Raw genomic sequence first — 117301 nt, forward strand, 5'->3', positions numbered from 1 at the left:
GACATCTTTTCTATACATAGCCTTTGCCAATACAAGGTTTACAAAGATAAGATAATTTCCTCTACTCATAATTTCCTCTTCCTTTCCTACTAGCTCTACCACAAATTAGTGGGAAAGGTCTATGGGACCTACATTAGGTTCCCCATAATATGTAGAGAATAAATGAAAGTGCTTGAGCAGAGTAAGGTAGCAGACAATGCAAAAGTGATTAACACTCCCTGAAAGAGTCAGGTCATGGTCACTCACAGAGGTGGGCATTTCAAGGAAACCTTGAAGAATAAGCAGGAGTTTTTCAGGTAAAGAAGGAAAAGAAAAGAAGTAGCTAATTTCAGGTTGTTGTACAGGGGAAAAAGCATAGAAAGAATGCTTAGAGCATGGATGGAAGGAAAGCATAGAATGAAGACCCTCATTTATTTCATATTTGTTTACTTTTTATGGTCCCAGGGCTTGAACTCAGGGCCTGGGGACTGTCCCTGAGTTTTGTGCTCAAGAAGAACCACTTTAGCTGGCCACTGGTCACTCACACTGTAATCTTAGCTACTCTGGAAGCTGAGATCTGAGGATCATGGTTCAAAACCAGCCCAGGCAGAAAAATCCCTGTGAGACTCATATCTCCAACTAGCCACTCAAAACCAGAAAGTGACGCTGAGACTCGAGGTAGAGCACTAGCCTTGAACACAAAGAGGCTTAGGGTCAGTGCCAAGGATCTGAGTTCAAGCTCCATAACCGATGAAGAAGAAGGAAAAGGAAGAGGGAAGAGGAGGAGGAGGAGGAGGAGGAGGAGGGGAAGGGGGAGGGGGAGGAGGAGGAGGAGGAGGAACCACTTGAATAAATGTACATATATAAAGACATACATACGTCAAGGCAATCTCCTTACATCTGATACCCAAACATAGTGACATCCATACAGGAATGTGTTGCTATTGCCATCATATGGAATGCTTATGAATTTATCTTAATAGGATTTTAGGAAAGAATAGTATTTGAGCTATTTGAATGGAAGGAATTGTCTGGTGTGTACGACATGGAGTTGAGTGCTGGCTGCTGGATCTAATGGCTTTGCTGGGTAACTAATTATGTATGTCCTTAGGCAGTTCACTTAACCCCACCCCTCCAGTCTATCATTCCTAATTTGCAAAATAAAGGTCAATTCCTGCCTTGGGAGGAATAATCCTCATAATAATATGAGGATTAATGAATACTTGTGAAGTGTTAAATTCAGTGTTTGCATCTAATAATAAAATTTGGTTTTTGTTACAGTCAGTTACTATTGGGGATTAACTGGACAGGAGTGTATGTTGTCTAGGCATTGATGGCTCATGCATGTAATCCTAGGTTGATATCTGAAGCTAGCCTGCAAAGGGCCGAAAAGTCTGTGAGATTTTTTTTTTTAAGTTTTTAATTGTTATTATAAAGGTGATGTATAGAGGGGTTGCAGTTACATAAATCAGATAAAGAGTACATTTCTTTTCTTTTGCCAGTCCTGGAGCTTGCATTGTAGGCCTCGGGGTTGTCCCTGAGACTCTGTGCTCAAGGCTAGTGCTCTACCACTTGAGCCATGGACTTTCCTGTCTGGGCTGGCTCCAAAGCATGATCCTCAGATCTCAGCCTTCTGAGTGGCTAGGATTGCAGGCGTGAGCCACCAGTGTCCAGCTGTAGTACATTTCTTTTTGGACACTATTCCCCACTTCCCTACTTCTCTCATCCCCACCTACAAGTTGTATAGTTTGTTTTCAACATGGTGTCTAATGAGTACCACTGCTGCATTTCTGTGCCCCCTTCCCCTCCCAAAGACTGATACCTGAACAAACAAAACAGAAACTGCAACAAAGAAAAAAAAAACAACTAGGAGCTGGGATTGTGGTTTAGTGGTAAAGTGCTTGCCTAGCACTTGGGTTCGATTACTCAGTATCACATAAACAGAAAAAGCTGGAAGTAGCGCTGTAGCTCAATTGGTACAGTGTCCAGGCTCTGAGTTCAAGCCCCAGGACTGATAAAAAAGAAAACAAAAGTCTTGTTTCCATTTCCTGGAGTTCATTTCGATAAATATTATTTTATACAAGCAGATGAACATTATGAGACTTTTATCTCCAATAACCACCAAAAAGTAGGAGTGGAGCTGCCTTCAGTTGTAGAGTGACAGGCAACCTTGAGAGAAAAAGCCACGCACTAGTACAAGGCTCTGAGTTCAAGCCCAAGTACTAGCACAGTAGCGCGCGTGCACACGCACACACACACACACACACACACACATACCATACTACACATGCCTAGGTTGGAAAAAGCATCTGAGTAATGGAAACAACAGGTGTGCTAGTTCCTCACTGTAAAATCTATTCCTGTTTTATAATGTTTTTGTACTAGGGTTTGAACTTGGGGTCTTAAACTTGCAAGGCAAGCCCTCTACCACCTGAGCCATACTCTTATCCTTAGAATTTGGTGTTTTTGTGCTACTGAGGATTGAACTCAGGGCCTCTCTCTTGACCCATGCTCCCAACCCTTGTGCCCTTGTGTTTCTTCTGTGTATGTGGTGTGTGTGTGTGTGGGGGGGGGGGGGGGTTGAGGATTCAATTCCAAGCCTCACACATGTGAAACAAGTGCCCTGCTACTGAATTACCCATCCCTACTCCTACTTCTAGAATTCATAAATTTGAATGCTTTCTCCCTAAAACATTAGTTAATAAGTGATTTTACAGATACTTATATTTTAACCTGAAGAGGACATATTGTCCCTAGCCCATGCTGCAGAGACAACTCCTTTTTCCTCTTTTTTTTTTTTTCTTTTCTTTCTCTCTTTTTGTACAGGTCCTGGGGCTTGGGTAGTATCTTTTAGCTTTTTGTTCAAGGCAGGTGCTCTACTATTTGAGCCACACCTCCATTTCTGGCTTTTTGCTGGCTAGGATGGCTTTGAACCAAGATTCTCAGATCTCAGCCTCCTGAGTAGCTAGGATTATAGGCATGAGCCACTGGCACACAGCTGTCTTCTTTCTTTTTCCTTTCCCCCCCTTTTTCTTTTTTGGTCAGTTGTGGGGCTTGAACTCTGGGCCTGGGCGCTGTCCCTCAGCTCTTCAGCTCAAGGCTAGCACTCACCACTTGAGTCACCTTCCTTTCCCTTTTCTTTCTTTTGGTGAAGTAGGGTTTAAACTCAGGGCCTTCTCTTGGCTAGGTTCTCTATCACTTGATCTACACTTCCAGCCCAAAAGACTTTACCTTAGGGGGCTGGAAAGGTGGCTTAGTGGTAGAGTGTTTGCCTTGCAAACATGAGGCCCTGGGTTCGATATCTTAGCACCATATAACAGAAAAAGCTGGAAGTGGCACTGTGGCTCAAGTGGTAAAGTGCTAGCCTTGAGCTGAAGAGCTGAGGGACAGCGCCCAGGCCCAGAGTTCAGGCCCCATGACCAACCAAAAAAAAAAAAAAAAATTACCTTAGGGAATCAGTTTGATGAAGAGTGAAGACAGGAGATAGATGGTGTTCTGATTTGACTTTTAGTATTTAGTCAAGACCCCAGGCAACAAAACTTTCATCTAGGGGGCTGGGAATGTCACTTAGTGGTAGAGTGCTTGCCTCACCTGCATGAAGCCCTGGATTCTATTCCTCAATACCACATAAACAGAAAAAGCTGGAAAAGTGGCGCTGTGGCTCAAATAGTAAAGTGCTAGCCTTGAGCCAGAGAAGCTCAGGGACAGTGCTCAGGCCTTGAGTTCAAGCCCCAGGACTGGCCAAAGAAGGGAAAAAAATAGACTTTCAACTAGGGTTGTGGATAGGATATACACATTTCCTTCTACAGACACAAAAGGTGTTCTGGTAGAACCCAGAGCCACTTGCTGAAAGCATACCTAGATAATTTGATTACTGCTTTATTCCTATTTCAGGTAGTTTCCCTGTGGTAAAATTTCCCCATTCTTTCGGCTCCCCTCCTCCCAGATTGAGAAATCTTGGCTTGCCTTTTTTTTTTTCTTTAACTTTTCCGTCAGGCAGGTGTCCTAGGTTTGTCTGGATCACTGATTGACTAGGTGAATGCCAGCGGCTCCTTCAGATCCCAAGGGGTAGACCAAATGGCATTTTCACCTATACTTTGAGATTCCTCATAAGTGTATCAATACTGCACGTACTAAGTGGAAAATTCATGTGGGGTGTCACGCTTTGGGTTAATGGGTTTCAACTCATGTCTCAGAGGGGCAGAGTCCTAGTGCCTAAGCAGCCCTGGTACAAGTACCTGAATGAGCTTCATGCCAAGGGGCACGGCATCCAGGAAAGCCTTTCCTCTTACTCCACCCCTTTCATTCACCGGCAACCACAGGGCCTCCTAGTTTCTGCTCCTGCCAAGTCGTACAGAAATAAAATCTTAGAATAAAAGTCTTCAATTGCTGTTTATTAATATCAAGGAGTGGCACAATGCTTCCCTTTTCATGGCAGGTCAAAGATGAAATTGGATTATGCTTTGGAGGGCGCGGTTTGTCTCTTGACATTTTTCTCCAGTATTTACAAATGTTGTTCCCGAGAGCAAGCAGTGTCCTTACTAACCAAAGGAGGCGCCCTTGTCAGCATATATAGAGACAGTGGGGCCCCGAGAAAAGCCAAACCAGTTCTGCACCATGGGGAAGAAGCAACTGAAGAAGGAGGCAGCTCCAAACTGCGAGCTAAGTAAGTAGCCAGCAAGTAAGTCTACTAGCCAGGGAAGCTGCCAGCTCAGCTGACCTGGAAGGACGTCAAAAACAGCCTCAGACCTTTCATCTTAGATGCAGCTGAGGTTCCCAAAGGAAAGATCCCAGTCTAGAAGGACTTTGTCAGACCTTTCTCAGACTCCACAGTCTCTGTAGAGACATTCTTAGAACTAATTTGTGCATTTTCTGTTTTCTCCAAGAGAAAGAGCAGATCAGATGATTTTTTTTTTGTATTATCTTTTAGGAGTAGTTGTACAAAGGAGTTCAGTTCAACATAGGTTTATAAGTACAGTGAATACAATGAAGATGAGGTTTTTTTTTTCCCACTGTAGAATTTGCTTTTACTTTATTTGGATTTTTCCCCCCTTTTTACAGTTCTCTGTCTATCCTATTATCTTGGATTCCTACTAATGAAATTTTCTTGTAGCAGTTTCTATGTGAAGAAAGAAGCAGGGTTATCTCTTATGCTGTTACAGTAAGAATATTTTTGGTGTATCTGATGGACATCGTACAAAGCAATCTGTCAGGCCATTTACTCTCCAGGCATCTTCAGAGAAACAGTCAGTGTGAGGTTGGGACTCGGGTGGGAGTAGTGATTGCTTTGCTGTAAGCAAGGATTAAGTGTGGGCAGAAGGTCAGCAGAGCTGAGTGGGATGGAGGGAAATAATTAAATGGGAGGCTTCCAAGTAGGACACCCGAGCGCAGTGGAACTTGCTACACCAGCAAATGCTCTGTTGTTCCTCCCAGACATGGGGTGTATTGTCCTGACAAGGCAGCACAATACAATGCTATAAAAGTGAAAGAAAGAGGTAATGGCAGGTACATACGTTTTAATTAATTAATTGCTGGTCCTGGGGCTTGAACTCAGGGCCTGGGTGCTGTTCCTAATCATTTGTGCTTGAGGCTAGAGTTCTATTGTTTTAACCACAGCTTCACTTTCCGGCTTTTTGTTGGTTAATTGGAGATAAGAGTCTCTAGGACTTTCCTGTTTCGGCTGGCTTCGAACTGCCATCCTCAGAGCTCAGCCTCCTGAGTAGCTAGGATTACAGGCGTGACCTACCGGCAGCCGGCCCTATGATTCTTTATTGGATGTAGCTGTTCTTCGTGGTGAGTCAGGCCTCCAGAAGAAACAGGCTTGGTTATCAGAGCCTAAGGCAGGCGGCGGAACTGTCACGGGAATCTGGTCGCTACGCCGCTAGCGTGATAAACTCCTAGCTTTGTAGGTCTGCGCAGCGCCGGAAGAGGCTCTGAGAGACGCACCTCCCGCGGCGGCCCCGCCTCCGGTCGGAGCTCGGGGTGGGCGGAGCCTCCGTACCGACTCTGCTGGCCACGCACACCGAGAGCTGCAGGGGTCTAGCCAATAGGAATGCGGGGCTGCCGTCTTGCTGGCCAATCGCGGTGGGTGGGGGGTTGGCCAGTTCGGCGCTGGCCCGGGGATGTGGAGCGGCGGGCGTCCTGACAGCGTGTCAGGTGGCTACGGACCCCGTGAGGTGAGGGTCGGCGGGGGTCTAAGGCCGTTGAGCTTTTCCACAGCGGGTGGATGGGCGTAGGGACTGGCCGGCTAGGACCGGCGAGGAGCTGGCGAAGGGCGCCGGCGCCTTGTGGGGCTTTGAGGAGAGATGAGGGCAGGGAGAGCTGAGTCGTCTCGCCCGGTGTCGGGAGGAAGATGGAGCCTCTTTATTCCCAGGAAGACTAAGGGACAGAGGGCCGGGGGCAGGGAGCGACCTCCGGAGGTCGCGGAGGGCTTCGCGCTCTCCCCGCCGCGGCCTAGGACTAGCCCCAACCCCCCGCCCGGCTGGACCCCGTGCGGAGGGTGCGCGACCCGCCGCGGCCGCGGGACACCCTGGCGCTGGGGCCCAGGGCAAGGTCTCCCGCCGCCGCCTGATGGGCGCAGCCCTGGCCGGGTCGGTCTCTGCGCCTCCCGCCCGAGTCCAGCGGGCATCCGAGCCGAGCGGGCCCGCTCACCTGCGTGCAGGTGGCCCGGGGCCCTGTGTGCAACGCCAGAGCCTCGTCTTCGGGCTTCATTCAGAGCCGGGTGTTTCTGTGAGACACCGCACACACCAGATGCAAGCGTGTGATGTCGCTCCGACTCCCGAGTTTCTTCGGTTCCCAGTTTCTAAATCTGATCCTTTGGTCAGAACTTGAGCCCTTGCTTTGAGTTTGCCCCTCTGTGTAGATTGGGAATGTTCTATTGCCCGTTGCTTTGTACAGCAGTGAGCTAAAGAGAGCGACCTCTCTATATGGAAAACAAACAACATATGGATGACAAGCTAGCAGGGAAAGATGGACTTACAGGAATGTTGCTGGCCGTAGTTTCAGTGATCTGGTGAACCACGGGAAGCTGCTTGCCTTGATTTCGGTGGTATCTGAAGGTCCGTCACTTCTTGCCTGTGTTAACCTTCATGCGATTTTCTTAGGCTCCGTTCTTTTGTTCCTCATACTTAAAATGGGGATCAGTGATCTCAATTTAGAGGGTTATTGGTGAGAAATTAGTTGGGTCATATAAAGTACTTGGAACAGTTTCCTCCACATAGGAGTTTTTGTTGTTGTGTCTACACTTTGCCTTCTTTCTCCCTGAAGAGTCTACCTCATCTGTCCTTTGCTCACAATCCCTTGGCCTCCTGCTAGTGAACCCTCAGGCCAGTTCTTTCTGCTTAATTAACTTTGGTGTGAGGGTTCAGTGTAATTACCTATGAAGAGAGGCTTTCTTCTGAGTATTTTATTAATTAAGTTTGGAAATGATTGATATTCTAGGTCACTTTTTGTGTTAACTGTGTTGGTAAATGAAACCTGAGAACATCATTGGCTGTTTTTTCCACTGGGTAATATTTCATTTGCAGTGTTGTTTGATTTAGGGAGTTTATACCAGACATAATACCAAAAAGGCCATGATTACAGCATACTTGCTTTCTCATCCTTTTCCGGTATGACTGTGGGACTCAGAAGGGGAATTTTTGAGCAGCCTGGCAGCACTTCTTGTTAAGGAATAGGGAAGCTTGATGTGAATTGAACCTCAGTCTACTGTTTCTGTTAGGAAGCAGCCTTGGTCCTTTGGTTACTCTACAGAGACAGTTAGCAGCTTTGATTCAGTTTTTGTTCTTTTTCTTCCCTGGTCCTAGGGCTTGAAATCAGGGCCTGGGCATTGTCCCTGAGCTTCTTTTTGCTTAAGGCTAGCCTTCTGCCACTTGAACCACAGCTCCAGTTTTGGCTTTTTTGGTAATTTATTGGAGATAAGAGTCTCACAGACTTTCCTGCCTGGCTGGCTTCAAACCTTAAATATCAGCCTCCTGTGTAGCTAGGATTACAGGCTTGAGCGACTAGCACATGGCTTAGCAGCATAATTTTTGAGATGAAATACACATATAATAATGGTCTTATTTACTGAGTAACAATTCAGTGATGTTCATATACTCACAAAATTCATTGATGTTTGACTCATTTGATTCTGTGTTGAGGCAGTGAAGTGAAAGAGAATGGTATAGACAAGGTAGTGTCTTTTCTGATTGACAGCACTGAGAGTTTGGATGGGTGCTCCTAATTATACATCTTTATTGCCTGCCTCATGGCATAGTGTATATGCAAATGTCTAGACAGATATATGCCCTTTGTAGGGGCTTAAAAATCTCTATTAATCTTTCTTGGTGCTGTCTGGGAGACTCCATGGGAGAATGTTTTGTGTCGATTCTTTCCTTCCAAAAACTTGTTTATTAATAATTGCATGGGGCACTGTTAGGAACTAATCACAATGAGTTTATTGTAAAAAAGAAAGAGTGGTGCTTATTACAGCAGCATGGTGACCAGTACTGAGTTTAGTTGTTCAGCTTTGCACAAAGACAGTTTAATACTTTTTGGGTTGAAAATTTGTTTAAAATTTGTAGGTAATGAATGGAAAAGGCACAAGTTAATTGTTAAAATTTTATCAGGTTATAAGAAGGCATATACAAGGCTACAGAATCTGGTACTATGTGTTATCTGACTCTTCACATACAATTTTTATTTGCTTTATGAGAAGAAACATTAAGGAAAATTGTTAGGGTCAGTTTGCATTTGATAGCGATATGTCAGAATAAATTGGTTGAATGTTATCTAATGGTTATCATTCTTCATATTTGCCAGAGAAAGGTTATTCACTTGTTTATTCATTTGTTTATTCTGAGTGACACTAGAGTTTGAACTCAGGGTTTTGTGCTTGCTGGGTAAGCACTCTACCACTTGAGTTCCATCCCCAGCCCTTTTTGCTTTCCTTACTTTTCCAATACAGGAAAACAACAGCTTGCAGTTGGCCCAAGCTGCCTAGACCATGATTCTCTTGTTTATGCTTACTTGTAACTGGCATGATGTGTGCTTTATGCCCAGATTTTTTTTTTATTGGTTGAAATGGAGTCTTTTAATAAAGAAAAAAGAAAGGAGGTTCTGGAAATATGGCTTAGTGGTAGAGTGCTTGCCTAGTATGCGTGAAACCTTGGGTTCAATTCCTTAGTACCACATAACATAGAAAAAGGCAGAAGTGGCACTGTGGCTCAAGTGGTAGAGTGGTAGCCTTGAGCAAAAGAAGCTCAGGGACAGTGCCTAGGCCCTGAGTTCAAGCCCCTGGACTGGCAAAAAAAAAAAAAAAAAAAAGAAAGAAATGAAGTCTTACAAACTTTTTGCCCAGGTTGCCCTGCTCTCTGCCTCCTAAGTAGCTAGGGTTACAGTTCTGAGCCATCATGCTTGGCCTTAATAAGGGTACCTAAGCAAGTATGAGAGCAAAACTTTTACCCCCAAGCAAGAAGTAGGTGTAGACTGTTTTGAAAAGGGACTTTCATCCAGTAGAGAAGGTCTTTGAAATTGTTCACAGACAATTGTGATTCAGGACAGTATGATCTTCTGACAGTGTCAGAGGGCCAGGCTGATCCAGGAAAGGGAAACATTGCTGTAGAGTTCTGGGAAGGAGGAAGTTCACAGGAAGTACACCCCGTGAGGATTAGGAGGAACAAAGACCAAAGTAGAGGCAGTAGAAATGAGACTTCAGTGGTGCTAACACTGAGCAGTCAGTGTTGATTGAACATCAGGGACATGGAGCAGAGAAAATGAACAGTTCTCTTTAGTGAGAACCAGGCCCTTCAGTTCTGAAGCCTGGTTGATGAATGATACTTTTATCTAAATGATCAGTACCTCTCCACAGCCTGGGCATATTTCCCTACTCTTATCATCTTTGACACCCAGGCAGAGCTAGTTTCATTATCAGTACTCTTCCTCCCCATATTTTACTCTCCTTTTTTCCCCCCATTTTTTGAGATAGGGTTTGGTGCCCAAGGCTGCTTCAGCCTGCCAAGTATTCAGTTTGTAAGTATGTGCTCAGTTTTGTCTTGTTCTCCCTTGTTGACATTTCCTTTATTTTTAGATGGTCTTCTTGTTAGGTGCAACTGAAAAGTCAAACTCAGGTGAAAAATAGCAAAGTTGGTGTTGAGTTGAAATTGTGATTTTTCCAGTAGGACAAATAAGATGTCTCCATGTTGAGCTTATTGCTGCAGCATGTAAAGTTAATTGAAAGAACAGTTTAAGCTACTATCTCAGAGGTCATTATGACAGTCTCATTGCTCCAATTCATTTAAAGCACATTGTATAATAGCAGCACTGTTTGTTCTTTACGAACAGGGTATATGGTGTGGTTTTTAGTTGCAGACATTCTATATTACCCACTTGGTTTCTTTCTTTTGTTCTCTCTCTCTTTTCCTTCTTTGGCAGTTCTTGATTTTGAACTCTTGGTGTCACACTTGCTAGGCAGGTGCTCTACTGCTAAGCCATACCTCTAGCTCTTTGTTATGCTGGTTAATTTTTAGATAGTCTTTTTTCCTGTCTGGAAGCATCCCTGGACTGCCTGCTTTAGGCTTCCTGTTATAGGTGGTATGATAGACATGCACCACCATATCCAGTTAGTTTCTTTTTGTTGAGGTGGATTCTTGAGGATTTTTCTGCCCAGGCTTTGCCTCAAATCTCCATCCTCCCAATTTTAGCCTTCCAAATAGCCAGCATTATAGATGTGAACCATTGATGTTCAGCTTCTTTGTTTCTTTTGTAATGAAACAGATATAATCACTTTCTCCAAGGGGCAGAGGCAGGAAGTGGAGAAAGGAGAGACTAATAACCTCTCATTAATATTTGTAGGATTTGGGAAAACAGCTGGCTTTGTTTGAAGCTCTTAGGTATTTAATAAAAAGCTTTATTGATTACCCATCATCCAAACAGCAGGAGCTCACTTTTGTGCAATATAATTATTGGCTAATAGTGACATTTTAGTAGCACTATAAAGCACTTTAGCCTGAAAGTAGACCTTCAGTGGAAAGAGAATTTGGGAGGACTTGGAGCTCTATGTTCTCTTCAGAACAAATGGAAATAGAAAAAGAAGTCACAATTCTTTGTTCTCTAAGTGATACTTGAGTATCGCTTTTTAAGGCCTTGATCCTTGGCAGTTTGTTCTTTGTCACCAGCTTGTCTCTGGCACTGAGCAATGGCTGAGGAAAGCATCGAGAAGAGGAGGTGGCTTTGCCAGTCAGGTTTAAACATTACTGTTCACATTTATATAATCAGTTACTTTCTTGTAAACGTTCCTCTGGTTGCCTCTGTGTAGTAATACTGTCATTGGTTTCACTGCAGTGAGAGAAATGTAAAACTTTAGAGGACCTTCAAAAACATTCTTTTCTAAAGCTTAGACTTTTAGAGGGACTGTTTCAACTTCAAAGTCAGTGAAATGGCTGCAAATGCCTTTGTTCTCTAGGAAAAGTTGATAAGTAAACATTATTTCAAACTCAAACTAGTTTTTAGCAATAGGAGAAAAAAGAAAAGTTTTTTTTTTGGGGGGGGTGGGGGGTGGTTGGTCATGAGGCTTGAACTCCAGGCCTGGGCACTGTCCCTCAGCTCTTCAGCTCAAGGCTAGCACTCTACCACTTGAGCCACAGTGCCACTTCCAGTTTTCTGGTGATTTTTTGGAGATTAGAGCCTCACAGACTTTCCTGTCCTAACTGGCTTTGAGCTACGATCCTCAGATCTCAGCCTCTTTAGCTAGGATTGCAAATGTGAACTACCGGTGCTCTGCGTAAGTTCTTTGTGCCTTAATGTTCAATATTTCAAACTTGCTGGGCAGTTTTAAAAACAGGCTTTCCAAGTGGTTCTTCTGAGTTCTTGTAAATGTTACTAACATGGAATTGTTAGGTGATAGAACTTAAAGCTAGTATATGTTTTTAAAGTAAGTTAATTTTCCCCGAATTTCAAACTTATAGGAAAGTTGCAAGAATAGTAACAGGAAATAGATATTTTCAAGATCATATGGTAAGAGTAAGATAGTGCTAAAGCAGTAGGTGCATTGGGGGAACTTGGAGGAGGATCACTTAAGTTGGGGAGCTGGGAAATGCTCCTTGGAAGTGGGCTTTTATTCTTTGCCTTCATGTGAAACTCCCAAATCATAATTTCACACTTTGAGTAGCCATGTGGACACTTAAACTAGTAGTAAATTAAGCTGAAACAAGTATTTGTGCCAGCTAGACCGCTGCAGATCTCTGATTGTGATTTGTAGAAGTCTTATCAGAGTTCAAATGAACATTGTCAGTGTCCCTTTCTAATATTCCAAGAGAATCTGTATGAGCTTAAAAAAAATTTTTTTTTTGGGTCCAGTCGTGGGGCCTGAACTCTGGGCCTGGGTGCTGACCCTCAGCTCTTCAGCTCAAGGTCAATGCTCTACCACTTGAGCCACAGTGCCACTTCTGGCTTTTTTCTTTATGTGGTGCTGAGGAATCGAACCCATGGCCTCAGGCATGCAAGGCAAGCGCTCTACCACTGAGCCACCTTCCCAGCCTGAGCTTAAAAATTTTAAGGTATCAACAGGTTGGAAATATAGTTCATTGGAGTACCTGGATTCCATCCTTGGCACTATATAAAACTAACTTAATAAATAAATAAACATGTAAAACTTGTTTTTAAGTGCCAACAGTAAACAATATACATTGCTAAGAGATCTTCCCTTCAGTTGACCTTGTATTTAGTTCTACATCACACAGTTTTTCAAGTATTAGACAGAAAATAAAACCTTTTTTTCCCCCCATAAATAAAGACTCACTCCATAGCTCAGGACTGGCCTGAGACTTGTGATCCTCCTGCCTCAGCCTCCTAAGTGCTGGGATTACACTTGTGTACCACCATGCCAAGCTCCAGAAAATAATAATTTGATTAACATTTTCTCTTGTAATATAGTCTTACAACTTTTGATAAGGAATAGTATAAAATAGTCATTACATTGAGTCATGAGGGTATCTGGGCACTGGTGGCTCATACCTGTGATCCTAGCTACTCAGGAGGCTTGAGATCTGAGGATTGCAGTTGAAAGCCAGTCCAGGCAGGGTAGTTCATGGGACTCTTGTTTCCAATAAATTATTTTTTTAAAAAAGCTGGAGTGGAATTGTGGCTCAAGTGGTAGAGCACTAACTTTGAACAAAAGAGCTCAGGGACATGCCAAGGCCCTCAGTTCAAGCCCCAAGCTGGCACAAAAAAAAAAAGTGAGTGCCATGCTTTTTACCGTTGTTGATTTTTTTTTTTTGTCACTTGTAGGGCTTGAACTCTGGGCTTAGGCGCTGTCCCTGTGCTCTTCAGCTCAAGCTCTCTACCGCTTGAGCCACAGTGCCACTTCCAGTTTTCTGGTGGTTTATTAGAGATCAAAGTCTCACAGACTTTTCTGCCCATCTGTCTTTGAACCTCGATCCTCAGATCTCAGCCTCCTGAGTAGCTAGGATTACAGCTGTGAGCCATCGACACCTGGCTTGTTGATTTTTTTTTTTTCTTGTCGTTCTTGGGACCTGAACTCTGGGCCTGGGCACTGTCCCTGAGCTCTTCAGCTCAAGGCTAGTGCTCTACCCCTTGAGCCACAGCACCACTTCCGGCTTTTTCTGCTTATGTGGTGCTGAGGAATCGAACCCAGGGCCTCATACATGCAAGGCAAACACTCTACCACTGAGCCACCTTCCCAGACCTTCTTGATTTTTTTAAAAACTGCATTTATTCTTTATTTTGTTCTGAGGCTCAAACCTAGGACTTTGCACTTGCTAGGCAATCACTCTGCCACTGTGCTACATCCCAGCCCTTGATTAATATTTTTCCTTGGGGACAGGGGTCATTTGTGGGGCTTAGAACTCAATGCCTGGAGCACTGTTCCTGAGCTTTTCTGCTCAAGGCTCACACTCTGCCACTTTATGCCATAACTCCACCTTCAGTTTTCTGGTGGCTCATTGTAGATAAGAGTCTTGTGGACTTTCCTGCCTGGGCCAGCTTTGAACCACCATCCTCAGATCTTAGCCTCCTGAGTAGCTAGGATTACAGGCATGAACCACCAGTACCCTGCTCCTTGATTTTTTTTTTTTTTTTACCAGTCTTGGGACTTGAACTCAGGATCTGGGCACTGTCCCTGAGCTTCTTTTGCTCAAGGCTAGCACTCTACCACTTGAGCCACAGCATCACTTCTAGCTTTTTCTGTTTATACGGTACTGAGGAATCAAACCCAGGGCTTCATGCATGCAGGGCAAGCACTCCACCACTAAGCCACATTCCCAGCCCTTGATTAATTTTTGATAGGAGGAAAAGTATTACATTTTAGGTAAATTACACTTTATGGTTATAGGTGCACTAGAGTCACAGAGCTCTATTACTCATATTTGTGAGTGTGTTGCTGGGTTAATTCTGGTTGCTTATGTTCTAACTCTGGATCTTTCCTTAATGTTGTGAACTGACTGGAGCAACCGTGGAGTCCTGGAGAGCAAAGCTGCCTAGCTTCCCACTTCCATATTGGTTATACTTCTTTTCATGAGGACTTAAAATATTACCCAACTTAAGTATACATCCAAGCTTTTCTCTTACCTGCCATAATTTTGTTCTGTAGACATCACAAACTTTGGATCTCATAGATTGCTGACTAAAAGCTATAATTAGAAAATCAGAATCTAGAACTAATTTTCTTTCTTGGAATAATAATCTTTACATATCTGAAGACCAGACTTCTTGTATTTTATTGACTCTGTGTGTACTTTTGATGGGAATGTCCACTTAGAATGCCACTAATAATTATTCAGTGTTTTTTTCATAAAATATTTATACCCATAATTACTTGCAGACTACAGTCTTAGCAGAAAACACAATATTACTTCAATTGTTTGCTTTTTAAATATACCTTTGAAAAGTATGTTTTGGATAGGAATCTTCCTAAAATATTAGATTATGCATACTTCTGTACCTTCTTTATACTTCCTCTCCCCAGTGTTGGGTCTCAAACCCAATGACTTGCACGTGCTAGTCAAGAACTCTACTGCTGACCTATATCCAAGCCCTTGGTATTTTTGAGATAGGGTCTTGCTATATAGCTCAAGCTGGTTTCAGATGAGATCAGACATGTTCGGAATGGTATGGCAGTAGACGTAGGCTGACTTCAAACTCATGATCTTCCTGCCTCAGCCTCCCAGGTGCTAGCGGTACAGGTATGGGCCAATATGCCTAGCTCCTGTTTATTCTTAAGGTACCAGCCATCCTTACAGAAGCAGTATGGTTTATGCAGTTTTGTGTTACTATACTCTGTTTTCCTGTGAGAGCCGTAGTCCCATATCTGATTTGTGGTTTCTATATTCTTGAGGGTTAAGATAACCTGATATCATCACTTACTAGACATACATCTTTACGAAAGTAAAAAGGCTCTGGTACTTCCAAGAGTTGGTGCTGTGATTGGAATTTGAGTGAACAGGCTGAAGGGAGTTGTATTTAGTCAGTGTTATTTGGATCTGTTGGCTAGTATTTAGCCACTTGGTGATTTAAAACCTGATAAACCAAGAGAAACAGAACTTGCTTGTTATTGATTATTGGGGGGAACGATGATGGGTTGTTCTTTTTTTGTCGGTCGTGGGGCTTAAACTCTAGGCTTGGGCGCTGTCCCTCAGCTCTTCAGCTCAAAGCAAGCGCTCTACCACTTAAGCCACAGCACTACTTCCAGTTTTCTGGTGGTTTATTGGAGATAAGAGTCTCACGGACTTTCCTTCCCAGGAAGGCTTTGAACCGTGATCCTCAGATCTCAGCCTCCTGAGTAGCTAGGATTACAGGCATGAGCTACTGGCACCTGGCTATGATGATGTTTTTTAAAATAGTAAGTAATGATATATTTTATATTCAAGGTAACTGATGATTGGCCTGACCTCCTTTCATGTCTAGATACTAGAAGTATATAAGATAGGTATAGAGTATGTTTGTTGATACAAAGATTATCCAAAAGAGAAACTAGAGCACTGTTCAGTTAGGGAAAAGACTACTTCAGCAGTCAGAAATAGCTAATAGGGAGCAGTCTCCTGAACCCCCATGCGAAAATCACAGAGAAAAATCACAAGGTTTACCACTACCCAGGACAGCAAGCTCACCTCAAAAGCCAGCAGCCACGCAGGGGAGAGCCCCAGTGGGAGCAAAGCAGGAATGGAAGACAAAAACTACATCCAAGGGTTGCTGGAGGCAATGACTCAAGAAATAAAGCGAGAAATGGATCAGAAATTGAAAGAGCACAAGGATGAACTATCAAAAGATATACAGGATATCAAACAAAAGTTGGATGCAAAAATAGAAGCTGCACAAACCTCAGTAAGAAGTGAGATAAACGCCAAATTAGAGGTAATGCATACTGATCTCACCTCATTGAGAGGTGAGATCAGTACTCTGAGAACCAACATTGAATCCATAAAGGGATCCATTTCCACCATGCAAACCACAATAGAAGCCACGGTCAACAGAGTGAATGAAATGGAAGGTAGAGTGTCAGATACAGAAGACAGAATACACCAACTGGACCAAAAAGTGACAGATATGGAAAAATCACTCAAATTAAACCAAAGGGAAATTCAAGAGCAAGCAGATAATGCTAAAAAATTTAACCTTCGCATAATCGGAGTGGACGAAGGTGAGGAATTCCAGAGCAAGGGAATGCAACACCTATTTAACAAGATAGTCAATGAAAATTTTCCCCACCTCAAAAACGACCATCTTAACTACATCACAAAAGCTTATCGAACACCCAACAAGCAAGATCCCAGGAGAAACACTTCTAGGCACATAATAGTAACAATGATGGATCTGAATAATAAGGAAACAATCCTGCATGCAGCAAAAATGAAGAAATAGCTAATAGGAGGCTCTATTAACCTTTAAGATAGGACTTAGGAGAGGTAATCAGTTGATAATAAATACTACTTTGTCCTTCCCTTGTACATTTGGAATCAGCTGAGAAGAAAATTCCAAATAAGTCCTTTTAAAATTTTAAACTCGGGGAGGGAAGAGACAGTAAGAGAAAAACAAAGGAGGGGGCAACAATGCGCGATAGGAAATGTACTCATTATCTTACTCATGTAACTGTAACCCTCTGTACAGTATCTTTACAAGAATATATATATATAAAGAAAAATATTTAAACTCAGCCCCTTTTTTTTGTGGAGCTGTTGAGAATGTGCTGTGAATATGTGGCCAAATAGGCTTGCTTATATGCCCCCATTCTCAGTTTAACTTACCCCAACAGAATATGTAACACACCAGGAAAGGCATAGAGAATTAGTGGTATCCTGTAGTCCTGCTGGTACCTGAGCTTGCCTTGAGATCTAGAGATGGTTAGCTACTGCTTCTAGGTGTTAGGGGTTGGAAAATGAAAATGGGCTTTTATAGTTAAAAATCTCTTCAAGGATCAGGGCTGGGAAGGTGGCTCTGGTAGAGCGCTTGCCTTGGGTTTGATTCCTCAGCACTACATAAGAAAAAAGAAAAAAGCCCGAAGTGGTGCTGTGGCTCAAGTGGTAGAGCGCTAGCCTTGAGCTGAAGAGCTGAGGGACAGCACCTAGGCCCAGAGTTCAGGCCCCATGACCAACAACAACAACAAAAAAATCTCTTCAAGGAAATTGGATGTTATAAAATAGTGGCCTTTGCTATTAGCTCACTGGTGCTCATAGTACTCTTCCAAGATTGAACCATGATATTCATTTGTTAAGTGGAGCAGAGGGTTTTACATCTTTGACCTTTAAAATGTCAAAAGGTGAGGGAGTGTGGTTTTAGGAATTTGGGGTAATTTAGAGGCAAAGACAGTGGATAATTGTTTGGCAGCCTCTCTGTAAGTGCTTATTAAATAAAAAAGGCTTGCCTAGAGGCTAGATATGATTCAGTAGTAGAGTTTCTACCATGTGAGTGTTCATTCTCAGCAGCACACACACACACACACACACACACACACACACACACGCACAAAACCAACCAGGATTTCCCTATATCAGTAAAATACCTTTTACTTCAGTTTGGCTTGAAAATTTATGTCTGATCAGCAGAGACATAATTAAAAGCATCTCTATCACTTGAGCCACACCTCTTTTTGTTTATGGGTTTTTTTTTTTTCCAGTCAAGCTATTTTTCTAAAAAAAGTATTGATTAGCCGTGACACATGTCTCTATGTTCGTGTCCTGTCTCCTGTCTCTTCTCCAGGCACTTCAGCTCTCCATTGGAGGTGAATTGGTTTGTTAGTATTGTTTTTGTCCTTTCCTCTCTGGCCTTCATGGCTCAGTTTCCTAATAGTGTTAAGTGTATTTGCTGGGTGCTGGTCTTTGAGCCAGGAGTCCACCATGCAGTTGCCGGCCTTAATAAAGACTCTTGATTCGACCTCTCAGAATGTGGCTTCTTTGTATCTCACTATTGAATTTACCTTACAACACCTGCCCCTGTCATCTGACAAACTGTATAATATTAGGTAAATTATTTAACCTCTGTATGCCTATTTTCTCATCTAAAAATGAATGATACTAACACATACTTCATAGGGCTTTAATCAGAAGTGAATGTGTTCATATTTATAAAGAACTTGGCAAAGTAGGGTGACAATGTTGAAGGGGGTGATGCATTGTATTCATAAACTTTTGTTAAATGGCTCTCCTTTGTACAACTACTTAAAAGATTATTAAAATCATATTTAAAAAGTATTAAGTATTTGTACAAAAAGGGTAAGTCAGGTTATGAGTATAATGCATTTTAATCAATGTCACTCCTTCATCGTTCTTCCCCACTTCCTCCCCTCTCCCCTCTCTACCCTCAAGTTACATAGTTCAACTTTTACAAAATCTATGTTGAATATAATAACTGCATTTGCTCACCCTTCCATTTGTGTCCCCTTCCTCATTATCCTTCCCCCTATAAAAACCATGTTTCTGCTTTATTTGTATTTTTGTTTTTGAAAGTTTTGCTAACTGCCTTGCTAGTTTCCTAAGCTTGATCCTTTTGCCTTTGCCTCTCAAGTAACTGGGACTACAGCTGTTCTCCACTAGACCTGCTTTTTTTTTTTTTTTTTGGTTGTCATCAAGATGATGTCTAACTGTATAGCTCAGGCTGATCTTAAATTCACTGTTTAGCCAAGACTGGCTTCAAACTTGTAACCTTTCTTCTGCCTTTTGAGCACTGGAAATAAGAGACATACAGCACCATGACTAAAACTTTTCTAATTTTTGTTAAGCAGCTCTTAGTCATATTCTGAAAGCTATAATTATTTTCAGCACTGTCTAATTTAGTATAAAAATACTATTCACAGACTGGGTTCTCTTGTACTGAGAAACAGAATTCTGGCTCTGTACTTGTGGTTGTATTTGCTAATTCTTCTTTCTCTTTTTTTCTCTTTTCAGAATCCTATTCTAAGAACACAGGAACTCAGGTATCTACCATGGTGTTGGGTCCTGAACAGAAGATGCCAGATGGTAACTTACAGCTTTATGTTATTGTATACTTTTTGTTTGGAATTAGGCTTATGATAGTAGCAGAAAATTACCATAGTTTCCTTTTGTCTGTTTCAACAATACCATGCAGAGGTCATTCCTGATATAATAAGGGACATATGAATATAAATTTATAACCACAGAGATCTGCCTCATAGCTTATTTTCAATTTAGAGATGAGCCACTATTAGGTTTGTTTTGTATAGCAATAATGCTTGCACAGACAGTACTATTTCCAGACTTAGCATAATGTCCTCCTGAGTGCTCTGACCACTCATTTCACTTTTAATGTCTCAGATGTGCAGGCAGCAAGACATACAATACAAGGCAAGCCTCTTTTAGTCTGTATTTTACTGGAACTTTTGAGTGCCTAATCTTTCCTAAATCTGAGCTTCCTTTCTGGAATTTTCATTCCTTTTCTATAAGTATCCTCATCAATGTAGTCAAGCTTGCCATAGAAACAAAACTCTTCCTTCTCTGGTTGGCAAGTGTAAGGATTTATTAGCTATTTGATGCCTGTATCAAAGTGGACTTGGCATATTTCTGGTGGGTTGGATCTTTTCTTTCAGACCTTCTATTTTCTGCATTTAAGATTTAACTGTAACCAGGCTGAGGTGGTTCATATGTGAAATCCTAATTATTCAGGAAGCCAAGAGTTGGAGGATCACAGTTTAAAGTAAACCCAGGCAGAAAAGTCCTCAAGACTTCATCTCCCATTAACCAGCAAAATGCTGGGCTGGAGGATGGCTCAAGTAGTAGAACACTAGCTGTGAGCAAAGCAAGCCTAGTGAGAGTACAATGCCCTGAATTCAAGCCCTAATAGTGGCCCCATAAAAAAAAGAGAGAGAGAGAAAAAAAAAAGAGGTTGATTGTAAAATGCAGGTCTTTGGGAAACACTGAAAACAGGCTAAATGAGTCCTGCTATCTCTGTCACCTATGCCAGAAGCCTTTCCTGTAGGGCTTAGTCAGGACACAAATGTTTCTGCCTATGGGTTTCCTGCAGTACAGGTTTTTGCCTAAATTACAAGGATTTTGCAACTTCTACCCCCATCCCATTTTTTCTTTCCTCCTCCTCCCTCCCACTTTCCTTTTCTTTCTTCCTTTTGTAATCCTTCCTTTTTTGACATGGATTGGCTAAATTGTCCAGATTGAACTTGAAATCTTCCTGCCTAGCTCACAACAAAGACCCACAACACAGCACTCAGGTAATTTCTACCCTTTTTGAGAATCCTGGTGGAGGTATAAAGTCCTACCAAATACGAATGTAGAGAGTACAGTCTAGTAAACATATATTTCCTTTCCTTTCTTTTTTTCTGGGCAGCATTAGGATTAGAACTCAGGCTATGTACTTGTTAGATAAGCAGTCTGTCATTTGAGCCATACCCTCATCCCTTTATGCTTTAGTTATTTTTCAAATAAGGTCTTAGTTTATGTCCAGGTTGCCTTTGAACATGATCTTTCTGTTTATGCCTCCTGCATAGCTGGGGTAACGGATATACTCCACTATACCTCAGCTTTTCATTGAGATGTTGTCTTGTTAACTTCTTTGCCTGGGCTGACCTTAGGCCATAGTCCTCCACCACGTCTCCTGAGTGGATGGGATTACAGGCATTAGCCACTGTGTCTTACTCCTTTAAAAATGTTCGATTTTAAGTTACTAATGGGATTGCTTGACGTGATATATTTTAATCCCTAAATGTCAGTGTTTTGAGAGAAAAACGAAATAATTATAAAAATGACAGAATGTGACTAGACATGTGAAGTAGAAACCCCATTGTGAGATTAGTGTTAAAACTGATCTAATTGTGATTGGAGATAAGTAGAAGAATGGGGGGGAGGGGAGTGCAGGGAGAGGGAGACAGGAGGAGGAAGAGGAGGAAGAAGAGAGGGAGAGCTATATTTGGCAGATCTTTGAGACAGGTCTTACTGTGTAGCCCAAGCTGGCCTTGAATTGAGGACCTCCTGCCTCAGCCTTCCTAGGGCTGGAATTGCTGGCACGATTACCACACTGGGCTTGTACTTTAATTTTACCATGTCCATATGTTATCTAGTTAAAAAATAATTCTTTTAGCAAGTGAGATAGCTCATGCCTGTAATCCCAGCTACATGGGAGGCATAGGTAGGAGGATCACAGTCTAAAGCTTGTGTTAGGCCAGGCACCGGTGGCTCACACCTGTAATCCTAGCTACTCAGGAGGCTGAGATCTGAGGATTGATGTTCAAAGCCAGCCCAGGCAGGAAAGTCCGTGAAACTAGTGGCTCTATGGTTCAAGTGGTAGAGCACTAGCCTTGAGCTGAAGAGCTGAGGGACAGCACTCAGGCCAGCATTCAAGCCCCAGGACCAACAAAAAAAAATAAAAAATAAAATAAAGCTGGCGTTAGCAAAATTGCTACCTAAAAAATAACCAAAGCAGGGCTGGGAAGGTGGCTCAGTGGTAGAGTGCTTGCCTTGCATGCATGAGACCCTGTGTTCCATTCCTCAGCACCACATAAGCAAAAAGAAAAAAAAGCCGGAAGTGGCACTGTGGCTCAAGTGGTAGAGCGCTAGCCTTGAGCTGAAGAGCTGAGGGACAGCGCCCAGGCTCAGAGTTCAGGCCCCACAACCAGACCCCCCCCCCAAAAAAAAAAAAATAACCAAAGCAAAAAAAGGGCCTGAGTTTAAACCCCCTCAAAATTATTTTAAAATAATTAGATAAAAAATAAACTATTGGAAAAAAATAGCCAGAATTAGGATGGTCCCTTGTATATTTAGGTATAAAATGATTTAGTTTTAGGTGCTAAGAATATATAGCGTAGGCCGGGCACTGATGGCTCACACCTGTATTCCTAGTTAGTCAGGAGGCTGAGATCTGAGGATCATGGTTCAAAGCCAGCCTGGGCAGGAAAGTCCACAAAATGCTTTTTTTTTTTTTTGGAGGGGGGGAGGTCCAGTCATGGGCCTGAACTCTGGGCCTGGGCACTGTCCCTCAGCTCTTCAGCTCAAGGCTAGCACTCTACCACTTGAGCCACAGCGCTACTTCTGGCTTTTTTTCTTTTTGCTTATGTGGTGCTGAGGAATCGAACCCAGGGCCTCATACATGCAAGGCAAGCGCTCTACCACTGAGCCACCTTCCCAGCCCGCAAAACTCTTATCTCCAATAAACCACCAGAAAACTGGAAGTGGCGCTGTGGCTCAAGTGGTAGAGCCCTCACCTTGAGCTAAAAAGCTGAGGGATAGTGCCCAGGCCCAGAGTTCAAGCCCCACAACTGACCAAGAAAAAAAAAAAGGAAGAATATGTAGCTCATTGATGGGACACTTGGCTAGCATGCCCAAAGCCTTGTGTTTCATCTCTAGCATTACTAAAAATTAAATAAATAAAAATTATTTCATTATTACTCTGGATGAACTGTTAATGTGTTTTGTTCATTCTAATTCATTTTTGTCTCAAATATATTAATTCAGGTGATGCTTCTGGGGACCATGCGGACACTGTCAGTGTTGGTGCCATCAACCCGGCCTATAGTAACTCCTCCCTCACACAGTCCACTGAACCCTCAGAGGAACCCTTTGCCACATACTTTGATGAGAAGATTGCCATTCCTGAAGAGGAGGTTAGTGACAAGTCCTTGGATGGGACCCTGTGGCTAGAGAAAGCCTGTGAGGGAAAGACCTGCTGTACAACTCAAGCTCAGCAACTTCAGTTTGAACTGTGGCAGTCAATCCCTATTGATAATCAGAATTAATAAGCTGCTGAGGAAAGCGACAGTCTGCACACAGTTCTGCCACTAGTGAACACGTTTTGGTCAGGAAAGTATTTTAGTTGTTATCTTTTTTCAAATGTGTTTTCTATCCTGTGTGTTGTTGGGCACAGAGTCTCTGACTCTGTTCCTTTGGTTTAAGAATATGACACTGGGGGCTGGGAAGGTGGCTCAGTGGTAGAATGCTTGCCTCGCATGCATGAGGCCCTGGGTTCCATTCCTGAGCACCACATAAGCAGAAAAAGCCAGAAGTGGTGCTGTGGCTTAAGTGGTAGAGCATTAGCCTTGAGCTGAAGAGCTGAGGGATAGCACTCAAGTCCAGAGTTCAAGCCCCACGACCAGCAAAAAAAAAAAAAAAAAAGAATATGACACTGATAGAAGGAACAGGTAAGAGAGGGGTCTCAAGCAGGGAAGTGACCGGCTTGTTGATAAAAAGTGGTATGAGACAGATATGAAACATGGACACATGTCATATCAAACACTAATCCCTTGCTTTTGTGAACCTGATACTGTTATTTCATGTTTGATAAAAATACAGAGAAATTAATTCATGACTTTGAGGTGACATTCCATTTGATCTGTTTCCTTGCTTGCACAGTACTCCTGTTTCAGCTTTCGTAAACTCTGGGCATTTACGGGACCAGGCTTTCTTATGAGCATTGCCTATTTGGATCCAGGAAACATTGAATCTGATTTGCAGTCTGGAGCAGTAGCTGGATTTAAGGTGAACATCTAGTGTTTGCTTCTTTTATATATACAATATACACTCACATCCTTTCTCCAACCTGCATATTAAGTAGCCCTTTTTTGTGCTAGTCCTTTTTTGTGCCAGTCCTTTTTTGTGCTGGTAATTTTGAGATTAGGGTCTCAAGTTTTGTCTTGGCTAAGGACTGAATTGTGGTCTGTTATGCTTTATACAATAGGTGGGACAACGACTCATATGTACCACCATACCCAGCTTCTTTGTTGAGATGGAGGCTCACAAACATTTTTTTATTCACTTATTTATTTATTTTGGACTGGGCTGGCTGGAAATGGGATCCTCTCAATTTCAGCCTCTCATGTAGTTGAAATGCTAGGTGTATGTCATCATGGACAGCTATTAGTTCAGAGAGATATTGAGTTATGCCTGGACTAGCCTTGAATCATAATCCTCCTGATCTCAGCTTCCCAGTAGCTAAGATTACAAGCATGAGCCACTGGTTCCCAGGTTAATGGGTTCTTTTGTAAATGTTTTCAACTTGAAAAAACTTGCAAATGAACTGCTTTGTCTAGAAATACTAGAAATTTAACTTTAAATTTGATATTTTTTTTTTTTTAATTTTTCTTTTGGGTCCGGTCGTGGGGCCTCTAGGCCTGGACACTGTCCCTCAGCTCTTCAGCTCAAGGCTAGTGCTCTACCATTTGAGCCACAGCGCCACTTCCAGCTTTTTTCTTTTTGCTTATGTGGTGCTGAGGAATCGAACCCAGGGCCTCATGCATGCAAAGCAAGTGCTCTACCACTGAGCCATCTTCCCAGCCCCTGATATGTTTAACTTTAAATTTGAACTAATAAGCTATATGTAGATAACAATTTTATTATTTTACTATTTTATCATTTGTCTGTACCTCTTGCTGCTGTGGTAAGCCCAGGTGTTGGAATTATCCGACTTAAATGTTACATGACACAGAATATTTCTGTGAGGGCAGTTAATTCTGGTAAGTTGTATACTGAAGTTTACAGTGCTCACATATTTGTCACCATACATGGTGAAAAAAATTTATGTTGTCAGAAGGATTTCTGATAAACAGCAGGCTGCTAGTAGTTAAGCTTTTGGAGAGTCCACTATACAAGGTTTAACATTTCTAACTGCTGCATTTTTCCAGGGTCCACTGTACTTCATTGGCAATGAAACTTAAGTGAAAATATTTGCCACCTGTTTTTTTTTTTTTTTTTTTTATTCACATAGCTTCTATGAAAAAAGGAGAAACTACAGATAGGAGAATCTGAAGCATAGAAAAATCCAAGGTACCCACTGTGTCATTGGTGCAGAACTCAGGCCATTTGATTCCTGATCTGGGCTCTTTCCTGAGTGTACTATTTTCCCCTTTACATTACCAAACAACCAAGGAAAGAAAGGAAGCAAGGAAGCAAAGTGGTCTAATATTTTTTCCGGTGGCTTTTGTTCTTAGTTGCTCTGGGTCCTTCTACTGGCCACCATTGTGGGTCTGCTACTCCAGCGCCTTGCAGCTAGACTGGGAGTGGTCACTGGGCTACATCTTGCTGAAGTATGTCACCGTCAGTACCCGAAGGTGAGTAGTGTGCTGTCTTATTTGTCTCTCACCCATGTAGGAATTTGTATCTGGCAGATATATTCTGTACTGAGCCATTGGACCATTTGGGGTCAGTGACCTTGAAGATTGGAAGTACTAAGGGAAATCCTGCCCTTCTTAACTTTTTTCTTCTCCTTCAAAACATAACTTGGGATTCATGTTTTCCCAGGTTTTTTAAGAAAAATTCTGCTTGCTGTTCATTTACTGTTCCCTCAACTTTCTGCCATCTAGCTACACAGACAATGGGAGTGGGTGTAAGGTGCCTTCTCCAAGCACTTTTATGCATATAGCTGTGTTATTACATCAGTGTGTGCGTGTGTGTGTGTGTGTGTGTGTGTGTGTGTGTGTGTGTGTGTATAGAGAGAGAGAGAAAGAGAGAGAAAGAGACCTATCTTTCTATACATAGATCTTTTTTAGTTTGTCCTTGCTGTGAATAAGGTAAGCTTTTTCCTTTTACTACAAACTAAATGTGGCAACAGTTTTGCATTTGCTAATTATTCTTCAATTTACTCTTTCCCCCTCGGAGCTATAGCTTCCTTCTACATATTTTGGGTTTTTCTGCCTCCTAAGGCAGAAATGAACTCCATGTCTGGAAGTCTTTTTTTTTTCCCCTTGGGTAAGTGGGTAGGTGGGTGGATTGAGGCAGCATTTCTGTGGACCAAACTCAGGACTATGAAGCACTAGGAGGATGAAGAGGGAGCTTTCTTTCCCCCAGCACTTTTATGAATATATCCGCAATACTCTGGAAGTTTGCATTATATTATGTTTTGTTTAAAAAACGCTTATAAAAGTCTGTGTGGGTCTGTGCCAAAGGGTGAATTCTAAACAAAGTAGGAAATTCTTAGAAATAAAGAATTAGAATCCCATCTTTTTACTCTGCTGTATAGGTTCCACGAATCATCCTGTGGCTGATGGTAGAGTTGGCTATCATTGGTTCAGATATGCAGGAAGTGATTGGCTCAGCCATTGCCATCAATCTCCTGTCTGTTGGAAGGTGAGCTGGTTTTCCTCTATAAAGTTATCAGTGTTATGTTGGATTCAAAGCCAAGGTAAAAATGAAAACTCAGTTCATGTTTAATTCAACTTCAGTGTTACTCTCTATGAAGCCTTTCTAGAAGCACCTTTATCTCCCCCAGCAGATGTAGTTGCCTATGGTGGTACATTTCTCTGTTTCTTCTCCTATGATGGTACATTCTTTTTTATAGAGTATGTGTCATTTGAATTGCAATTATTTATTTGTATGTCAGTTTATCCCCACTGGTTAGTGAGCACCTTGCGAATAAGACCCAGCATTTTCAGTTGTGTGTCCTAAATGTCTGACATTGACTCTAAATCAAAGATTCAATGCATGCACAGAAGTTGGAGCTGTGCTTCTCAACTACCTAAGACTTCCTATCACCAACTCTTTTCCTCCAAGTATTCTACATGGGGAGAACTATTGGGAAGAGAATAGTTTGAGTTTTTCTTTCTTCAATTCCCATTTCTTATTTCTAACCTAGGGTTCCCCTGTGGGGTGGAGTTCTAATCACCATTGCAGACACTTTCGTATTTCTGTTTTTGGACAAATATGGTAAGGAGAGTGGGAATGGGGAATTAAAGGAGCCACTCCCTATGGCATGGCAGCTGGGGTGGTCTGCCTTCTGTGAGCTCACTGCTGCATTCCCTCCTTAGGCTTGCGGAAGCTTGAAGCATTTTTTGGCTTTCTCATCACTATAATGGCTCTCACATTTGGATATGAGGCAAGTGTGACAGGCTATGCATTAGCCTCTTAAAACAAGGTTTCCATTGTGTTTTGATTAGTGATTATTTCCTGGTTTGTGTTCCAATCCAGATACCCCCAGGAATCAGTATCTTCATTTAAAGTAATAACATCTTTCTATGTCAAGTTCTAATAAACTTGTATCTGCTTCTGGCTTGGCTAAACATTGGAAACTATATCTACTCTATGAGTAGATCTTGAAATTGTCCCAAAGTTTCTAAGAAATGCTAATGCAGGGAAGAACATAATGAGAAATGTCTATGAATGAATCTCTCACCATATACTAGTGACTGTGATAAGTGATTTTTAAATGAATATAGGTGACTATATAGTGTACTAAGTGTGGATATTCAAGAACTAATGTGATACTAAATATTTAGATTATATAGTCACAAATTCTTTAACATCTGGAAGTGAGTCCCTTGTTATTAGTTACTCATGTAGCTGTGATCAAAATACCTAAGAGAACTTAGGAAAGATTCATTCAAGAAGGTTTAGCCTCTGGTTTCTTGTACTCATTGGCTTGGGCAGAATATCATGGCAGCATGAGCATGTGAGGAGGAAGTTCCTCACCTCATGGTGGACAGGAAGCAAAGAGTGACAAGAAGAGGCAGAGCCACATGTGCTCTTCAAAAACACCCCATTCCTCTAGCTAGGTTCTATCTCAGTGTTTTCAACACTTCCCAAAATAACACTACCACCTGGGGACCAGGTGTTGAACATATGAGCCTTTGGTGAACAGTTCATATTCTAACCAAAAGAACTTCTTTTGTTCTTTTGTGTTTGTTTTTGTTGTTGCTAGGTATCAAATCCAGGGCTTTGTGCATATTGGATGTTCTTCCACTGAAGTATACTCCAGAGTTTTTTATTTCTTGAAAGAATATAGCCTTCTAAGTTGGGCAAGCTGACCTCAGAACTTCTAGGCCCAAGTAATCCTCCTACTTTAGCCTTCCAAATACCTGGGACTACAGGCATGTACCACTGCACCCAGCTATTGTTTGAATTTTTGGTGATTTTCTACTCTTCACACAAATAGGTCATTGTTGCAGGAAGAGGGACTATAAGGGATAAAGGAAGCAGGTGCTGGTGGCTCACGCCTGTAATCCTAGCTACTTCAGGGGGCTGAGATCTGAGGATCGCGGTTCAAAGCCAGCCCGGGCAGGAAAGTCCGGAAAACTCTTATCTCCAATAAACCACCAGAAAACCAGAAGTAGCTCAAGTGGTAGAGTGCTAGCCTTGAGCTGAAGAGCTGAGGGACAGTGCTCAGACGCAGAGTTCAAGCCCCATGACCAACAATAAATAAATAAATAAGAATAAAGGATGCCAGAATTCTCTGATCCTATATTACTTCCTATCTCATGTTTTATCAAAGGCTAATCAGTGATGTTGATGTGTAGTATGTTACAGTGAAACCCAACCAGAGCCAAGTACTCAAGGGCATGTTTGTGCCTTCCTGTTCTGGCTGTCATACGCCACAGATTGAGCAGGCAGTTGGCATTGTGGGAGCTGTGATCATGCCACACAACATGTACCTACACTCTGCTTTGGTCAAGGTAAGCAAGACCCTTACATTGTTGGCCTTCAATACAGTTCATAGGATCATTCCCTTAACAACAAGGAACATAGATTTAGCTTATAACTCTTAAAGTCCTGAGGAACAAGATATTTCTAGTGCTGGACATTTATAAACTCCACATACTCTTGAATTATGTTCTTATCACCAAGTTGACCAGAAGCTACTAACCCCAAAAAGAAGCTATGGCTAACTTTCTTCATGTAAGACCTGAAAGTATACCAAGCCTTTTGTGTTTCAGCCTCCAAAGCCTGAGTCACCTTGTGGTGGGGGGTCAAGAGGGGAGGAACCCAACCAAGCTTTACCAATAAGTCTTAGTATTCACTTACTGGGTGATTTCAGAGACTTTTTCATAATTAGGACTGAAATCAGCAGGTCAGTGTTTGCAGGTCAGTAGTCTTTCCAGCCACTATATCTGAGGGTTCACTTAGTCACTCTTCCCTATCTAGGGAATGTGCAGTGCTGTCAAAGGGTATGGAGTTCTTAATCACTTAATGGACTTGGATTTAAGTCAGTTGTTGGATCTTGTATTTCATCTAGTCAGTTGTTTGCTCTCTTAATCTCTCAGCTGACTCTAAAGTTCTAAGTTTTACAAGGAAATTTGCTGCAAGTGGTGAAAAATTGACTGCTGCTATCTCTTTAGTCTAGACAGGTAAACCGGGCCAGTAAGCAGGAAGTTCGAGAAGCAAATAAGTACTTTTTCATTGAGTCCTGCATTGCTCTCTTTGTTTCCTTCATTATAAACGTCTTTGTCGTCTCCGTCTTTGCTGAAGCATTTTTCGGGAAAACCAATGACCAGGTGGTGAGTATAACCAGGGTCATGGGTGGTAGTGAGTATTAGGGTAAAATGAAGGCTAAATGAGGCAGGAAGCTACAACAATGCCTAGATGCCCAGGGAAAATATATCTATAACCTCAATTCTACCTATACACTAGTCAGATTATGTGTGGCTGGCCCAGTCTATCTCTGTCTTTTGCAGTATTTTCCTGGAAAGGCACCTGGCCTCTTACTCACCATTGAGTCATGCTGTCATGTGGATGACTTCAAAACTCTTTGGCTGCTTCTCCTTCCATTTCCTGACTATCAGCTTCTCCCTGTCTGCCAGTCTTACCACCTAAGCTGAGGACAGGTTGGGAAGAGCTAGCAAACAGAAAACACACTTTGTGACAAGTATAAAAACACAACATTTGTTATTCAAATCTGTGTCTTTTGGACTCCTGATACCTATATAATCTTTTTGTTTTCTTTCTTTCTCTCTTTCCTTCTCTCTTCCTTCCTTCCTTCTTTTTTTTTCTGTTGTTTGTTTTTGTGCAGACCTGAGCCTTGAACTCAGGGCCTGGGAGTTGTCCCTGAACTATTTTATTCAAGGCTAGTGCTCCACCACTGGAGCACAGCTTTATTTCTATCTTTTTCCCCCTTTGGTGGCTAATTGGAGATAAGACTCTCATATTCTTTCCTGCCCAGCCTGGCTTTGAAACTTGATCCTCAGATCTCAGCCTCCTAAATAGCTAGGATTACAGGAGTGAGCCACTAGTGCCTACTTCCCCCTACCCCTCCCGCAAAGCTATGCTGAGTACCAAGCCTGATGCTTTGTGCATGTTGAGTGTATACTCTACCACTGAGCTGTACCTCCAGGTGCTTTTTTAGTTTTTATCACCACTTGTTTTTTAGGACCTCTAGCTCTCTTTTGAATGAATTCTCCCTATTCCATGTCCTCTCATGTTTGAAGCCTTCTATGGGCCTCTTCTATCATTGTTTAAAATGAGCAAGATTTATGTATTATCAGGGCACACTGACTTAATAAAGAAGTTTGACAAAATGGGGATCTAAAAGATTGTGGAGGAGGATTGCAAACAATAATACCAGTGTCTGTTCATTATCACATCCTGCTCTAGGCTTTCTTTCAGACTACTCCTTATAAAAGACCTTGATGTGATTTGTAGTAGAGCTCTTATCTGCTTCCTGACTCTAAAACAAAAATTGCTCTTAAACTGCTTTGGGTTCTAGGTTGGTGTCTGTAAAAACAGCAGCAGTCCCCATTCTGGCCTTTTTCCTGAGGATAACTCAACTCTGGCTGTGGACATCTACAAAGGGGTAAGCATGTTCAGGTTTGTGATCTTTGCTCTTAAATCAATTTTGGCTTATTTTATGGTCTTTTTGTGAGTTGTTTCAGATCTGACCATGTTTGCTTTAGAGTATTATTTATTTCAGAGATCAACTTGCTAGACAAGCATTTGGGTTATATGATTAGGGTGGATTGTCATATGGTATCAGTTGAAAAGTTTCCAAAATCTTGGTGACAGCTTATGATTGTTAATTGTGGTAAATAATGTTCTTTACCAGGGTCTCTCAGTCCCTTTATTCTGTTTATATAATAACCCTCCAATAGTATAATGTATAGTGTACTGCATTCCCCAAATATATTTGACCTTTCTTTACACTCTTACTACTTTCCAGAATGGGGGAGGGGTACAGAAAGATATGGGAATGTGGTATAGGCTTCTGTTATTTCTGTATGTAAGATGGAGATGAATGCTTTAGGTGCTTGGAAAAGAGAGTACTAGGCTGAGTAATGAAGGAACGTCCAGCAAAGTTGAAAATAAAAGCCTATAGAGTCAGATTAAAACTGAGCCTAGCTTTGGAGCAGTGTCTAGCACAGGACTTGGTATGAGTGCTACCTAACTAAGAAGGAAGAATGCCACAAGGATGAGCTGTTGGCTAAGCAGATGACTAACATAGCTCATCTTCCCTTGCCTCTCCCAGGGTGTTGTGCTGGGATGTTACTTTGGACCTGCTGCACTCTACATCTGGGCAGTGGGGATCCTTGCTGCAGGACAGAGTTCCACCATGACAGGAACCTATTCCGGTCAGTTTGTCATGGAGGTATGTGCTAGTGTTAAATAGAGAGATGACACAGACATTTGATGTTTCTTTTTTTCTTTCTTTCTTTTGTTTTGTTTTGTTGCAATCCTGGGGTTTGAACTCAGCCTCAGGCTTTCTAGGCTGGTGCTCTTCCACTTGAACCATGCTTTCAGTTCTGTTTTTTGTTGGTTATTGTTGAGATAGGGTCTTACCACCATTTCTGCCTGTGCTGTCCTCTGTGATCATTCCACTATCCTAAGTAGCGAGGATTATAAGCATAAATAATTGGCTTTGGGCTTCTTTATTTCATGCTTCTAAGTTCTCTCTCATCCCCAATTCTCTCTTTTCCATTCCAGAAAATCATCCTGATTCTGTGTTTTTTTTTTTTTGTTGTTGTTGTTGTTTTTGGGTCCGGTCGTGGGGCCTGAACTCTGGGTCTGGGCGCTGTCCCTCAGCTCTTCAGCTCAAGGTTAGCGTTCTACCACTTGAGCCACAGCGCCACTTCTGGCTTTTTTCTTTTTGCTTATGTGGTGCTGAGGAATTGAACCCAGGGCCTCAGGCATGCAAGGCAAGCGCTCTACCACTGAGCCACCTTCCCAGCCCATGATTCTGTGTTTTCTTTCAGGGGTTCCTGAACCTAAAATGGTCACGTTTTGCCCGAGTGATTCTGACACGCTCCATTGCCATCATCCCCACTCTGCTTGTTGCTATCTTCCAAGATGTAGAGCACCTAACTGGGATGAATGACTTCCTGAATGTTCTGCAAAGCTTACAGGTGAGCAAGGAGCTGGGAATGCTCACATCATATTTATTCAGACATTAAATCTTGCCATCAGGCATCAAGTCTTGTACTGACTACTGGTAGTAGGACATTGAGGACTTACATGAATAGTTTTTCAGCTTGTTGAATTGGACTTATGAGACCTAAAGAATACCATATTACAATTCATTAATCCAGCAAACATTAAATGGTTATAAGACTTTTATGCTAAAGGGGAAGGAGGCAGGAGAATGGAGAAAAGGATGGTGAATGAATGCAGTCATAATTTTTAATGTACATACAGGAAAATGGAAATAGGAAACTTTAGAAGATAGGTAGAGATAGGATAGATGGAAGGGCAGGAGAACAATGGAAGAGGTTACATTGATCAAGATGCGTTATACAAGTCAGGCACTAGTCGCTAATGCCTATACTAGCCACTCAGGAGGCTGAGGTCTGAGGATTTAGGTTCGAAGTCACACAGACAGGAAAGTCTGTGTAACTCTTGTCCCCAGTTTTTTTTATTTTTTATTTATTTTTGGTTGGACCTGGGGCTTGAACTCTGGGCCTGAGCACTGTCCCTCAGCTCTTTAGCTCTACCATTTGAACCACAGTGCCGCTTCCAGTTTTCTGGTGGTTTACTGGAGATAAGAGTCTCATGGCCTTTCCTGCCTGGGCTGGCTTTGAACTTCGATCCTCAGATCTCAGCCGCCTGAGTGGCTAGGATTACAGGCTTGAGCCACTGGCACCCGGCTTGTCTCCAGTTGTTTTTTTGTTTTGTTTTGTTTTTTGTTTTTTGTTTTTTTTTTGGCCAGTCCTGGGGCTTGAACTCAGGTCCTAGACACTGTCCTTGACCTTCTTTTTGCTCAAGGCTAGCACTCTACCACTTGAACAACAGCACCACTTCTGGCTTTTTCTGTTTATGTGGTACGAAGAATGGAACCCAGGGCCTCATGCATGCTAGGCAAGCATTCTATCACTAAGCTACATTCCCAGCCCTATCCATTTTTTAAAAAAAAACAGAAGTAGAACTGTCGCTCAAGTGGTAGAGCACTGATCTTGAGCACAAAAAGCTCAGGGACAGCCCTCAGGCTCTGAGTTCAAGCCCAAGGACTGGTGTGAATATAACAATGAAAGAATGCCAAATTCTGGGGAGGCTAAGAAGACAAATCAGATTCAATATTTTGTCTTTGTGTATGGACACTTATGATCACCATTTATCCTAGATTACAGATAGCTTGAAGGCTCCATAGATTTCAGCATAAAGTTTGAGTATGTGGGGATGATAGAAATAATTGTGATTTCCTTCTGTTAGTTATGTTTTTCTTTGTGATAGTACCAGGGGAACCCAGAATCCATGTCTGATTTTTTTTTTCCAGCTTCCCTTTGCTCTCATACCTATCCTCACATTCACAAGCTTGCGGCCAGTAATGAGTGACTTTTCTAATGGAATGTGAGTATAGTCATTTCCATTCTTTCAAAGGGGAAGCTTCTATGTGGAAATAGGGAACTTTTATCTAACACACCAATCAGAAATTAGTCACATCAGGGATTTTACATGCTTTGATAAATGATTACTAGCAATCATTTGGTATAGAGAATGGAGAATATGAATGTAGTAAAAGAGGAAAAACAATTTTTCCATGCAGTTTTTTAGTGCTGAATTTTACTTAAGCTTTAGCCACTGAAGTTTGAATTCTGTGTTAAATGATCTCAATGTGAAAAGCATAAGCTAATACTTTTGCATACATCTGAAGGTATGTGATTTTTGTATTATTTGTCAAATTTCAATGGCTCAGGCTTGTTACTTTTTTAAGGTCCCAAATTTTAGAATAAATATTAAGATTTTGATATATTACTTCCCTTGTTACTTTCTGTTACTGCATAACTTTAGCTCTCTTTTTGCAATGCCCCAAATCCTTATCATATTACCCTTATGAGATGCAATTTTCTGTCTGTGGCCAGTTTGGACTGTTTTACTATCTACTGTGCTGATCTTTTACAGAGGCTGGAGAATTGCAGGCGGGATCTTGGTCCTTATTGTATGTTCCATCAACATGTACTTTGTAGTGGTTTATGTCCAGGACCTAGGGCATGTGGTGTTGTATGTGGTGGCTGCAGTGGTCAGTGTGGCATATCTGGGCTTTGTGTTCTACTTGGTAAGTCCAGTCTGGAAGGAGAAGGGGCACAAATATCTGGGATGGCACAGGTTGGGCAAACTGATGTTCAGAAATGGATGGATCCAAAAGATCACATAGCAATCTACCTCCTCGCTATTGAAGTATGGCATTTTCAAGGCATCTGTTTATATTTCTAATCATCAGACTTACTAATATCATATTTTTCTGTTTCTATCTTCAATTCCTGACAAGGAGAAAAGTAGGTCTAAGACACAAAAAAAGTAGTAAGAATGAAAGTGGAGAGTGATACGAGATGGAGCTGGAAAAGGCATGTGCACTGTGATCTAGAGCTTTCAAGTGGGACACAGGTGGGCTCAATTCTGGGCCAGCTTTACCACTTACTAGTTATATAAAGAAATAAATACTCTCATTGAATTACTCTATAGTTATTAGAATATCTTAGTTTTACAAATAAATAATCTTGACTTTAAAAATCCTAGTTATGGAGTTGAAGGTGTGGCTCAGATGGTAGTGTGCCAGCCAAAGAACAAAAGTAAGCATCAGGTACCAAGTTTGAATCCTGATCTTGAACAAAAGTAAAAAAAAAAAAAGAAACCAGGTGCTAGTGACTTGTGCCTGTAATCCTAGCTACTCAGGAGGTTGAGATCTAAGGATCATGTTTCAAAGCCAACCGAGGCAGGAAAGTCCATGAGATTTTAATCTCCAATTAATCATCAGAAAATGGGAAGTGACACTATGGTTCAAAGTGGTAGAGTACTAGCCTTGAGCAAAAAAGTTCAGGGACAGTGCCAAAGCCCTCAGTTCAAGCTTCACAACTGGCAAAAGATAATAAGAAAGAAGGAAAGGGGAGGGAAAGGAAGGGAAGTCTTGGTTATAAAACTTAGTTATGGGGGAGAATGGTGGAAGGGGTGGCATTGTTCAAGATATAGTGTACTTAAAAACTGATTTGTTGAAATGAAACTCATTTGTACAACTATTTAATGAGAATGTTTTAAAACTAATTTTTAAAAAATTTAATTACAGCCGGGCACAAGTGGCTCACACCTGTAATCCTAGCTACTCAAGAGGCTGAGATCTGAGCATCGCGGTTCAAAGCCAGCCCGGGCAGGAAAGTCCATGAGACTCTTATCTCCAATAAAAACCACTAGAAAACTAGACGTGGCACTGTGGCTCAAGCGGTAGAGCACTTGCCTTGAGCTGAAGCGCACAGGGACAGCGCCCAAGCCCTACAACCAAGCAAAAAACAAAACAAAACCCTTAGTTACGTAGAACAGGAAGGGAATTTTTTGGGGGGGCCTGAACTCTGAGCCTGGGCACAGTCCCTCAGCTCTTCAGCTCAAGGCTAGCGCTCTACCACTTGAGCCACAGCCCCACTTCTGGCTTTTTCTGCTTATGTGGTGCTGAGGAATCGAACCCAGGGCCTCATGCATGCATGGCAAGCACTCTACCACTGAGCCACCTTCCCAGCCCCTGAAAAAAAAATATTTTTAAGTATAGAGTAAACTATGTAAAAATGATAACAGTAGTCATTTTAGAACAGAGCTGGTAGGTTTTTTTTTTTTTTTTTTCAGAAGTTCTTGAACATAGCTAGTATTGGTTTTAAAAAAAAAAGCCAGCTGGACTCCAGTGGCTTTTTATGCCTAGGATGCCTGTAATCTTAGCTAGTGAGAAGACTGAGATCTAAGGATGGTGATTCAAAGCTATCCCAGGCAGGAAACTCTGTGAGACTCTTTATCTTCAACTAACCACTAAAAAATCAGAAGTGGATCTGTGGCTCAAATTGTAAGCATTAGCCTTGAGCAAAAAAACTCAGGGATAGTGTCTAGGCCCTAACTTTAAGCCCCAGGGCTGGCACACACACACACAAAAGGCCATGGTGACAACAAATCTCCTTTTGTGCTTTATACATGTTTCTCTGAAGAATACAAGGGTTGTTTATAAGGATCAGCAGACGTTATGCCATTTCTGCTGCAAGAAGTAGTTAAAGATAGAAAGTAGAATCCTTCTCTTGATGTCTAAAGTACTTAGTCCCCTTGCCAGTGTCTACCACAGGTTAGGTATCTGATTGGGAAAACCACCCTAATGATTACTGAAAAAGTATGTCCTTTCAGTTTCCCTTCCCAATGTCAGTCATGTAAAGATGATACTAACCCTAGCTCCTAGGAAACCAAGTAATTATACTGTAAACCCACCACATTCACAGACTTATTACACATGGTTTTGACCAAGTGCTGTCAAAAAATAATTTTTAATCAAAGATACTTCAAATATAAATTTTTGAATTACCACAAATACATTATATAGCTCAGATGATGTAGAAAAGTTCTGTCAGACTCACATTATTGTCAGCTGTATTTAAATCATTGTGAGATTCACTGAGTGTTTCCCTGTCCTTAATTTTGTGAAAATATACCTCTCCCAAAAGCAAATACTACCCATAAAACAAGGTAACAGGGTAATTCTCCCAGTCCAAAAAGGACTTATAAGGGGCTTTACTTAACTGATAAAGTGAAAATTTTAGGTTTGTTGAAAAATGGCATGGCTTTAGCAGAAGATGAATGGCAGTATGGGAAAAGTGAGTCAAGCCACTACATTACAGAGCTCTATGAATCCTGAGCATATGCAGTTCTTGAGCAGTGATCTCCTTGGAACTGTATATATGTGGAGATAAAGGGTCTACTATGTCTCCTGCACAGCAATTGTTTTTAAAATTGGCTTAGAAGTTAAAGGAATCCTTCCATGCCAGTTGCTTATGAAGGTGCTGGGTTGTCCTCTGTGACCTGAGGCTAGAGAAGTTATTGACGCTCCATTCTTCAAGGTGAGGGCTGATTCTAATGTAGGTTACTGCCGTTTAGTAGCTCAAGTGACTGCCATGTCTATTAGTTATTTCCCCATTCCTCATGATGAGGAGTAGGGAGGAAGAGGATGTAAGAAAATGGGTCAGCAGGAAATTCTCTGTTGGATAAAAGAAACAAGTCACAAAAACAAAATGGTAGAGATAAGTCAGTATTGAAGATAGCATGCAAAGTCTTTGTTGAGGAAGAAGCATACAGGGTAGGAATGGGAGCCTGAGTTGGGCAGTCCTTGGCAGTGGAAGCAGGTGGATAAACTGGATATTTAAGGCAGGCATCAGTGTATATGTGAGCAGTGCTGGAGGAGCTATCTTGGTGGGTGAGAGGACTCTTCCCAGAGCCTGGTGATCGATAACCATGTTTATCTTCCAGGGTTGGCTGTGTTTGATTGCATTGGGCATGTCCTTCCTGGATTGTGGGCGCACGGTAAGCATCTCTAAAGCCCTGCTGACCGAAGACACCAACGGTGGCTGTGCTAAGTAAACACTGGATTGGTCTGTCTGTCCTCCGCACGGAGCCATCAGAGCCAGTGTGTTTCTATGGTTTACTGTGTGAACAAAGCCACAAGTATGTGCTGTTGCACACCCAGCAGTTAGGACTCAACTGCTAGTTGGGAAAGACTTTGTTTCATGTGTGTTCAAATGAAGTTCTTTTTTTTATTTTTCCTTTTCTTGATCTCCTAACTTGACAACTGAATTAGGTACAATTTTGAAAGCTGACATTTGCTGCTATTATTGCAACACTAATTTCTTAAGCCCAAGGCCAACTTGTTTGTCCTTCTGAGAGAGAATTTTCTGTGGATGATTCTTAATCAGACTGTATTTTTTTTAGAAATTGGAAAATGCAACACATTTTTCATAATACAAACTACAAATATTGTCATAACAGGTATGAAAGTTTTGTTTATCAAAAAGATAATGGAGTTTAAAAGCCTGAGAAACACTTTTATGGACACTTTCAATTATTTTAATTATAAAAAATACAAATTGAGTGGTTTCTTCTATATGGAGTAGAAAATTTAGAGACATAAACTGCCAGATGTGGTGGTGTAAACCTGTACTCTGTAACCTTTAATCTCAGCTACTTGGGAGGCAGAGACAGGAGGACTGCTGTGTAAGACCCAACAGGGAAAAAGTTAGTGAGACTCTCATCTCAAAAAAAGTAAACTTGGCATGGTTTCTTCCATATGAAATAGAAAATTAAGAGACATGAATCCTGAGGCCAGACATGGTGGTGTACACCTATAACCCTAGCTACTTGGGATGGAAAGACTAGAAAATTGCTGTTTAAGGCCAACTAGGGCAAAAGTTAATGAAACTCTCATCTTAAAAGAAAACAAACCAGCCCTGGGCACCAGTGGTTCGCACTTGTAATCCTAGCTACTCAGGATGCTGAGATCTGAGGATCATGGTCTGAAGCCAACCTGGGAAGAAAAGTCCCCCATGAAACTCTCTAATTAACCATTCAAAAACCAGAAGTGGTCCTATGGCTCAAGTGGTAGAATGCTAGCTTTGAGCACAAAGAGGCTCAGGGACAGCACCCAGGCCCTGAATTCAAGCCCTATAACTGACAAAAAAAAAAAAAAAGAAAGAAAGAAAAAAGAAAAAGAAAACAAAAAAAAAACCTTGGCATGTTGGTTCATGCTTGCAGTCCTAGCTTCTTGGGAAGCAGATGTAGGAGGATCATGGTCTGAATCTAGCCCAGGGCAAAAGGCCAAGGTTCTGAACACAAACCAAAAAAGCCAAAAGACTGGAGTGTGGCTCATGGAGTAGAGTGCTCATCTGTCAAGTACAAGACCTTGAGTTCAATTCTGCATACTACTAACAGAGAGACAGAGACCGAGAATCTGTTGGGCTCAGGATTTTTAAAATTTATTTCCACTTTCCCTATTTAGAGGGAATTGTTACTAATCATCTACCTACTGAAGGTATTTCTCAGAGACTGCAGTCCTGAGATTAGTAATAATCATATTAACAGAGAGATTTCCTGATGATATTTATTCTTGGTAGTAACAGATTTCCTGATTATATTTATTTTGTGGTGATAACAAAAGATGATAGCATTTATGAACTGATATTCTTGGGAGACCTTGGTGGTGTGGAGAAAGGTCTCAAAAGTGCAAGAAGAATCATCAATGTTATTCCTGAAATTAATCTCTCAGCAGAGTGTTTTTCTCACATATTACTCTTGATGGTGCCCAAGATGACTATCAGGTACTATAGACCTAATAGGAAGTACGCTCTCCTTGCTCTCACTCTCCTGCTTTTTCTCTTATCCTCTCCTCCTTTCCATAAGTCAGTAGGTGGCACTGTGGTTACAAAGACCCCTCTCAGCTAGGTGGGACTCTCCAGCTGTTCCCTAAGAGGGAAAATCTGATGCCAGAAGGCGGAGCTCTGGAGTACAGGAAAGGGTGTCTTCAGCTTGGAGCTTCAGCCACTTCTGACATTTTTACTTAGGTTGACACAGATTCTGTCAAGTCATTCACAGCTGTCAGGTGGACATAAATGAACAAAACTCCTTCCTGGCCATCATCTTGGTGAGAAAGGGAAAAGGAATGGCTTGAAGAACTTCTCATCTTTGGAGCTTTCCTTCCGGAGCGCTGTGTTATTGGTGTGCTCTGCTTATCTGGTCCCAGAGGCATTGTGACTGTTTTTTTTGCACACAGCCCAAGCACAACCTGGATGGACTGTCTTTTCGAAGGCATTCAGGATAAACTACTGTGTTTCACTCACTGTGAATTTACTTAGCCTCTCAATATCACACACAATTACAATTGTTCTACATGTTTCTCCTCATGGTGTTCCACTCCTCCCTCTTGTTTCCCAAACCCATCCTAAAGGTCCTGAAGATGGTCACAGGGTCTGATGTCATAAGCTTTGTTTGTAGGTACCAGTAGGTAAATATCAACTTGATATAACATATACATACACTAATTCCGTATAGAGATTCTGTACCTTTGCCCTTGTGTGGGTGGGTGCACATGTTTAGAAACATTTAGAAGCCCAGTCAAAAGCTGCTAATTTTTTTTTTCTGTGCCATCATGGAGATCAAACCATGCATTATGCCTAACGCATGCTGGGCAAGCACTCTACCACTGAGGTACAACCTGAGCCCTAGAATCCTTTAAAAATCACATTTATGGCTTAGAATGAAAAAATGTCTTCCCAGTTAAATGGCATTTTATAATTCTATGAGTGTAATATCTTACCATGTCAAAAACATTCCTTTATTCCCTTTGGGTCTTACAGAGGGAAAGTCCATCACAACAGTTCTCTGTACAATGTGTAAAATTTTGAGTCTTCCTACTGGCATGGTGGTTTATGCCTATAATCCTGGCACTCAGGAAGCTGAGCAGCATGATCCTGAGTTCCAGGCCAGCCTGAGATACAGAGCAACACTTCATCTCAAAAACAATGTTTTCAAAAGAAAAAAAAAGTCCCCCAATGCCAGTCTATACACTTGGCATATGTTACATTTTGGCAGTATGTTTGTGTGAAATGTTCAAGGATATACAATTGTACTTCTTGTAAATTGGTTCTTGTTCTCCTTAAATGTGACATGGAGTAACTGTTCTGCTACAGTGTCCTGGGAATTAACAGGGTTAGAGGAGCCTCAACTGGTTCCCACGAGGTCCTGCTAGGGGTGTCAGGAGTACTCACAATGGAGCTTTTAGTGAACATTTAAAATGTAAACTCAATTTGTAATTAAAATTTTTTTCTTTTTCCAATTTTGTTTCCTGGTTATTTTTTTGACCTTGAAAATACTTAGTAATAGGGTCTCAACGGCTTTGATAAGTAGATACCAAAATGTCACTTACCAACTAAAGATGCACACTGTGCTCACACTGTTAGTGTTTCAGTCCTTGAAGAGAGAGAAATAAGTTTACACATCACTCAGAGGCATGGTTTTAGTCCTTAATAGACTTTGGATTAGTTTCAAACACTAATTTTTGTTTTCCCACGGGCAGTGTTGTTGTAGCTGAATGTCACGTCATTACCAGAGTTCAACTTGAAACTTTATTCTGCCTTTTTTTACTCCATCTGAGTAGACATTCATCTTATATAACTGTATCTGAAGTCTTATTTCACCAGTCAGATAGGTTTGTACATTCTATCTTTGCTGTCAGAAAAAATATTCGAAGAGAAGAATCAAAATTGCTTAGCTTATGAACAAGTAAGCATTTGGCAGACATATGACATAAGTGGACATATTGTCACCTGTTATTAAATACAAGTGGAGAAACATAAGTCGGCCCTTAATTTATCCTGAGCAACATTAGTATTTTATTTTCCTTTTCTGCCCATATGCTTTCCTGCCTGTCTTAGGAGCAAAATACTATAATCCCCTAGAGTTTCTCCAAGTTGACTTTATTTAGCTCTTGTTAATTTTGTTTAAATTTTATAACTGAAATAGGATACAAAGCAACCTGAAGATCTGTATTTGAAACAGTTCTTCTAATTCTGTCCTTTGGAATGTATTCTCCTCTTTCACTGGTAGAGTCCGTGTTTGCCTTTCCCTTACAAATGTAAGAATATAAAAGTCATTTCTATGTGGTAGTCCTGGTCTGAGCACTTGTGCTGTCTCATTAGTCCTTCTAACAAGAGGCTCAGTCTCTATATTCATGAGGCATCTGAAGTGTCAAAAGTAACTGCCCTTATCACATTGCTGAAAGTGGGTTGGCAGTTGAACATGACTAGCTTAATATCAGAGCCCACATACTCATTTTCAAACTTTCCTGTGTAATATATAGTATATCTTTCATAATGAATAAGGTTACCAAGCTTGGTTCTTTAGTAGCACCAATAAACAACAGAACATTTAAGCCAGGCATGATGGTATGTGCAAGTAATCCTAGCATTGAGGGTAGAAGTGTTGCAAGTTTCATGCCAGCCTGGTCTAGATAGAAAAAACCCTATCTCAAAAAACAAACAAACAAAAATCCATAAGACAGAAAATGCTCTGGATAGTATTAGAATTTGCCTTTTATTTTTAATTACTTTTTTTTGTTGGTCTTGCTTGAATTCAGGGCCTGGGTGCTGTCTCTGAGGGGATTTTTTTGCTCAAGGTGCTAGTGCTCTACCACTTTGAGCCACAGTACCACGGTACCCCCAGTTTTCTGGGGACTAATTGGAGATGTGTCTCATGGACTTTACTGCCTGGACTGGCTTTGAACTGTTATCCTCAGATCTCAGCCTCCTGAGTAGCTAGGATTACAGGTATGAGTCACTGACTCCCAGCTAGAAGTTGCCTTTAAAATTGTATTATCTTTGGTAGCTTTAAGTTTGCTAGATTGGTACTCTACCACTACAGCCATGCTTCAGCCCTAGAAAATGTTTTAGCTAGTAGTTGCCCACAGACTTTGGTTTGTGCTTTTAGAAGGTAGAAAATGGGCACAGTTCTTCATGGTCCTACCTGGCAATCGCTAAGAGCTAGTATAGGTATACTGACTTGTATAAAGTCTCTGCTCCCCAAAATGTTTTAGCTTATTCCCGTGCCACTTAGCCACACATCAGTATCTCAGAACTACATGAAACCCTTCTCCAATGAAGGACTTCTACCTACTCATTTAACTAAGTGAAACATGGTGCCATAGAACTAGTAATGCAATTTTTGCTTACTCTGTAATGAGGAAGTCCACCATCTTTGCTTACACAGAAAAGGTTTTAATGAATTACCAGTGAGTCTAACAATGACTGATAGTCACTGGAGCCTGTAATCATAAGATCTTTTTTTTTTTTTTTTTCGGTCGTGGGCCTTGAACTCTGGTCATAAGATCTTAAAATGAAGAAGCAAGCTGGTCCAAAGAACCATTTCCTGGCCTTAATTAAAGCCAATTCCACCCCAGCATCTTCCTAGCCCACTGTTGGGAATGGTTTGGTCCTGAGCATCATCTGGTCTATGTCATCTTCACACATCTTTGCACATCATCACCACTTTCCTGAGAGGTCATACAGCTCATGCATAAGGTATTAAATATACTTATTGAAGAATAACAAGAGTTATTCTTCAAGTACTAGTGTACTTGGTCTTTCCCAACATAGTAATCATTCTCATTTTTCCACATAAGTAGAATAAGGATTCAAAGACACAGGACAGGATCGAGGTCATAGGAGATAGAGTTGTGTCTTAAACCCAACTCTATTGGAAACATCCCAATAGGGTACTTTTTACAGATGTATAATCTGCCTTCTGTCTTATAAGCTTTTGTTCTCAAAGGGCAAGAATATTCCTAAAGCTCTAGTTTATAACAAAGGGTAATTGTCCAAAGTTGTTATATTTAGGGGATAGAAAATAATAGAAACTTGTAACTTCACAATACTTCCGGCACACATTAAAGATAACTAAGGCAATTCTGATTCCATTTGGTAAACTTTGGGATCTGTAGATTGTCCTTCTTTTAGCATATTACCTTTCCTTTTGGGGGGTTTGAACTTGGTGTCTTCATTTGTTATGTGGGCACTATACTGCTGAGCCATGCCTCCAGCCTTGTTTTTTTTACTGGTTCCCTTTATGATAAGGTCTCACTTCCTGCCTTGATATGTGCCTTGACCATGATCATCTATTTTAGGTTTCCCATAGTTGATAGGATGATAGACTTGTGCCTTCATAGAGCTTCCCTCTTTTGAGCTGCAGTCTTAGGGACTTTTCTACTAGGCTAGCCTGAAAATGTGATCTTCAAAATCTCAATCTCCCATGGAGAATTCCCTCCACCCGCCCCCCTTCTCTCTCTCTCTCTCACACATACACACACACATACACACACACACACACACCACTGCACTCAACCATGGGTCTTGCAAACTTTTCTAGCCAGGCTTGAATTATAATCCTTGCATTCTCATGCTCCCAAGTAACTAGCATTATAGACATGCCACTGGGCTCAGCTATCTTTTCATTGTTTTTAATAGAAGTGTTTTTCTCTGTTCAGGTGCTGAAGAGTAAAAAGGCTAAAATTATAGAGCTCAGGATTTAGGCCATTTGAAATCTAATTAGGATAGTCACAGCACTGATTTTACTGACAGCTGTTGGTACTACCTCCATCCTTATTATGTCAGCTTTTATTACTTTTAATATTAGAATCCAGTGTTGTATGTTTAAGCCATTTCTTTTCTGAGATAAAAATAGAGCTGCACTTTAAAAAAGTCCTAAATTAATATGATTATAGGTATATAATATGTAATTATGTAATTAACATAATTATAGGTAAATAATATGATTATATGTATATAATCAATGTGTCCATCTCAATATCTTAACTATTTGAAAATCATCTATCTTTTATCTTTTTGTCCTTAGTACCATCTGGGATTGACAGCTCGGCCTGAACTCTACCTTCTGAATACCATGGATGCTGACTTACTTGTGTCTAGATGACGAACAGCCTGAGAGACTATCTATGAACACTTTCCCTAATCCCTTTTGTGCCATGTGTCTATTAGCATATCTCTGATAGTTCAGAGGTGAGTTTTGTTCAAGTATTTTGAACAAAGGCAATTTCCGTATGGGAACAGGGGTAAAAGCTGACAGCTCCAAGTGTAGGTCAGAGACCCACCCACCTTACACAGTCATTCAATGGCCAGAATTGGATGATTGGCCTTTGATGGCCACTCATTACTATAGGCTTCTTGACTTCTGGGATTTATAAAGTATATATGTATATGTGTGTGTGTGTGTGTGTATATATATATATATATATATATATATATATATATATATATATATATATACCTGAACATATCAGTTCAAGTAGAATTTTAAAGCTATCCAAAACTGATAGATTTTTTTTAAGTATTATTTAGGGAAATGAGATATTTTTGTCTGGATCAGAAGAAAGGAAAGGGAATAATATGTTTTTCCCTTTTGTCAAACTGACTATCTTTTAAAGTGGTACTTTACTCTGCCAGTTAAGTTTTATTTCACTGTCATGGACCAAGAGTACACCAAGATGTCTATTAGCACTAGCACATCATTTCTAAAGAAAACATATTTTCAATTTGATTATCATATTTAACCTAGGATATCAAACTTACTTTTTAACTATTGTTGTCATTGTGGTCTCTGTTCTTGAATTTTTTTCTAGCTTTTAAAAAGCAATATGATGGTATTTGTCAACTGGCTTACTAGGTAGTAAAAGATCCAGAAGCCATACTTGAACCAGTGATTTATTTTTTTATGCTATAATGTAACTCAGCCCAAAGAAAATATTAATAACATATAACTGTTATTAATAGCATGAGATAACAAAGGCACTAATCTTTTTAATGTTTTCATAATTCTACAATGTCTTTTCTTACCACTTTTCCCACTAACTGCAAATACCATTTTTAGATACTGACTCAGTTGCTAGGAGTGGCTCATATTTTTATTGTTTAATCTCCTAGGAAATGCCAAGCATTTCATTTTTAAGATATTTATACCAAATAGTATGAGATTAGTACTAGAGTGGAACTTAGAGCATTAGTCCACTTGTCACTAGCTGCTTGCCTGCTCTCTTTTTTTACCCCTGTTCCTAATCAGGATTTCTTTTCCCTTATACTTTTTGTAATGAAAAAAGTTCATATTTAAGAATTCAAATTGGACTGGAGGTGTAGCTCAGTTGTAGAGCACTTGCCTACCTTGTACAAGATCCTGTATTTGATTCCCTAGCAATTCAATAAAGACAAGTTTTTTTTCAGTAAGTAACTTTTTTTTTTTTTTTTGGTTGGTCCTGGGGCCTGAACTCTGGGCCTGGGCGCTGTCCCTCAGCTCTTCAGCTCAAGGCTAGCACTCCACCACGACAAGTTTTTTTTTCATAATTATCTGATTAAAGACTCAGAAGATTTGCAGCACCGGGCCCACATTTCTGCATGGAAGTCCAGTTTGCTGGAACTGAATCAATGTTGTGGGCAATACCCCTCCATATCCACAATTTCTTTTGGCTCCCAAGGTGTTGAGTCTGCAAACCCTGCAGCCTTTTTGTGGCTTTGAACATCACTTTCATCTTCACCACCAAAGGTAAATATCTGATCTCTCTGCCTTATTACAATACTTAAGTAACTCTTAATAATATATTAGCATATAAATATTATTAATATGTTAATTGAGAAATTGCTTAGCTTCATTTTTTAATGGTTTTGTCCTTTGAGTGGCAGGGAATTTTCCAAACAGATACTCATTCCTCAGTTGAGGAGCTCTTAAGATGTCAGATAAGCCAGGCACCCGATGGCTCACGCTTGTAATCCTAGCTACTCAGGAGGCTATATCTGGGGATCATGATTCAAAGCTAGTCGGGGCAAGAAAGTCTGTGAGACTCCTATTTCCAATAAACCACCAGAAAACCCTGAGCTGAAGAGTGCAGGGACAGCACCCAAGCCCAGAGTTCAAGCCCCACGACTGACCCAAAAAAAAAAAAAAAAAAATCGGATAAGAATACAACATGGAGGGTGGTCATGTGGTAGAGTGCCAGCCAATGAGTAAAAGCATCAGATAGAGTTCAAGCCCTGGTCTCAGACAAAAATAAACAAACAAACCTGACCTTGTAACCTAACTTAGAGACTTTCTGACCTTGGGCTGGGAAGGTGGCTCAGTGGTAGAATGCTTGCTTTGCATGCCTGAGGCCCTGGGTTCGATTCCTCAGCACCACATAAGCAAAAAGAAAAAAGCCGGAAGTGGCGCTGTGGCTCAAGTGGTAGAGTGCTAGCCTTGAGCTGAAGAGCTGAGGGACAGCGCCCAGGCCCAGAGTTCAGGCCCCACGACCGGACAAAAAAAAAAAAGAGAGACTTTCTGACCTTAAAACTGAAATAAAATAATAAAATTAATATAGGCCCCAGGAGCTGGTGGCTCATATCTGCAATCCTAACTACCCAGAAAGATCATGAGTTTAATGCCAGCCTGGGCTACTATTAGAACACTATCTTAAAAACAAAAAAACAAGCAGCAGCAGCCATCAAACACAGATGAAGAATAGGACATTGAAAAGACAATGTAATTAGTGGAAACATAACTGGTGGCCTGGGCATGATGAAAGACATGTGGGAGCTGTGAAATGGAGGTACAGAAAGGGCTAAGTACCACTCCAAATCAATCTCTGATCTGACCACCCAGAGCATATCCAGGTTCTTGATCTGGTTCCAAATCCTGAGTGTACAAACCAAGTACAGAACAAGTGAATATTGCTTTCCTAGTCCCTTCCTGCCAGCTAAATTTGCATAGGCTTCAGAATTATGAAATGTCTCCTCTGCCTTGTATCCAGATACTAAAACTTTCTACATTTAGCATGTATCAAATGGGTTTTTATAAAATTTCACAAGTTTCAGCTAGGTTTAATATTTATTAACCTCAAAGAGTCTATTATATCATAAAAATGGGGCATATGTAATGTACAAGCATGTAATTTAAGAATACCATATAGCTGGGTGCTGGTGGCTCACGCTTGTAATCCTAGCTACTAAAGAGGCTGAGTTCTGAGGATCACGGTTCAAAGCCAGCCTGGGCAGGAAAGTCTATGAGACTCTTAACTCCAATAAATGACCAGAAAACTAGAAGTGGCACTGTGCCTCAAGTGGTAGAGTACTAGCCTTGAGCTGAAAAGCTGAGGGACAGTGCCCAGGCCCAGAATTCAAGCCTCACAGCCAAAAACAAACAAACAAACTTGGAAGTGGTACTGTGGCTCCAAGTGGTAGAGTGCTAGCCTTGAGCAAAAAAGCTCAGGCACACCTAGGCCCTGAGTTCAAGTCCCATGAGCAACCAACAACAAAAAGAGTACCATATATACAGTAAGTCTAGATTAAACATTCAGAACCTTTATGGAATATTAAAAAAATGTTCTCTCAAAAAAAACCCAGTCACTTAATCCTTATCTAATATATGATATGCCATTCTGAATTTCTCTGTGAAGTATCCTTATGCATTATAATTTTCCTGTTTCTATAACAAAATACCTGAGGCAGGTTGCTCTATTAGAAGAGATATTTTTAGCTGACAGTTCTGGAGGATTGGATACATGGTGCCACAAATTTCCATCTCTAATGAGAGCACTTTGGCTATGTCAGATGGTGAGTTGCATCAAGGTGGGGACACAGGCAAGATGGAGAGATCACAAGGACCTAAGTACAATTGTACCAAGAATACATTTCAGTCCGGGCACCAGTGACTCATACCTGTAATCCTAGCTACTAAGAAGTCTGAGATCTGAGAATTGTGGTTCAAAGCCAGCCCAGACAGGAAAGTCTGTGAGACTTTTATCTCCAGTTAACCACCATAACAGCCAGAATGGAGCTGTGGCTCAACTGATAGAAGGCTAGCTTTGAGCAAAAAAGCTCAGAGACTAGTGCTCACAACACACACACACACACACACACACACAAGGTTTTCAGACATTAGAGCACTAAAGCTTTTGCCCAGGAAGTGTTTTGCAAACACAGGTATTATATAGTATCTGTTTGTAGAGTCTTCCCACAGTGACCCTCCCATCAATCCAAGCTGAAGTAGAAAAATGAACATTATTCTCAACTTTTCTCCAAATGTGAGTTCTACAACATGGTTTAAACAGTTCGTAAGATTTCATGCATAGCTGCTTTTAATTAATAAATACTTGTCATTACTTTTCTTTTTGTTGTTGTTGTTGTTTTGTTTTTGTTTTTTGTCAGTTGTGGGGTTTGAACTCAGCCTGAGCGCTATCCTTCAACTCTTCAGCTCAAGGCTAGCCCTCTACCAGTTGAGCCACAGCACCACTTCCTTGTCATTACTTTTCTAAGTAAAACAAATGTATTATTTTCATTTACTTGGTAGCATTATAATATTAGAGAGCCTGTTGGATTTTGTAACAAAAATCACTCTCTGTTCAGTGTCTGATGCAAGATGAGGCCAGCCTGGGCAACATAGTGAAAACTTGTACTTGGAAATCTTTTTTTTTGGTCAGGTCATTGGGCCTGAACTCTGGGCCTGGACGCTGTCCCTCAGCTCTTTGGAAATCATTTTAAAAATACTTTTAAAGGGGCGGGGTTTAAAAAAATACTTTTAAAATATTTAAGCCAAGCACTGGTGGCTTATACCTATAATCCTAGCTACTCAGGAGGCTGAGATCTGAGGATCACAGTTTGAAGCTAGCCTGAGTAGGAAAATCTGTGAGACTCCTGTCTCCAATAAACTAATCAAAAAAAGCCAGAAGTGGGGCTTTGGCTCAAGTCGTAGAGCACTAGTCTTGAACACAGAGAAGCTAAGGGACAGAGCCCAGGACCTAAGTTCAAGCCCCAGGACTTGAAAAAAAAATTAAATCTAGGCAGCAATGTCTGTCAGACTCTTATCTCCACTTAAACAGGAAAAATCCACAACTAGAGTTGTGCTTCAACTAGTAAAGCAAGAAAGTTGAGTAAAAAAGCCAAGGAAACTGGGTGCCAGTAGCTCATACCTGTAATCCTAGCTATTCAGGAGGCTGAGATCTGAGGATCACGGTTTGAAGCAGCTTGGGTAAGAAAGTCCATGAGACTCTTATCTCCAATTAACCACCAAAAAGACAAAGTGGAACTGTGACTCAAGTGGTAGAGCTTTGAGGAGAAAAACAAACTTAACTAAGGAGGAGTGCCAGGCCCTGAGTTCAAGCCCAAGGCAAGACTGGCACAAAAAAAAAAAAAAAAAGCAAGAGCACAAGACGCTGAATTCCAGCCCCAGTACTGGCTTCTATAATAAAGTACACTTAATCTGTTTTACATGCTGAACATATAGTGAGAGCAGTATCTTGCCAGTAGCTGCGTTAGAAATGCCTTTTTTTTTTTAGGGCTGAGACTCTTGTGCAGTAGTAGAGCACTTACCTACATGCTCTTTATTCCATCCACAGTACTGCAATAAAAGAAAAAGTCAGGAAAAAAAGTATCTAGAAGAACTGTCAGCCTAGTTTGGTGGCTCACACCTGTAATACTAGGTATTTGGTAGCTGCAAGGCAGATGGAGCAAAAAGTTCACAAGACCTCTTCTCAATAAATAGCTGGGTGTATTATTATGAACCTGTTATACCAGCTATGATAGGAAATATAAAATAGGAGACTTGTGGTCCAGGTACATACCTGGCTAAAAAGACTGTCAAAATAACCCATGCGAAAAAGTTCTGGAGGCATGGCTCAATAGTGGAATGCCTACCTAAAACCCACTACCAAAATAAAGAAGGAATGTTTCTTAGCCAACTGCTGTGGATTTGGAAGTCAACTTCTTAAACATTTGAGACTTAATACAAAACCTAGGAGAGTTCTGTGTAATACTTCTTCAGTATAGTTTGCTACACACTGAAAATTCATTCTTCATAGGATTGCCGGAAGCTCTTGTCTTTCTTGCTTCCAGCCTATAGCTTCATTTTTTGGACACATTGAAGAATCGAGGTCTAATGTAATCCTTATACATAGAATAGAGAACACCTAGAAGTAGAAAAACATACATTACTTAGAGTGTCCATGGGAAATAAACACTGGATTTCTTGCATTGTACTTTTCTGAAATTAACCTACAACTTACAAACAAAACCTTCTCTTACCAACTTATGACTTCTCTACCAATTCAAGTGGCTTGTAGAAACAACTCTGAAGAGTCATCTAAGGTGAATATGAAGCTGGGCGCTGGTGGCCCATGCCTGTAATCCTAGCTACCCAGGAGGCTGAAATCTGATTGTCAGCCTGAGCTGGAAAGTCCATGAGACATATCTCCAGTTACTCACTAGAAAACGGAAGTGCAGCTGTGGCTGAAAGTGGTAGAGGGACAGCCTTAAGCACAAAAGTTCAGGGACAATGCCAAGGCATCAAGTTCAAGCCCCATGATCAACAACAAAGAAGATAATCAGAGTCCTGAATAAGCTCGTTACTACGCCACCTCAAATTTGAATTTTAAAGTGTTGGGAAAAATAAAAAGAAACTGGGCAAATTTGGCTCAATTTAAGATAAAAAATAATAAGTATCACTTAATTTAGCTTGTCTGCTTGTGCACAATGTCTCAAGAGAAACATGTGAATGGATCTAACCCCTGTTTTAGGGCTCTACAGTATAGTGGGCGAATTAGCTGTGGGTTTAGGCAGTGTGGCTTCCATGAGGTCCTGGGTCCATGGTGACAGAGAAGCAGACAAGTGAAGTTCACTGGGGAAGGAGGGAAGTGTTTCCATGAATTCCTGGGATGTCAGCAAATCTTCACATCTAAAAGCAAGTTGGACTCCAAGATTTAAACTCCAAGTGATAGCCCCCTTTCAATCCCCTTGCTATCTCCATGATCAAAATATCAAATCCTAGTTATCTAAACGAACTCTTCACTTTCCTTTCAATTTTCTTCTGAGACTTCTCATTACTGTCTTTATAGAGTTCATAGAATCTAATGTTAAGAAGTTCTTGTGTCTCCAAAGGATAACAAATTGATGCATACTTCTCTAGTGAAATATTATTATAACTAGAGTTAATGCATAAAATTCAAACCAAAACAATTTTGTTTTTAGCCTGAATCATTGTATGTGTGGAAGGAACATTCTCAGATTCTGAAGGAATCTTGGAATAATTTCCTTGTCCCTTCTCTGTCCTTATTGGACAGAGATAGTTACTGCAACACCTAAATATTGGTGTTTTCTAAAGTACCTAATTCACACCTGCTGCTTCACTGCTAACCCAGTTAAATTTCTTTTTTTTTTTTTTTTTTTTTTGGGTCCGGTCATGGGGCCTGAACTCTGGGCCTGGGCGCTGTCCCTCAGCTCTTCAGCTCAAAGCTAGTGCTCTACCACTTGAACTACAGCGCCACTTCCGGCTTTTTTCTTTTTGCTTATGTGGTGCTGAGGAATCGAACCCAGGGCCTCTGGTATGCAAGGCAAATGCTCTACCACTGAGCCACCTACCCAGCCCACCCAGTTAAATTTCTAAGTTAGATTTCCTCCATCATTGTACGTAAGACCCTTCCACATCCCAAAGATAGGTAATACTCAAGCTTTTAAATTGTACGTAAGTGGTCAGAAGTGATGGTGTATGCCTATAATCCCAGCCATTTGGGATATGTAGGCAGGATGATAGTGAGTTTAAGGCCAATTTGGACAAAATTTAGGGAGACCATGGGCTGGAAAGGTTGCTCAGTGGTAGAGCGCTTGCCTTGCATGCCTGAGACCTTGGGTTCGATTCCTCAGCACCACATTAGCAAAAAGAAAAAAGCCGGAAGTGGTGCTGTGGCTCAAATGGTAGAGCGCTAGCCTTGAGCTGAAGAGCTGAGGGACAGCACTCAGGACCAGAATTCAGGCCCCACAACCGGACCCCCAAAAAAAAGAAAGAAAAGAAACTAGAAAACACATCTTAGGTTTAATGCCTAGAACTGAAAAAAATAAAAACAACCATACATGCCCTTGAAATGTGCACTTAAACAATATAACTGTAGTCTGTTTTTGAGTACAGTTTTCCTCCACTTCTGAAAGCTTTTCTTGTTTTTTTTTCTTTTCTCTCTCTTTTTTTCTTTTGTCGGTTGTGGGGCTTGAACTCTGGGCCTAGGCACTGTCCCTCAGCTCTTCAGCTCAAGGCTAGCACTCTACCACTTGAGCCACTGGGCCACTTCCAGTTTTCTGAGTCGTTTATTGGAGATAAGAGTCTCATAGAGGGGCTGGGAAGGTAGCTCAGTGGTAGAGTGCTTACCTTGCATGCATGAGGCCCTGGGTTCGATTTTTCAGCACCACATGAGCAGAAAAAGCCGTAAGTGGCACTGCAGCTCAAGAGGTAGAGTGCTAGCCTTGAGCTTAAGAGCTGAGGGACAGCACCCAGGCCTAGAGTTCAGGCCCTATGACCAACAAAAAATAAAAAGAGTCTCACAGACTTTCCTGCCCAGGCTGGCTTTGAACCGAGATCCTCAGATATCAGCCTACTGAGTGGTAGGATTACAGGCATGAGCCACCGGCACCTGGCTTTTAATTTTTCTTTATTAATTAAACATTTAAGACTGGATCTGGTTAAATATCCCAGGTAGCTCCATTTCCAGATATATTTTAGTGGCTAAAAGGAGATAAAACAGTTCATGGACTTTCCTGCCCAGGCTGGCTTCTAATAGCTGTCCTCCCATTTCAGCCTCCTGAGTAGCAAGGATTACAGGCATGAGCCACCAGCTCTGCTTCGCTTTAATACTACATCTTTATGAAGTATGCATTTCACTTGTGTTGTTATCCTCCATTCACATGATACAACCTTGTATGAGATTTCCAGAGTATCAGCCTCATGGCAGTGAGGGTTAGGAGTGTCTTCTTGGACACTAGAGATTTTAGGCCTCTCCCAGAACTCTGTATTAGGAATTAAGAGCCCTGAGTTAATTATTTTCTTTTCACAACTTCTAGCATGCTCAGAAATAATTAAACTCATTCTACTTAATTCTACTTAAATGTTCAATGGCAGTAACTACCATAGGCTGGCTTTCTCTAAGTACTTGATTCAAATACTGAATTTTTTTTATTATTTTTAAGTAGTTCTACAAAGAAGTTCCCATTCTACAAAACAGTATATGAATACAAAGTGTCTGACATTGTCACCCATCACTCCTAACCCATCCCTTCTCAGAGAGGTGATACTTTAAGATATTGCATGTTATGGCCTGCTTCTAGCATCCTATAATGGAAGAAGTTCATTAATGCCTTTAAATCTAATCAAATCAAAGACTTGAACCTATCTTCAGGGCTCTGGCAGCTCTTGCAAAATACTTTTAGGATCATCCAAGTCTCAGTCAGAAAAGAAAAACTACCAGTGGTCAAATATAAACAAGAGCTTATTGTAGAGAAAGGACATTCAGTAACGTTGGGAGCTGGGTAAACTGTCTGTGTGAAGCTGTTGCTTATGTTTCTAATCCTGGTCCTCAAGGCAATAGTGAGGAAGGAAATATAAACTGGAATCTGCAGGAATATGCTGGAACTCAAGAAAACATTCTCCCGTCCGGCACTGATGACTCACGTCTGCTACTCAGGAGGCTGAGATCTAGGATTGTGGTTCAAAGCCAGCCCAGACAGTAAAGTCTAAGAAATTCTTCTCTCCAATAAACCAACAGAAAACCAGATGTGGAACTATGACTCAAAGTGGTAGAACACTAGCCCTAAGCGAAAAATGTCAGGGACAGCACCCAGACCCTGAGTTCATGCCCCGTGACTGACAAAAACAACAACAAAAAAAACAACAGAAAAAAAAAAACAACCATCTCCCTATCCTGTCATGGGAGACAAGGAGAAAACCACAGCTGGCCTCGGAGTAAGATAAGCTGAAAAGGCAGTGGGCCTGGCTGCTGCCCAGCAAAAGGGAGCTGAGCCAGCCAAAAAAAAAATCAGAGTGTGTACAAGCTGTAACAGAACCTGATGCCCCGCATGTCAGCCTTCAAGATGTAAAAAGAATATTGCAGCTGCTACGTCCATGCTCATATTCCAAATCTTTTAGAACATGAGCCAAGCTAACCAAGAACTATGCAGGGAAGGGGATTTAGGGAAGCATAATAATTATACCTTAGAGCCAGGCACAGGTGGCTCACACCTGTAAACCTAGCTACTCAGGAAGCTGAGATCTGAGGACCATGATTCAAAGCCAGCCAAGCAGGAAAGTCAGTGAGACTCTTATCTCCAATTAACCACCAAACCAGAAGTGACACTGTGACTCAAAGTGGTAGAGCACTAGCCTTGAGCAAAAGAGCTCAGGAACAGCTCCCAGGTCCTGAGTTCAAGCCCCACAAATGACAAAAATAAAAAAAATAAAAATCACACCTTAGATAAGCTGATACAAAACCAGATGCTTATGGGAGTTTAAAGGCTATGAGCTGAAAGGTACAAGATAAAAGGGGGAGGTAAAATGTTTAAATACAGAAGACACATAGGAAAGGAATCTACTGCCGGGCACTAGTGGCTCATGCCTGTAATCCTAGCTACTCAGGAGGCTGAGATCTGAGGATCACAGTTCAAAGTCAGCCTGGGCAAGAAAGTCCATGAGACTCTTATCTCCAATAAACCACTAGAAAACCAGAAGTAGTGCTGTGGCTCGAGTGGTAGAGTGCTAGTTTGAGCTGAAGAGCTGAGGGACAGCACCCAGGCCCAGAGTTCAAGCTCCATGACCAACCAAAAAAGAAAAAGAATCTATTTTACAGAACGGTCAGAACCAGGTAATACAAAACTTTTTGAGGGGCTGGAAGTTGGCTTAGTGGTTGAGTGCTTGCCTGGCATGCATGAGGCCCTGGGTTCGATTCCTCAGCACCACATAAGCAGAAAAAGCTGGAAGTGGCGCTGTGGCTGAGCTGAAGAGCTGAGAGACAGCATCCACAACGGACCAAAAAAAAAAAAAAAACTTTTTGAGATAAACAGATGTTTACCTAGAAAGACAGGAAGAAAATAATTATAAAATCCAGATTAGCAGTTACCTGTGAAAACGAGGGGGCTATAGTTAGCAAAGATTTCTGTAATATTCTATCTCTGGACATAATCTTGGGTGTTCATTCTACAATGAGTTGATAATCTGGTCATTTAAGTCTTATATGCTATTCTCTAAATACATATTTCATCAAGAAAACATGTTAAAAGGGCTGGGTATGGTGGTGTGGACCTATACTCCCCAGCAAACAGGAGGCTGAGGCAGACCCTATCTCAAAACAAACAGCCAGCCAGGCATTGGTGATTATGCCTGTTAATCCTAAATACTTGTGAGGCTAACATTATCAGGATCACAGTTCAAAGTCAACCTGGGCAGAAAAAAAATTTCAAAAGATACTTTCTCAAGAAAGAGCTGGATGAGTCGGTGCATTCCTGTTATCCTAGCTGCCAGGAAATTTAACATAGATGTGATAACTACACAAGTGCTTAGGCAAAAGTGAGATCCTACCTTAAAAATAAAGAGAAAAGGGCTGGGAAGGTGGCTCAGTGGTAGAGTGCTTGCCTCGCATACATGAGGCCCTGGGTTCAATTCCTCAGTACCATGTAAACAGAAAAAGCCAGAAGTGGTGCTGTGGCTCAAGTGGTAGAGCACTAGCCTTGAGCTGAAGAGCTCAGGGACAGTGCTCAGGCCCAGAGTTCAAGCCCCATGACTGACAAAAAAAAGAAAAGAAAAGAAAAAAAATGAGGCTTGGCTCAGAGGTTAGAGTACCTGCCTAACAAACAAAACAAACCAAACAGAAACTATATATACATAATTATTAATATATAAAATATAGTTAGATATATTAAACCAAACCAACAAAACAGAAACTATATATATTATATTGATATAGTTATATTTAGGAATATACATAAAGGAAAAAGAAAAGGCTAGTGATAATTTGCAAAGGAGAAAAAAAACCCATAAAGACAGAAAAACCAATTATGCAATGCATTTGGATCTCAACTAAGTAACTGGCATTGGAAATAGAGAAGAATGGACTCCAGAAACATTGAGGACTTGGCTACCAAGTCCTGGGGAAAGTAAAGGGAATCGAAGAGGAGTCCTAAGTTTATAGTTTGTACAGATGGAAGGTTTTGCCTTTCACTAACATAGAGAAAGAAGATCAAAGAGTAGGTTTGGTTGGGAGGATGAATATTTAGTAGACAAAACCACGGTAGCTAACGTTTGATAAGTACTCTTGTGAGCCAGCCACATTCACTGTTTTACAAAAGAGCTATTTAGACAACATCTTGTAGACCAGAATACAGTGCAACACTGACTCTAAGCATCTGGAGCTGCACACATCAGGTTCCCAGGTTTCAGAGATGGTACCTGCCTCACTGCCCTCACCTCAGATGCAACTGTACTCTGAGTAGTCCCACTCCTGTAGCATCAAGAGATTCTTGAAAAATAGAGGCACTATTGCTCTGGAAATTCCAGATGTTTTAGAAGTTCCATATCAGATTCTCGGGACATAGCTTTTATTATATACCAATATACCAAATCTACCCTCTGAGATAAAAACTTTTCCCTGCCCCCTCCACCTTGTTTTTTTGGTGCTGGTCCTGGTGATTTGAACTCAGGACCTGGGCACTTGTCCCTGAGCTTTTTTTTTTTCTCTCTCAACACTAGTACTGTACCACTTGAGCCACAGCTCCACTTCCAGCTTTTGGGGGGCTTAATTGGCCCAGCACCCATGGCTCATGCAGTCCTTAGATCTCATCCCTTGAAAAGCTAGGGTTACAAGCATAAGCCACTGATACCTGACCTGTTTTCCATTTTATAGATTAGAAAACTGAGACTCCGGGAGTAAATCAATCTTTCTTTCTTTCTTTCTTCCTTTCTCTCTCTCTCTTTTTCTTTCTTTCTGTCTGTCTGTCTGTCTTTCTGTCTTTCTTTCTTTTCTTTCTCTCTCTCTCTTTCTTCCTTCCTTCATTCCTTCGTTCCTCCCTTCCTTCTTCCCTCCCTTCCTTCTTTCCTTCCTTTCTCTCCTTTCTTTGTCTATCTCTCTTTTTGTGCATTGACAAGGCCAATCTCTTTAGGCTTGATTTCCTTTTTTTGTTGTTGTTGGTTGTGGGGCCTGAATTCAGAGCCTGGGAACTGTTCCTGAGCTCTTTTGCTCAAGGCTAGCACACTACCACTTTGAGTCACAGCTCCACTTCTGGTTTTCTGGTTGTTAACTGGAGATAAGAGTCTCGTGGACTTTACTGCCTGGGCTGGCTTTGAACCACAATCCTCAGATCTCAGCTTCCTGAGTAGCTAGGATTACAGGCATGAGCCACCAGTGCCAGACGGGAGAATGTTTTCTTGAGATCCAGCATATTCCTGATCCAGTTTATATTTTCTTCCTCACTATTGCTTTGAGGACCAGGATTAGAAACATAAGCAACAGCTTCACACGGACAGCTTACTCAGCTCCCAACATTACTGAATGTCCTATCTCTACAATAAGCTCTTGTTTATATTTGACCACTGGTAGTTTTTCTTTTCTGACTGAGACTTGGATGATCCTAAAAGTATTTTGCAAGAGCTGCCAGAGCCCTGAAGATAGGTTTTCTGAACAGTTCTGGGATATGTGGGTTTAAATCTTTGATTTGGTTACATTTAAAGGCATTAATGAACTTCTTCCATGATGGGATGCTAGAAAAAGGCCATGACATGCAATGTCAACACTTTCCTAACTGTTTTTTTTTTTTTGATTTGTTGGTTATGTGGCTTGAACTCAGGCCTGGAGGCTGTCCCTGAGCTGTTATGCCCAAAGGTAGTGCTCTATCACTTTGAGCCACAGCTCCACTTCCTGTGTTCTGCTTGTTAATTAGAGATAAGTCTCTTGTACTTTCCTGCCTGGGCTGGCTTTGAACCACGATCCTCCTAAGTAACTAGGATTACAGGAGTGAGCTACCAGTGCCTGTCTCACTTTCTTAAATTATCACCTTTCAATACTTGAATCAAGTACTTCTAAGCCAGTTTATGAGTTATCTGGTAGCTACTGCCATAGAACATTTAGTAGAAGTAAGCCATAGAATGAGTTTAGTTATTTAGAAAATAATAAGCTCAGGGCTCTTAATTCCTAACTCAAAGCTCTGGGAGGGGCCTAAAAGCTCTGAGTGTCCAAGAAGACACTCCTAACCCTCACTGCCATGAGGCTGATACTGTGGAAATCTCATACAAGGTTGTATCCTGTGAACGGAGGATAACAACACAAGTGAAATGCATACTTCATAAAGATGTAGTATTAAAGTGAAGCAGAGCTGGTGGCTCATGCCTGTAATCCTTGCTACTCAGGAGGCTGAAATGGGAGGACAGCTATTAGAAGCCAGCCTGGGCAGGAAAGTCCATGACACTGTTTTATCTCCTTTTAGCCACTAAAATGATTCTGAAGTGGAGCTGTGACTCAAGTCACAGCCCTGAGAGAAAAAACTAAGAGACATTGCTGACACCTTTAGTTTGAGTCCCAGCACTGGCACATACATACATACATACATACATACATACATACATATATACATACATACATACATATATGAGGACTGTTACTTTGGAGTAATGTTTCTTGTACTTGGTTCAAAATCCTCATAGTGCAGTTTATAATAAAATGACCTTACGTAAGTTCCTGTTCCTAAGCCCTATGCCCTTCATGGAATGATCTGTGACCTAGCTGTAGGCCCACTGTACTCTGACCAGAGGACATTGTAACTTTTCTCATTAATACAGACAACAAAAAATTGGATAATTTACCCCCCAAGTTGTCTTCTTGTTATGTCCATACAGTTGGATAGCTAGCAAATTTAACTTTGGTTAACTAATTAGCCACAACACTTTTATACCTTTTCTTTGGATTTGACTATGTAGGTCTTAATTTATTAATTAATGTTAAAAAGATTTACCTATTGCTCATATTTGTGAACAGTTTTCAGTTAGCAATAATTGCACCTTAGTAAACCTCACTGGCTATGAATCTGCCACTGTGCAAAGCATCAAACTCAACAAGTCTGTTTAAATTTGTGACCTTCTGAACATGTTTTTCCCAGTTAAACTACAGCTGCTATTCAAATAGGCTGAAAATTTAGAGGCTGTAATTTTTTTTTTGCCAGTCCAGGGGCTTGAACTCAGGGCCTGGGCTGTCCCTGAACTTCTTTTGTTCAAGGCTAGCCCTCTACCACTTGAGCCACAGCACTGATTCCAGCTTTTTCTGTTTCTGTGGTGCCTAGGAATTGAACCCAGGGCTTCATGCATGCTAGGCAAGCACTCTACCACTAAGCCACATTCCCAGCCCATGGAAATTTAGCTACTGCTCTCAGTGAGTTTTATAGATGAGGTAGCCTCCCTCCCTCCCGCTTTCCCTCCCTTTCTCTTCCTTTCCTCCTTCTTTCCTTCCTTCCCTTGTTGTTGTTTCCCCCAATACTGGTAATTAAACCCAGGGCCTTAAACTTTGTAGGCAAGTACAGTATGCCCATTCTTGTTTTGTTTTTAGTTTGTGTTTGAGATAGTGTCTTGCCAACTTTACCAGGGTTGACCTTGAACCTGAGATCCTAGGTTGCTGGGTTTACAGACATATGCAACTGTGCCCTCCACTACTGTTATTATAGAGGATAACCACACATTTTCTTTTTTTTTTTTGGTCCGGTCATGGGGCCTGAACTCTGGGCCTGGGCGCTGTCCCTCAGCTCTTCAGCTCAAGGCTAGCGCTCTACCACTTGAGCCACAGCACCACTTCTGGCTTTTTTCTTTCTGCTTATGTGGTGCTGAGGAATCAAACCCAGGGCCTCGAGCATGCAAGGCAAGCGCTCTACCACTGAGCCAACTTCCCAGCCCTATAACCACACATTTTCTAGTTCACTAATGGGACCATGTTCATTCTTACCAGGTTTTTCTTTTTTTCTTTTTTCTTTTTTTGTGTTGATCATGGGGCCTGAACTCTGGGCCTGGGTGCTGTCCTTCAGCTCTTCAGCTGTAGACTAGTGCTCTACCACTTGAGCCTAAGCCCTACTTCCGGCTTTTTCTGCTTATGTGGTGCTGAGGAATCGAACCCAGGGCCTCATGTATGCAAGGCAAGCACTCTACCACTGAGCCACCTTCCCAGCCCCACCAGGTTTTTTTTTATGTGTTTATCTTTAATTATCTTAAGTCCTATGGCCACATAATTTACAAATTGTCTCCTCTACTTGAATCATTTTTCTCTAGGAAATTGGCAAAAGGCATCACTATCAAACATACATACATAGTAGTTGCACAATTTTGTTTCCAAATAGCTGCTTAAAGACAATCCTGAATTATAACCTAGTCTATCTTAGTAAAGAATTAAAAAATCAAGTTGCTATTTTATCTATCATGGCCACTTTTAAAAGCATCTGAACTTACAGATCAACTATAAAATGTGGGAAGTATTAAATATTCTTTATTTGACATTTATACATAAGCCACAATAAATACCTTTCAATAAAATATTTTAGACACAGGGAATTCTAATTAAATAGGCTTAGTTAAAACCAAAAATATAGACATTGCTTCCTCATCATCAACCATTGCCTTTAACAGGTTAATGATCATAAATTAAAATGAGTTAATCTTACTTGTTTCTGAGACAGTGAAGAGATTTCCCCAGTATTTAAAGATGTTCTTATAATTAGCTATATAAATCTCAATATAAAACCAATCGGAGATGCTATTATTCTCTATTTTGCTGAAATATTGACCATTACTAAGTCCAATCATATCACAGAAGGAGCAAACAATGACAGTATTCTTTTTGTAAGATTATATTCACTTAACCACAAGCCAGTTTCACTTAAATCAGAACCTTCCAAAAATATGCTGTCAGCCATTCATGATCTGAATTCTGATGTTAGAGATCAATTAAATTATAGTACACATTAGAAAGTCATGAAAGATTTATTTTGCAATAAATAAATAAGGCAGTGGCTATTACTCGTAGCTTTTTTGAGATAAGCTATCAAATCTGCCCTTTCTCTCTTCTTAATCTCAGTGAAGATCATTTTTGTTCCAGAGACATATTTTTGGGATTTGGAGATAAGTGTCTCATAGACTTTCCTACCTGTGCTGGCTTGGAACCACAATCCTCAGATCTCAGACTACTGAGTAGCTGGGATTGCGGGTGTGAGCCACTGGCATCTGCATGAGCCATTGATGCCTGGTAACCATGATATTATCTTAACACAATATGAATCTGCTATTGTGGATGAACAGAGTAAGCATGAATACTCTGAAAAACAGATGAACATAAGAGACAAATTAAACAGGTTACCTAGAGTCACAGCTCCTACAGCAAATCCTTGGGCAGCAACTCGCATGTGAATTAGATGAATGGATACTTTCTCATCTCTTTTGTACTTTAACTTGTAAAGCCCATATGACACCACAGTCACAAAACCTGCTAGACCTGTGAATTTTAAAGGTATAAGTTAGGTAAATAGCAAGCAAGAATTCCCATTAGAGAGTTAAACAAAAGACTCTAAAAGAGGAGTGCCTAGAAGACAAGCAGGCAAGACACAAGTTGGGTAACTCTTATCTGAAATGCTTGGTACCTGAAAATATTTTCAGAGTTTGGAATACCTGTATATACATAAGGAGTGCATGAGGATGGGACCCAAGTCTAATCATGAGATTCATATATACCTTATTGTAGAGACTGAGTTAATTTTATACCATATTTTTAGTATACTTGTGTTTTGACTGATTTGTCACTTGAGGACAAGGGTGGAATTTTCTTCTTGGAGGGCATCGTTTGGCTTATGAACAGGTATGAAGAAGTCCAGAAGGAGATCCTGAGGCCAGAGCACATCACAGAGTTCAGTCGACCAAGCAGAGAAAGAAAGAGAGAGAGAGTGGGGGAGAGAGGGAGGGAGGAAGGGAGGAGAAAGAAAGAAAGGAGAGAGAGAGAGAAAAGAGAAGAAAAGAGACACAGAGAATCTCCTAGAAGGTATAGGGATGGGCAGAAAGAAGGAGGAGAATCAGAATTGTCTGGACAAGATGACTCTGGCACAGGCGGCCAGAAAAACACTTTGGACACACTTTGAAAACACTCGGACAAGTGGTAAATGGAAAGGATCTGGAAGTGAGCATGGAATGGAGGACTCAACAGATACCTGGACATGCACACAGAGCCCACAACATCCCAAAGTGTGCTGTATCAAGTCCTCCCTACTCCGGACTGTGGGGGAGTAAGGGAAGCTCTGCTCCCCTGTGAGATGTCTGCTCAGACTGTGTTCTCCAAAACTAAACCTGATTAAAAATCAAGACTGGGCTGGGAAGGTGGCTTAGTGGTTGAGTGCTTGCCTCGCATGCATGAGGCCCTGGGTTCGATTCCTCAGTATCACATAAGCAGAAAAAGCCAGAAGTGGGTGTTGTGGCCCACGTGGTAGAGTGCTAGCCTTGAACTGAAGATCTGAGGGACAGCACCCAGGCCCAGAGTTCAAGCCCCACAACTGGCAATAAAAAAAAAAAGAAAGAAATCAAGATTGATATTTAACTAGGTCATGCTAGAAGGGAGGCTTGTTTCGTTTGGAGAAAATTTGTGGTTTATCCAGAGGATAAGGTCATTTTTAGGTAAGTGCCATGGAAAGAAGACCTTCTCAACCAGGTACAGGTGTCTCACACTTGTAATCCTAAGAAATCAGGAGGCTGAGATCAAAGGACCACTGTCTTATAGTTTGAAGCCAGCCCAGGCAGGAAAGTCTGTGAGACTCTTATCTCCAATAAACTACTCAGAAAAAGCCAAAAGTAGTACTGTGGCTCAAATGGTAGAGTACTAGCGTTGAGAAAAAGAAGCTCAGGGACAGCACCCAGGCCTTGAATTCAAGCCATAGGATTGGCACACACACAAAAAGTCTTTCTTTAACTTGCCTCTAATACTCAGGTCCAGTCAGTTTATCCAGACCTTCAGACAAGGCACAGTTCAGAAGATAAGAAACTTATACCAGCAGAGCCTATAAACTGCAGATCAGATCCCCCATGCGCTGCCCTGACCTGCCTATAGCTTGGACTTTCATTTTTCCATTCAGGTTCTGGGAAGCCACTTGGTGCTATGTGGCCTTCAAGATGCCTCTCAAACACCTGGTCAAAGAGACTATATAGCCTGTATTGAAGATAGGGTAGTACATAGGTCTTGGTCTCTTCTGAATCCATGACTGGCATGTCTGGCATGGCAGACATTACTAGTCAATCACAGTCCTTATAATGGACGGAACTCAGGCACAGCCAGTTTCACTATCTCAACCCAGACAGTAAAAATACATGTTCAGAGCTGGCACACCATGTGAGGCCTGTTTAGCTTCCTAGCCTAAGAACACGCTGTGAGTGACAGAATCAGGGCAGAGCCCAGCACAGAAAGAAATTAGTATAGTGAGGTAGAAAGGCTCTGGAACAAGATCAAATAGTGTGTGCTGTTGGCAAAATCATTGAAAATAACTGAGAGTGAAACCAAGTGCTGCATTTATAGCTATCATATATAAATGACCAAATAAAGGAAACGTCAAGTATTAAAACAAAAAGAACACTGCTAAATTGGATGTACCAGAGCTTAAGGTAGGTCCTTAACATTCTTGGATTTAATATTTGTACTTTTGACTCCCCCCCCCAAAAAAAACCCTCAAAACTATGTAAGTTTTGTAACTTGAATCATACATGGAATCATATGGTAACTTGTAGTTTCCTGATGCCTGATTTCCAGTTGTTCATACTACAAGATCATTATCTGGTGCTAGCCACTTAGCTCGTAAAAGAGCTGATCCCACAAACATAGCTTTTGAATGTTTAGCTTTGTTCCTCTCTTATCAAATAAGGAATAAATCTGGTAAAGTGAAAGAGATATTGCTCTATTTTAAGAGAGAGAGAGAGGGAAAGAAATAATAAAAGTGACAGTAAACTTTAATGCTGCCTCACCTGGAATTGTTACTTTAGAGAATATACTACAAGGAAATAAGCAAAAGAAAAATTTAGAAAGTGACACAGAAATGTTCTTGGCTACACTGTCTCCCACGAAAAACAAAACAATGCAAATAAACCAAACAGAAGAAAACTTGTCTACTTATAAAAATTTCTTTTGCAAGAACACCTAGTATTAATATACATACCTTTACATTGGAACCTTTACATAGGAATTCAAATGAAAGAAGCAAACCTAATCTGTCAATACAGAAAAATTTTTTATGCCACTTTAGGATTTGAATTCATAGTTTCATGCTTACTGAGCAGTAAAGTCTTGTACTTAAGCCTTGTCTCCAATCCTTTTTGCTTTAGTTTATCTTTCAGATACTGTTTTGTGTTTTTTCCTGTGGCTGGCCTTTGATAGAGAACTTTATTACACCTAGTTAGCTGGGATTACATAACTAGATTTTTTTTGTTGAGAGAAAGAAAAAGTTACTAAGTTTTTTTCTCTGGGTTATCCTTGCACTACAATCTTCCTGATCTATTCCTTCCAAGTAGCTGGCGTTACAGTGTGTACCACCACACTGGGTCTACAGACTTTAAGGATATATAATGTATATTGAGAACTTAACAGTGATCATAAGACAATTCTGAATGGAAAAATAAATTGTATTTATTTATATTTTTATGGCTCAGTGCTAGGGCCCTTTTATTGTTCAGTGCCAGGCCTTTTGCATGCTCTACCATTTAGTTATAGCCCCAGTCCAATAGATCATGTTTTTTTTTTTTTTTTTAAACATATACTTTTGTTATTTTATTTATTTTTTTTTTGGGGGGGGTGGGAGGTCCGGTCGTGGGGCTGAACTCTGGGCCTGGGCGCTGTCCCTCAGCTCTTCAGCTCAAGGCTAGCGCTCTACCACTTGAGCCACAGTGCCACTTCCGGCTTTTTTCTTTTTGCTTATGTGGTGCTGAGGAATCGAACCCAGGGCCTCAGGCATGCAAGGCAAGCACTCTACCACTGAGCCATCTTCCCAGCCCCAATAGATCATGTTTATAATGGTAGACATGATTTAAGATAATCAATTTTAAAAGTTTTAAAAATTGTCTGCATAAGACACATCATCCTGTAACAGGATAACCTGTAAATATTGTTTAAAAAACAATAGCTAGCCGGGTGCCAGTGGCTTATAGCTAGCCGGGTGCCAGTGGCTCACACCTGTAATCCTAACTACTCAGGAGGCTGAGATCTGAGGATTGAGGTTCAAAGCCAGCCTGGGCAGGAAAGCCCGTGAGACTCTTACCTCCAATAAACCACTAGAAAACCGGAAGTGGTGATGTAGCTCAAGCTGTAGAGTGCTTGCCTTGAGCTGAAGAGCACAGGGACAGTGCCCACGCCCAGAGTTCAAGCCCCGTGACCGACAAAACAATAACAACAACAAAAAACAATAGCTACACTATTCAATTATATATATATAATATATATGTATAAATGTTGTCATTATTTCTAGCAAAAGTTTGGTTTTCTTCCCTTGAGCAAATCAAGGTTGTGGTCTTACTTAAATTGGTTTTTGTATCTTTTAGAGAGATTAAAGTCAGAACTATTATTGTTTTTCACAGTATTTCTGTGGTTTGTGTATAATTGTATTAGCTGGGAACACTTCAATCTTTGTGCTTTAATCACTCTGTCTCCAGAAAAATAATTTAATTTACAACAGGCACAGTGATTAATCTGTTCATTACAGGGATCTGCGTATATTTAAACTGAGGTGTTTTTTTTTTGTTTTGTGCTGGTCCTAGGGCTTGATCTCAGCAACTAGATGTTGTCCCTGAGTTTTTTTTGTTCAATGCTAGCACTTTGCCACGTAAGTCATAGTTCTAATTTCATCTTGTTGGTCATTAACTTGAGGTAAGAGTCTCATAGACTTTCCAGCCTGAGCTGGTTTTCAACTGCAGTCCTCATAAGTAGCTAAGATTACAGGGATGAGACACCAGCTCCTGGCCTATTTTGCTTTTCCAATGAGTTCTTATTGTGTAGTCTAGGCAAGCTTGAGCGTGATTCTTTTGCCTCAGCCTCCTAAATCCTCCTAAATTGAGTGAAACTCATATGTAAATAATGACAAGAAATTGCTAGAGCTGTGATTACACTTAATGGAAGCATATAACTTATACCTATTTAAAATATTTTTGGGGGAACAGTACTGAAGTTGAAACTCAAATCCTTACAGTTGCTTGGCTTGATCAACTGGTGCTCTATAACTTGAGTATTGCCTCCTGCCCTGCTTTTTAATAGTTATTTTAGAGACAGAGTCTCATGGACTTTTCTGGCTATACTAACTTCTAAAGCTTGGTTTTCTGAGTAGCTAGGTTTATAGACATGTCTGGACTATTTAAAATATCTTATGGAGGGGCTGGGAAGGTGGCTCAGTGGTAGAGCGCTTGCCTTGCATGCATGAGGCCCTCATAAGCACCATAAGCCCTCAGCACCACATAAGCAAAAAGAAAAAAAGCCGAAAGTGGTGCTGTGGCTCAAGTGGTAGAGGGCTAGCCTTGAGCTGAAGAGCTGAGGGACAGTGCTCAGGCCCAGAATTCGAAGCCCATGACCAACAAAAAAAAAAAAGAAAAAAATTAAAATATCTTATGGAATTAATATCCTTACACACTTATGTAACCCAGATCTAATAAAGTTATTTTTAGTGTCCAGATTTTGCTTAAGGCTGCCACTGTACTCCTTTTTCCACAGCTCCACTTCCAACTTTTTGGTAGTTAAATGAAGATGAGTCTCAAGGATTTTTTTGCCTAGGCTGGCTTTGAACCTCAATCTTCAGATCTCAGCTTCCTGAATAGCTAGGTTTATAAGCATGAGCTTATAAAACTAGGATGGCTAGGATTGTTTTGTTTCATTTTGTTTTTAAAGCCCACCTACATATAGTTCTTACTGAAGATGTATACAGATACTAAACATGGGGAAAGTGAAAAGGAGCTAATACTTCAGATGTAATCGTAGCACCACTTCTTTAACGCAGAGTTTACTTATCCGTCAACCTTAATATCTGGAATATATGGGAAGTCAGCAAGTAGGACAACTGAACAGTCAAAACAAGCCCCACATGGGGTAGGAATATGGATTAGTGGTAGTGTACTTGCCTAGCATGCATGAAGCCCTGGGCTTGATTCCTTAGTACCACATAAGCAGAAAAAGCCAGAAGTAGTGCTGTGGCTCAAGTGGTAGAGTGCTAGCCTTGAGCACAGAGAGGCTTAGGGACAGAGTCCAGGCCCCAGGCCCAGGAAAAAAAAAAAAAAGCCCCACAAAATTCATGCTTTCCAAGTATACCCATAGGCCCCAGATTCCCACAAAGCTTTACCCAGAATGGATTCATAGACCTTCCAAGCTTGTATATCTCGCTTCCACAGAAAAAGAAATAGACATTTTTAATTCTACTCTGATAGTAATGAAAAAAACTTAAGAATCTATAAACAATAGTAATAACTTAAAAGTTAGAGTTACTGGACAAAAAAACATTTTGGCAATTTATGACAGCATAATAAATTGTTAGAGCTGCTATTTCTGAATCATGACAGGAAAGATTAATTCTGGGATAGGCTGGGAACTAAAAATTACAGAAAGACCTTTAATGGAATGGATAAAGTGCATGAGTGCTTCCAATAATGATAGCAAACATTTATTGGGTTGTTACCATATCCTAGAAATTATTATCAAAGGTCAACTCATATTCATGCTTAGAGTTAGCTTTTTTTATTTTTATTTTTTTGTGCTGGTCCTGGGGCTTGAACTCAGGGCCTGGGCACTGTCCTTGAGTTTCTTTGACTTAAAGCTAGTAACACTCTACAACTTGAACTCTTGCATTACGTCTGACTGTTTCAGATTAGTTTATTGGAGATAAGAGTTTCACGGAGGGACTGGGAAGGTGGCTCAGTGGTAGAGCACTTGCCTTGCATGCCTGAGGCCCTAGGTTCGATTCCTCAGCACCACATAAGCAAAAAGAAAAAAGCCGAAGTGGTGCTGTGGCTCAAGTGGTAGAGTGCTAGCCTTGAGCTGAAGAGCTGAGGGACAGCGCCCAGGCCCAGAGTTCAGGCTCCACAACCGGACCCAAAAAAAAAAAGAGTTTCACGGACTTTCCTGCCTGGGCTAAGCTTGAACTGTAATCCTCAGATTTTAGCATCCTGAATAGCTAGGATTATAGACATAAGCCACCAGCACCCAGCTTAGAGTTAGTTTTAATTAGCTGAAAATTTTAATTCTCTGGAACATTTCAATCCTCAAACATTCTGCAGTGTTACAACACTCTATGTACATGCATATCGTGCCTGTACAGTTTTCCAGTATTCAGCCAAGATTTATACTTACCTACAGGGACAAACGGGGAGTCCTTAGACTTCCTGATCAATCGGGAAAATGGGCCTTCATCCTTACCTGCTGACCACTGGTTATCTGAAGACATTTTTCTCTCTAGTAACAATAGATTAATGTGGTTACTGTAAATCATTCCAGAAACTGTTTACTCTCTCTCCCAATATTCTATTGATTCTGTATACTTCTGTCTTCATTTGTTTGACATTCCTGTCTGAGAAGCTGAAACACTTGTCCTTTCTTCCTATCACACTTTTCACTTCAAAATCCTACCCAGAGAAACTGATCATCAGATACCATCAGTATAGTGTAAAAATTAATGCAGATAGCCAGGCACGGGTGGCTTATGTCTGTAATCCTAGTTACTCAGGAGGCTGAAATCTGAGGATAGCAGTTCAAAGCCAGCCTGGGCAGGAAAGTCTGTGAGTATCTCAATTTAACCACCAAAAAGCTGATAGTTGAGGTGTGGCTCAAATGGTAGAGCCTTGAGTAAAAAAGCTAAGTGACAGCACCCAGGCTCTGAGTTCAAGCCTAGTGCTGGCACACACACACACATACACACACATACACAATGAATACAGGTTATAATTTTATTACTTGATATCCTTTTACTGTACAGCATTCAGAATATTGAGGAACCTTAGCTTCTTCACCCAAACCTCAGAATTTCTTCCCCCAACAGTAAAAATACAGGTTTTCTTTCAGAATGGCAGTGCCAATGTAGGAAGTAAACGCCTTCAGTCTTAGGCAATGGGAGAATGATACTCCAATTCTTCAGGATGTTCAGGACATTATGAAGCCATTCAGATACTTAACAAGAACCTCCTATGAGCCAAGTGCTAGGTCAGAGAATAGAAGATGTCTTCCTTCACTGATTGAATGAAGAGATTTTCAAGAACAACTACAATCACATGTAGTAGCACCTTGGTTTGTTAATGTACAACACATTAGTTTTCACTCTCAAATTCAAACACATTCCTTTCTTCCTAAGAATGAGATTTCAACAGAAAATAGAACCCTGTAAGTGGCAAAGCACAATACCTGCTACGTGCTGGAGGCACAGTACCCTGCCGTCCTGTCTTCTTACGTTCTTTGGGCAGAGGCTGTGGATCAGAGCAGGTATTATAAGGCTGGAACACATTTTCCTGCAATTACCAACTAATTGATAACAGGAAAACCAAGAAACACACCCTCAAGGGAGTGGCAAGCTGATGCTAGCTGAGATTCCCATCACTACTAGACTCTCATTGGTAGTAGCGTGTGGCAAAATAATTTGGGCTCTTGAAGACACTATTTTAAAGACATGAAAGATACCAGGAGCCAGTGGCTCACACCTGTAATCCTAGCTACTCAGGAGGCTAAGACCTGAGGATTTGGGTTCGAAGCCAGCCCAGGCAGGAAAGTCCATGAGACTCTTATCTCCAATTAACCACCAAAATAATATAATAAAGCCAAGGCCGGGCGCTGATGGGTTCATACCTGAAATCCTAGCTACTCAAGAGGTTGAGATCTGAGGATCATGGTTCAAAGCCAACCCGGGTGGGAAAGTCCATGAGACTCTTATCTCCAATAAAACACTAGAAAACTGGAAGTGCTGCTGTGGCTCAGGCGGTAGAGCACTTGCCTTGAGCTGAAGAGTTCAGGGACAGCGCCCAAGCCCAGAATTCAAGCCCCACAACTGACAAAAAAATTATATATATGTATATAAGGCCAGAAATGGAGCTGTGGTTCAAGTGGTAGAGTGCTAGCCTTGAGCAAAAGAGCTCAGGGACAGCCAGCTGGTAGCTCATGCCTTTAAACCTACCTACTCAGGAGGCTGAGATCTGTTGATTGTAGTTCAAAGCCAGTGGGGCAGAAAAGTTTCATGAGGCTCTTTATCTTCAATTAACCACCAGAAAACCAGAAGTAGAGCTGTGGCTCAAAATAGTAGCATGTTAACCTTGAGCAAAAGATCTCAGGGACAGCACCCAGGCCCTGAGTTCAAGCCCCACAACTGACAAAAAAGAAAAGAAAAGAAAAAGTAGCTCAGAGACAGCACTGCATAAATAAACACCAGCATACTGGGGGAGGAAAAGTAGGTTCTTTTAAATGATTTACAGCAACTACAATTTATTGAGAAATATGTTGTCATGTCCTTATGAGAGAAATATGTCTTCAGATAACCGGTTGACAAGAGAGTCAACATGTATCGCTACTGATCAGGAGCTCTAGAGCTTTCCCCTTTGCTCTAGATAAGCACAGACACCTGCGGTGGTGTCCTCGCACCTGTGGCCCCTGCAGATACATGAGCAGGTGAGCAGTAAGCATGAGCATCTGTGGAAAAGGATGTGATGTCTTGTGGCTCCTAGCCAATCACAGGGCAGGGCAGGCAGGTGAGTGAGGGAAGGAGCTAAGAGAGCCCACCTCCTGTGCCTGCTCAGGTGATCCCAGGGCGACGTGGCAGCGTGGGGGCAGCCCGGCGGACCCTTGAAGTCAGAGAAGACCTTTCCTTGCTCACCTCCTCCCTCCACCATGCCATCATGGAGGCTTCAGGCTAAAGGCAGAAGACCAGGTAGTGTGCATCGTTTTAGTTTTTTTTTTTTCTCTTCCTTTAAAGTTTTAAATAATGTGATAGTCACAGAAAGGCTCCCAGAATACTACAAAAAACTGGCATCCAGCTTCTCCTTTACTAACAGTTTTCCTTTCTTTGTGCTGTCCGAGTGTATTGAAGCGTGTTGTGCTTTTACACATCATGTTAGGGCACATTGTGTGCTTTGTATGCATTTGGGGGCATTCTACAAATCCTAGTGCAGTGACCAAAATCAGGAAGCTAATGTTGACATTGTTAACAAATCAGGAAGTTAACATTGTTCTTGCTAGGATCCAACCAGATCATATTTTACATTTAGTTGTCAATTTGTGTAGTCTGCTTTAATCTGAAAACTGTGTGTATGTGTATGTGTTGGTACTAGGGCTTAATTGAACTCAGGGCTTGAACTCCATGCTGTCCCTCAGCTGCTTACAGATACATTTCTGCCTTTTTGGTGGTTGATTGGAGATAAGAATCTCGACTGGGCTGGGAAGTTGGCTCAGTGGCAGAGCGCTTGCCTTGCATGCCTAAGGCCCTGGGTTCGATTCCTCAGCACCACATACGCAAAAAGAAAAAAGCCAGAAGTGCTGTGGCTCAAGTGGTAGAGCACTAGCTTTGAGCTGAAGAGCTGAGGGACAGCGCTCAGGCCCAGAGTTCAGGCCCCACGACCGGATCCAAAAACAAACAAAAAAAAAAAGAATCTCAAGGACTTTTCTGGCTGTGTTGGTTTTGAACCCTTCAGATCTCAGCCTCCTATATAGCTAGGGTTACAGGTGTCAGTCACAGGCATGAGACCAGTGCTTGGTTTTCTAAATCTGAAATACTGTTTTAGTCCTGGTTGTTGTGTTGTCTTTTCTGACTCTGACAATTTGGCGGTGCAAGACCAATCTCCCTCTACTTCTCTCCTCGCAAGCGCTCCATGCTTATGAGACCAGTACTCCACTGCTATACCTCCAGACAGTTATTTCATAGCATATCGCTCCATTTTTATTTCTTTCCTGTTATTTCTCATTAGATTGAGATTGTGTATTCTGGCAGAAAACCATAAAAAATTATGCAGTGTCATTGTTATATAACTCCAGAAGGCACATACAGCCAACTTGTCTGGTGTGTTTGATTTAGTGTTGTGTTCTTAAATAATGAAAAGTGTTAGCACTCCAGAGGGAGGAAAAGGCCCACTCTGTGCATTTTCCAATTTCAGTGCTGTAAATACTCTCACTGAGGTCAATTTCAACGTAATGTCCTTCACCTCTGAATAAAAGTTTGGAAACATTCTTTTTCTCAGCTGGTAGGGGTCAGTTCTTTCAAACAAGTAGTCTTAGTTGTAGAGTATTTTTAGAGGTTGAAAAATTGCTTAAAATAGATTGTGATTATGGCTGTTCAATGCTGTACATATTACTAAAATGGTTTAATTGTATGGTTTAGGTAAGGTTTTTTTTTTTGTTTTTTTTTTTTTGCTGGTCGTGGGCCTTGAACTCTGGGCCTGGGTGATGTCCCTGTGCTCTTCAGCTCAAGGTGAGTGCACTGCCACTTGAGCCACAGCACCACTTCCGGTTTTCTAGTAGCTTATTGGAGATAAGAGTCTCACGGATGTTCTTGCCCGTGCTGGCTTTGAACCGAGAGCCTCAGATCTCAGCTTCCTCAGTAGCTAGGATTACAGGTGTGAGCCACCGGCGCCCGGCTGCTTTAGGTAAATTCTATGGCGTTTGAATTAAATATCAAACTGTTACTTTAAAATAAAAGTCATTTGGGGCTGGAAAGTTGGCTCAGTGGTAGAACGCTTGCCTTGCATGCCTGAGGCGCTGGGTTCGATTCCTCAGCACCACATAAGCAAAAAGAAAAAAAGCCGGAAGTGGCGCTGTGGCTCAAGTGGTAGGGCACTAGCCTTGAGCTGAAGAGCTGAGGGACAGTGTTCAGGCCCAGAGTTCAGGTCCCACAACCGGACCAAAAAAAAAAAAATAATAATAATAAAAAAATAAAAGTCATTTGGTAGCAGGGTTTTCTGGCTCATACCTGTAATTCCAGCTCTTGGGAAGCTGAGGCAGCAATATTTCAAGATTGAGACCAGCTTGGGCTAATTATTATGTAGTAAGAATTTACTGTCTTCTTGTTGGAAAGTTATTTGAAAACTTTTTTTTTAATTGCTGACAAAAAGATGGCTTTGGGCAAATAAATAAATGAAGTTGTATCTGTACAAGTCAATGGGCAGCTCAGTCTTTGTGGTTTAGGAAGTAGTTATAATGTAAAATGAAATATTTACAAATAAGTCTAATTTCAGAGCAGTAAAACAATGCCATGGTTAAAATAAATGAAAGTACTTTAATACTCTCCACACAGGAAAAGAAAAGATCCTGCCTTAAAACCAAAAAAAAAAAAAAAAAAAAAGTCACTTAGGGGATTGGGGTGATAGCTAATTGGCACAGTACTTGCTGGAATTACACGTGTGCCCCACCATACACCTGGCTTAACTTTCATAATTTTAAAGAGATCAGAAGTGGAAGGGTTGGAGGGAAGACTGAACAATATGATCAGTCATCAAAGGACTATGAGTAAACAGATCCTATGTAAAACTCTTCAGAAGGGGCTGGGAAGGTGGCTCAGTGGTAGAGCGCTTGCCTTGCATGCCTGAGGCCCTGGGTTTGATTCCTCAGGACCACATAAGCAAAAAGAAAAAAGCCGGAAGTGGCGCTGTGGCTCAACTGGTAGAGCTCTAGCCTTGAGCTGAAGAGCTGAGGGACAGCACCCAGGCCCAGAGTTCAGGCCCCACGACCGGACCCAAAAAAAAGAACAAACCTTCAGAAATAGAAATTACATTAGCATGGGCAATTGTACACTGTCTTACAAAGTGCTACTTAATTTTCTTTATGAAATCTAGAGTGTTCAGACAGCATTTGTTTGACAGTTAACTCTTCCATTCCACACTGTCTTCACTTTGATTGTGTTAGACCAGGTTTGTGTGTCATTGAAGGTACCATAATCTTTTACATATTAGGCCTGACTTTCTTTTCCACTTTAGCTGATAAGGCCTCATCTCCCCCACCTCAAAGATCTCCCTATTCTAATTCCCGGAATCTATGATTATGTTAGGATATTATATGGCAGAGGGAAACTTAGGTTGCAGATGAAATTAAGATTGCTAATTAACCTTGTAATGTGAGATTGTTCATTTATAATATCTATAGGAGGCTAGCATAATTACAAGAATTGCCTTAAAAAAAGGAGAATCAAGTTAGATTCAGAGAGAGATTTGAGTATGTCCTCCTGCCAACTTTGGAAATGGAGGAAGGAACCCCAGACCATGGAGTGGTTTCTAGAAGGTGGGAAAATTGAGACAGATCATTTTTTAAAGCAGGGGAGAAGGATAGCTAGTGATATTCCTTTGGAATGTTGTCCTCCAAAACTACAAGATAAATTCATGTTGTTTTAGGCCACCAATACTGGTAATTTGTTAAAGCAGCAATAGGAGAGCAAAATGTGCCTAACACTTTTATGTAACACAGTCTTCCCTCAGGGAGAGGACAGGGTGGGTGTAAAGATGGAAAATTGGGATCACAGATCTGTGGCACTCCCACCAAGAGAAACATGTAGAAATGAAGAGGAGTAAGGATGGAGCCTGAGGAAGTGGAAGCAACAAGGAAAGTTGAGATAGAGCAGTGGCAAGAAGGATTGAGAAGACCCATTGAGAAAACAGTACCCCAAAGCCATGGGAGTCAGAGTCAAACATTACAGAGTCCATATATGTTTGTGAAACGTTCTTAGTGGTGATCTGTGGAGAACAGTTTCAGTTAGGGGTAGAATCCAACTGTGTGCTTGCTTTGGCAGCACATACCCTAGAATTGGAATGATAGAGAGATGATTACAATGGAAACCCAACTGTAATGGATTAATTGGGGGTAAATAAATGGAAAGTGAAAGCCGGGCACTGGTGGCTCTTACCTGTCATCCTAGCTACTCAAGAGACTGAGATCTGAGAATCATGGTTCAAAGCCTGCCTGGGCAGGAAAGTCCATGAGACTCTTATCTCCAGTAAACCACCAAAAAAATGGAAAAATGAACAGAACTGGAGATCATCATGTTAAGTGGGCTGGGCCAAACTCAAAATCTCAAATATCATACATGTTCACTTCTAGATATAAAATTATAGGCAGGGTAAAAGGGAGATTCTAGCAGGAGAACCAACAGGAGATGAGGGAAAGGAGAGGGTTCTGGGAGATAAACATGATCCATAGACACACAATGTATGTGTATATGCATATGTGTGTCTAGCATGATGAAACTCAACTAAATACTGTCTGAAAGGTGAGGAGGTATGGGCATGGCAGTTCAAGCCTGTGGTCTTAGCTTCTTGAAAGCCAGGTAGCCTTTCCTGAAATGGTGACACTGATGGAATTTTTCCCATCCTTTCATGAGTAATTATCTCTTTCACTAGCTTACTGGTATGTGTAGCTGAGCCTCTTCGGTGGGACTCCTGGAGGGTTTTGTTTGTTTTTTAATTATTAAGTAGCTGTACAAAGAGATTACAATTCCATAAGTAGAGTTGGGACTTTTGTCTTAAAAGTTGAGTAATGAGGGCTAGGAAGGTGGTTCAGTGGTAGAGCGCTTGCCTTGCATGCATAAGGCCCTGGGTTCAATTCCTCAGCACCACATATGCAGGGGAAAAAAGCCAGAAGTGGCGCTGTGGCTCAAGTGGTAGAACGCTAGCCTTGAGGTGAAGAGCTGAGGGACAGCGCCCAGGCACAGAGTTCAGGCCCACGACTGGACCCAAAACAAAGAAACAAAAAAAAAGTTGAGTAATGATAAGAGCGGAATGATACCTATCTTTTTAATTATAAAAGATATTTTACTTCTACCAATTAACTGTGGAATTCAATCATGTGAAGATTATACATTTTCTAAAAATTTCGAGGCAGGGTTATGCAACATTTTATCTTTAAGTATATTTTATTATTTAAACAGTAATTATACATATTTATGCGGTCATTTATTTACTCAATACCTGAATGCACTCTGTAATGTTGGCATCTTTTTTTAAGTATCCCAGAAAATCAGTTTGGCAAAACACAAGTTTATCTCTTTTCCATCTAATGAACTTGAGCACTCTCATAAAATCTGCTTACTTCATTAGCTACAAACAGCTTCTACAAAGACAGCTCATAGATACAAACGTGGTATGCTAAATCCCTCTAATCTTCCTTCCTATTTTACTTTTCCTTCCCATTTTACTCGTCAAGCTAAGCAGCTAGTATGAGGCTGAAAAGCATCAGAACAAGCTCACACTTGATCCCACTTCTCAGGTTATGGGAACAGACGATTATCTCTAATCCAACAGGAAGAGCTTTTCAAGTTTATTGCCCATCAAAGTTTGGAGCTAAAAAATCTAAAATCAGTTGTTTAAGAAAGCAAGTATGGGAAAAGAGAACAATAGAGGGGGTTATCCTTCTTGATTAAAACATAAAAAGGAATGACAGGAAAGTGAAATGGGAAATATTATCAGAGTACTTGGCACACACACATAAAAATTAAACCTGGGGGCTGGGAAGGTGGCTCAGTGGTAGAGCACTTGTCTTGCATGCATGAAGCCCTGGGTTTGATTCCTCAGCACCACATAAGCAAAAAGAAACAAAAGCCAGAAGTGGTGCTGTGGCTCAAGTGGTAGAGCGCTAGCCTTGAGCTGAAGAGCTGAGGGACAGTGCCCAGGCCCAGAGTTCAGGCCCCACAACCAGACCCCCCCCCAAAAAAAAATTAAACCTGTTGGAATTATTTTAAGAAAAGAGAGGGAAAATGGGAGCTTGATGCCGGTAAGGTTGATGAGATTTAATTGTATGTATGTAAATGTTGCAATGAAATCTCCCTTGTCAACTGATGTATGCTAATTAAAAATCTTAATTTTAATAAAAGCTCACATTGGGGCTGGGAATGTGGGTTAGGGGTAGAGTGCTTGCCTAGCATGCATGAAGCCCTGGGTTTGATTTCTCAGTACCACATACACATATAAAGCTAGAAGTAAGGGGCTAGGAAGGTGGCTCAATGGTAGAGCGCTTGCCTTGCATGCATGAGGCCCTGGGTTCGATTCCTCAGCACCACATAAGCAAAAAGGAAAAAGCCGGAAATGGCACTGTGGCTCAAGTGCTAGCCTTGAGCTGAAGAGCTGAGGGCAGCAGCGCCCAGGCCCAGAGTTCAGGCCCCAGGACCGGACCCAAAAAAAAAAAAAGCCAGAAATAAGTGGTGCTGTGGCTCAAGTGGTAGAGTGCTAGCATTGAGCAAAAGAAGCTCAGGGACAGTGCCTAGGCCAAGTTCAAGCCCTAGGACTGGCAAAAAAACAAACTCATACCTGTAAGCCTAGCTACTTAGAAACAGACCTGGAGGGCAGAAAATTTTGCAAGATTTTATCTCCAATTAACAAAAAGCCAGACTGGAGGTATGGCTCAAGTGTTAAGAGTTCCAGCTGTGAGCAAGAAAGTTGAGACATGGAGGCCCCTAGCCCATGACCCAGTACTAGCAAAAAAAAAAAAAAAAACACAAGCCAGCAATGAGATGTTTAAATAAACAACACACATTTAAATATTTACAAAGATAAATGATTCTATGCTTAACCCATCTGACCAAATATTTTAAATGGAAGGAAACTAGTCTGGTGCCTCAAGTCCCACCGCTCTTCCACAACCCTCTTCCACAAGCCACTCATCCCTCGTTGACATCCACACATTGCACTTGTGCTATTTCCAAAATCACTCTTTCAGGGCTGGGAATGTGGCTCAGTGGTAGAGTGCTTGCCTTGCATGCATGAGGCCTTGGTGTCGATTCCTCAGCACCACATAAGCAGAAAAAGCCAGAAGTGGCACTATGGCTCAAGTGGTAGGCGCCATGACCGGCCAAAAACAAAAACCTAACAAATAAAATCGCTCTTTCTCTTAAGAATGCACATATCTTCTCTGATTAGCTACAATTTGCCACTTCTCTAAAACATCTCCTAAGTTATCTTCTCAAAAAAAAAAAAAAAAAGCCAGGGGCCAGTGACTCACCCTGTAATCCTAGCTATTTAGGAAGCTGAGATCTGAGGATCACAGCTCAAAGCCAGCTCGAGCAGGAAAAGTCCGTGAGACTCTTATCTCCAATAAACCACCAGAAAACTGGAAGTGGCACTGTGGCTCAAGTGGTAGAGTGCTTGCCTTGAGCTGAAGAGCTGAGGGACAGTGTCTAGGCCCAGAGTTCAAGCCACATGGCTGACCAAAAAAAAAAAAAAACAACAACTCTGAATTCACAGTGTGCCTTTTAGGGGCCTTCTACCTGCTTCTGCTCCCCTCCCCCCAACTATCCTCCCACCTTACTAAGGCACTCAAGTTGTTGAGGGATTTATCTGTCTCCACCCACTTCACTCTCAGCTTTTGGCTGACAGGGCACTGTCTTAACAATCCTCCTTACAGCTGGTCTTGGCATCAGTTAACCTTGGCCAAAAATGTAAATGATCCCAGCTTTTGGCTCCTTTTGTTTCCATTCTCAGGTGGTGCCTAGAAATCTTGTAAATTACCTTCAGATGCCACAAAAGTCCAACTCAAGTCATTCTATCACATCTCTACACTCCTCCCTCATAGCAAATAACTACTCATTTCACAGGAAGAACAAAACCATCGAATAGGACTGGAAATAGACGAGCTTTACAGATTGCCCTCTCTTGACTAAGGATGAGGTCTCCCCCCAGTGTCTGAAACACTAGCCAAGGGCTCTGGGTTCTTTTCTTCCAAATCTTCTGCAAATTCTCTCACTTTTGCATGTCACCTTTCTGAGAATTTCTTCCCTGGGTTAAAACATCTAAGATCCTTTTTTTGGTAAAGACAAAATAGCATGTCAAACTGGGCACCGGTGGCTCACACCTATAATCCTATCTACTCAGGAGGCTGACATCTGAGGATCGCAGTTCAAAGCCAGCCTGGGCAGGAAAGTCTGTAAGACTCTTATCTCCAATAAACCACTTGAAAAATTGGAAGTGGCGCTATGGCTCAAGTGAGCGCTTGCCTTGAGCTGAAGAGCACAGGGACAGTGCCCAAGCCCAGAGTTCAAGCCCCATGACCGACAAAAAGAAAAATAGCATGTCAAAAAACAGTTTGCTTTCTCCTCAAGTTACTGCCTTCTTTTTCAGATCTTTAGTGAGTTTTTGCTTTTATTTGCTTGTGGTTTGTTTGTAATATTGGGATGTAAAACCAAGGCACGGTCAAATCTTTAACAATGTCAAATATGTCTCTTCACTTTCCATTTCTTTCTTTCTTTTTTTTTTTTTGGTCAGTGTGGGTGAACTCTGAGCCTAGGTGCTGTCCCTGAGCTCTTCAGCTCCAGATGAGTGCTCTACCACTTGGGCCACAATGCCAGTTACAGCTTTTTCTGTTTATGTGGTGCTGAGGAATCGAACCCAGGGCCTCATGCATGAGAGGCAAGCACTCTACCACTGAGCCACCTTCCTAGCCCACCACATTTTCTTTATCCATTCTTTAGGTGTTGGGCACCTGGGCTGATTGCACTGTTTGGCTATTGTGAATAGGGCTGAGATATAATGCTTGTGTTGTGCGTCTCTATTGTACATTGACTTGCATTTTTTCAGATGTATGCCCAAAAGTGATATAGCAAGATCATGAGGTAGTTCTTTTTTTTTTTTTGGGGGGGGGGTCTGGTCGTGGGGCCTGAACTCTGGGCCTAGGCACTGTCCCTCAGCTCTTCAGCTCAAGGCTAGAGCTCTACCACTTGAGCCACAGCGCCACTTCCGGCTTTTTTCTTATGTGGTGCTGAGGAATTGAACCCAGGGCCTCAGGCATGCAAGGTAAGCGCTCTACCACTGAGCCACCTTCCCAGCCCCAGGTAGTTCTATTTTTAATGATGAACCTCCATATTGATTTCCATACTGGTTATATGTATTTATATTCCCAAGAAATGGTAAATTTTGAATGCCAATTTTGTTAGTTGCTATGTATATGTATTCTAGGCTCCCAAGTATTTTCATTCAGACAAAAGAATATCTTTCTTGATCTTCGTCTTGCTTGTTTTATCCTGAACTATAAATTAGATGCACTGACTTTCTCATTTCCTTCATTCTTCATCAACATGAACTCTGCCTCTGTTCGCTGACATTGGGCTAGCCAATGATTCCATAGCTCAAGAGAGAAATTTTGTGATTTTTCTCCTCCCTCCCTTCCTTCCTCACCCTCTCACCCTCTCTTCTCTCCCCTTCTCCTCCTCTCCCCTTTCCTCTTTCCTCTCCTCCCCTCTTTCCTCTCCTCTCCTCTCTTTCCTCTCTCTTTCTCCTTACCCTCCTTTCTTTTTTCTCTCCTCTCTCCCTCTCCTCTTTGTATCTCCTCTCTTTCTCTCCTCTTCTGTGCCAGTTTGGGGCTCTGAGCCTGGGCACTGACCCTGAGCTTTTCACTCAAGGCTAGTGCTCAACCACTTGAGCCACAGCTCCACTTCCAGCTTTTTTGATGTTTAATTGGAGATAAGAGTCTCATGGACTTTCCTGCTCAGGGCTTGCTTCAAACTGCTATCCTCAGATCTCAGCTTGAATCTTGAATAGCTTAGATCATAGGCATGGGTCACTGGGGCCAAGCTCTTAGAATTCCTTAATGTAACCTGAGTGCTTTTGGCTTAAAGATTGAGATGAAGTGATACCACATACTTTTCTTTTACTTTTGTTAACACTGCACTGTCTCGTCCTTTAATAGACAAACAAGAATTGAATTTCAGTTAAGTGCTGTGTTTTTTCAAAGCAACACCAAGGGGCAGGCTCACTTAAAATCAAAAGTACAGAAGGAACTATTGTGTAATATTTGCTACCTTTTCTGTTCAAGTATGAAACATGTAGGAATTCAGAGGAAATAATACTTAGGAATAAAATAAATTAGGAATAGACAAATTTTAGGATAAATGTAAGAAATCTTAGTTTTGAGGGGAGATGGTATCCACTAAATGAAAGTTGGTATGGGCCTAGGGTCTTAAGATCTCAGAAGCAACAAGTGGAAGTAGTAGCTCAGACTTGCTCTCCAGGCTCTGGTGCCTAAACCAGCTTGCTTGCTTTTAGTTTCTTCAACTTGTAACTTTCTCCTTTTGTTCAGTTCAGTTGTGGCACACAAAGAGTTTCATTCAGCTTCACTCAACCTTTGGTATTCAGCTGGAAGTCACTTTCACAAGGAGGCATCTGATCTCCTCCCCTTAGGCAGAGGGATAGTCTCTGGTACCCGGTGTTTTTTTGTTTCTCTCAAAGATAGCCTTTATTATAATTGCTCCCTGAGTACAGGGACCAGGTCTAGTTTAGCCAGAACTCTATTCCAAGTACCAAGAGCATAGTACACAATAGGTGCTTGATATTATGCATCAGTTAAATAAAAATTGACTGGGCATGGTAGCATAGGCCTGTAATTCTAGCACTCAGACTGAGGAAGGAGGATCATGAATTCAAGGCCAATCTGAGCTGTATAGTGAGTTCAAGACTAGCCTGGAGCATAATGAAAGCTTGCTTCAAAAAAAAAGGCAGAACAAAACATAAAGGGAAAAAATAATAGTTTGGGGGTCAGTTCAATGGTAGAGTAGTGCTTTCTTAGCATGCACAAATGCTCTAGCACCAGGGCAGGGGAAAAATGTCAACGTGAACATTTTTAAATGCCTGGGTGTTATCACTTCCTTTCTCCTCATTATAAACTTATGTAGATATCATACCAGTTACAGATGAAGCTAGAGAAATAATTTGTCTAAGACTAGTGTCTCATGCCTATAATCCCAGCTACTCGGGAGGCTGAAACCTGAGGCTCACTGTTCACAGCTAGCCTGGGTAGGAAAGTTCATGAGATTCTTAATTTCTAATTAACCACCCAAAAGCCAGAAGTGGAGTGTGGTTCAAGTGGTAGAACATCAGCCTGGAGTGAAAAAGTTACGGGACATCATCCAAACCCTGATTTCAAGATCCAGTGCCAGCATAAAAAAGAAACCAAAAAGCGCTGGAAAGGTGGCTTAGTGGTAATGTGCTTGCCTTGCATGCATGAGGCCCTGGGTTTGATTCCTCAGCACCACATAAACAGAAAAGGCTGGAAGTGGAACTGTGGCTCAAGTGATAGAGCACTAGTCTTGAGCTGAAGAGCTGAAAGACAGTGCCCAGGCCTAAAGTTCAGGCCCAACGACTGACCAAAAAAAAAAAAGTCATGACACTTTAGGAACTGAACAGTGCCACCTCCATCTTCCTAGAGTCCCATCTGGGTTTGGGAATTAAATGGACATAGCATAGATTAATAGGAGAAAAGCATAGTACACGTTGGATGGGCATGGAGGGAGCCCTCACAGAGATAAGAGAACTGAAGTTATGATTAGCAGCTATAACTTTATACTGATTGGACAGAATAGTAACCTGGGACAATGTCATAAGACTGGGTTCCAATCAGCTGGGAAGATAAAAGTCTGTTTAACAATTGTTGCTTAGCCAGGTGCCAGTGGCTTACACCTGTAATTCAGGAGGCTGAGATCTGAGGATCATGGTTCAAAGCCACCCTAGGTAGGAGACTTTTATCTCCATCTAACCACCAGAAACCCAGAAAGTACCACTTCTGGCTCAAAGTGGTAGAGCACTAGCCTTGGGCAAAAGAGCACAGAGACAGTACCCAGACCCTGAGTTCAAACCCCATGATGAACAAAACAAAAGTTGTTTGTACTTAGTTCCTCTAGTTTTAACTTTCTTCTTCTTGAGGATATTGTACCTTTCTAGTAGAGGAAGGCTGTCTTTCACATGGGAATTTCGTCTGCTTTTGAGAAATAGAAAAAAGGTCAAAAAATCTTTTGTACTTACTGGTGTTTTGTTTCCTTTTGTTTTGTGTGTGTGCAGGTACTGAGGTTTAATCTGTTCCTTAGTTCTTTTCTCAAAGCTGGCACTCTACCACTTGAGCCACAGCACCACTTCATGGTTTTGGTGGTTAATTAGACATGAGTCTTATAGGCTTTCCTGCCTGGTTTGGCTTCTAACCACCATCCTCAGATCTCAGCCTCCTGATAGCTAGAATTAGAAATATGAGCCACCAACACCCAGCTTATACCTGCTGTTTGTATGTTTGAGAATTTTTATTAACATATTATTAGTTAGTTGTAAGGAGGGTGTTTCAATCTGACATTTACATAAATACCTATAATGTACCTGGATCAAACTCCATTCCCCAATCTCCACTTTTTCAAGTATATACTTGCTGTTTTATTGGACACTTAAAAACTTAACCAATATGCAACCTAAATAAGATATGCTGTCCTCATATATTTTAACCCCTCTTATAGCAAGGATGGATCTAGATCACTTTAGAGCCAAAGCCAGTGTTGCCTTTTGTCTTTTATTTTCATCTCACCAATAAAAGCCAACTTTTTCTGAGTCATGTGACCTCCAATCAGCACCATCTGCTCAAAATGCCTTTGCTGTGCCTCTGCTTACAATCTTTGAATAGACTTAATTGCCTTTGCTTTCCCAGACTCATTTCCATCATAGACCCTGTGATGCGAAATATACAAATGACTTACTTACTTTGTCTCAGTCTATGTACTCAGCCTCAGGGAGGAAGCTCTGTGACCTAGTAGACAGTCAGCATGATCTATACCTGCTATGCTACCATAAAGGTTGGTTCAGGGTAAGACTTATGTCCCTGTATTGCTAGTCATGGCATGTTTAGACTTGGTGAAGACTTGGATCTTCCTCTTTCCAGCTGGCTTTGGGCCCTGGAAGCATGAAGATTGAAACCTCTTTTGCCCACGTGTTTCCCAGCAGGACAAACAGGAGGGCAGAAATGACTCTGAAGTGTCTCGTTTCTGATGATATTCCACAAGTCCTGTTCAGTCTTGCCTGAAGCTTGCTTCCCCAATGCTTTTCACTAATTTGAGTGAGTTAAGTTTTTTTACCAGTGTAAGCCTGCTTGGGTTGAGATTTTTGTGATTCAGTAGAATCACTTGGTACTATGTTGAACATGAACTATAGAACTTGTGTGGGGCTGGGAAGGTGGCTCAGTGGTAGAGTGTTTGCCTTGCATGCAGGAGACCCTGGGTTTGATTCCTTAGCATCACATAAAAAGAAAAAGCCAGAAGTGGCGCTGTGGCTCAAGTGGTAGAGCGCTAGCCTTGAGCTGAAGAGCAGAGGGACAGTGCCCAGACCCAGAGCTCAGGTCCCACAATGACAAAAAAAAGAAAAAGAACTTGTGGATGGGGATAGGAAGGAAGGAAAATCTGGAAGATAGGGAAGGAGTGACATTGTCCAAAAAGAATTGTACTCTTTTTTTTTTTGGGGGGGGGGGTGTCCATCATGGAGCTTAAACTCAGGTCCTGGGTGCTGTCCCTAAGCTTTTATGTTCAAGGCTAGCACTCTACCACTTTAACCTATAGCTCTACTTCTAGTTTTTTGGTGGTTAACTGGAGATAAGAGTCTCACAGACTTTCCTGCCCAGGGTGGTTTCCAACTGCGATCCTCAGGTCTCAGCCCCCGAGTAGCTAGGATTACAGGCGTGAGCTGCGGAACCAGCACCTGGCTAAGAAATGTCCTCTTTCCCTGACATGTAACTGCGACCCCTCTGAATATCACGCCTGTAATCCTAGCTACTCAGGAGATCTGAAGATCGAGGCTCTGAGCCAGCCCGCGCAGGAAAGTCCATGAGACTCTTATCTCCAATAAACCACTCAGAAATTGGGAAGTGGTGTTGTGGCTCAAGCGGTAGAGTGCTCACCTTGAGTGAAGAGCTGAGGTATAATGCCTAGGCCCAGAGTTCAAGCCCCACGACTGACAAAGAGAGAAAAGAAATCAATAGAATGCTAACCAAACAGGACCTGAAAGCCATTGGACATATTTCCTCTCTCTCACTCTTCCTTCCCTCTCTCCCTCTTCCTTCTTCCTCTCTCTTTCTCCCTCTTCTCTCCTTTCTCTCCCCCCTACTCACCATCCATCCCCTCTCTCATACTGGCTTTGAACTCTGGCCCTTAGGCTTCCTAGGAAGGTGCTTCACCAATTGAGCCATTCTCTCAGCCCACTTTTCTTTCATTATTTTCAAACAGGGCCTTATTTTATGTCCAGGTCTATATCTAGATCATGCTCTTCCACCTACCCTTCCCATATAGCTAGGATGACGGGCACACAGCACTGTCCTCTCAATCTCAGCCTCTGAATTATACAGTAGGAGCCACTGTACTGATTGATTTGCTCTTTTGTTACTGTTTCCATTTTGTACAGGTTTAAGTCACTTCCTGGGATTCTTTTTTTTTTTTTTTGTCGGTCCTGGGGCTTGAACTCTGGGCCTGGGCGCTGTCCCTCAGCTCTTCAGCTCAAGGTGAGCGCTCTACCACTTGAGCTACAGCGCCACTTCCGGTTTTCTGGTGGTTTATTGGAGATAGGAGTCTCATGGTCTCTCCTGCCTGGGCTGGCTTTGAACCGCGCGCGATCCTCAGATCTCAGCCTCCTGAGTAGCTAGGATTACAGGCGTGAGCCACCAGCGCCCGGCTACTTCCTGGGATTCTTAGAATTGTCTTGGTACGTGTTCTCAAGGGCCAGAGAAAGAAAGCTGTAAGATAACATGGCAGCAATGACTGTTAAGCAGATTTTGTAGTTTTAGGAATTGGGACTTGTAAAATTTGTTCAGTAGCTTGTGGAAAAATGGTACGAATGTTCATTTCTTTATCTGTTCCTCAGTTTTCTCTGTCAAAAGTGAGTATATTTAGAGAAGAGGACATGAGTTAGAATGTGCCTAGCTCTTCAGTATTATCTTCCAGCGTGGTGATTTTCACCTGTGCCCTTTCATATGTCTTGGTGACTATCCTGACGTAAATCCTGTAAATGAAAAGGGTAGATAAAGGAGGTTTCTGGTCTGGGAGACTAGAGGAGGCAAATTCATTCAACAGTGTTCAAGAGCCTGTAGAGAGCACCCAGCTGCACTACACCAATAACCGTTTTCATGTTGGAAAGATGGAACATTGCGTCCTTCTTGCCCTGAGGATTTCACAGATGGCATCTCTGCACTTAAACCTTTCAAAACCTTTTCAGAGGGCGAATGAGAGCGAAATGATGCAAGTGTTTCATATGTATGTATGAAAATAGAATGATAAAAAGCAGTTGGGATTGTTTTAAGAAGGGGGGTAAGGGAGAGTGATGGGGGGTGAGGTTGATGAGTACATTGGATGCATATGTGGAAAAACTCCCTTGTACAACTAACATACAGTAACAAAAAAATTTTTTTTTAATTTTGGTCCTTCTAAGGACCAAATCTACTAGAAAAAAATCTGTAAATGTGTAATAATTTTCCATCATGAAGGTAAGGTTTCTCAGAGACATTGACAAACATGGAGCCAAGCTGGCAAAGATATAAACTATTTCTTTATTTCCATTTCTGAAGTGAATATGAATTTTTGGGTTGATTTGACATTTAAAATAGTACTTCTGTACAAATCATCTCAGAAAATATACTGCATTTGTTAAGCCACACAAAAACTATTGCTGAAATCCTATTAAATCCTCTGGCCCACCTGTACTTTTATATTCAATGCACTTCTGATGTTTTTCACCATTTTTCTATAGTTGCAAAAAACAAGCCATCTTGGGACAAGAGTAGAATTTGATCACAAATAATCCACTTGACTGCTTCTTTATAGACTCATGAATTGCTTTTAAGGAGTACTTATGTAGGGAACCTAGTTGCACAAGCTTTTCCTATTTTACAGTGGGTTCTTTCCTTGACTATAATCTACTACAGTTAGCAAAGTGTGTGCTAGATAATAAAGAACTGAAACTAAGAATGTTAATTGCCTCATATATAGTTTTATGGTTATACTCATGTCAGTACAGCCTTCAAGGATAGAGGACTGCAATTCAGGAGAACAAACTTTGGTGGGGCAAGACAGAAAGCTGCATGGCTTGGCATGTTAATTCTAAAAGACAAGCCAGAGACACTCAGAATAGTAAATAGGTTTAGACTTCTCTCTCTTTCAGAAAAACTGTGTTTAGACTTGGAGTTTCAATTCACTAGTGTTTCTTTATAAATGCTTCTTTTTTCAAAGTTTTGTTTTGAAGTGGTTTAACTGCTTCTTATCACTAACCTCTTAAAGAGGAGAAGTTAAAATCCGTTGAGGAAAAAACAGGCATGGAGATGCATACCTGTAATCCCAGAATTCAGAAGGCTGAGGCAGGAGTTGCAGACCAGCCTGAACTACATAGAAATTCAAGGCTAGTAGGAGCTTCAAGGCAAGACACTGTCTCATAAGACAAACAAAACTTTGATTTAAGTAGCAATTTAAGAGAACTGGGAAAATTTCCAGGTCACTAAAGGTTTGGAGGCAATAGTCTTCAATTTTAGACCACTGTTTCCTTTGAAGGTATGTTTTGGGTTGGCTTTGATTTTATGGGAAACAGTTTTAAAAAGTGACTAGAGGGGCTGGGAAGGGGCTGGGAAGGTGGCTCAGTGGTAGCGTGCTTGCTTTACATGCATGAGGCCCTGGGTTTAATTCCTCAGCTCCACATAGGCAGAAAAGCCGGATGTGGCGCTGTGGCTCAAGTGGTAGAGCGCTAGCCTTGAGCTGAAGAGCTGAGGGACAGCGCCCAGGCCCAGAGTTCAGACCCCACAACTGACAAAAAAAAAAAAAAAAGTGACTAGAGCTGGGCATTGGTGGTCACACCTGTAATTCTAGCTGCTCAGGAAGCTGAGATCTGAAGATCCTGATTGGAAGCCAGCCTGGGCAGGAAAGTCCAAGGCTTTATTTCCAAAATAAAACAGCAAAAAGCCAGAAGTGGAGGTGTGGTTCAAGTGGCAGAGTGCCAGCTTTGAGAAAAAACAAACACACACACAAAAAAAAAAAACCCTAAGGGCTAGTGTCCTTAATTCAAGCCCTAAAAATAGCACACAAAAAAATGGCTAAAATATGACAGAAAATTTTAAGGATGAATTCATCTTTACTGAAAACCAAGATTTCCCTTTCTCCCAATTCATATTTTTAATGTAAAACTGAATGAAGCCTTACATTCTTTGGCCCACCCAGCTCCATCTGTTCCCTCCCCTCCACTCACACACATTCATTATACACTCTATTTCACGGCATAGCCGTAGATGTGGGGCCGCACCAGTGTCCAGGACAGTGGGGCCTGGACATGTTGCAGTTTCAGCTTAGAGAAGCCGGCGCGCTCCAGGGTCTTCCAGCTCTCTCTGGTCAGTTTGCACCCATCAAACAGAAGGAACCAGGCAGGTTCCAGGACCTGTTGCCAGAAGTAATTCCAAGTAGAACGTTCATCTGCCACATGTTCCATGAAACAAAAGGCTCCTCCCTGAGAAAGAAAGAAAAAACATTTGAAGGGCACTGATTTTGGGAAAACAGTTTTATAAAATGAGCATAGCTTACTTCACTTAATATAATTTCTTCCAAGTCTTTCCCTTGCCTGATGAATGGGACAATATTCTTTCTCATGTAAGCACAGAATTCCATTGTGTATGTATACTACATTTTCTTGATCCATTCATCCAGTGAGGGGCATCTGGCTATGGTAAAATAATGCTGCCATGAACATAGTTGTACTGAGCTTTAATGTGGCCTGGTTTGAGGTCAATTGGATAAATTGTATGAAGCAAAGTAAGCCAGACCCAAAAAAACATAGGTTGCATGCTTTCCCTCATTTGTAGTAATTAGAATGTACCTATAAATCTACAAGTAAACACAATGGATGGTAAAAGACAAAAAAATACACTTGGACATGATAAATTAAATAAGAATTTACACATTCACTCAGTGAGACCAAAGGAAGATATACTTAAGAGAGGATCACAAGGCTCAGTAGCTATGTGTATATGGTCATGTAAAAATATGTTTATCAAAATGAACTAAAAAAATGGAAATGAGGTTTTTTTGTTATTTTACTTTTTGGTGTTTTTTTTCCTCTGTGTTGCTATTTTTGACTTCTTTTTATCTTCTATGTTAAGTTTATCTATTTGCAGTGAGGGGAGGGTACAGGGGAGCACAGAAATGGAAGGAAAAAGGATGAACTAATGCAGCAGTGATACTCACTAGACACTGTGTTGAAAATGAACTACATAACTTATGGGGAAAAGGGATTAGGAGGGGAAAAACTGGACGAAATGAGGGAAGAGATGACACTGTTCAAAAAGAAATGTACTCATTACCTGGCTTACATAACGGTAACCCCTCTGTACATCACCTTTACAATAAAAATAAAATTTAAAAAAATAAAATGAGCATAGCTTCTGATCTGATATGGCCTCCTAGGACAACCTGATTAGAAGTCATGAGAAAATTAAAACTTCGAAAGACATTGTTTTGGTCAGCCGTTTTAGGTTCAGTGAAGTTTTTTGTTTATTTTTGTGTGGGTCCTAGGGTTTGAACTCAGGGGTTGGGTGCTGTCTCTGAGCTTCTTTAGCTCAAGGCGAGGGCTCTACCACTTGAGCCACAGCTCTACTTCTGGCTTTTGGTAATTTATTGAAGAGTCTCATGGACTTTCTTGCCTGGCTGGCTTTGAACTAAAATCCTCAGATCTCAGCTAGGATTACAGGCATGAGCCACTGGGAGACGCTGTTGTGTCACATTTTATCCAAGTTTTATGTCACATCTTATCGGGATGTGGGATGGCTTTTGGTAATTTATTGAAGAGTTCCATGGAGCTCGCTGGGCATGGTGGCATGTCTGTGATCTGAGGGCTCTGGACATGCTGGCCCAGCATTGAAAGGCATCTCATGTTTGAGTTTTTGTGGCATGCCACCACCATTTCCTGTCCTGCCAGCGAGCAGGACATTTGGTATGCACATGACTTTGTATTGTTTCCCTAAATCTGAATTGTACTATATAGTAAAATCTGGACTAGACTATATAGTGTTTTGTAACCTTTTTGTTATTTAAGTATTTGAATATTCTAAACATGACTTAAATTTTACACAATATTCCATACCACTGAAGATAATGTTGGTTATTCTCATTCAGGGCCTGTCCATTTTTAACCATCATAAATACTGTTACAGTGAACATTCTTTAGTTTGTTTTGGCAGTACTGGGGTCTGAACTTACGCTTGCTAGGCAGCTACTCTACCAAGTGAGCCATTATACATCAGACTTGGTGATCATCTGTAATTATTGCTGAACAATTAATTTGCTTAGCAGTGGAATTGCTGAGTCACTGACCTGGGTCTTTTTCAAAGGGTTGGAGTAATTTTTTGAATTGACCTTTGGAAAAAATTGCATCACATTTAGACTCAAAGTAGTAACTGATATTTCCAGTAAACACTCATCCATACTGGCTTTTTTTTTACCTTTTTCCTATCTTTACCAAAGCAATGATATTTATCTTTAAAAAATATGTATATATTTAATATCCTTAATTGGGCAAAATCGGTGAGGGTGGGGGCGGGGGGTGGGAGTGGGGTGTGTGTGTGTGTGTGTGTGTGTGTGTGTGTGTGTGTGTGTGATGGTCGTGGGGCTTGAACTCAGGACCTAAGCACTGTCCCTGAATATTTTTGCACAAAGCTAGTGCTCTACCACTTGAGGCACAGCTCCACTTCCAGCTTTTTGGTAATTAATTGGAGACAAGAGTTTTATGGACTTTCCCATCTGGGCTGGCTTTACTCCCAATCCTTCTATCTCAACCTCCTGATTACAGCAGTGTACCACTACACCTGGTTGAGAATCAGTCTGTCTTTCTACTTTGAGGCAAAGACCAGGATCATATTTTGCTTATGACTCCTATCTTGAATACTTTTCTCTTGAGGATCTATCAGAAAATAAAGTGGAGGAAGAGTGAACAAATGCAGTCATTATATTCAGTGTACATTATGTAAAAATTGAACTATATAAATTGAGAGTAGAAGTGGGAGGCAGAAAAAGGAGAGAGAATGATAAAGGGGTGACATAGATCATACTTATAACCTGACTTATGGAATTGTAACCTCTCGGGATTTAATAAATTTTTTAAAAACTTTTAAGAAAAGAAAATGGGTCATAGAACATTTTCCTAGAATTGTAAGTTGAAGTGTTAGGATATACATACTTCATGATCAGCTCTGTTTAGAACAAAACCATTTTAATCTAGTAGATTTTGTGTGTGTGTATGCCATTCCTGGGCTTGAAGTTAAGAGCTTGGTTCTGTTCTTGAGGTTTTTTTTTTTTGCCCAAGATTGGCACTGTATCACTTGAGCTATAGTTCTCCTTCTGGCTTCTTAGTGGTTAATTGGAGAAAAGAATGTCTAAGGCTGGGAATGTGGCTTAGTGATTGCTTGCCTAGCATGCATGAAGCCCTGAGTTCGATTCTCTTTTTTTTAATATGTTTTTTATTGTGAAAATACTGTACAGATGGGTTAAGTTACATGAGCAAGGTAATGAGTATATTTCTTATCAAGCATTATTGCCTCCTCCTTTGTTTTTCCCCTACCATCCCTTCCCTCCCACCTCCACAACTACACTCTACACTCCCCGCCCCCCCCCCCCACCTACATTGTAAAGTTCATTGTTCAACAGGGTCAACCTGTATCCCTATTTAAACATTTTGTTTTTTCCCTTCCCCTCCCCAAATTATACCAACATCAAATACAGTGAAAACTGTATTTGGGTGGGTTCGATTCCTTAGTACCACATACACACAAAAAAAGCAGGAAGTAGTGCTGTGGCTCAAGTGGTAGAGTGCTAGCCTTGAGCAAAGAGAAGCTCAGAGACAGTGCTCAGGCTCTGAGTTCAAGCCCCAGGACTGGCAAAAAAGAAGAAAGGAGGAAGAAGAGGAAGAAGAATATCATAGACTTTCCTACCTGGGATTGGCTTTGAACCTTGATCCTCAGATCTCAGCTTCCTGAGTAGCTAGGATTGTAGGCATGAGCTACTAGCATGTAGCTAATGTTTTGTTTTTAAGATAACAAAGGTAATAAAAAGTAATCAGAGTTTTGTTTTTTTATGTCGGTTGTAGGGCATAAATTTGTTGCCTGGCACTATCCCTGAGCTCTTTTGCTCAAGGCTAGCACTCTTATCAGAGCTCTGCTTTTGGTTTTCTGGTGGTTAATTGGAGATAAGAGCCTCACAGATTTTCTTTCCCTGGCTGGCTTTAAACAGTTATCCTCAGATCTCAAGCTCCTTAGTAGCTATGACTACAAGGTATGAGTCACCAGGGCCTAGAGAAGAGTTTTAAGTATAAAGAATTTCAGACTTGGGGCTGGGAAGGTGGCTCAGTGGTAGAGTGCTTGCCTTGCATGCCTGAGGACCTGCGTTTGATTACTCAGCACCACATAAGCAAAAAGAAAAAAGCCAGAAGTGGCGCTGTGGCTCAAGTGGTAGAGCGCTAGCCTTGAGCTGAAGAGCTGAGGGACAGCGCCCAGGCCCAGAGTTCAGGCCCCACGACCGGACCCCCCCCCCCCCCCAAAAAAAAAAAAAAAGAATTTCAGACTTTACAGAAAGACATAAAATGAAAAGTTATTTTTCACATACAACCAGTTCTATTGAAAAGAATAATACTGTTAATATTTGTCTGTTATTCTTATTAACATATATGCAAATATGTATATCTTCCCACCCTTGTCCCTCCCCTCCTCCAAAGGACTTCGCTCCCTACATTCTGTGCTCCTATTGCTCCTTTTGGTTTAACTTTGCTCTTGGGGACTTTTTCACAATAACATAGGCCTCTCTTGTTTTGTTTTGGGTCTGGTCGTGGGGCCTGAACTCAGCCTGGGCGCTGTCCCTCAGCTCTTCAGCTCAAGGCTAGTGCTCTACCACTTGAGCCACAGCGCCACTTCCAGCTTTTTTCTTTTTTCTTATGTGGTGCTGAGGAATTGAGCCCAGGGCCTCTGGCATGCAAGGCAAGCGCTTTACCACTGAGCCACCTTACCAGCCCCCTCTCTTGTTTTTAAATAGCTGCAAGGAATTTGTACTAGGGGCAATTAGACAATCTCCTGTTGACCGTGTGTACTAATGTAAATACTAGTTTAACAAATATGTTGACATAAGGACACAATTTACACATTTATGGCTGTAGGATAAGTTTTTATTGGATATGTATGTGCATATCCAATGTACACCTGAAGCTTTGATGGTATTAAATGACCCTTCAGAAGGTACCTCCTCCAGTATACAGGATGTTCAGTTTCCCAAATCCATTCCCACACCACATTAGCAATGAGTGAATAGGTAAAACTGGTACCTTAAAGTACATTCTTTAGCTGGAAATCTGAGCACTTTTTTGTATAACTGGTTATAATTTGTATTTTGGTTTCTACATGTTGATTATCTTGTTTTTCTTACTGATATTTTTTAAACTGTCACTCTATCCAGGTGTTGGGGGCTCATGCCTGTAATCCTTGCTACTCAGGAGGCTGAGATCTGAGGATCACAGTTCATAGCCAGACTGGGCAGGACCAACACATACACACACACACACACACACACACACACACACACACACACACACACACACACACACACACACGTCAGCAATTTTATTGATTAGTAATCATTAGCACAAGGAGAATTAACCTTTTGTCTATCATCTTTATCAAACGCTGTATCGTTTTTATTTTATTTTATTTATTTATTTTTGTCAGTCGTGGGGCCTGAGGTCAGGGCCTGGGTCTGTCCCTCAGCTCTTCGGCTCAAGGCTAGTTAGTGCTCTACCACCTGAGCCACAGCGCCACTTCCTGTTTTTTCTGCTCATGTGGTGCTGAGGAATTGAACCCAGGGCCTCATGTATGCAAGGCAGGCACTCTACCACTGAGCCACCTTTCCAGCCCCTTATTTTATTTTTGTGCCGGTGCTAAAGCTTGAACTCAAAGCCTAGGCACTGTTCCTGGGCTTTTTTTGTTAAGGCTAGGGCTCTACTATTTGAACCATAGCTGGTTCTATACTGGTTAATAGGAAACAAAAGAGATTCATGGACACTTTCCTGCCCAAGCTAGCCTCCATTGTAGATCCTCAGGTCTCAGCCTCCTGTGAAGGCTAGGATTAACAGGAAGGAGCCCCTGGCATCTGACTGTTTTTATCTTTTTGTTTGTTTGTTTGTTATAAAGATGATTTACAGAGGGGTTACATAAGTCAGATAAAGAGTTCATTTATTTTTGGACAATGTCACCCCTTCCCTTGCTCTGTTTTTGCCTTCCATAAGTTGTACAGTTCATTTTCCACATAGTGTCTAGTGCATTTGTTCACCCTTTGTCCTTCCATTTGTGTGGCCCCCGGTGCCCTCTCAGAGACAGAGAAATGAACCGACAAGAGGAAGAAAACATAAACGGCCCCAAAGGAAAAACCTCTAGTGTCCCTTTCCGGGAGTTCATTTCAGTAAATATTCTTTTGCACGATCAGATGCACGCACACAGGCAGTGCGCCTTCGTGTGTGAATGCGTACAGCCCCTGCTTTCATTCTTCAGCTTTTGATTACATGACCTTTTTCGCGGCAGGGAGCTTACACTTCTGTATATTTAGACATCAGTTCTTCCCTTGGTAGCTTCTCAGACTCTAGTCTACCACTTACGTGCTCCAGCCTCTCCTCCTGGACTCGGGCTGCCACAAAGGCAGTTGATTCCCCGCCCGCCTCGCCCGTCTCACTCACCGGCCGCAGCACTCTGTGCACCTCTCGGAGAATCTGCTCGGGGTTGCGCACGGAGCACAGCACCAGGGTGCAGACCACCACGTCCACCGAGCCGTCGGCCACCTCCCGCATGTCCTCCCCGGCCGCCACCACGAAGCGCTCGAATTGCAGGTGGCGGCTCTCCACAAGGCTCTTGAACAAGAACCGCTCGAAGTTGGGGTTGGGGTCGATGCAGGTCACCCTGCACCCGGGCGGGTAGAACTTGAAGTTGGTTCCCGTGCCGCAGCCCAGCTCCAGCAGGGACAGCTTCCCCGAGGGCCCCGCAAACTCCTGCAGGTGGCCGAACAGCTCCTGCTTCCGGCTGGCCATCTGCGTGTTGTACATCACCGAGAACCGCGACAAGAAGTAGGGAAACCATCTTTTGCATATCCAGCTCCACAAGCCCAGAAAGTGCAGGAAGTACATGGGGAAGGCCACGATGTAGACGACCAGCTGAAGGATGAAGATGGCGAGCGCCATGGCTCAGGACACGAGCAACACCGCAAACTTACACAAGTCTCCGAGCAACAACTGCAGACCCGACTCTGAATTAATTACCCAGGCGGGCGTCGGGCCACTCCCCCGACAGAGCCACTGGCCGGGCCGGAGCCCCGGAGAACCAATCAGCTCGCCGCGCTGGGAAGACTCCAACTAATCAGCCTCGCGCAGGATCGCAGACTCCCCCTGAAGTTTTCACCAGGCGCAGTGGATGAGTCCCAGCTTTTCCTTAAAAGGGAAATGAAGTACAATCCTTTATTCCAGATCTCTTCCTGTTTCCCCTTCTCAGAGTTGGGATGGTCCACCCTGGCTGCTTCTCTGCTGGAAGTCTCCTTTGGTGCCGTGGAGTTTCACCCCACCCCACTGTGTCCTCTTCTCGTCCTTTACGAACTGAAGAGTGTGGGTGGAGCCCGTTTAAAGCACGACAGAAAAGCAAGCTGCCTGCCCGCGCTCCTTCGTCTGAACTGCCCTCCAAAGGGCCTCTTCACTTTCTGGACACCATTACTCCAAGCCCCCAGCGCGTGTTGGTTGGTTGGTTTTTTGCTGAGGAAGTATTAATAAGTCTGCCTGGTCACAGTCAACCAGAATTCCCAGTTCCACAATCTAGGTTGAGCTTTCAGATGTTAATAATTCAAAAGCAGGACTATGGTTTTGAGCCTCCCCTCTTTCAAAGACTGGGTCCTAGTTTTTAAACTGTGCTTGAGGGGCTGGGAAGGTGGCTCAGTGGTAGAGCGCTTGCCTTCCATGCCTGAGGCCCTGGGTTCGATTCCTCAGCACCACATAAGCAAAAAGAAAAAAGCCGGAAGTGGCACTGTGGCTCAAGTGGTAGAGTGCTAGCCTTGAGCTGAAGAGCTGAGGGACAGTGACCAGGCCCAGAGTTCAGGCCCCATGAGCGGACCCAAAAAAATAAATAAAAATAAACTGTGCTTGAAAACACTGGCAGTTCATGACACGGAGAGTGTAGACAAGTAAAATGACACCCCAGAAAGGAACCTCAGTGCTCAGGAAGAACATCTGCCCAGCAAGGGAGACCTTGAGTCTAGTCCAGGCTGGCCTGAAACCATAATCCTAAGGATCTAACCCTACTGGATAGCTAGAATAACAGGTATGCACCACTGTGCATGGCCTAATAATAGGATTTTTATATATGACCCTAATTATGTCGAGGTAATTCTAATCATGAAACTGTTGAATAAAATGGTTATGTGATTTGTAGTCTTCTGTAAATAATGGTGCATAATGTTATTGATGTTGATTTATTGAGTTATCCTTGGTTCCCTGGATAAATGCCACTTGGTCATGGAGTGTGATCTTTTCAGTGTGATGTTGGATTTGGTATGCTACTATTTGGTTGAGGAGTTTTACATCTTTTTTTGTTTGTTTGTTTGTTTGGTTGGTTAGTTTTTGGTCAGTCATGGGGCGTCGTGAATTCTGGGAGTGCTGACCATGAGCTCTTCAGCTCACGGCAAGTGCTCTAACACTTGAGCCACAGGACCACTATCGGTTTTCTGGTGGTTTTATTGGAGATAAGAGTCTTATGGACCTTCCTGCCTTGGGCTGGCTTTGAACCGAGATTCTCAGATCTCAGCCTCCTGAGTAGCTAGGATTACAAGAGTGAGCCACTGGTGCTGGACCTTGCATATATTTTTATTGACTTGTAGTTTTCTCATAGTGGACTTCTGACTTTAGTATTAGGGTAAGATCTAATACCAAATGCTGACCTGAGAAATGGTTTCTTCGGGGGGAGAAGGATTGTCTTTCTTGTGTGTATGTGCATGCACTGGTCCTGGGGCTTAACTTCAGGCCGTAGTGTTATATGGGAATTCAATCAGTGAGATATAGAGAAGCCAAATTTTACCAGGTCAAATCAGGAGTCTTTTTTTTTTGGGGGGGGGGTCTAGTGGTGGGGCCTGAACTCTGGGCCTGGGCACTGTCCCTCAGCTCTTCAGCTCAAGGCTAGCGCTCTACCACTTGAGCCACAGCGCCACTTCTGGCTTTTTTCTGTTTGCTTATGTGGTGCTGAGGAATCGAACCCAGGGCCTCAGGCATGCAACGCAAGCGCTCTACCACTGAGCCACCTTCCCAGTCTCAAATCAGGAGTCTTTAATAGAAAGCTAATGAGTGCAGGCAGACTAGTGTCCCAAAAAACCTACAGTGCCAAATGTTAGCATAAAGCCTTTATAGGCAAAAGCCATAAAGCCTTTATAGGCAAAAGCCATATCAAGGCAGATTCTCCCATGGTATAGAGACTAGCAAAGCATGTTTACAGAAGCAAAACAAGCTAGTTATAGGTTAACTAAGGAGGGCAGTTAGAGTTTGCTAGAGGTTACTGGGGAGACAATCTGGTAAAGCAGACTCCAGGAGCCTTCCTGGAGTCTAAGAACCCATGACATATCTGCAGATCTTGGAACGATCTATGCCCTATCTATAGTTCTCAGAATTGAGTGAAATATCCCTGTTACCTATTAAGATGTTAAGATAGCAGTGGAGACAAGATGGCATTGCTTAGGCCCAGCATCCACCTATGTCGTTCCCCACTGATTTTATGTACCTGGCATCAAATAATTGATTCTTCAGGGAAGAGGGCTTTACTGGGCCCTTATGATCATGAGCTTTACCAAGCTGATATGATTTTGAACAAAGTTTATAAAACAATTGAGAAGGCATGGGCCTACAGTGAGACCCAGAAGAAGTAAAATTAAGGGCTCCATGGCTGCAGAACTGAGGACCAACTAAACAATTTTTTTTTTTTTTTGTCCAGTCGTGGGGCCTGAACTCTGGGCCTGGGCGCTGTTCCTCAGCACTTCAGCTCAAGGCTAGCACTCTACCACTTGAGCCACAGCACCACTTCCGGCTTTTTTCTTTTTGCTTATGTGGTGCTGAGGAATCAAACCCAGGGCCTCAGGCATGCAAGGCAAGCGCTCTACCACTGAGCCACCTTCCCAGCCCCCAACTAAACAATTTTTAGAACCAATTCTGGAAAATTTCCAACCTCTGCCCCCTCATTTCTGTTTTGTCTCACTATAGAAATGCTCTCCTGGGGCTTACTAGTAAAGTGCTTGTCCAGCGCCCTGCGTTCCATTCCTCAGTACCACATAAAAAAAGCCAGAAGTGGCGCTGTGGCTGAAGTGGTAGAGTGCTGGTGTTGAGTAGAAGAACCTCAGGGACAATGCCCAGGCCCTGAATTCAACTCCAGGACTAGCAAAAAAAAAAACCAAAAGGCCAGATCAAGATCAGCCGATGGGCCTATAAGCCATTTTGGGGGCCGGTGGGTGTATGCACATTCTTGCATAGCAAACAGGGTGTCATGGTCCCTTCCTGTTAGATATAGTCTAATTCCCCAGGTCTGCCCAGTCTGCCAAGAAGAATCCTGGGTATTTCTTGGCCTAAATTGTAAAGGGTTGCATTTTCCTGCCTGGCATGATGAAGGGTAGGTAAGATGCCAGACTTGAAGGTAGAGGTCTCCTTGTACCCATGTATGCTGGAGATGGTGTCACAACCCCACAGGGACAAAAGAACTCTCCTGAATTTGTACATTAAATATTAAGCTTTCCTGGCCCTGGACAGATGTAATGTCTGTAGGCTTTTGTCCACTGACTCAGAGCCATAGGCCACTACCTGCACCCTCTCCCCTTCCCCCATGGGAATGGTTAGGCTTCTGTCTAAGAGGAATTATTTCTTCAAAAAGGTCACAGAGGTCAAGTTGGAACTCAACCCCTTGCCATAAGCCTGTAATGGTGAGGTTAGGGACAGGCTGTGGCACTGTCTCCAGGACCTGTTTAGGCACCTCCTGCTGAGTTGCCTTAAGGAAGCATTGTTTAGTCAGTGTTTCAGAGAGGATCCCGGGGAGTAAGGGAGGGGGGCTTCCAAACATTATTTCAAATGGGGTAAACCTTACCCTGTAGGGAGTACATGCAGTTTTTTTTTTTTTTAACATGCAGTTTTTAATAGAACCAAGGGTAAAAGATTGGCCCAGTTTTCACCAATCTCTAAAATTAATTTAGTGAAGGTTTCCTTAAGAGTTTGATTCATCTGATCAACTTGCCCTGAAATTTGAGGCCAACAGGTACAATCAGTGTTTTCCATTAATGTTTAAGACTTTTCTCACCTGTTGGAAATTTTTTGATATAAAAGACAGACTATTATCAGAGCCTAAGGTTAAATGCAAGCTAACGCAGGGTATAATTTCATGTAAGAACTTTTCATCACAACATTGTTGCCTGCTTTGAGAAATGCCTCTACCCACCCTGAAACAATGTCAATGAGAACTAGGAGACTTTTTTTTTTTTTTAAATTTCTAGTCCTGGGGCTTGAACTCAGGGCCTGGGCACTGTCCCTGAGCTTCTTTTGCTCAAGGCTAGCACTCTATCAGTTCAGTCACAGTGCTACTTCCGGCTTTTTTAGAGATGGCCGTGTGCTTGTGGGCTATGGCAAAGGCATATCTACTGTCTGTGTAGATGGTCACAGCTTTAGCCTTTGCCCACCAAAGGGCCTTTCAGAGCAAGTAATTCTTCCTGTTGAGCAGAGGTTCCATAGGGAAAGGCTTGAACCCAAATGACTTAAAGTCACCACCATAGCTCCTGCGTGACTTACCCCCTCCTTCACAAAGCTACTGCCATGGGTGCAGAGTACTGCCTCTGGTTCCTCCAGTGGAATGTCAGTCAAATTAGGACAAATAGTCTGAGTCAAGTCCATCACATCTAAACAGTCATGTTTAGCACAGTGGGGGGCCGGGCGCAGGTGACTCATGCCTATAATCCTAGCTACTCAGGAGGCTGAGATCTGAGGATCATGGTCCAAAGCCAGCCTGGTCAGGAAACTCCATGAGACTCTTATCTCCAATAAACCTCTAGAAAACGAGAAGTGGTGCTGTGGCTCAAGTGGTAGAGCGCTTGCCTTGAGCTGAAGAGTGCAGGGACAGTGCCCAGGCCCAGAGTTCATGCCTCACAACAGACCAAAAAAAAAAAAAAAAAGGCACAGTGGGGTTGTCATCTGGCAGGAGGCTGGCTGGATTTACTGCCTGGGTTTTGTTGAACTGCATACCAGGAAGGTCTAGCAGCAGGGCCTGATATTGAGTAATTCTAGCTAGCTAATGCGATCACCCCCTCTTATCACACTCCTTCTCCCACAAAAAAATAGCCTTCCCAACAGTTTTCCTTGTTTCAGCTTCATAGTTGCAAGTAATCTATTTTGACAGAATTCAACCTCGTTTGAACAATTTCATTTTGATAATAAACTCTTATTTATCATTTATTTGCATAAGATACATATTTAACTGAATATGTTGCATAAACTCTAGGAACGTATTCTAAATACAGAGTTATATTTATAAACTAGAACCATCAAGCTCTTTCAAAGAGGCCAAAGTGCCAAATTTACAATAGTATCTCTAATTGTTTTTCTAAATGATATTCACATGAGACATCTAAAGTAAGCAATTAGTTGCTACAAAGAATATGTTCATTATGTAGAATAGAAAAAGGGACACCATATAAAATAAAAATAGCAAAGTCTTCAGAATGTCTTCATGTTGCTGCTAGAAAGATGATAGATCCTAATAGAACAAGGATCTGAAAGGTGTCTTTAGTGCTTGCCTGGGAGAACTGGTGTGTCAGCCACTGTTGGTAGAAGGATGGCCCACAGTAGATACCAGGAAAATATCTTCGGCCACAGCCATGTCCATAACTGGTAATTCCCATGACAAAAAACCTCTTGTATTCTGGTAAGTAGCACATTAATGGTCCACCGCTATCACCCTATCAAAAGAGTCCCAAAATAGTGTTACTTATTTCTAGCACTGTTTTTTTTATTTTGTTTTTTGTTTTTGTCGGTCGTGGGGCCTGAACTCTGGGCCTGGGCACTGTCCCTCAGCTCTTCAGCTCAAGGCTAGCACTCTACCACTTGAGCAGCAGCACCACTTCTGGCTTTTTCTGCTTATGTGGTGCTGAGGAGTCGAACCCAGGGCCTTGTGCATGCTAGGCAAGCACTCTACCACTGAGCCACTGTTTTTTAAGCAGGAGTAGAGCGGGGATAAATTATTTACATCAAACAGATATGTAAGCATTCAGTTTATGTATTCCTCCAAGTGATAGCACAGATTTTTATCTCACACAATAGACTCACACACAGACTGTAGTAACAGAATTAAGTGTAGGGTAGGAAGAACAGGGAGACAGATGGCTTCTTGGCAGAAAGACTCCCTGGCCATAGATATAATACTACCCTTTAGCATGTTAATGTAATGCTTTAGATCAATAGATTTTTCATTAATTATTCCAACTTAAGCAGGAGGCATGCAACCTGTCCAGTTGTTTGGAGGAATCATATAAACTGGTGGATAAACTTCTGTGCATAGTTTTGAAGTAGAATACTATAATGAAATTCTTTATTATGCTAGTACTCAGGCTTGAACTTGGGGCCTGGAAACTGTCTCTTAGCTTTTTGGCTCAAAACACTCAAGCTACAGCTGCATTTCTGCCTTTTTTTTTTTTTAAATTGAAGGTAAGAGGTTCACAGGCTTTCTTGCCCTGGCTGGCTTTGAATAGTGATTCTCAGATGAGCTCAGCTTCCTGAGTAGCTAAGATTACAAGTGTGAGCTACCAGATCCCAGCTCTAAAAAGATAATTTTAAGATCATATATATATATATATATATATGTGTGTGTGTGTGTACATATATATATATATATATAGTAGGTATATGTGCATGGTTTGTTAGCTAGACAAGCAAACTGGGATCTTGCAAAGATGGCATCTTTTCAAGTGTTCACACTGCCTGGTACAGGAAAATAAGAGTAGAGAGAGACTCAATAGTACTGTAGATAATGAGCCTCTTGTTTATGTAAGACTGTTACTCAGGATTTCATAATGTACTCAAAACAATGATACTAAAATATCAGTGTCTAAAGGCTTAAGGGTTGTTTCTAAGTGATTACAATTCAGGGTTAGGTGGACATTGAATAATTCTGAGTAATAATTTTTTATGTTGAGTCCAGGAATGCAGTTCAGTTGGATTGGATTCTTCATCCCCACTTGTGGCTGGTACTCTACCACAGCCACACTTCCAATTCAAGGACTGGATTCTTTCTGATTTATTCATCAAGATTGTATGTGTGTGTGTGTGTGTACACGTGTACGTGTACACCACTCTTAGAGCTTGAACTCAGGGTCTGGGCACTGTCACTGATCTCTTATGTTTAAGGCTAAAGCTCTACAACTTGATCAACAGCTCCACTTCCAGCTTTTTTTTTTTTTTTTTGTACCAGTCCTGGGGCTTGAACTCAGGGCCTGAGCATTGTCCCTGAGCTGCTTTTTGCTTATGGCTAGCACTCTACCACTTGCACCACAGCTCCACTTCCAGATGTTTTGGTAGTTGATTGGAGATGCGTCTCATGGATTTTATGACCAGGCGGGCTTCAAACTGTGATCCTAGGATCCCGGCCTCCTGAATAGCTAGGATTACAGATGTGAGCCACCAATGCCCAACCTCAGCAAGATTTTTAAGGGAAAAGACACAGGAAAGATCAACATTATATTGTCAAAATAAAAATTAATAGAAGCGTAGAGTGCTAGTAGAGTGCTAGCCTTGAGCTGAAGAGCTGAGGGACAGCGCCCAGGCCCAGAGTTCAAGACCCATGACCGGACCCCCCCCCCAAAAAAAAATTAATAGAAGCTGGGTGCCTGTGGCTCACACATGTAATCCTAACTACTCAGGAGGCTGAGATCTAAGGATTGTGGTTCAAAGCTAACCCAGGTAGGAAAGTCCATGAGACTTTTACCTCCAATTAACCACTAGAAAACTGAAACTAGTGCTGTGGCTCAAGTGGTAGAGTGCTCACCTTGGGCTGAAGAGTGCAGGGGCAGAGCCGAAGCCCAGAGTTCAAGCCCCATGACTGACAAAAAAAAATCATAATAAGATGAATAGAAGCCGGGCGCTGGTGGCTCAAGCCTGTAATCCTAGCTACTCAGGAGGCTGAGATCTGAGGATCGCGGTTCAAAGCCAGCCCGGGCAAGAGAGACCGTGAGACTCCTATCTCCAATAAACCACCAGAAAACTGGAAGTGGCGCTGTAGCTCAAGTGGTAGAGCGCTCGCCTTGAGCTGAAGAGCTGAGGGACAGCGCCCAGGCCCAGAGTTCAAGCCCCACGGCCGACCAAAAAAAAAAAAAGATGAATAGAAGATGAGAGCATGGAATTCTCTAGAAAAGTGCAGAGCTGGTAGATGTGGAAGAAGCACACAGAAAGAGGAGAGGAGTCAGCTCAGTGGTAGAGTGTATGCTTGGCATGTTCAAGATCCTGGGTTCAGTCCCTGGCATGGAGATAGAGGAGAGGGATGAGTCGGTGTGTAACACTTTGAAAAACTGCTAAGTTGCATTCCAGCAAACAGTGTCTGAGAGTTCCAGTTTCTCCACATTCTTGACAGAACTTATTGTGTCTTATTACAGCCCTCCTAGTGAGTGTGAGCGGGTATTTCCTGGCTTTGCTTGCACTCCCTGTCATCACTGATAGAATAATTCCACTCTTAATTGGAATCTCTAAAAGAGACAGAGACATAGAAAAAACAAACAGGGGGAAAACAAAGGAGGGGGGAACAATGCTCGATAGGAAATGTACTCATTACCTTACTCATGTAACTGTAACCCCTCTGTACAGTATCTTTACAGTATGTATGTATATATATATATATATATATATATATATATATAAATATATTTTTATTTATTTTTGGGGGGGAAGTCCGGTCATGGGGCCTGCCCTCTGGGCCTGGACGCTGTCCCTCAGCTCTTCAGCTCAAGGCTAGTGCTCTACCATTTGAGCCACAGCGCCACTTCCGGCTTTTTTCTTTTTGCTTATGTGGTGCTGAGGAATCGAACCCAGGGCCTCTGGCATGCAAGGCAAGCGCTCTTCCACTGAGCCACCTTCCCAGCCCCATAAAAAGTATATATTAAAAAGAAAAACACAAAACCTCGTGCCAGTGGCTCATGCCTATAATCATGGCTACTCAAGAGGCTGAGATCTGAGGATCATGGTTTGAAGCCAGCCCAGCTAGAAAAGTCCATGAGACTCTTACCTCCAATAAACTACTCTGAAAAAGCCAGAAGTGGCTCTGTGGCTCAGGTGGTAGAGCACTAGCCTTGAGCACAAAGATGCTCAGGATTAGTGCCCAGGCCCTGAGTTCAAGCCCTAGGACCAGGAAAAAAAACCACACAAATGGTAATAACCATGTTATTATGATTTAGATCACCCAAAAGTAAGTAAAGGCCTTGTTCAGATTACCTTCTGCATTTAGAAAATACCTTACCCTGCAAGTGTCAAAGGCTCCATCTTCATCACCTGCACAAAAGGAAGTTTGAGGAATTACACCTGCATAACCACTGTCAGAATTACATAACTTTCGAGAAATATAATGTACTTCTGCTTCCTGTAAAACATGGGTTCCATTACCTGTTAACAATACAAAAAAAACCAGTGAAGTATTTTGGAATGTGAGCAGTGATTTACAGTGTTTAATAGGTTGATAGTAATCTTCTTTCCCTCTCTTCCTCCCACCCCAGCTTTTCTCCTCAGTTTCATTCATCCCCCGCCCCCCCTCCCCGCTGCTCACAGCCACTGATCTGTTTTCTTGCTGTGATTTGCCATTTGGAATGTTACATGAACACAATCATCAAACATACAGCCTTTTGTATCTGCCTTATTTCACTTAATGTCATGTTTTGGCATGTTTCTACATTTTATCTAATCAGTTTTTGCATCTCTTGAGATATTTTTGTCCTTTAATGAAGCACTTTGTGAATCCCATTAAGAGATTTGTTTTTGGTGAAACTGAGGTTGAACTCAGGGATTTGTGCAGAGACTTCTAATATTAAAATACCCTTGAATTTCTGGGAAACACCACTTCTGATAAATTTGATTTATGACATACTTGATAATTTAATAATTTACTTGGAATGTCTGTTTATAATGCTGGACTTTCTTATAGTTGCTTGGTTTGGGCCTTAAAATTATTGTTGTTCATGTATACTGAATTGAGGTATGTTCCCTCAATCTGGATTTTTTGGACGTACTTATAAAAGATTCAAATAACTTATGGTGTGGGTGTTTTGTTTTTGTTGTTATTGCCGGTTCCAGGGTTTGAACTCAGGACCTTGCACTTGCTAAGCAAGTGTTCTAACCCCCTTGAGCTGCTTCTCAACCTAAGCATAAAATTTTTAAACAAATTATAGGCATACATAAGGCCCTGAATTTGATCCCTAGGGCTACTTTTTTCAGTATATATTTTAATCTTATTTATATCTGTACCTTCTCTTCTCCCCAGTCTTACTAGTGTTTATTGTTTTTTCTAAGAATTAGATTTCTCTTTTCTTTCACCATTTTCTATTAATTACATTAAATTATTTCTTCTTTCTGTGGGTTTATTATAATGTTCTTTTAAACTTTTAAATTTAGACATTTAATTTATAATTTTCAGACTTTATTCTTCCTATTATGTCAAATATTTCCTCTTCCATAGTCACACCTAAAAATAAAAATATCTAAATCTTTCTGGACAAATCACTTCACCTCTTTAAAAAAAAAAAAGTCGGGGGGGCCCGGGGGGCAGGTGCTGATGGCTCAATGTCTATAATCCTAGCTACTCAGAAGGCTGAGATCTGAGCATTATGATTCAAAGCCAGCCAGGGCAGGGAAGTCAATGAAACTCTTATCTCCAATAAACCACCAGAAAATGGGAACTGGCACAGGGGCAGGGGAGGGAGGGAGGGAGAGCGAGAGAATCTTTACCTACCAATTATTTGCAAAACCAGATTAAATTCCCAGTATCACAAAACAAATACTTTTAAAAGTTGAGTACCAGTGGCTCATGCCTGTAATTCTAACTACTCAAGAAACTGAGATCTGAGTCATTGTTTGAAGATATCCTGAGCAGAAAAGTTTGTGAGACTCTTATCTCCAATTTATCAGCCAAAAGCCGTAAGTGAAGCTGTGGTTCAAGTGGTAAAGCATCAGCCTTGAGCAAAAATGCTCAGGGATGGTGCCCAGACCCTGAATTCAAGCCCCTATACTAGCACCAAAAAAGAAAGGAAAAGGAAAAGTTTGAAAAAGAAATACTTAAAAAGATTAAACCTCTCTCAAAAATCAGGAAGATATGTGTGGGCAAAATTTGCACCATAATTACCTTCTTCTTTTGTTCTTCCCCAGCCACTTATAAAACATTTTGTGTTCTGATCTAGTTTTTGGAAAATACCAAAAGGTAGACAAATAGGTTGAATATAGTCACTATACTTCACAGCTTTTTTTAAGTGAAAAAGTGCAATATCATTCACGAAAGTATCCATAATGAAGTCTGGATGGATAATGATTGCTGTAATTTTTATCTTCTTGCTGTGTGGACTGTTCATGTATATATCATTGGTTCCAATCACCGCTCTCCACATTAAAGGATCTCTGAAAGAAAGCATAGATTCTCATTATAAGTGTGTTTGGGTCAATATTCTTTTTTTTTTTTTTCTTTTTCTTTTTTGATGGTCCTGGATCTCGAACTCTGGGCCTGGGTGCTGTTCCTGAGCCTCTGTGCTCAAGGCTAGTGCTCTGCCACTTCACCAGCAGAGCTACTTCTGGCTTTTTCTGAGTAGTTTATTGGAGATAAGAGTCTCATTGACTTTTCTGCTGGGGCTGGCTTCCAACTGTGATCCTCAGATCTCAGCCTCTTGAGTAGCTAAGATTACAACCTCCTACTAGTAGTTGTTGTGGTTTTTTTTTTTCCTGATAGATAATTGAACACGTTAATTCTGCTTTAATGGTCACAAAGTATAAAAGTACAAGCTTCATTATGTAGGAGAAGGAAAAAAGATGAGGTAGAAAATCCAGACACAGACCCTACCTTTCTTTGTCCTCCCTCATTCCCTCCCTCCTTCCCCCTTCTCTCCTCCTCCCCTTTCTTTTCGGCAGTTTTGAGGTTTGAACTCGGGGCCTTGCACTTGCTAGGCAGGCACTCTACCACTTGAGGCATACCTCCAACCCATGGTAATATTACAACAGTCTTACCAATGTACACATACATACATGTATGTGTATATATACATATACGTATATACACACATATGTATATATACATATATACATACATGTATATATATGTATGTGGATAGAAACATATATACATATGTATCTATACATATATCTATATACTTTGGGACAACAGCTGTTAGATTTCTGATATAAAACTAAGCAACAAATTGAACGCCAAGTAGATTAAATATTTAAATGAATAAATCTTTTAAGTAAAGTGTTCCCATCTTTCAGAGATATCCCAAGTGGTAACTCTGGAGATTTGCTTTAAAACAACTGGAGAAGGTGAGCTAGGGCTGTAGCTCAATGGCAGAGCACATGCTTAGCGCGAGTAAGACACTGCGTTTCAGACCCAGCACCACACACACACACACCACACCACAAACCACGTGCGACACACACACACCACACGCACGCACACACATGCACGCGCATGCACACACAGACACACACCACACCACCCACACACCACACGCACGCACACGCACGCACGCGCATGCACACACAGACACACACACCACCCCACCCACACACCACACACACACACATACACACACATACACACACACACCACACACATACACAAACACGCACACACACACACACACACACCACCACCACCCACACACCACACACACCACACACACCACACACACTACACACACACACCACATACACACACACACCCACACATGCACACGCACCCCCACACACATGCACACACATACCACACACATACACAAACACGCACGCATGCACACACACGCACACACACACACCACCACCACCCACACACCACACACACCACACACACCACACACACTACACACACACACCACACCACAAACCACATACGACACACACACCACATGCACGCACACATATGCACGCGCATGCACACACAGACACACACACCACACCACCCACACACCACACACACACACATGCACACGCACCCCCACACACATGCACACACACACCACACACATACACACACAAACACGCACGCATGCACACACACGCACACACACACACACACACCACCACCACCCACACACCACACACACCACACACACTACACACACACACCACATACACACACACACACACACACACACGGGAGATTGAGCTGGTGATGTACACATGCATGCCACGAGAGGACAGGTTTAAGTAACTTCAAGGTGTGTGACAGGTGAATAGGAATCATATAAATATTTCCTCTACTTTTATAATTTTTTGAAATATACTAGAACAAAACATTTAAACATAAGATTTTTAAAAATATGGATTAATATATAAGATAGATACAAGTAAGGATTTTATATAAACCAAACCAAAAATGGTCAAAAGATCAACAATTAACTTTCTATTAACAGTTATTACACCTGGAATTCAACTGTGGAGAACTTTCAGCTTATACACTGTTATTTAGCAAAGTTTGAGTGTGTGTGTGATGCCAACAGTGCAGGTTATCACCCCCATATTCTCCCTCCCTTCCCTCCCAAGTTTGAGCTCTTAGGTTCAATCCCTAGTACACATGTGTGTGTGTGTGTGCGCGCGCACACACACACACACACACACACACACATACACATTCACACAAAAATAAAACTGCAGACTGGAACACTAAAGGGCAAATTTTGCTGCACATAAATTATGTCCTTCATTTAAAAATAGTAAAAAGAGAAACAAGAAATGTGAGAAAAATACATTCAAAAAATGATTTCTGTTGGGTGCTTGTGGCTCACACCTGTAATCCTAGCTACTCAGGAGGCTGAGATCTGAGGATCAAAGTTGGTTCAAAGCCAGCCCGGGCAGGAAAATCTGTGAGACTCTTATCTCCAAGTAATCACCAGAAAACTCTAAGTGGTGCTGTGGCTCAAGATAGAGTGTTCACCTTGAGCTGAAGAGCTCAGGGACAGTGCCCAGGCCCAGAGTTCAAGACTCACAACTGACCGAAAAAAAAAAAGGGGGGGGATTTCTGTCAGAGTAAGTTAGGAGTGGTTTCTAAGTTGTACTTGATACCGGTGCTACTGCACTGTATACATTCTTTTCCAGCATTAATTATGTGGAGATTATTAAAACAAGCAGCATCTTTTCAGGGCTGGGGATGTGGCTCAATGATAGGGTACTCCCCTAACATTTGTGAGACTTTGGGTTTGATCCTCAGCACTGTATACAGAAACATTTCTCTTTTCCTAGTCATAATCCACTGGCGCTAATATATAACTGTGTCCCTGTGTGAAGAAAAGGATTTTGCCCCATTGAGTATATGATCCAGAACGGACAGAGGTGTCTATTCTAGGGGACAGCGGGAGGCCCGATTAGAGGGTAGTTAATTCATAAACTGGGCAACGAAGACATTCCCTAGAACGAAAAGCTGAGCTGGGGCTGGGAATGTGGCTTAGTGGTAGAGTTCTTGCCTAGCAAGCATGAAACCTGGGTTCAATTCCTCAGTACCACATACACAGAAAAAGCTGGAAGTGGTGTTGTGGTTCAAGTGATAGAGTGCTAGCCTTGAGCAAAAGAAGCTCAGGAACAGTGCCCAGGCCCTGAGTTCAAGCCCCAGGACTGGCAAAAAAGAAAAATAAAGCTGGGCTGGCCCACATAACTAATAATAAAAATTGAGAAGGCCAGCTAGCTATAGGAGCTAAAACTGAAAGACTATTAAAAAGAATGAAAGATCATAATGGATCATAGGAAAACATTCTCCTGTGTATCCCCCTTCTCTCCAGAATTATTATTCAGCAGTGGGTCTTAGAAATAAAGAAAAGACGGAATGTCCTGAGTTCATACCACAATGGCACCAAAGAAAAAAGTAATTATGAGGTAATTATAAAGAAATCAAGAAAAGAGAGTTTTAAGGCTTTAAGTATTGTAGATATCAGTAGGCTAGAACCTGAGAAGAGTGGATTAAGTAGATCCTTAATCCTGTTGGTCACAGAAATCAAGCTGCAAATGAGAGTTTGCAGATCAATGTAGATAAAACAAGTCTTTTGTTCAAAGTCTTAACTGTGAGAGCCAAATATAGCCCATCTCTTGTTTTTATTTAGCCCATAAGAAAAACATATTTTCCTATTTAAAAAATTAGCAAATGTTAATTGTACAAACTAATGGACTTTGATGTGATATCATCTTTTTTCTCTCACTTTTCTTTTTAAGTAGTAGAGAGTAAAAATTGAACCTGGGGCCTTATGCATGCTAGGCAAACACTGTGTCATTTGAGCCACAATCCTGTGACATTTTCATAAATGCATACAATGTATTTTAATCATAGTCACCAACCACTTCTCTCTCTCTGTCTCTCTGTCTCTGTCTCTGTCTCTGTCTTGTGTCTGTCTCTGTGCCTGTCTCTGTCTCTCGCTCTGAGTGATACTGGGGGGGGGGGGCGGTTTGGCATGCTAGGCAAGTAGGCAAGCACTCTAACACTGAGCTATATACCCAGCCTTACATTTTTAAATGCTTAGGGAAAAAAATGAGCTAAAATTTTCAATGACTGATGAAATCCATCAATATATATAAAAATAGAAAAAAACATTAAGTTTTATTAGGTCACAACCACACCCATAAATTATGTATTTTTTATTACTACTTTCGTATGACCTGTAAACTTTATATTTTCTCTCTTGATAGAAAAAGGTCACCAACTGGTGACTCAATGACTCAACAACTAGGGTTGGAAGTGCAGCTCAGTGCCTGCCAGTTAGCAAAGCGTCAGATAACCAACAAGTTCTAGCATTGGACCTAAACAAAAGATTCAACAATATAGTACACTATAAAGCATTACGGTTACTTGCAAATATATGGCTTCACTGAAAGGAGTTGGAGTCAAATAGACCTTTGTCACTTGAGTGTATCACCTGAGGATAAAATAGGAATTATGTTCCAATACATACCTAGCATCGTTAGTGCAGTGGGCAGCTGTGAGGACCCACCTGTCTCTCACTAGGCTTCCCCCACATATATGAGCAAGGAGATTGCCACTTTGAATCTGCAGGCTAACTATCCATGGCCAAGCGCCGACTTGAGCTTCTGCGCCCCCTATAATCCGAGACCCTTCCAACATATGCCTAAGGGGAGCCCTTCCACAATCTAAAAATAAAAAATGATACATTATTTGGCCTGAGCACTATCATGTATATGGTATGTTACTTCTTAATCTGGATACATTAAGCTACTTCTTTAAATTCCTTTTTTAAAAGCTGATGAAGCACTGGTCACTGGTAGCTGTAATCTTAGTGACTCTGGAGGCTGAGATCTGAGGATTGTGGTTAGAAGCCAGACTGTGCAGACAAATCTGAGAAACTCTTATCTCTAATTATCCCAAAGCCAGAAGTGGTGGTGTGGTTCAAGTAGTAGAAAGCACGAGGCCTTGAGTTGAAGCCCCATTATTGACTTAAATTAGAGACTGATGAAGCAAGCTGGACACCTGAGGCATGCTCAGAATTTTGAAAGATATGAGATAAAGGAGCTTAAATATCCCATAGTCGATTACTTAGAAATCAACACAGTTCATTAATTTAAAAACTATTCCCCTGAAATAAAAATAATAATAATTAGTTGTTTTTCTGGTAGGTTTCCCCATTTTTCCATCATGAACTGGTGAATTAAGAGCCTGAGACTAGCTGGTGGCTCATGCCTATAATCCTAGCTACACGTGAGGCTGAGATCTGAGGATCAAGATTTGAAGCCAGCCTAAGCAGGAAAGTCCTGGAGGCTCCTATCTCCAATTAGCAAAACAGCCAGAACTGGAGGTGTGACTTAAGTGATAGAGCACCAGCCTTTGGCCAAAAAGCCACGCAAGAATGTAAAGCCCTAAGTTCAAACCCCAGTACCTGCACAAAACAAACCAAAAAGGTGGGCCCAGGGGTTGGGGAAGTAGCTCAGTTGTATTTTGAGTGTAAGTAGTCTGGGATTGGTGAGTCAAGAGCTACAAACTCTAATTTTTGCTTGTTAATTAGTTGAACTAATGGTTCTCAGCTGCACTGGGAAGAGTTCAGCTCCGAGCGCTGATTGGTCACTATTCATCTACAAACCCAGGAGCAAAACCCCAGAAGTTCAAAGGTCATTATGGCAGGTCTAGGGGTGTGGGGGGCCTGGTAAATCCAGTGGGGTGAGGAGGGGCCAATGGGGGGCCGCAGTGGGGGGGGGCAGTTGGAGGAGCCAGAGGGGCAGAAGGGGACGGAAGGGGACGGAAGGGGACGGGGAGGTCGGGGAGGTCGGGGATGAGTGACACTGCCCTTTGTGGCCAAGTCCTCCTTCGGCCCGTGGGGCTTTCCGCGTGCCGCCTTGGGCCCCGGACCATGCTGTTCCTGCGGGGGGCCGACCCCTTGCCTCCCCGAGGGCGAGTGGTGCTCAGGAGACAGGAGGGCGCTCCCCACCAGCAGCCAGGCACTCAGGAGCATCAGCCCCATCTTGGCGCTCTCCGGGGCAAGATGGCGGCCGGCTGGGGTGGAGCCACCGGAAGACCCGGCCCCAGCCGAGGTACCCGGATGAGGATACTGGGTGGGCTCCCACTTACTGGGCAGAAGTGCCCCGAGTGGGGGCTCGGCCGGCGGCTGCGCTGGGGAGCCGCCCGGCCAGGTCCCTACTGTTACCCCCGGGGCGCCGGGGAGGATCCCGGGCCAGGATTCCCGGGGAGCTGCTAGCTCACCCTGAAGGGCCAGCGAGGCTCCTAGAATGAGGCAGGCCAATCGTGGACCAAATGCTGAAAACCGAGGAGCCGCAGCCAAGGCCCCGCAGACGGGCAGTTGGGATGGGAGCGTGCGTAGCTAGGGAGGGAAGCGGATGAGCCCTTCAGATCGCCTTGAACACCTAGACCCGCAGAACCTGGTAGAAATCAGGTTCTGGGACTTGTAGAGTTGAAAACAAAGATGCTGAGTGCACCACACCCAACAGACAGACACGGAGACACACACACAGACACACTCACCCAACACAGACACGCCCAACACAGACACACACACTTACCCTTCTCAAGGTTGAGAGATACATTATTCCTTGCCTCTGAATAGGCCAAAAATGTCCCTGACACTCCAGCATCATAGAGGACCAGGTGGCACAAGTGGCCCCGATTCATCAATCCATGGAACAAATAGCTCTTACCTTCATGTCTGTACCACACAGTGGGGCCTGCACAGTAGTTGAGGATAATGAAACAAATCAAAGTATGTGAGTGTGTTCAGGAAACTAGACACACCAGCTCAACAATATGGCAGAAGACCAAGACGGAGCCAAAGACTGACCAAGACTATTGCTGCTGGGCAACAAACATTCTTTGCTTGACTAAACGTTAGTCACATTCTTGAATTTTCTCCTAGACCTATGAGTGTAATCCCTCATAAAATCCGCTTCTAGCAAGAACATTGCTAAATTTATTTAGAAAGAAATTTCTATCCTTGATATCTGATTAGGCTCCTAAATGATGATGATTGATCTCCCTGGCCTGTCTTCACAAAGATCCTGTTAGGTAGGTTGAGCCAGAATCTCTGGTACTTTTTATGTTCTCTTTATTGATGTTGCACTCACTGATCCTCTTTCCTGCTGCTTGGCTGTGGATTCCCACAGCTGTATTTGGAATAAAGCCCAGTCTCTCCTGGTTTCAAAGTACCATTGTCCTAGTTGCTGTATCTCTTTGTGTCAAAAGAAGGGGCGAGGGACACTGGTGTAAAACTTTTTGCCTTCCCTGACAACCACTGCTCTGGATTTTGTAGAATTTGGTTATACAACATGGTAACTACATATGGCAAATAAATAAAATTTATTTAATAAAATTCAGTTCTTCACCAAGTGTAGTGATTACACCTATAATCCCAGCCCTCAGGATGTGGAGGCAGGACAGTTGTGAGTTTTGTTTTGTTTTGTTTGGGTCTGGTCGTGGGGCCTGAACTCTGGGCCTGGGCGCTGTCCCTCAGCTCTTCAGCTCAAGGCTAGCGCTCTACCACTTGAGCCACAGTGCCACTTCTGGCTTTTTTCATTTTGCTTATGTGGTGCTGAGGAATCGAACCTAGGGCCTCAGGCATGCAAGGCAAGCGCTCTACCACTGAGCCACCTTCCCAGCCCCAGTTGTGAGTTTGAAGCCAGACTGTGTAACATAGAATCTGTGTCAAAACCCCAAATTATTCAACAAACAAAATCTGTTCTTCAGTTTCACTAACCATGTTTTGCCAAGTCTCAGAGCAAGTCCAGAGGCTCAAGAACAATGAATGCTGATATCCGAGGACAGTCAAAAACTAATTCCCAGAGAGAACTTGGCCCTCCGCCTTTTTCATCTACTTGGGCCCTCAATAGATCTAATGACACTACAATTTTGAGGCTGGATCTTCTTTTCTGTTATTGACTTAAATATTAATCGCTCCTGGAAACTCCCCTTAGATACAAATAAAGAAGTTCCAAGAATTACATAATTTTATCTTTCAGTATGTTAATAATTATTTCAGTGGCTGACCTCTGTAACCCTACCTACTCAGGAGGCTGAGATCTGGGGATCGTGGTTTGAATTCAGCCCAGATTGGAAAGTCCATGAAACTCTCATCTCTAATTAGCCACCACAAAGCCAGAAGTGGAAAAGAACTAGCCTTGAGTGAAAAAGCTCAGGGGCCTAAGTTCAAGCTCCAGGACTAGTGTGCGCGTGTGCATGCGCGTGCTTGAGCGCGCACGCTCGCACACACAACCACCCACCATTATCATATAATAGGAATTTAATTCTTTTTTTTTTTTTTTGGGGGGGGGGGTCTGGTTGTGGGGCCTGAACTCTGGGCCTGGGCGCTGTCCCTCAGCTCTTCAGCTCAAGGCTAGCGCTCTACCACTTGAGCCACAGTGCCACTTCTGGCTTTTTTCTTTTTTCTTATGTGGTGCTGAGGAATTGAACCCAGGGCCTCAGGCATGCAAGGCAAGCGCTCTACCACTGAGCCACCTTCCCAGCCCCAGGAATTTAATTCTTTAATAGCAATTAATTCAATGAAGCCAGCATTACATTTGAAGAACTCAGAGCACAAGTGCCATCAAAATCCAGAGCCTTTACTGAAGGAGGCACCAACAAATTAGGTCTGGTTGAGACAGAAGAACCCAACCTTTCCTGTGGGTATTTGGCTGAGACTTAAGCACTGTTAAGAACTGTTAATGTTGATGTCAGAGGGACACTTGGTGTCTTACTGTTTGAAGCCAACCCAAACAAAGAATTTCACAAGACTCCATTCTCCAGCAAAAAGTTAGGATGAAAGTATGGTTCAAATGGTAGAGCTCCAGCTGAGCAAGTATGAGACCCTGAGTTCAAAGCCCAATACCAACAACAACAACAAAAAGGGAATATTACCATCACATGCCTATAATCCCTAGCACTTGGGAGATAAAGGCAGGAAGATCATGAGTTTCAGGCAAGTTAGAGCAAAAGGATCTATCATTCAGCTGTTTATGCAACTGCTACTCATTCACCGTAGAAACCAAATGAAAAGCAATGGTGGAAAGGCAGAGAAGGATTGAAATCATCGCCATGTTGGGGACATGGAGACCAAGCACCTCTGACCTAAGCCTTAGGTTTCAATAGGACAAGCAGTCCCTAGCTCTGAATGAAAACAGGGTAGTGGTCTGTGGGTCAGTGGGAGTGCTTACCAAGCATTCCCAAGGCTCTGGGTTTGATCCCCAGTAATCCTAAAGAAGAAGAAGAAAAAAAAGCCGGGGGAGAGGGGAGGGGAACAGGAGGTATGTATGATGAAGTGGTCTCGCTGAAATTGTGGTCTGGTTGGTCATAATCTCAGTCTGCCTCTGCAGAGTAACACCCAAAAAGTCCTTATTGCTGGGGCAGAAGAAAAGAATCTAGTTTCCATGAGTATTCCTACTGTTCCAAGTAATGCACTTTTGCTTGGAAGTCTGAATTCTTCTGGCTAGTATTTGACTGGTATATTGTTCTCCCATGCTTTTACAAGAACTACCAACTTTTAAAAGGCTTATATAAAGATGTACTAAGATTTTATTTTTTTTTAGTCCTGGGGTTTGAACTCAGGGCCTGGGCTTTGTCCTTGAGCCTTACTATGCTCAAGGCTTGTGCTCTACCACTTGAGCCACAGTGCTACTTTCAGTTTTTTCCGAGTAGTTTATTGGAGATGAGTTTCAGACTTTCCTGTCCCAGATGGCTTCGAACTGTGATGGTCAGATCTCAGCCTCCTGAGTAGCTAGGATTGCAGGCATGAGCCACTGGTGCCCAGCCTAAGATTATATTTCCTAATTCAATCTAACAATCTGTGTCTTCCAACTAAAATACCCAATTCATTTTTTTTTAATGACTGCTGATAGAGATTGGTTTCTGCCATCTTATTTTGGGATATTTTTCCATCTCTTTGCTTTTTTGTTCTTTCCCTCTTGTTTCTTGTGTTGCTGGACTGGTATTTTTATTGACAATTCTATTTCCTGGAAAATTATAGAATGAAAATACAAGGGCTCTTTTGTATTTTTATTTCCCAAGCGTAATATTTGTTGTTTTTTTATTGTACGTGAATTCATAAAAATGTACTTGCTTATTTACTTCTGAATGTAATAAAGATAAATTGTGTGGCCTCTTACTAAAAATTCTTATTAAAAATTCC

General features: G+C 41.9%; 3 protein-coding genes and 2 long non-coding RNA genes across 7 annotated transcripts; 2 read left to right on the forward strand and 3 right to left on the reverse strand.

Moving 5' to 3' along the window:
- The first annotated feature begins 4582 nt into the window (after positions 1-4582).
- Positions 4583-44814, forward strand: Slc11a2 (solute carrier family 11 member 2). Of its 2 annotated transcripts, none has more exons than XM_042668721.1 (17): positions 4583-4645; positions 19353-19424; positions 22884-23032; positions 23778-23903; positions 25352-25471; positions 26380-26486; positions 26992-27062; positions 27164-27231; positions 28649-28804; positions 29468-29626; positions 30832-30918; positions 31588-31707; positions 32312-32461; positions 33826-33899; positions 34452-34605; positions 37812-37865; positions 44736-44814. In XM_042668721.1, exons 1-17 carry the CDS (start codon positions 4597-4599, stop codon positions 44811-44813), a joined length of 1794 nt encoding a protein of 597 aa, XP_042524655.1. In that variant the 5' UTR covers positions 4583-4596; the 3' UTR covers position 44814. The 2 variants fall into 2 exon arrangements, with proteins under 2 accessions (XP_042524655.1, XP_042524656.1); XM_042668722.1 differs by lacking the exon at positions 4583-4645 and adding an exon at positions 6071-6155.
- A 348-nt stretch (positions 44815-45162) lies between these two features.
- LOC122098345 lies at positions 45163-46265 on the forward strand. The gene is made up of 2 exons (XR_006145730.1): positions 45163-46102; positions 46221-46265. It is a non-coding gene; the product is annotated as an uncharacterized LOC122098345 (long non-coding RNA).
- Positions 46266-50517: 4252 nt separating this feature from the next.
- Positions 50518-95716, reverse strand: Mettl7a (methyltransferase like 7A). 2 transcript variants are annotated; one of them, XM_042668724.1, is made up of 4 exons: positions 95142-95716; positions 69031-69130; positions 62044-62178; positions 50518-50823 (listed from the first exon to the last, which is right to left on the reverse strand). In XM_042668724.1, exons 1-4 carry the CDS (start codon positions 95637-95639, stop codon positions 50759-50761), a joined length of 798 nt encoding a protein of 265 aa, XP_042524658.1. In that variant the 5' UTR covers positions 95640-95716; the 3' UTR covers positions 50518-50758. The 2 variants fall into 2 exon arrangements, with proteins under 2 accessions (XP_042524658.1, XP_042524657.1); XM_042668723.1 differs by lacking the exons at positions 50518-50823; positions 62044-62178; positions 69031-69130 and adding exons at positions 80817-80831; positions 88631-88889 and having other exon boundaries at positions 95142-95706.
- On the reverse strand, positions 51948-61476 carry LOC122098346. The gene is made up of 4 exons (XR_006145731.1): positions 61365-61476; positions 58501-58506; positions 57536-57541; positions 51948-51960 (listed from the first exon to the last, which is right to left on the reverse strand). It is a non-coding gene; the product is annotated as an uncharacterized LOC122098346 (long non-coding RNA).
- A 226-nt stretch (positions 95717-95942) lies between the features above and the next one.
- Positions 95943-113134, reverse strand: Tmprss12 (transmembrane serine protease 12). Its single transcript, XM_042668802.1, has 7 exons — positions 112957-113134; positions 111617-111812; positions 106828-107096; positions 104956-105098; positions 101252-101413; positions 100251-100337; positions 95943-96047 (listed from the first exon to the last, which is right to left on the reverse strand). The coding sequence occupies exons 1-7, from the start codon at positions 113132-113134 to the stop codon at positions 95943-95945; spliced, it is 1140 nt and encodes a 379-aa protein (XP_042524736.1).
- Between the last annotated feature and the right edge of the window lie 4167 nt (positions 113135-117301).

The sequence above is a fragment of the Dipodomys spectabilis genome, unplaced genomic scaffold, assembly GCF_019054845.1.
Source record: "Dipodomys spectabilis isolate Male_0828 unplaced genomic scaffold, ASM1905484v1 ptg000477l, whole genome shotgun sequence".
NCBI classification, from domain to species: domain Eukaryota; kingdom Metazoa; phylum Chordata; class Mammalia; order Rodentia; family Heteromyidae; genus Dipodomys; species Dipodomys spectabilis.

Coding starts and splice junctions, on each gene's coding strand:
- Slc11a2 (XM_042668721.1), top strand. CDS start 4,597: ATGGGGAAGAAGCAACTGAAGAAGGAGGCAGCTCCAAACTGCGAGCTA. Junction 23,904..25,351: donor GAGCAGTAGCTGGATTTAAG/GTGAACATCTAG, acceptor TTTTGTTCTTAG/TTGCTCTGGGTCCTTCTACT. Junction 26,487..26,991: donor AATCTCCTGTCTGTTGGAAG/GTGAGCTGGTTT, acceptor TTTCTAACCTAG/GGTTCCCCTGTGGGGTGGAG.
- Mettl7a (XM_042668724.1), bottom strand. CDS start 95,639: ATGGCGCTCGCCATCTTCATCCTTCAGCTGGTCGTCTACATCGTGGCC. Junction 62,179..69,030: donor CTCCCCGTTTGTCCCTGTAG/GTAAGTATAAAT, acceptor TAAAATTCACAG/GTCTAGCAGGTTTTGTGACT. Junction 50,824..62,043: donor TGTAGGAGCTGTGACTCTAG/GTAACCTGTTTA, acceptor TTCTACTTCTAG/GTGTTCTCTATTCTATGTAT.
- Tmprss12 (XM_042668802.1), bottom strand. CDS start 113,134: ATGGGGCTGATGCTCCTGAGTGCCTGGCTGCTGGTGGGGAGCGCCCTC. Junction 107,097..111,616: donor CACTGCACTAACGATGCTAG/GTATGTATTGGA, acceptor GCTTTCTTTCAG/AGATCCTTTAATGTGGAGAG. Junction 105,099..106,827: donor GGGAAGAACAAAAGAAGAAG/GTAATTATGGTG, acceptor TATTGTTAACAG/GTAATGGAACCCATGTTTTA.